The sequence below is a fragment of the Camarhynchus parvulus genome, chromosome 1 (assembly GCF_901933205.1).
Source record: "Camarhynchus parvulus chromosome 1, STF_HiC, whole genome shotgun sequence".
Classification (NCBI taxonomy): Eukaryota; Metazoa; Chordata; class Aves; order Passeriformes; family Thraupidae; genus Camarhynchus; species Camarhynchus parvulus.
Window position 1 is genome coordinate 5,898,360 of NC_044571.1, and position 127,407 is coordinate 6,025,766.

Below are 127,407 nucleotides of genomic sequence, written 5' to 3' on the forward strand. Positions count from 1 at the left end.
ATGGCCAGTTGGGTCTGAATGGGCCTTTAGTACCTTTTAGAAGCCAGAAATTATGGCCAGCAATTATTTGCCTCAGAATTTTGCTCATTTCATCCTTCATGACTGTTAGCAAAACTTGCTGTGCTTTGTCTGTACTTCCCTATTTTGGGATTCTTAGAGATATCTGTAATCTTGTTGCCCTCCTCCTGTGGGATCTGCTGTTGAGGAACCATCCCAGCTGTGCCTTTATCTGGGCACAGGCCTTCTGCTCTTGGCATAAACACCTTCATTAATGTATCACAGCTATCTGGCTGACCTTGGCAGAGGCTGCTCTTTTAACCCTTGTTTTGCTGGTTTTTTTCTGGCGATTTCAGAAACGCATTTCCATTAATTCTTCATTCCAACCAGACTTATTCCTGTTACAAATCTCCACGTAGGTATAACTTCTCCTTGGTGGCAGACATGCTGGGTACACTTGGTTTCCCTACCACTTCCCAGCAGATATTTTAAGACATCCCTGGGCTTCTTGTATTTTGTGTGGGGTTTTTGGTTTTGGGTTTTATGTTGGTTCACTGGTTGACTTTTTTCCCCTGGTCAAGGATTATCACCTCAGTTTCAAGCAGTGATTGCAGTGGCGCCTACCCTAAATTCAGGGCCTGTCAGACAAATTACTTCCTAGAAGTGGTGCTGGTTTAAGCATTACTGCCATGAGCTCTAGTGCTCCCATGCCTACCCCCATTTTGCCTTTTTTTTTTTCCCTGCAGTCAGATCAGCTTCCAGTTTCTGTCTCTCACAAGGCTGTGAGGGCACTTGAGTCAGCCCTGCCTGAGGGGCTGCTGCAAAAGGACAGACATCACATCGAGGGCAGCTTGTGCAGCCATGGCCTCAGAGGTCTGGCAGGTTTTTGGTGTGGTCATTGGAGCTTTATAGCAAAGAGGAAAACAAGAGAGGCAAAAGAAAGCCATAGAGATTTGTGACCGTGTTCACAGGGGTCCGAGGATGAGGGAAGAGACAAGGATCTGACTCCATGTTTCAGAAGGCTGATTTATTATTTGATGATATATATTATATTAAAACTATTCTAAAAGAATAGAAGAAAGGATTTCATCAGAAGGCTCGCTAAGAATAGAATAGGAAAGAATGATAACAAAAGCTTGTGGTTCGGACTCTCTGTCCAAGCCATCTAACTGTGATTGGCCATTAATAAGAAACAACCAACATGGGCCAATCAAAGATGCACCTGTTGCATTCCACAGCAGCAGATAATCATTGGTTACATTTTGTTCCTGAGGCCTCTCAGCTTCTCAAGAGAAAAAATCCTAAGGAAAGGATTTTTCATAAAAGATGTCTGTGACAGAGATTGGCTACATGATTTCCCACAGCCCTGGGCCTTGGTGCTGCCCAGCTGTACCACCATAACAGCAAAAACTCTGCTGCTTTCTCCACAGGTCTCCCAAAGACCATGAGATCACACTTGTCTGCCAATTCCCCCTCAAAACTGACGAGTTTTGTGCAAATTTGAGAGGTGAGTTGAAGACATAGATATAGTGAAGTTCCCGTGTGTGTCCTCCTGTGGGAAAGACTGCAGCCTGTGCTGGCAGCCCCTGGGTCTGTTTGACCTTGGGAGGGTCAGTCTGTGGTCAGATGTCCCAACAATCAGCACAGCTGTGGCCACAACAGAAACTGCCCCTGCCTTGGTACATGGGAAGAAGTTGGAGGCAGGATGAGCACATCCCTGGGATGAAGTGAGGAGGAGATTGTGGGGGATGCTGGAGATATCAGAGAAAAAGTATTCACCTTTTCAGGAGGTAAAGGAAGATAGAAGGGGATACTGTGTGAAGAGTAGAGAGAAAAGATGTAGGATTCAAGGCCATAGAAAACTGAGCTTCCTCAGCTCAGCTTCTCTCAGAGCAGGGTTTATTTTCCTTAATGCCAGCTCAGGGAGCTGCAACCACACAGCCCGTGCCTCACTGAGGAAGGTAACTCAAAAACACATTAAAATGGAGGTGTTTGGTCTCTAACAGCACCAAGGTTTGCCCACATGTGTGGAGCACCATGTCCTCAGTAGCCACACCAGGTGCCAATATTCAAATCTGAGCACTGATTGGTTTGACCACAAACTCCCAAAAAACTCACTTCCTTTTCAAACTAGGACACTCCACCCTTCGCCTCTGAGAACACACAATTCTAAAATTATTATCAAAATTATATTAAACATACTTCTACTCAAAACAATAACTCACTAAACTTCTATCTCTAGATTTTCATTACCAATCTACTTTAACTTAATACATGCTTTGCTCTTATTGTTCTTTGATCTATCTCACAGTTTTATTTTATCACTTGCCTAAAATTTACTTCCTGGTCAGGGAACCAAAAATGTCATGGTTTGATGCTGGTGCAATGCCAATGCTCTCATGAAAATATATTCTCCTTAATGGCTGCTGTGAGATGTGACCAGAAACAGAGCAAAGCAGGTTCTAACTGAGGAATACAGGGAAAAAAACTTTATTAGCTTACAATATGTAAAAGAAGCACACACACAGAACTCAAAATTAAAACCTTTTAAAAACATTCTTCCTCCCCCCACCAAAATTCCAACACAGTACTCATGTTTGGATTCTCAATTAAGTTACTACTCTTCAGATAACCAACTCTCAGTTCATCCCCATTTTTCAGATAATCAATTCTCAGTTCATTAAGAAGCTTGTCCTGCTTGCAGTAGGATGGCAGGTTTGGAGCTAGATACAAGTTCCTGCATTTTCATCCTTCTGAGGACACTTTGCTACCTGAGGAAACAGAGATTGACTTATCAGGACAGGGTGGGTATAGAACTACCACTAACACACCTTCGCAAGAAGGGAGTGATGAGATGGTGGTGTTTGTTGAAAAGCACAAATTATCTTAAGGAGAGCAGCCTTGGAGCCTTCCAAGAAACCTGGAGAGGGATTTTTCACAAGAGCACGGAGTGATAAGACAAAGTGGGGATGACCTTAAAATGAAAGAGGGAAGTTTAGCTCAGGTATTAGGAAGAAATTCTTTGCTGTGAGGGTGGAGAGGCCCTGGCACAGGTTGCCCAGAGAGGTTCTGGACAGGGTCATTTTTGCAAAAATTGTGTCACTGTGTGTTGTCCCCCAGCTTCCACTCAAACATTTCCATTGTTGGTAGTTGTTTTCTTCAATGATTCACTAATAGCAGCACAAATTAATGCTGCAGTTTTGGAGATGAGTGACCTGCTGAGAGTTAGAGTCGTTTTCTGCAGTTTAAAGTCTCTTGCTGCCAACAGGGTGCACAGAGAGAAATATTACAAATATATAGAGCATGATACATTTCCTGCACAGACTAACTGGTCTCCAGGTATCAAAAATATTTACATTTCTTATTGGCTCTGTTGTGTTTTTATGACATCCTGCTCAATCTTTATAGCCTCACAGCAATTACTGTCACTGCTTTAGAGTTGAAGCCAATGAAATTCTTGTGGTGGCCTCCACCACATATAACTCACTACAAAATTAAGCTGGACATTTATGGAGTTATACCATCAGGGCTGTAAATAAGCAGAAATTGGAATGTGCATGTGTATTTTGCCAAACTAGGTGAATTAACTCATTAGAAAAAGAATAAAAGCAGTTAACCAGTCAGAGAAATTAATGCAAAATTATTTCAATGCAAAACAGGCAAAGTGTAGAAATACAATCTTACTAATTACACCTGCAGTCCTTGCAGTTCAGGATGGGTTTCTAGTTTGTTACTCAAATTTGGGAGTATCTGCCAACAGAAAGTCACCATCGCAGGTGAGCAAGAGGCCAGAATATATCATCCTGACAGCCATCAGTTTTGCAGTTTGATAATTTTGGTGCCCTGTGGAGTCCTCTGATTCCAACAGTCCTTCAGTATCTCCTGGCATGAGGACGAACTATACCCTGTTGGAGAATTTTATTTCTGGTCCCAGTGCAAGATCTTTTTTTTTGGATTAACAAAGTCCTCTATGTTTTCACTCTCAATGCATTACAAAACCTCCTTGTCAACACAGCAGTGTGACAGGAGAGGGGAGGCTCATTTCCTGGGCATCAGAGATAAGACACCAGATGCACTTGTGGGAAGAGTCCAATGTTTTTGGAAGCAGGTCCATGTGCAGCCTAAACAAAACTGAGACTTGTGACCTTCAGGCATAAAACCAAAAGTCAAGCCAAGGTTTGTTTGGGTTTGGGTTGAGTAGTATCTCTGGAAAAGAGGAGACACCAACAATAACCCACCATTGGATTGCTTTCCATTCACTCAGTCCCACAGAGACAGTGGAAAGTTATTATTGACTTCTGTAAGGCTATGGTTCTACCTGGAAAATTTATCCAAATTATAAGGTCTCTGCAGTAAATAGCAGTACTAAATAAAAATAAATGGTCCATGCCCTTTTTAGCTTTTGTATTTCAAAACTACTTTGCAAAGGAAGGAAATAATATGCAGCTATAGCAAAACTAAAGGAAAAAAATTCCTCAACAGTGAAATTGTTCGGATATATTTTTCCTTTCCTCTTGTGACAGCATTTGAAAAGCAAAGCAAGGAAATTCTCTGAAGAGTCTTGAATGAAAGCCAGTTTTAAAGCAGAATCCTCCATACGGATCTACTGAGTTGTAGGCAGTGAAACCCATATTACCCCCAGAAGAAATGTCAGAGTAACCCCTTCATAGCTATTTAGCCCTCCCAATTCCACCCTCTGCCAAGACTATGAGTGAGCAAGCTCATGCCAGGCATTTTAAACTCTTATGTGTGACTCTGCAACCCAACAACAGGCTTACATGAATATTATGAAATTATTATTTACATTGCAGTAATTCCCAGGTACTCCAGTCGAGAGCAGAGCCCCCATAGCGCTGCTCAATTGTAGACTGAAGTTCAATTTAAGCCCTGGAGAGCAGCTTTCTAAAGCTAAAAAGAGAGTCCCTGCTGCTGTACAGAAGGAAGTTTAATTGCCTTCTGCTTGGGTGTGCTGCATTGTCCCTGCTGAGGGCACAGCCCAGAGCAGCAGGGACAGAGCAGGGATGAATCCAAGGGCTTGGGCTGCTCCTGGGCACCAGCCATGTGCATTTCCCCATCCTTTTTAATGTGCCACAGCAATCTCATCCCACATCGGCCCCCATTCCTCTGTGTCCTCCCTCCTGGGGGTTCAGGTTGACCTTTAGAGGTCCCTTCCCACCCAAACTGCTTTGTGATCCTGCAGCTGCCCCTCGTGTGTTCATGGGCTGCCTTCTCTTTATCCATCAGCTCCCAAATGCAGGATCTCCTACCAAGGCCTCCTCCAAACAGGTCTCTGTGCTTTGCCCACAGTGGGAACCCTCTCCAGCCAATCCCTTTCCCACCAGAGCTCCTTCCAGCTGGGATTTTCTGGCAGCTGGGGCAGAGGTTCCCAAATCCCTGGGAAAGAATGGCTCATACCTGTGGAAACCCAGAGCACCAGGAATATTTCTGTGTCTGCTCTGGGGTGCCCTGACCCCCAGGGTAGCACTGACTCTGACCATCATTCATGGAGAAAGTTTCCCAGACTTCAAGATAGACTGGAATCCACAAAAGTGTGAAACAGATTATAGAGAGCAGTGTAGATGCATCACTTGGTGAGAAATTTAGGTTTTGGGATTTTTAGTATGTTGTGGATGGAAGCAAGATGGAGGACACAGGGTGTTGTCCTGGGTTTCTTCTTCATGCTTCTTCTTCCTTCTTCTCCATGGGTTTGGGTGGCATTTTGTAATTTCGCAGGAAAGTCCCCATTGCAGCTCTGTGGGATCAGTTATTGGGTTAAAAGGGAAAATAATCCAGGTGTCAGTTCTTCATTGGATAGTTTAATCTTAAAAGACCTTGGAACAAGAGATTGTTGGCCATTTTGTGCCTTCTAATGAAAAGCTGCTGAACTCACAGCAGTGAGACTGTTTTACTGATAAGAAATAATAAACACCTGAGTCTGAACACGAATTACTGTCTCAAGTGCCTTCAATCCAGACCCAGAAAAACCAACAACTGGCACCCCCACACATACCCTAACAGCAGCATGCTCTAGGGACATCCAAGAGACAGGGATGGTGCCTGGGGCAAGATCTGGGACAATAAGCAGGGAGGAACTTGCCCTCATCAGCAGGGATTGCTGCAAATCACCTTTGAACTGTGCTGATTGAAAAGCAAATACCATGAAGGTGTTGCCCAACAGGCTCTCGCCCTGGGAATCACAGCGTTTTTAACTGAGACAGAAAAAGGGGAGTTTGACTTCACTTTCCCCCAACCCCTCAAATTCCAGAGAGCTGAGACATGACTGCTTCCACAAGCAGTGACCCCACTGTTTAAATGACAAGTTAAAGCTCCAGGGTTCAGCAATCAAGGGCTGCTTAGAAGCACCACAGTGCTTGATTTTCATTCATGTGAGCTTTGCAAATGGAGCTGGTAGAAATGTCTCATTCCTTCTTCTCTCCTAGGCTGTTGATGTATAATGCTGTAAGCTGACTGGTTTGATGCAATTCTGGGAGATGAGGAAAAAAGATATGTTAGAAAATATCCCAAAGCACAGCAGAGTGTACTAGGGTAGAAAATGAGCTGCAGTCTGATACAATGTTCCTTCTCAAAATCTGACTGTTATCATATTTTTGTCTGAATTCGTGAAAAGTGCATAATTTTTGTCTTCCTAGGTGACACAACAGCAGTTTCACTACTGTCTCAGCAACACTGCAAAATCCTAGCAATGCTTTTGGCACTGCTGCTGCTTGCTGTGGCTCACACAACAGCTCTTCCACCAGTGTTCTTCACAATCAAAGTAAAAAATAATTCTCTCTAAAGAAAAAAAGATGTTGTCACATAGGAAGAGATTTAATTAAGCAATGGGGATTTATTTTGTTTTGTTTCCTCTATTTTTTTTTTTTTTACTGTAGAGATTTGCTTGGAGAAACATCTTTTGTACACAATTTTCCTGGGGGCAAATTACTGCATCTAATTTGATTTTAAACCTTGCTCCACAATCAATAATGCCTCAAGTCTGGAAGCAAATCTCATGAAGACTGACTTTAACCTGAGATTTCAGATCAGTTTCCCTAAAATTCAGATGTGAAATCCTTCTCCCCCCCCCAGAAAATCCCAAATAAAAGCAGTTTGCTTTTGATCTAAACCATGTTAAGAAGAAGGTTATTTATGTTTGTTAGAAGTGACCAAACTCTGCTGCTGTTCTGAAAAGCTGCAAAAATAAAGTGTGGAAATAACCCAAGGAATTCTCTGTGTGTCTTGGTAGTCTACTTTTATCTGTGGACATTAAATTCATATCCCAGTGATGGTCACCCGTGTTTGCCCAAACCCTTGGCCTCCAGACTCTTTAGCAAAGTTCTTCTATCCTGCCTTGAGTGGAGAGGGAGAATAGGAGCAGAAATGGTCTTTTATTCGATCTCTGTCCTGATTTTTTAATAATTAAGGCAGATCCCAGAGAGGTTCCCACTGTGAGCGGACAGCGCCATTGCTCCATCTCAGTGTGACTGCATCGTCCACAGGAGTCCAAAGTTGTGGACTGGATTGAGCTTCCTTCCTCTGAAACTTTTCTTTTTCTAAACCACCAGATGTGGAGCTTTTAGAATTCTCGTCACTCTTTGTCCAATTTCATCAGAATTCTCTTAGCACCCACACTATGGTCTGTTTAGCCCAGACTGTCAATTCGTGACTGGTGGAAATCTGGAAGCAATTCTTGCTTAGTGTAAAGTGCCAGGCTTAAATCCAAGATTTGATGGATGTGACAGTTAATTTCAACTGCAGATATTTCCCTTTGTCATGTGAATAATTTCAGTTCCTTTCTGTTTATATATACTTGAGAAAAATCTCTCCAGAACATTGTCATTTTACTGGTGCTGCTCTGCATAGCCCTGGGTCTTTTTCTCACACACATTTGTGATTTCAAAGTGAGGATTCCATGAGGATGTCATGGTAAGGGGTTACCAATGTTTCAACAAGTAGTTCCCACCAAAATTTACTCCTTTAACTTTGTGATACACCCTGCTAAGCACCTTAAGAAGATGAGTTTGCACAAAAGAGGGATTTGCAGATTATAAATAACATGGAGTTTTGATTGTGTAGGGTAATCATCTCTACAACACAATCCACCTTCCCAAAAATCTTGTTAAAACCACAGATTTTGGGGGAAAACCACTTTAAAAACCCCAACAAAACAACAAAGAAACATAACCTTTGGTGTTTTTTTTAGTTTTAAGATTATCAGAAGTAGGAAATCCACTATTCCATTGCTACAGCTCCTTAATGGATTCAAGAAATGGGAACTTGGCATTAGTACAGCTTGGTAATAGTTACCTATCCTCACATTTCAGACTTTGCATCTCATTTTTAGTTTGAGTTTCTAGCTTCATCTAGACAATTGAACTTTTTTATTTGGTAGGTGGAGGAGCTTTCTCTAATCAGATTTCTGCTCCCCTGTAGGTAGATATTTACAGCCTATCATATAATTATCACTCTCTCCTTATTAAGCTAAACAGGCTGAGCTACTTAAGAAATTCCAAATCTCATTTATTACCCCAGTCATCAAGAGCTGATTTATAGAAAATTAGATATTCTACCTGTCATGTCCTTGGTGCCTTGATTAAATTTCTCCTCAGATATGAATTTATGCTAACCCAATGCCTGTTTGGTGGTTCTCCTTCGCCACTAGCTGGTACCACGTTGCCCTCCTGAACAATTCAGCCAGGTTTGCTTCCTCTGGGGACAGGTTCTCCTTCAGCTGCAATGAAACCACTCTGCACAGGTTTCTGTCTTCATGCAAGTTGGAGCACCAAAACTGAATCCTTGCTAGGTGTGCATGGCTTCCAGAGCTTGTGGCTGTCTGCACTCCTGTTCCTGATTCAGAAATTATTTTTGTTATTTTTATTAAATTATTTTTATTATTTTTCTTAATTTTTAAAAATGTTTATTAATTTATTTTTATTCAGCACCTCCAAATTGGTCAAAAGTAATTTTTGTAAATGCCATGTGAGACTGCTGTTGGTGTGCACCAGTGCAAATTGGGAGGCTTTATGGAAGACTTACCCCATGAGGATCAGCCCCAGGAGAGGAAGAGCAGGACTTCTGTGGTCCCTGTGTTCATCTTGGGAAGGAAATTGTTTTTTTTTATATCACAGAGTGAGCTTTGCAACACCAATCACCTCTCTTGGGTGGTCAGATTGCTGTTTTGAAAGGAGTTGTGACTGCCTCAAGGTTTCCCTTGAGCAATCAAACAGTTTTATCACATTCCACCCTCCCCTCTTTTTGATCAAATGTATCATCAGTTTTTATTTGCTTCCTAATAATGACTTCTGTGCAGAATTCCCCAGCATGTGGGCCTCTGGTCACCCCCACCACACAAAACATCACCTTGTCCCCTTGGCTGCCAAGGCCACCTCCCTGCCCTCCTCTCTTTGTGATTCATTCCTCTGCACCTTGAATTTGGGAGGACATTGGTGCTTAGAAAGCATCCCCTGCCCTTCCATTTAATGGAGATTTTATCTTGATTTTAACTAGTGGGTGAATTTAGGGAAATGACAACAAAACTGCAGTATACTGTGTAGATTTACTGTAAAAATTGTAAATATATAAATATTTATTGCAAAAATGTAACTATTTTTGCATATTTTCTGGCATATTATAGGATATGACACTACTATGCAAAGTGCTAAATGTAGGCAAAATGGAGGAGAAAGAAAAGGGAGAAGGGGGAAAATTTTCTGTGGAGAGAATTGTCCTGGAGAGCTCCTTGGAGCTGCCTCCTGCACAGCCTGTGCTGTGTCATGGCAAGGCAGAGATTAGAGCTGCCACTGCTTGACACAGCTGCACAAACACAGCCAAATCAGAGCCCTGATTGCATCAGTTTCACTTAATTCCATTTCTTGATTTAGGGGAAGAGGAAGCAACATGAACATGACATTCCCTTCCTCTCTCTGACAAGGCAATTACACTGAACTAAGCTTTCCTAAGACCTGTTTTAATCGTTTTCTGGCTGTATTGCTGGGTTTTAGTTGTTTTGTTTTGGTTTCTTTTCCTGGACAGTAGCTGCCCTTAAACCCTTGACTTAATAAATTCAGACTACTTTGAACAGCAGATTTTTCAAGCAGCAGCTGTAAAATTTAATGCTGCAAAGACAATAGCTTAGTGTGTCTATCTGTTATGATCATAAATGCTTATGATCTTCAGACAGTAAGGATAAGAAACCTTTCATTCAAGATTGCAGGAATTTTCCCTTATCTTGGTGACATTTAAAAGCATAACTTAAGGAAAACTCCTCTCTTCTGGGTCATGTGATGGTGATGGCCAGAAACTCCTGACACAGGTACAGCACTTGATAGTCCAACATTGCTGCTGAACCTTTGAAAACCTGTTAAAAACCCAAACCCAAGGCACCATGCTGCACCTCCTAATCACAGTCAATGCCAAGGAGCAAGTTGGAGTAAAAACAGCTAAAGGAAGGTAAAGGAAGGTAAAAAAAACCCTTCCATGCAGACATCCATGGTTAGAGTGTCTGTATCCCCCCTTCCCAATAAACAAGGGCTGTCTGTATGGACTGGAGACAGGGCCAAGGCTGTGGGGCACTGCTGGGTGACCAATCCAGCTGGCAGCAGCTGGAGATTAAGGGCAGGGTGGGTTCAGCACACTGAACATCCTTGAGTTGATGCCTTGGGAAGGCTGACCCAGAGCAGAGACTGGACAGAGATAAAGAATGAAGTAGGGATTTATTAAAAGGCCTCCATGGATCACCTTGGGCAGCACAACCCAAAATGCCACAAAAAGGACAACAGGTCACAGGGGTCTCTCACTTTTATAAGTTCTGCTCCATTTGCATGTTGGAGTTAATTGTCCAGTTCCAGCTTTAGCCCAGGCAGTCCCACCCTGCTTGTTTTTCTCTCTCCAGCCCACGGTGTTTGTGCTCTTGGGGCTGAGATTTGGATCATTTGTCCTTGGTGCCCAGCTAGAGAAGGAATTGTTTTGTCTCCCTACTTTGTGAAGAGAGCTCATCATCCCCTAATATGAAGTCCAGACCTACACACTAAAGCAGAACAGAATCTGAAAAATATAAAAGCTAAACCTAAGGCATCAGAGTGAATTTAGGATTGCCTTTCCATTTAACCAGTGAGGCTGCCCCACCAGGGAGACGTGGGAGGATTTACTTAGAAGTCACTCAAAAGGCACAGGAGGCATTTTTTCAGGCACAGACGCCTCACTGTGCTTTACAATCAAATAATTAACACCCACTAAAACCTAGAAAAAATTGTTTACCTTCCTCCAACCAAGTTCAGAGGTAGGTAAATAAACATTGAGATGCCGGTTTGTGCATCAGTCACTGATTTAAAGACTGCTACCACAGCAGAACCCTGGAGTCCTGAGTAATTAAAGCCAAGGAAAAATTACAGAAAGCAGAGTAGATTTATTTTTAAAGTCTCCAAGGAGTAACAGAAAACATTCCTTTTGTTAAATATGTCTTAAATTTAAAGCAAGGCGAATAATCTATAGTTACAACAGCCTACCTTGGGATTTTTTGTCTTCTTCTTTCTCCCTCTTGGCATAATTTGAGCTGATTTCATGCCTTCTAATGAGTTGTCTCCCAGTTGGAAATGGCAACTTTTATAGTTTTTCCCAAAATCCCATGTTCAGACTGTCTTATGAAACACTCTAATCATCAGTACTTGTTCTGTAAGCTGCGTGGTGGATGGGGTATATTGTAAGGAGGTAATATCTTGTTGATTGGGAAAAAAAAGAAAAATCAAGATATTAATTTCTGCTCGCTTCCTTTCTCATACTCTGTTAGTCCTATGACTGGAAAGCTGGTCTGTACACTCAGGCAATAAATGCATGCTGATCTAGGACATAAGGATTTTTTTTGTTGTTGTTGTTTCAGGTTCCAAACCAGAAGGATTTGCTTCTCCTTTGTGTTTTGCTGGCACTTAAATACATATTTTTTCTCTCTTGAACAGTAACTGGGCAGCTGAGAGTCAGGCAAAATGCACCTGCATATTTTCAGGGCTCTGTGTGTGTCTGTGTCCTATCTTTACATTTCAACAGCTAGAGTTTTAAAAGCTCTGCTGTGGGGAATATTCCCTTTTCAAGTTCTGTGTGAAGAAAAAAAAAGCCCTTTCTTATAGGCAAAAGGTTTTCATGGACTGGAAATTGTAGTACCCAAGAATTCTAATTTTGAATCCATAGTCACTTCAATCATCAGTTAAGTGGTTGGATAGTCACTGATTTATATACTCAATCTTAAGCTTTTTTTTTTTTTGGCCCTTCATCCTTTTGCTATTTTCATTTGGAGAAGTTGGTTATTATTGCATTAAAGCCATTAAAACAGGTTGCTTTGCAATCATATATAATTTTACACTGTCAGACATTTTTCTTGTAAACAAGATCTGTGTATGTACTTACTAAATTAATTACCTGCTCTAACATACATTTATCCAAATGCTTAATTTTTGCATTCCTAATATGTTGAGTGATATAGTGACAGTAAAAAGCAGAAAATTATTTTGATATGAATTCATACCAAGCACTTTTGAAAAAGAATGAAACTGAAAAATATGTGGGAAGTCAATATTTCACATCTGTGATTTATTTGCCTAGAACCTTCTCTGGTACCTGCCTGCATTTAAATTATTAGACAAACAAATGATTACTCACTCTCTTCCTCTAACTTAAAAGCTTCAGAAAGTATTTTTCATATATTCTGATTGCTCAAGTAATTGGACATCTTCATATTTTTAAAATTTTCCAAGACTTTATTCAGCTACTGGGTAAGAAAAATTTCAACTGCACTTACTCTAGAACTGAACGGCTGCTGATTGTAATATGTTCCAGGTATTCACTTTTTTTACCTGTTTTATGTTGTGATGGCACGGAATTCTGTTGGGATGACAATACAGCTGCAGCAAAGCCAGAGCACAGTGCTTCTTTCACTCTTTAAAGGTCACACAGCCAAGTGAGACAAGTTTGGAAATACCATCTTGGTATCACTGAAGGCAGCAAATTCTAGAGATGCTTTTTGGAGACATCTATATTTTTAGGCTTGTTTTAGATATAACCACCTTCTCTTTGTAGCAGTCTATCAGTTAGTAATTAATGTATTTATGGCAACCTCCTCCCATCACTGACAAATGTATTAGGTGCAAAAATACTTGAGCTTCACACAGTTACAGTCAGAAGATAAAGCTGCAATACAAGTACCAATATTCATTGCTTAAATGCACCACAAACAAATGGAGTATTACTCTTTCTTGATGAACGCCCATAATGTACACTGCAAGACACCAGTATGATACAGGATGCATAATTCCAGCAATATTGTTGATTTTCTTCTCCTTCCAAACTTTATTTGGAAATAACCAGTGCACACACTATGCAGTTATCTCCAGAGTCTCACTTCCAAGCACCCATTCCAGGCACGCTGGTGACTGCTATGGGGCAGAAGGTGTCTGGAGTCAATCCCTGTCTCCTGGCTCTCCCTGCACCCACATTTGGCACAGGCAAGAGTCCTGCAGTGCCCAGAGTCACTGCTCTTTGCACTGAGATGTGGGAATGCCACAGTTCCTAGTGGGAACTGCCCTGATATCCAAACCTGCAAGAAGTCTGTCAGTAGCAGGGCTCCCAAGGCTCTGCTGACTGCAGAAACACCTACAAGCTGTGTCTCATCCCAAAAGCCACTCATTGGGGTACTTGTATTACTGTTGTTATTATTGTTGTTGTCAGGGAGTCTTGCCCAAGATTGAGTTTCAGAAAAACAAGAAGAAAGCAGCAGCAGTTTCCCAGCATTCCAGTGCAGCACTGCATTGATGAACCCAAGGCTTCTGTGCCTTTAGTGAGGCTTGATTTGGTCCCTCATCTTGGAGGATGTGTGAAGCAGCACATCTGTGTGTGTCCTGTGCTGATTTCAGAAGCTCAGTTTCCTCTCAGTGGTTTCTGGTGATGTTCCATGTCTGGGGCAGTGATCTTTGCCATGCAGCTTCTCACTATGTCACAGACATGTTTTCTGAAAAATCCTCTCCTTAGGATTTTTTCTCCTGAGAAGCTGAGAGGCCTCAGGAACAAAATGTAAACAATGATTATCTGCTGCTGTGGAATGCAACAGGTGCATCTGTGATTGGTCTCATGTGGTTGTTTCTAATTAATGGCCAATCACAGTCCCATTGTCCAGATTGTCTGTCAGTTACAAGCCTTTGTTATCATTCCTTTTCTATTCTTAGCTAGCCTTCTGATGAAATCCTTTCTTCTATTCTTTTAGTATAGTTTTAATGTAATATATATCATAAAATAATAAATCAGCCTTCTGAAATATGGAGTCAACATCCTCATCTCTTCCCTCATCCTAAGACCCCTATGAACACCACCACATCACTAGAATCATCTCACTTCTCAAGTGATAATTTGATGGATCCTGGATTGTAAATAGGGCTATACAACAAAGGTCTCTGTTCTCAGACCGTGTGTCTTGCAGGAGAGGAATTTCCTTTCCTTCTTGCAGTGCCTCCATTGGTATCTCCTGGCAGATATCAAAAGCCATGTGAAATCTACCACTTCCCTTCTGGAGTGCTCATACGCTTCTGGAAGGTCTGCACAAATCCACTCATGCTTTTGATTTGATTCAGTTTGTACTGCACAGAGATTTCCTGGGATGGTTTCAGCTGGCCTCCTGTTCTCTTCTGCCTGTCCTTTCCCTCACAGTGATTCACAGGGTGTTAATAGAGAAGTCAGCTCTTTGCCATGATGCTGCTCTGCTCAAAATCTACTGCCTCTGTGTTGCTTTGTGTTTGCTTGGTTTGAGCTCTGAAATGTCAGCTATGTTTTTACCAACAGATTTATCCATAGCAAACATTTTCCAAACAAGTTTACTGAAAGTAATTTTTTTTCTATCTTAACAAGGATGTTTGGTAGTCCCTCACATTCATTCTCTTATTTACAATGGGAAGTGTTTCTTCCATAAATCCTAAAAATACTGACTTATATATATATGACTTCACAGAGGCATAAGTCTCATTGTGAAGTCAGTCACAGCTCATGCTCTTGAATTAATGGATATCTTATTTCTGACCAGCAAATGTTTGCATTAAGGGGCTTATTCTAATCCAGACTCCAGACTAACAATCCCACTCTTGGTTTGCTGTCATGACCTCTTCATTCTCAGTGTATACATGGGAGAAAGTACAATCACAGCAGGCTTTTACAGCCCCAGTCTCTCATAGGAAACTTGGGAAGCATCAGTTGTTTTTTTCCCTTCCAGCAGATTCCTTTACTTGGGCATTTGGTCACTGTGCATTACATTTGCCAGCACTTGAATAATCCCTGGCTCTTTCAAATACGGTTGCTGTGGGGTTTTTGGTTTGGTTATTTTTTTTCTTTTCCATTTGAGGGACACTGTCTGCTCCATGTGATGATGCACTTGGATGTGCCTCAGACTCTCTATCAGTAATTGCTGCTTTTCTTTTGTGACACAAATACATCCAAACATTTCTTCCCTTCCCAGCTGTAGCTGTGCTGAAGCACTGCTGATGACACCAAATCTGCCATTCCCAGCTCTGGCAAGTCCAGGCTGTAACATGATGGTGGAACTGGCATTTCTCCAAACTTGCATTTTGTGAATGTAGATATTGAAGCAGCAACACATCAGCCATGGGATTTCTAAGGTTGTGTGAATTACAAATACCTTTCATGCTCTTGCAGGGAGGGATGTCCACTGGCTCCTTTCTCTTCTCTTAGCCTCAGAAATGTGACAATGACACTGAAATCTACAATAAAATATGTAGAAAAATAGACCATTCTACAAAACAGAGCACGAGTAACAGATGTACAGACCAAACAGACAGCGTGACATTCAATTTTCATGTCATTGTGTGGGGAAAATTACTCATGCATAGAGATTAACACATAGAGAAAACCGTACAAATAAGCCTGACTAAGAGAAATGTTGCCACAACCTGGTTTTGTGGACACTTGTGATAACTATTTCCCACCTGAGCTTGGGGCTCATCCATACCTGCACCTACAGCATGAATTGGTGGCAGAAATAGGGGCTGGTTTTCCTCTTGGGTGTTTTGTCACAATGCCAGTCTGACTCCAGAGGCATCATCAAACCACACCTGAGAAAACAAGGAGTCATACCCATAAATCAGGGATTGTAAACAATGATGGCAGATAATATTGGACAATCATCTCTGGCCTCATTCATTCATTCATTAATAAATCAGCAGAGATTTATGGTGCAGACTGCAGCACCACTAAATCTTTGCCCTTTTAAAACCATGTTTATTGAGTTTTAGGCTGGCAAAGCAATCGATTACTCCAGAAAAGCATTTTGAAGTAGATCAAAACCGTGATGGGAAAGCACATCTCCTTCCATGTAACAGCAGCTTACTGAACTGCAAATGCTTCCAAAAAACTGGGAAAAAAAGCAACTTCTTCCTCACAGAGGTAAGCAATCAAGTTTTCATCTATATTAGGGATCTGGCAAGATGCAGTCTTTTATCTTTTTGTGGTTTACGTGTTTGTACATAACAGGGCAGCCTGCCAGCAGCTCTGGCCAAAAGAGAAGAGAGCTTAGCTCTGAGTGAGGAGGCTTTTGTTGGAGCAGTGCATGGAATAGGTGTGCTGGTTTGGCAACACTCAGCTGTAAATCTGGAGGCTCTGCCTGCAGCACACCATAAACACAGCAAAACCCAGCAGGGTGGGAGTGCCTGTAGAGAGCAAGGTGCTGTGGCTGGCAGAGAGCCTCTCCTGATGCACTCCCAAAGCTGAGGGACCTAATTTGCACTCACATTCTGGCCCAGGTCCACCATTCTGGCAATGAGAAGGGAAATCAATTGACTAAGCTTCCAGAATGACTTTAGAGACTCAAACAGTGTCAAATCAATTTCCTGTGTCTGGGGTAAACACCAGGAAATTCAGAATTAAGAATCCCCAGTGAACTTTCCTCTGTTTCCACGTGTTTAGTGGGGTTTTCATTACCTCATCCTACTTCTGTGTATAGATGTTTTCTATAGATGAACTCTTTTTTTACTGTGTGATCTGAGGACTGTGCACAGCTCAGAAGGTGGGTGATGGAACAGGGCACTAAAACTCGGGATCAAACCTACATGCATGCAAGCAAGAAAACCAGTTCATTAAAGGAAACCAAGTAAAGGGTCACTCAAGGCTGAACCCAAGGCTTTCTGTTGGTAAATTAAAACCTTCATGGGTGCATTTCAAGACTCCTTCATTTTATCTGAAGTGGTTTTGTAGCTCCTGGACCAGATAAATGAGCACTGGGCTAAGTGATCTCCAGGGTCCCTTCCAGACCCAGGGTTCTGCAGCCACACAACCCAGCATGTGCTGGATTCATTTCCCACTCAGCATCTGAAGTGCAGCTGTTTACACTCCCTGGGCTGCTGTGTTATCAGTGGGAAACAGGCCTGGCTGGGACAGTGAGCCCTGCTCAGGCTCCTGAGGCTGGAAATAAACTGCTGAGAGAGGGGGTGAATAAATACAGCTAAGAGGCGTTCAACCAAAATAGTGTTTTCCCAGTATTTCCTCAGATTCAATTATGTATAGGATTGTGATTCTGCTTCCCTTGTACAGAAAAGCTCCTACTAACATTAATGAGTAATTTTTTTCCTTTAAAAGATGTACAAAACACAGCCCCTAGACTACAGGCAAAAATATGCAATTTCAGTATAAATCAAGAGTGCTTGGTTCAGCTCCAAGTGCTGTGTGAGAAGAACAGAACAAAAATTCACCTCAGGGCATCCAAAGACAACAAATGAAATTTTGAGAGAAAGTGTAGGGATTGTAGTTACAGCAAAATGTGCATTGTGTGTTTGTATTGGGCAAGGTTCTGTTCTTCCCTGAGCAGCATGACCTATTTCCCAGCATCATGTGATTTTTGTATTGGAAGACTCTTCTGTAAAGAAGTGGAATTAATTTTCCAGTGGAAAAGAGACAATACTGATCTTTACTTCTGCCCAATGAAGCAGTTAAACATGATATTACTTTTTATTTACCTTTCTAAACTTCATCATCCTTTTGAAAGATACAGACAAGTAAAGCATATGCACATACTTATCTGTTGCTGGCAATATATATTTTCATTCAGATGTCATTCAAAGAAATGTACAAGGCATCAGAAAAATCCAAATTAAGCTACCTTAGGATCTAATATGATTTAAAGTCCATTTCCAGCCACAACAGCAGCTAAGCACTTAGGCCTTTAAAGTGCACAAAAGGAATTTAAGCTGCCTTCCACACCTCCCACCTCACAGAGGGGCCTCGGTTTCCTGCTTAAACTCTGCTTAGTTGCCTGAAGTTTTCTAAACTCTGCACATGGAGATGAAAATCTAGGGATGTCACCTCTGGCTAAAACCATCTGGCATTCCTAAAACAGGAATTCCTGTGTTCCAGTCTCATAAGCAACTCTATCAGACTTTCTGTGTTCATTCCTAATTGAGCTAACACTAAATCTGAGAGGACAGAGAGAGAGAGAAAAAAACCAAGCATATATATAACAGAGACATCTGGAAGGGAACTGTTTATACAAACTCAACAGCTTTTGAAAAGCTGGGCCCTTGAAGTGTACACAGGCACTCCAAATCAGCAGTCCCTTCTGAAATGCCCTCTATAAATGTATTTTTAGCTTGCTTTATTTCTAGTCATTTCTTCTACCATGCTGGAAGTCTTTGTAAATAGTGTTAGGACTTTTTTTAATGCTTGTGTAACTCAAAAGTGGCCAAATGAGAGCTGACTACACTTTCCCAAAGGGAAAAGAAAAAAGTTTTCTGCATTAAGAAATTTCATCTCCAACAGCAATGATTTTTCAGGTAACTGGTAGAAAGCTGTGCTCATCTACAGGTTTCTGTTCATTTGTGATTAACAACAGCACAAGCCTGCCAGGAACACAGCAAAACAGGGAATTTTGCAGCAATGAGTGGAAGGCAACGCTGAACATTTGGCAAGTTATTCAGTTAGGTTGGATTTAAAGCATTAACCATTTCAGGAGATGAATTCTGGCTTTCTCCATCTTTTGTATCACGTGCACATTAATGCATTGTGTCAGCATGTGCTTTTTCTTGAGACCTCCAATTAATTAGAGCTTAAACTTAGGACAGGATGTGTCAACACTGGAAAATGAGGGTTGTTGCTGTTGTGCTTCACACACGTGACCAAAGCTGTGCATCTGTGCTTGTGGGGCACCCCTGAATTTTTAAGAATAGATGAGCCCCAGTCCAGTGTCAGCTTTAAGTCTCCTTGATCCTCCAGCAGCTTGTGCAGGACCTGCTGTACCAATATTCAAGTGGTTGCCTGGATTCTGCTCACTCCAGGTGGGAACTGGGGCTTCTCTGCACTTGAAACAATGAGGAGCTGCCTTTGCACCAGGGTGTTGAACATGCCTTAGACACAGCTCAGGACTGAAAACTAGTATGAAAACCTTCTCCAGTGATTTCTAACCAATGGTTTGAGAAGCCAGAATGAGATCTGGGGAGGGAGGGGCCTCTAGCAGGTGAAATGGGTACAAAGAGATTCTCTTCAAGTGGAAAGAAAATCTGCTTCTGATTGTATTCACACTTTCAGAAAAATGGACGGGTGAAGATCAGTGCGGGAGACTTTCTTTCCAGAATACCCTGCAGACTTGTTGGGGTTCTCTGAAATAGCTGCTTCACTCACGCTCTTAACACATCAAAGCGCTTAAAATCTACTTAAGGGGATTTTGCTCAATTGAAAAGGTTGGTAGTGCTTTATTTGAAATCTTGCTTCATGCACACAGCAAACTCCTCTGTGGAAGAGTTTATTTTAATCCTGGAGATGATAATGGATGAATATCAGGACAGCTGCTCTCAGTTTCACCCCAGAGGTAATGGCCAGAACTTCAGAGAGCTCTCTTAAGTGCTGAGAAAGAGAAGATGTCATTTGCCAGGAGATGTCAGAACACAGCAGTGCAGGAATATGGCAACTCATTTCTTGGCAAACTTTGTAAGTACTACCTTTGGGGATTTTTAAAAAGCTATTAAAGCTGTTTCTGTGTTCACCATTTTTATTTCTAAACTTTAAAAGTACTTCCTTTTTTATTTTTTTTTCTTTATCTGCCTTATGCTAAAATACCCTGTGAATGCATCATCCTTTCAGGTTTTAGTTTTCATAATTTGATTTTTATATGCACAACGCTCTCACTGGACACAATAAGCACTGCAGAGTAGGATTGCCAGTATGTAATAATATTGGGAATTTATACTTTGCTGTAGTTAAAATTTGGGTAGACCAGAAACAGGTCAGGCAAGCTTAATTGTCATCCTGTTGGTGATACAATCTGAGTATTTTTCTGACTGAAGAATTACATCATGCTCCCTTTCTGCACTCAAACTGCCATGAGCTACTTCTATGAGATCATTTCTCTGAACGAGCTACTTCTTATCTGGAAAAGGATTTGTGAGGTACACTAAAACTCACACAATTGAAGCTTTACTCTATGAGCATGCTTCTCCAAACACAAAAGTTGCAGAAAAAAAAATGAGCTGGAGATACCAGCTCATTTCCAGATGTATGGAAAATGAAGACAAAGAGGAGGCTCAGCACTTCAGAGATGAATTGCCTTTGTCCTGTCTCCATTCCATGGGAGGACTGAAATACACTTGTGATGTTCCTCAGGAAGGCTGCTGGAATTCATGGCAGCCTCCTGCAAAGCCACATCAGCACAGGAGGTCAGCCAAAGGGGTTGTGGCTGGCCAAGGCAGCGTGGGCTGAGCAGCATTACATGGGGCTGAGCAGAACTGCCAGGAAGAGCCCGGGCTGCAGGACAGAGAGGGAAGGAAAAGCAACACACCCACCCGACCTAAGGGCAGAAATCTCTGCCTCCTACTACAGCTGGAAACCAGTTGAGAGTTCTGGGATGGCAGTAAGGGCACAGCAACAGAGGGATTTAATGGCACTTCAGGTAAACACGGAACATAAATATTTTGATATTCCTTGTGTGTGCTTTTCTAAAGTAGGTCGAGTTATGATGTTCTGAATGGCATATATCACAGGCAAAAGAGGGAGAACATTTGGAACCTAAACCACAGTTTAATCCACTCTTTTTAAAATATAGGTCTGCCATAGTTGCTGAGGGTAACATTTGCTTTATTGTGAAGATTCAGAGAACACTATGACACTCTTTCCATGTTACTGCCCAATGTTAATCTCCTCAAAATTTGTATTCTGGAAGTATCTTTCAGAGGTAATGAACATGTGTGATGTTGAAGAAAAAGCTTTAAGAGCTGCAAGCACTCACCATCTTGGAGATTGTACCTAATTATTTAGTGGAATCAGTAAGGTGTTTGAAGGATAATGCTAGGAACTGGTATTTTAAAATGTTGTTCAGATTAAACTTTCTTTTTTCTTTTCTTCCCTCTTGTTCTTTTCTTATTTCCTCCCCCCCCTTTTTTTTTAAGGAAGGGTTTTGGCTTCCAAGCTTTGACACTTGCCATGCTGCATCCAAGAAGAAGACCTCCCTATCTCAACTCATTATTGCCCATAAAAACCTCTCCATGCTGAATTTCTCTGGCCAGGACAGACCCTACACGTAATCCCGTCACACCCTGAGGAGAGCGAGTATGAGTCCAAACAAAACGGTCATCTTTTAACACTTACTCTGCAAAACGGAACGAACCTGTACAGCCTTTGATGTGTTCCGACCTGCTCCTTTATGTTTATGTGCAGGAACAAAAAGACACCGTCGGTCTGTTGGTGTCACATTTGCACCAATCAAACAGCCCACGTGAGATCCCGCTCCTTCCATGGAGCGCTCCCACCACGCCCGGTTCTCGGCAGAGCACGGACTTACACCGCGTGGAGCATCTGCAACCGAGCCCCCATCCCTCCATCCATCCGCCCGGGGACTGTGCCATTTATTAACACCGCTGCGTGCCCGTTCCCTGCCTCACTGACACTTTCCATCATCGATCCCCCACGGCTCCATCCCCGCCTTTCCCCACACGCATCCCCCGCGCCCGGAGCTTCGCCCACCGCAGCCGGGCGCCGCCCGCTCCCTCCCAGCCCCGCGGGGCGGCTGCGGCGGGGCCGGGCCCTCGGGCACCTCCCTCCCTGTCCGCATCCCTCCCTCCCTCCCTCCGTCCGTGCGTGCCGCGGGATGCGCTGCCGGGCGGGCGGGCGCACACGGGGGCAGCGGCGGGAGCCACAGCCATGTCTGCGGTGAGCGGCACGGGGCGGGCGGTGGGGCTGCGGGGGAGCCGCTCTCCCGTCCCCGGGGCTGGGTGATGTCCCCACGGCGCAGCGGAGCGCGGGGTGATGGGCGCGGGGCGGGCGGCTCGGCCGCATCGCGTCCCGCAGCGGCGCGGGCAGCGCGGAGCCCCGGCCGGGCGCTGCGGGGCGGAGCCGCGCCGGGCGGGAGGAGCAGCGGCGGCGGCGGCCGCTGCCACCCCCGCTATCTGACCCGACCTTCCCCCTCTCCTCCTCCTCCTCCTCCTCCTCCGCCCCCCGGCTCTCCTGCCCCCAGCGGCCCGGGAGGAACTGAACCATCGCCGCACAGGAAGTAGCGGCTGCGGGGAGCGGCGGCGGCAGCAGCGACAGCCGGGGCTGCCGCACTCAATGAGCGACGCTCCCGCAGCCGCCCGCCCCGCTCGCCCCTTCCCCGCCTCCCGAGGGCAGCGGCGCCGAGCCAGCCCGCCGCCGCCGGGGGTTGGAGGCTGAAGCGGGCAGAGGCAGCTCCGGCTCTTCCCGAGGAAGAGGAGGAGGAGGAGGAGGCGGCGGCGGGGACTGCAGGTTGGTGCCGCTCCGCCGGCGAGGCGCGGGTACCGGGATGCGGGGGGAGGGAGGCGGGCGGCGGAGCCTGGGCGGCCGGGGCAGCATCCCCGCCCGGCGCTGCCGCACGCCGGGGGCTCGGCCGGGAGCCCCTTCCGAAAGGCCCCGGCGCGCCGCCCCGCTGCGGCGGCTCGGGGGAGCGGCGGCGGGCCCAGCCCGGCTCGGTCCGGCGGTGCCGGTGCCGCCGGCGGGGGCAGCGCTTTGTGCGCCGGCGGGCGGTACCCGGGGCGGTGCGGGGAAGGGCACAATGGTCCCGGCTGGAACGCATCCTGCCCATCCCGGGTGAGATGGACGCCGTCCCGGGAGGCGCAGGCTGGCCGCTCTATGCCGGGAGCAGGGCGGCTGGGATCCCCGCCGAGTGCGATGGATGGATGGATGGATGGATGGATGGATGGATGGATGGATGGATGGATGGATGGATGGATGGATGGATGGAATGGATGGATGGATGGATGGATGGAGCAAAAAGTGGGGGAGCGGTTTAAAACAAAAAGAAAGAAAGAAGGAAAGCCCGTTTCGGAAGAGTCGGGCTGTGCCTGGGTGCACGGCTTGCGAGTGCAAAATGGAGAAGAGCAAACCCTATTGATCTGAGAGAGGCAACCAAATGGGATGCTGTTGTGCCTGGATTCTGTTCAGAGGATGCTGATGGATAAATTAAGGTGTTAGCCTAACGTGTTGGCATCTAAAAAAATAAGCACGCTGCTTATCCCCTTAGAGCTTTTATACACTGTATACTTAGAGCTTTCAACATTGTATTGTGTTGAGATGATTACCTGTTTGATGCCACACTTGTATGTTCTTGCCCTCCAATATTCTTTCCTCTTTTAGTCTTCATATTTCCCCATTGCTTAGGTGGAGAGCCTGTGTACTATGAGAAAGGAAAGTGTCAGAGTTTCCAAGAATCTTGCTGCTTAATCAAAGCAGCATAATATAATCTCATTAGCTCATCGTGTTATCTTACTCATTAATTTCCAGGCCAAAATAAACTTCATGGCCTTTCTCCCCTCTCCTTCTCAGAGGGAAACAGGCTGGAGTCCAAGATGGCATGTTTGCTGTCAGTGAACTGCTGATGTGCCAAGCGTGGTTGGGAGCAGAGTGGTAAAGCTCTCCTCTTGACTTGGCACTGTTTCTCTTGCGATGACGCTCTTCACTTGAGACTGTGCTTGAACCACAGGTCATTTAGGTGAAGTTCAGCATAATCTCAAATGTATGTGGGGTTTTTTTTTCAAGTTTGATTCTACAAGCAGTAGAACTTTCACAGTTTCCATTAATTTTCTTGCAAGACTGCAGCTGTATAGGAGATGGAGAAGTTAAATGGAGTTGTAGCTGAGCACTGGGCTGTTACAGGACTCCTTGTGCTGTGAACAGTTCTGACCCTTGGATTTTAAACGTAAATGTTCTACTATTTCCTGTAACTTCCATGGAAGCCCTTGGCTTTTGGTTCCCTTCTGTGTACTCCAGTCTTCTTTCCCTTTCACATCTATTGTTACTGAGCCTTCATGACTAAGATTATGCTCATTACTTTCAGTATGGTTTTCAGCCTTTTCTTAGAGCAGCTTTATGTACTCTTAAGAAAGTCTCATTATCTCTTTCTTGCCTGATTCCCACCTTCACCTCTCCACCCTTATACACACAGTTAATTGGAGAAAGCAGGACAGAGAACAGTTGGTCTCCAAATATAGCTGGAATTCAACAAGCACAGGAAAAGCACCTGACCAGATTGTCCCCGCTGAGCATGATAAAAATGGCAGGACCACTTATCAAAACTTTGTAGTGCAGTTTAACAGTGCATTGCAGATAGCTCTGCTGAGAGTGCTCAAGTTGTGCCTGACAAGGGCTGAAATCAGAATGGGCTTTGGTTGAGGTAATGCTAGACAGAAAAAAAGAATGATATTTCCTCTTCCCCTTGTGGTTTCTTTTATCTCTGAAAAGATGCATTAACAAACTGGACAAAATTCCACTTACAATTACAGGGACCTCTGTTAGCACAAAGTATATGTTCTTTTCCCAGCCAGAGCTAGAGCTTTCTGCTTTGTGTTAATCTTCTTACAAAATGAAATGATTGCATAGTCTTGTACTGGCTTCTTTTTTTTTCCCCTTTCTGCCTCTGTTAGCAGAAAGATGCATTGTTTTCAAATCCTAAATGGTGTTTTGTTTACTTACAAAACTGTTGCAGAACAATTGGATTTGAGGCTTACATTTTGTGGGGAACCAGTGTGAATAAAGTATTGCTGTTAACTGTATTGAGTTCACCTGTTCTAAATTTATGATAGCCGTAAATTTTGGGATGCTGCTTCTACACTGCAAATTAAGAAAAAAAAAGGTTGCATTCAGTCTTGCTGCTTTGGCTTATGAGAACATAATTCTTAATAAGAATGGCCAGGGTACTGATGAAGAAACTTAATTATCAGCTGCAGTGGGTAAAAATGTCCTGTCCTTTCACTGGGTTTTTTAGTGTTCATCCTTGGTTAGTGCATGCATAGCGTGGTTACAGTTGGTGCCTGAACAAAGACCAGGTGTCTTGGCAATTGGTACCCGGAGTGCTGGGAGGTAAAGAACAAAAGAAATGACAAAACCCAAAGAGAACCTAGGACTTGATTGTTTCTCAGACTGTTCTACTACCTTCTGGTGCAGAGACATCAGCAATAAGTACTCCTCTCTGTCTACACTTGCATTCCACATTAGGGCCAGGGAGCTTTTGCTTGTGGGTAGCTCGTAACAAGTAATTGATAACATTTTTTTATTACCAAAATGAAAAGGAAGGGAATAGAGAGATATTTCAAGGTGTTATCCAAATTTCTTCTCTACCCATGATATTAACCAAGATAAAATAAGAAAGAGGAACACTAATCCCCAGGCCTGTGCTGCATGCTTGATGAAGATACTCTTAAATGTGTTGCATGAAAATCAGTTTGCCATCTGATGCAGGATCCTGGTAGGAGTCCAGGCATGAGTCAGCACCTAAGTTAGGGACTGATTATCACTAGGACACAGGCACCTGTGGGAAAAATCAAGATAATCTAGGAAGTGTTTAATTTGCTGGTGTACCAAACTTGGTTTATTAATTGCAGCGGTCCAAATTTCAAATGGTTAAAAAGGAAGTGAACCATTGCTTATGTATTTTTTTTGATGCCTCCGAAGTCAATATATATTAATGATTTATCTGTAACATTTCCTTGTGCCTGTGAGTCTGGACATATTTAGGAGTATGCAAGACATGATACTAATGAGAAGATGAACATTTAGACGTGTGACACACGAATCATAGCAAAGATGAAAGAAATATTTGTCTTTTTTGTAAAGACCAATCTACAAGTGCTGCCTTTGGATCCAGTCCTTTGCAGCAGCTCTGCCTTCTGCTGTGCATTATATTTGTAGCTGTCTGACCAGCATCACTGTGCTGGATGGGACATTTGTCTTGGGAAGCAGGAGACTTGGGTTTTGTCCAAATGAGTATTCAGTGTTACAAGAAAGAACTGAGAGCCTATGGGACTCTTTTGCAGGTAAACCCAAGTAAAATCCAAATAGTCTTAGGAGTTCAGTGCATTGACCAAAGAAGTGCTGGGTGGCAATCATGATGAATCTTTCCTGGCCTTTTCCCTGGAGGGTATTGAAATAATTCACAGCTCGGGGTACCTGAGGATACTTTGCACTGGACTGATGGGCAGAGGAGACAATCAGAGTGACCTTTCTGTTTTGTGCCTGTTTTGTGATGGGGTCAGTGTTGTCTTGCACGTTGAACTTTCCAAAGTTGTTGATCTTTATGGGACAAACCTGGGGAAAGCAGGAATTGGTAGTACATCTCCTTGCTGTTGGTAAAACAGCCCAGTTGCTCCTGTTGCTTTTTTTTCTCTCTCTTTTTTTTTTCCTTTAATTTTTTTCTTTCCCCCCAGCCCTTGTGGCTATTTTGTGGCATGCAAATTTAGGGAGAGCAATCATGCATAATTTTGGGCTTGTTCCTCCCCTGGGAATTGGAGAACTTGGGACCTAGGCTGTGTGAGGCTTGCTACTGCAATGCTGCATTTTTTGTGCACCCATAGGTGTCAGTTCCTCTGTAGAGCCAGCATGAAACAAAGAGAACAAGCTTTCTGTTCCCTCTTGGATGGGGAATGAAAGCTGGTGTGCTGACTAGTCTCAATACTGTCATTTCTCTTGCAGCAGTATCAATAATGTGGTGTTTGCTTTCCAAACAAAAGATGTGGTTTGCGTCCCGAAGAGTTGAAAGATCATTTGAAGCTTGGTGTAGTGGAAATCCGTAGTTTTCTCTGCCAAAATGGGCTGTGCCCTGGGTTGCAACCTTGTTGCCTAATTGTGTGATAACTGCTGGAGTTTCAGACTGCTCAGGGAAAAAAAAAAAAATTATCCTTGAAGTAGATGTTGTATGAAGTTCCCTGTATTTCATGAGAAAGAAAAGGCCTATAGATTCCTTATGCCTTTGGACTGAAATGGTAAAAGTTTTCCATACCAATGAGGTGGATCCAAATGTATTGCAGAATGTTTAGAATCCAACAGCTCCGGTGTATTCAGGGGGGGAAAAAACTATTTAAACTGCTACAATGTTCTGTATCAATGCTAAGAGCTACTTAATGGTCAGGGGTAAGCAGTATGACATTGGACTCTCTGTGTGTAGCAGCTCTTGTCCATGCAGACTTTCTCATTTGCCGTAAATGAAGTGAGATTTCAGTGACATTTTTAGTTCCTTTTCTTCTCCTCTTGTTGTTCTTGCGTGTTAGCATTGCTTAGGTAATTATAGTGTGCTCACTAGAAGCCCTGACAGCCTAAACTGAGTTCTTTGTAAAAAACACGGTGTTTCCCTTAATTAACAGAGACTAGAAACAGCACCTGTATCTATTAATTAAATAGTCAAAGTTGATCTCTATTTAGGATATATTAACAAGCAAAACAAAATACATTTCTGACTAAAATGTTGCCCAGAGTAAATGAGCTGCTGTGAGGCGCTTTTTTTTTTGGTGAAGAAAAATAATCTGTTGGTGCTGCAACTGTCACACATGCACAGTCATGCAAAATTCATGTGAGATAGTTCCCAGTTCTATGGTACTGAGAACAATAGCCACTATTTCTTCTTCAAAGCTCTTCAGAGATGTTAAATAATCCGTGTGACAACCCTATGAAGTGAGTATTGTAGTAATTCTGTATGGATGGCAAAACAATTAATCGGCATTGTCTCCAGCTGTACTGAGAGAGTGGAATTTGCAGCGTGCCCTGCTGGAACTCCTGCTTGTGGGAGCAAAGGGTGGGTGAGCCTGTCCTGCTGCCTCCTCTTCTGTCTGATCTGTGCTGATGGAAACACTCTGCAGATGCTGTGGTCATCAGCATGAAGGTGTGTAGGTCAGGGTAGAGCGTGCATGTCCTGATAAAGGATGGATTGAGCTCGTTCTGAATTATTCTGACCACGTCACTGGCATCACTTCTTGGAGGAGAGGTGTGTGCAGCTGCTGGCTGTGCTGTGATCTGGGATGTCCATCTGGATGTGAAGGCTGGGTTGCTCAGGTTGGCTCCAGAGCACAAGTTCCCTCATTTGTGGGATGAGATTCTGGCCAGACACTGGGGCCTTGCCAGCCTGGGCTTTCTTAGCGTGACTCCAGGGTGGTCTCCTGATTTCCTTTGGTCTGAAAAAGGTGCAGATCCCACTGTTCCCCCTGCTGCATGAACACCAGCTGTGTCTGCCAGCTGAAGGCGGTCTGGATAACCAGTGTGAAAAATGCATATTTTGATTGGCTTTTTGCAAATATTAAAATGAATGTTATGTGTGTTGTGTTAGAAAGTTATGCTGTATTAATTTTCTTTAGTAGTGTGTTAAATATAGTTTGAGGTTATAACATAATGTTAAAATAGAAACTATGCTATGTAAGATACTTTTTTTAAAGAAAGGACTTGCGCCAAGACAGCAGCCACAGGACACCTGAATCTTTCAGAGAAAGAGAATTTTTTGCCCCATTATCAGAAGAAATGAACTTCTTCCCGCCTTGCTCAGTCATGATGACACCGGCAGGATTAAGGGGAAGAAATTGACGATTACCAGACAGAATCCTGTTTGAATGGAATTTATGCATCAATGGAATTTATGCATCATGTATGAGGTGTATGAATATGCAACAGGCTGTTGTTTTTAAGGGTTAATCCTCTGTTAACATGGGTCCTTTTTCAGGCTTATTTTGCCCAGAAAGGGGTACCCGGACGTCCATGACTCTTTGTTTTTATTGTCTCGTATTGTCCTAATCCTAATTGTCCAAATTATTATTACTCTCATTAGATTTCTATTTTTATAACCATTTTATTATCATTAAGCTTTTAAAATTTTAAAAACAGGTGATTGGTGTTTTTCACACCAGGACAGCAGCTCTTGGTGGGTCAGCCCAGTGTCACAGCTTTGCTGGCTGAGATCCTTGTGTCTCCTCTTCTCCTCCACCAGCTCTGCCTGCTGCCCTTCCAGGAGTTATAAATGCCACAGCAGATGGCTTGGGGAGGCAGTGTCTGTAATTACTGCTGCAAGATTCCCAGAAGCTTGACTCTGCACAAAGAACGCTTTCTTCCCCCCTGGAGATTCAAAGTTGTCGGTGCTTCAAATGCAGATTTTGTCTTTTCAGGGGAACACGATGGAGTAAATGTGTGATTTACAGTGCTGGTTCAAAAGAAGCCTGTCTTTCCTCTTGACATAATTCATATCATGCTTTAGTGTTAGCAGTTTTCTGTCTTCTCTTGCTAGGTCAGCTCTCTTGGTCCTGGTAGTGACGTGGGCTACACTGCTTATGGACCCAATTTTTGCTAACAGCTGATTTACTGCTAAATAACACAACCATAATCACTTTATTTGGTAGGTAGGTAATGTTCCAGCAGGTTTCAGTGTGGATGTTTTTCTCCCATCTGAGCAGGGATGTGCAGCTCCAGGTTTGACACCTTTTTAATGCAAGGGCTCATCTCCCAGCTGTGACTGATTGACCCAAGGTTATGCTGCACAGTGTCTTCTTTTCTGTGGGCTCCTTGCTCCAGATACCTTTCTGAAGTCTTGATCTCCTTACCAGTGTGTCTGAGCTGAATTTTCTCCTCTTGCATCCCTCTGATGCTGATGGCCCTTGGGTTATTAACTATGTAGCTAGTCAGGTTTGAATTATAAGAGGCCTGAAGCAAAAGGGAAAGAAAGGTTTTCATTTTCTGAGGTCAGTGAAGAGGCTGTGACCCAAATCACCCCCTGAGGAATGGTTTTTCCTTCTGGTGGTCACAGCAGAGGTGGTGCCTCTGGTTCCTCAGACAGCTTCCTGTGGTTACTCATAGTACAGAGGGTTGGAGCCTCTCTCTTTCCAGGGAGCACAGGAGTCTCCTCTCTATTTGAGTTTGTTTTTATTTTTTTTTAACTTGCTTTGTTTGTAAAGTACACTTGCCTAAATGTATAAGTAGCAATAGGACTTTGGGCCAGATTGCAAATTGTTACTGATCTCAGTTTTCAGTGAAATATCATCACTGGGATCATGGGGTTGAGGTGGCTTTTGTATTTTGAGGTTTTTATCTTGGCCACCCCATGGCAAGGGGACAGGGCCATGCCTTTTTGCAGTCTCTGCTCACAATTAACTCTTCTGAAACTTGTAAATGGTTTTCATGTTGAATTTGCCTGTGGTATTGCTCTTACTTGTGGAGAGGACAACTACTTGCAAACAGATGTGTATCGTATTTAGCTAGCACTGTAGCAAGGATGTTGTTTCTATAATCTTTTAGGAATTGAGATGGCTTAATCTGAAATAGGATGTACTTTAAAACTCAGTTTGGTTTTTATTGTCTCAAGTTGAGTTGTTTCTGTCAGTGGAAGCTGAACTGGCTGACCTAACACTCCAGCTGCATTTTCCCCCAGTGTCTTCAGTGTTGGTACAAGACCTATTGCTGCCAAACCCTGCTGATTCCTTTCAAGCTTTCTTGCCCAAATATTCATTAGAAAACACTCTGTGAGCCCTCTCCCTCTGCCTGCTCTGCAAAGACCGAGTTTGCATTCATTGCCCAACAGCAGTGGTGCTTTAAACTGAGCTTAGAGGGCAGCAGCAGGGAAGTGCCTTGGCTGCAGATCCCTGGATGCTGGGCAGCAGCAGCAGGGTCACAGTGTGCTTGTCCCGGTGCTCTGCTCTTCCCTGGCCATCAGGGGCTGTCTGCTGCCAGGGATGTGTCCTGAGGTGGGCTGGACCTTGGCTCTGACCTGCCGCAGACGTGCTTGTTTGCTGCCTGGGTCCTGCTCATCTCCCAGAAAAGGCATACGGCCTCACCTTTAAAAACTGGTTAAAAATGGCATTGCTTCAGCTTGTCTGCTGCAGCTGGAGCTCTGAATTGAGGACCATAACTTATGGTAAAGGTTTTTGGAGTATAGAGTCAAAGAATGAAGACATGTCCATTTAAAATGTATGTTTATGGTGTTAGATGTGTACTGCTGCTGACAAGCTCTCCTGGGTGCAGCTCTGCCTGTACCAAAGCCCTCTTGATGGTGCTTCTGTTTTTTTTAAATTTGAAGCTTTTGCCAACAACTTTCCAATAAGGAGAAGTTTCATTTTTGTCTGTGCACTATAGGTTTTTCTGGTGTATTCCAGTGCACTGCTGGAGTGGTGTGTTGGCTTTTCAGAAGCAACATCATGCTGGAGAGCAAGAGCTGACCCAAGTGGTGGTGATGAGTCCAGGGGCACTCACAACATCACCTCAGTTACACTTCACAGTAACAACCAGGTAGACACTGTTCACCTTTGAGATAACAGGACTGCTGTATGCAACCCACTATGAGCCTTACTTCATTCAGGTAATGAGCATTTACCTTTCTCTACAGCAAAAACAAGTGGTATAATCCTTTCTTACCTTTCTTTTGTCTTGCACTGTTTGTATTTCATCATTTTTTTAAATCTCCTAAACCTTAAACATTTTCTATTTTTGCAGTGATCTCAATGTTTTTTGGTAGATCTGGTCTGGAGGTTGAGCCTTTGCTTTTCCTTCAAGGCACTGAAAGGTGCAAAGGCTGTACTTTACATCCATCTACACTAACTCTTCCAGTTCTAAACCTGTCCTGATGGCTCCCAAAGGGAGCTATAAACTGCTGGGAAGGGTTATCTGTGGGTAACTTGGCTTGCTGGGCCTGAGAGAGGAGGAGGATGTGGTTTTGTATGAGGGAAGCCAGCAGAAGCTTTACTGCGCTTGGCATTGCGTGTGAAACTAGCACTGGTTGCTCTTCACACCATTGCTGCTGTGAAGGAAGGCACATCCTTTGAGAACATGATTGGGTTCATAATGGCAGTGAAGAGTTCCTTCTCAGTGAAAGAACATCCAAAAGAATGTGGTTTCCCATTGGTTTAACAGGCATTTCCTCTGTTGATTTATTTTAATAAAATTTTGCCTAGATGGCTTTTTTAATTGAATGTTGAAGCAAGCTGAAAGCAGGCATTTTACTGTCTCTCTTTAATTTGTGCTGATATATGGTTTAGCATAATTATTTTTTAATGCCCTTTTTTAAAGTGTAGTGCCCTCATCCTCCTGACCCTCTTCATTCAAGAAGAAGTGGATTTAATTTGGAGAGAAATGTCTGTGGTATTGCTGCCCTATGGCAGGGAGGTATGTGGGAGGGGTGGGCTTGGTAAAAAAAAAAAAAAGCTGGCTTTTAATGAGATGAGTTCAAGCCAAAAAGCATTAAGAATGGTCTGAGGCGTGGTGTTTGTAAGCTGCCTTCTGAACCTCATGAATTTAGTTCTAAATGTGAACCTTGCAGCATTGCACAGATGCCTTGGTTTTACTGGGTGACCTAAAATAACCAACCTACAGTTTTTCTCCTTTTTTTTCCCCTCCCATTCCTCTCACAGGCCTGTCCTTTCTTGTTGGCCAGCATGAACTGTCCTGGATCCTTAAAGAGGAAGCAGAGCCATGTTCCTCTCTTTTGAGGTTTCTGCCTGATCCAGTGTGTGGAGTGGTGGAGCTCTCCTGGGCAGGAGGATTTTGTCACTGAGCAGATAAAACTGGCTCCCTCCTGCCTCTGGTTGGCTCCTTGCTCTTCCCCAGTGCAGTAGGAATACCAACACTGGATGGAAAAGGTTGGCACCATCATTTATAGTGGCATTGCCATTTAGTCTGGAATGTAGGAGCCTGCTGGTAGTCTTCAACCCTCCCTTTGAATAAAATTAATCACAACAGCCTCAATTTTTGGTGATACCATTGCCTGCATTCATTTGTGGCTCTCTATTTACTCTGGAGGCTTTTCTTTAATGCTGTTTATTAACACAGCAAGGTTGGCAAAACTTCTAAAGGGGGGAAAAAAAGCTCTAAGCTGTCTTGTATTCCTACCAAATACCTGTTTTGATAATAACCAAAAATGTAGAGCTTCCACTTAGCAGTTTGAAACTTGAATGTGGGTCAAAATGCCCAAGAACCCCAAACCCTTCCTTCCTCTCTGACTCCAAAAGAAAAAAAACCAAGCACCCCATATGAGGGTGCACACGCACACACACACTTGCAAAATGTTTCTCCTTGGCATGAGCTGGACTGTGGCATGCAGCTGAAGGTGCCTTTTCCTGTGGACCAAGTTATAAGAAAAACTGAGTGGGAAAAAAATTCACAGAGATGTCTAGAAAACATTAATAAAGGGAAGGTTTAAAGAGTCAATATGGTTATTCATAGAGAACACCTGAAGAAAGCCTGCTGCAGGAGCAGAAGGAAGTGGACTGCTGTCTGTGCCTGCTGTAGAGAGGACAAGGTGGGGATTTAAGATGCAGAATGGAGAGCGGCAAAACTTTGGAAGAAGCTTTCTGTTGCCAAGCAGGAGTTGTAAAATTGATGTTGCCGGAAGCGACTCAAAAAGAAAATCCTGGCAGATGCTGGAGAAGAGTTGGGGTTTGGTGTTTCTGGGTACTGGAGTGCCTGGTCTCTGGTGGGAAATGAGCCCTTATGAGATGTGGCAAGGGGCAGGGGAGATCCAAAGAATGTGAGTTCTGGCCTTTCCTGCTCATCCCTTATGTTGCTCTGCAAAAAAAAAAAAAGAATAAAGCTAGGAGAGAGTGAGGGGCAAGAAATTAGTAGTCATGATGAAGAGAAGTGAAAGGTGATGGAGAAGCTTTGCTGTCAAAGGCTGGGGACAGCTGGGTTAGGTGACTTATGGAAATCTCCTTTAGCTGCACGCTCTGAAATTTTATATTGGGAGAGACTTGTGTTCCAACGCCACTCCACTCTTGGAGCCTCACGTGCTGTGAATTCCAGCACAGGGCAACGCTGACCTGACTGTCAGACTCAATGACCCTGGGAAGGATATTGGTATTTTTACTTTGCTGTCAAGTGCTCCTTTTAGATAGGGGCTGCTTCTTCTCTTCCTCTCTGAGAAGGTGAAGCAATTCCCTTGGAATCCGTGGAGAAGGTGGAGCAAAGCCTTGAAGGTGGTGACCTTAGAGATCAGCCTCAAAACAGGTGCACCAGGAAGACCATGGTGCCTCCAGCTTGCTGGTTTTTTCAGCTCTTTTTTTCAGCTCTCTTTGGGCTCTCAGTGAGTTTCTGTGGCACAGTTAATTCCTGATGACCAGCCAAAGGAGAGTTGTAACTACCAGGAATGCATGGAGGGCACTGAACAAAAGCTGAAAGGCTGGGGAAGTGCCTGCAGAATTTAAATGCAGGTGCTGGTACTCTCTACAGCACAGTCCTGCTTGCCTTTTTGGTATTGCAGCCATTGCACAAAGCTGGTGGGTGCTGGAGGAGTTTTGCAGAGCCATAAGCGCTGAATTAAAATCTGAGTCAAGTTCCTGGCTCCGTGCACCAGCGAACGCTTCGCTAGCAAGCGTCTGAGATGAAGTACCAGAAAATTTATGGACTGTGATGGTCTGTCACTCTGTGTGAGCAGAAAAGAAATACCATCCTGCTTCCTGAATTGATTTCTTTGGTGTGTGGTGAGCCTAAAATTATTTGGCAGGACATATGGTCTCTGTGTGTTGGTAAAACACAGGCGATCTGGGAGGCTCCGTGCAAGGAAGTGCAAGTGGAGCATCTTGTCCTTGGAGCTCTCTTCCCAGCAATGACCTGTCGCAGACATCTTTTGTGAAAAATCCTTTCCTTAGGATTTTTCCTCCTGAGAAGCTGAGAGGCCTCAGGAACAAAATGTAAACAATGGTTATCTGCTGCTGTGGAATGCAACAGGTGGATGTGTGATTGGTCTCACGTGGTTGTTTGTAATTAATGGCCAATCACAGCCCAGCTGGCTCAGAGAGTCTGAGCCACAAACCTTTGTTATCATTCCTTCTGATTCTATTCTTAGATGATGAAATTCTTTCTTCTATTCTTTTAGTATAATTTTAATGTAATATATGTCATAAAATAATAAATCAAGCCTTCTGAAACACGGAGTCAAATCCTCATCTCTTCCCTCAACCTGAGACCCCTGAGAACACAGTCACAATGACCAGCATGTCACCTTGGCAGTGCTGAGCTCCCATCAGCTGTGTCTTAATCAAGCATGAAAAATGTGTGTATTTCTAATGTAAATGAGGCACAACTTGGCTCCTGACCACAAGGAAATTCAGTTTTCCTGTTGCTGGCTATGGGGCCTACAGAGAGCAGTCAGAACTAAGATAAACTGAACCTGCATTTAATAACTCAGTAGCTGTTGGGGGAATCTGTAATTTGCTGGTTTTCAAAACACCAGATGCTCTTCTGAGAGGGGAGCCCTGCTCTGTTTCTACCTTAATTCCAGGACAGCATTTAGATGGGGTTCTGTCCACTTGAAGCATTTTGGATGTTCTTGTGAGGTAAATGGACCCTCCACCTTGGAATACTCTTTTGCAGATAATGTAGTGTTTGGAGTTCACAAATCTGGTGGAATTACACGTATGAGAGAAGGTATGAGCAGCAGAAAGCCAGTTACCTGCACTCCACATGTTTGCTCTGGATAGCCAGTGAGTCCTCATTAGCTGTGTGCTTCTAAACCTGCAAATAGTTGTTACAGAAATTAAAATCCCCACTACACTGGTACAGGTCCTCTCTGCTGGGGTGCCTGGCTGATAACAATAATATTTAACAAGTTCCAACAGCATCAAGAAGATACAACCTGATTACAAAGTGTTTTTTTCCCCCCCACTTCACTGAGCTTTTTTGCTTGAAATTTTAACTTGCATGTCTTCTAGAGAGGGGTGGATCTTCTCAGACAGGTAAAATTGTGCATCTCCAACTTATCTTGGTATAATTTTCTCTTGTTCACCTCCTCCTCCTTCCTTGCTTTATCCCACTTATTGTGGGTTTTGTCAGGGCCCTTTTTTAGGCATTTAGAGTCAGTTGCCAAATTACAGTAACAAGCAGGTAAGTTTAATGCTGCACAGCATGGCAGATGCAGTAATTGTCCTTGCAATGCTTCAACTTCGTGGGCTTCATTTTTGTCCTTCCAGTATATTCAGATCAGGTTTTCTTTCCTGTACCTCTGACCATTTTTTGGTACAAGCTGTGTGTGGGGGGAAAGGTCAGGAGCATGAAGGGGGTGAAAATGGCCTTTATTCCTGGTTTTTCTTGGGTTTAACATTTATGTTGCCATGGAGTGGGGGCTGCTGTTCTCTGCCAAGTCCATCTGTAGGCAACCTGAATGTAGCAGGTCCACATTTGGGCAGCCACTGCTGTTTTTTCAGCTGTGAACTAAGCCAGCAGGTCTAGGGGGTGGTCTGGGTTGGAGGAGAGGAATGTGCCAGGGAGATGCTGTGGGGCCTGTGCAGCATCATCTGTTCAACCTGTTGCTTCCTGGGACTCCTGTTGCCTGTCTTGTCCTAAATTCCTGTGGCACATCTCTCCTGGCCTTGCTTCCTTGGGATCTGTCACATCTTGAATGTGCTGTTTGTCAAATTCTTTATTTTCTACGCTAGGAACTCATGGAGTTCTTTCTGCTGCTTCTTCCCCCCTGTATCCCACCAGAGCACTTGGTTCTGCTTTGTCAGAGGCCAAGAGGCTCTTACAGCCATTTAAGAGCTGCTGCCCATTTTTTAGGATGCATTATCTCTTCCTTTTTTTGGGAGTCCTAGTTTTCTGCCTCGGGTCTGGATGCAGTCCTAATTTATGTAGAAATCCTATCTTGAAACTTGTTCAGTTGTTAACTTATCACAGGCAGCTTTGCAGTTCCTGTGATGGAAGTGAGAGTTTCTGCATGTGGAGGGGGCTGTGCTAACCACTAAAGATTTTGGTTATGTTGGCCAGTTCTTGACTGCTGCTTTTTTAGTTCTTTAATGAGAGGTTATTTTGGGAGGAAGAATGTAATCGGGTCAAAAATCAAATTTCAGTCAGCGCTGATTCATTTTGTATGGGCATGTTTTGGTTGCTGGGCACTGCTCACAATAGAAGTCAGAAGAATTGGAGTGTGCAAACTAATTTCTTTCCCATTGGTAGTGATTGGCTTTCCTGACATGGTTTCATTTCAGACTTCAGAACACTAATTTCTGGTTTGTATTAAATGTACTTTTGACTAACAGAAATGTGTTGGGGAAAGTAATAAAGCCCAAAGGGGAACAAAACCATTTCCTCTTGGCATAGTGTTTTTTCTGTAGATCAGACATGGACATATTTTGTTTTGACCTGTTTCATTGCTAGCATGAACTTGAAATTTAAAGTTATTGCCACTGAGCAGAGTAAACATATAAAGCATTCAAGTAAATTAAGGCAGAGTATTTGGAGTCTACAAGATGTCACCTTTGTTCACCATGTCATGGTGGTTCCCATCAACAATCATTGTGGCCTTGGAGAGCAGGACGGCTCTGTGAGGTTAGAAAACACTTTCCAAAAGCACGAAGTGTGCATATCAGGTAGTTAATATCTGTAACGTCTGATATCTGAAACCTGGAGGGGATTTGAGTTCATAATGTATGCTTTTTCATATTGGAGCTTGATTGATTTTTTTTTTAAGAGAAACTGCCATGATGTCTCACAAAGTATTAGAGGGAAATAGTGTTATAAGTCCTTGATGTGTTGTGAAAGCCTAGACCTTTCCTGTTGCTACCTTCTATTTTCTTCCTGTGCAGCTCAGGTTTTTTATTATGTGCTCTTTCTCTCATGGTCACTGTTCTTAAAAGTTTATTCAGACAGACTGATATCAGGCAAAATATTAAAAATATTTACACAGAGACAGCAGCTTTTTTCCTGCACACTGAAATCATGTGTCCATCCACCAAATGAACTGTCTGGAAAGGAACAGGATGGAGGGACCAGGCTGGTTCAAATTGTTATCTCTGCTTTAATTCAATGCTGTAGAGACTTGTGGCACAGCTTCTCTAGCTGAGCATCTCCCTTTAGGTATTTTAGGGTATTTCTCCTGGCCTGGAGCCACCACTCTCAAAGGGCACTGGTTTCCCAATGTTCTAGTGTGGCATCTGCCAGTCCTGTGTGGATGTTGTGGATGTGTGTTGGAAACACCTAAAAACGTCTCTTGGTGCTATGTTTAGAAACCCAGATCTCTTCCATAAATGTTGGTTAGAGGTTCAAGGAGAAACTTTTCTCTTCCCTTTAACCTAGAAGCATTATCCTCAAACTTCAACCATCTTTTCATCTCCCTGCCTCCCTGTGTGTATTCAAAGCCAAATGCTTTAAGTTCCAATATGCAAAATACACCCATAGGTCAGTGCATGAATTCAGTTTGAGATTATTTGGCTGTCTTGAAGATGTGATTCCATGGCTGTAAGACTCTAAAACCACTCTGAAATGAAGGTCTCTGAGTAATCTATAATAAAGGAACATTGCAAAAATGCAGGTGCATAGCAGTAGGAGTGCTCTGCCTTAAAGGATACATACTTATGGAACTGCAAGTGCTGTGAGCCTTAGTATTTTCATTATTGTGATCAAGTTTTTTATTATGCATTAAACAGTTTATAGGCAGCTGAGCAATGCCTATGAAGTGCTTGCTTGCTGTCTCCCCTGTTTCTGGCCCCCAGTGTTATCCCCATTTCAGTGAAATAGGATTCCTTTGCTATGAGCAAGGCAGAAGGAATAGGGTAGTGATTGGTATGGTGAGATTTCCCCCCCCTCTACTTTCCCATTGTCTTTTAACACAGTACTTCCAAACTAAACACTGTGTGATAGCTTTGTGGTGGTAGCTCTGATGGTCTGAAGAAACAAAATAAAACAACTCCAGTGATTAGCAGCTTCAGAAAAATATTTGTCCTGTGAAGAGAGAAGTCATTCCCTAGCAAAAATTACTTGCACCTCTGTGCTTTCCAATCCTCTGTTATCCAGAGGACAACACTCTGATAATTAAGTCCTTTTGATTTCAGGATTCCTATGTGTCCTGAATGAAATTGCTTTTTTATTTTTAATTTTATCACCATTCCTAAAGAGTGATTTGGACTTACAAAAGGGGCAAACTGTTGCAAACTGCCTTAGAACAAAAAATATGACAACCATCCGGAGCTGTGGAAAGAAAGATGAGTGTAGATAGTAGGAGAAACTGGGGTAAAGTTCAAGGAGTCTCTGAGTAATGTTGTTCTTGTTGTCTGAATACCTCTCAGATGTTAAGGTGCTGCAGGTTACTTGGTCACTAAGACTCTGGTTTTGTTATGACTCCTCTTATATAGGTCTATATAGATTCAGTTGTTCTGTATTTTGAGTAAGTATTTTCTATTTTTGAATACACTTCTGGGAGGCAAGGCATAGAATGGAAGGGGAGAAGTTGCAGGGTGGGACAGTTTACATATATATTCCTTTTCTCTTAGTTTTTTTCTATGTCCAAGAGAAAGACAGGAGCAGAGTTGGCTGTTTTTAAGAATCAATTGCTAAACAGAACTTTAAACCTAGAAATTAGTAACTAGAAATGTTCCTTGCAGATCAGTAACTCATGTCCATCTCTCTAGTGACCAGCATTTAAAGTGATGGTCACTAGAGAGATAGGCACGAGTTAAAATCCAGGTTATTGCACTGCTGAAAGTAAACATTTCTTCCTTTGAAGTGCATCAAATGCTCATTGCAGTAGTGGTTAATGTGCCTGATTTCAGAAGGCATTCTGCTTATTTTTACCTAATTTTCTTTGTCTAAAATTCAGCCACTACTTTGAATATGGCTCGAAATATATCCTGTTTGCCAGTAGCTACATTGAAAAAGAGCCTCACAGCAGTGTGTTCTAGAATTGTAATGGGTAAGTAATACTGTAGTTCGTGCTTTCTGAATATTTCAAATGATGTTTGAGGGTTGTAATGAAATGCTGCTCTGTGGTGTGACAAGTCACTGGCAGCAGGGTTGGTAAAGCTTGCAGGGGGTGGATTTAGCTTGGGAAGGAGGTGACAGCTGAGCCTGCAGTGCTGTGGTCAGGGCTGGGCAGTGGGGCAGGATGCGGGGTTGAAAAGCCAATTCTGGCCCTTGGCAAAATGCACTCGTGAGGAATCATTACCCCTCCTTGTGACCATAAAAAAAAACCTGTCAGAGGTCCAGAGGGCAGCTGTGTGCTTGCTTTACCTGTGCCCTTTGGCCTGGCTGTGTGCCTTTTCCAAGGGGTATTTATATTTTAAGCAACATGAGATTGCAGCTGGGCCCGTGAAGGACGTGAGGGGTGGTTTGCATGTGCTCAGAACTCACTGGCTGTTCCTCCCTGAGCCATCCCAGCAGTGCCTCCCTCATCCTCTGCCCTGCAGCTGGACACATCTGGAGGCAGCAGGGTGTTCAGGGTGCTGGGGATACTCTGGGGCACTCCCTTGGTGAGAGATCCCTGGATTTAGGAGAGGGCATGAAGGTGGAGCTGGCCATCCCTCTGGGGCACTGAGGTGTTGGTGAGGCCAACAAGCTGCTCCTCTGGCTGTGCCTGAATTCCTCCTGCGGTTCCTCTCTCCTGGAGCAGCTTTCCCTGCAGTGGGTAAGCCAGGGCTGGTTCCTGTGTGTCTCTGCCACAGCAGCTCTTTGCTGGGGAGAATGGGGCAACCTCGTTTCTCAGCTTGCTGGAAGTGGTTTGGGATTTGATATTTCAAGGGTGATGATTGGGCTGGAGGGCAAAGTGAAGCTGGGAACTCGTTAAAGAAAAGCTGCAATCGCAGAATCATAGAATGTCCAGGGGTTGGAAGGGATCTTAAAAATTGTCTTGTTCCAAACCCTCCCGCCATGGGCAGGAGCCTGGAGCCAGGTTGCTCCAAGCCCCATCCAACCTGGCTTTGAACACTTCCAGGGCATCCACAGCCCCCCTGTTTCAGTGTCTGACCACCCTCATAGTAATGAATTTCTGCCTCCTATCTAACCTAAATTTCTCCTCTTTCAGTTTGTACTGGTTATTCCTTGTCCTGTCACTACAATTCCCCTACATGTCACCTCTGGAGTGTGTATGAGGTCTTAATGTATATATCACTGAATGTGCTATACTTGGGATGCTCTGTCAGCATGGAATTCTATTTTCCATGTGCCAGTAAATATTTTAACCTTTAGTTACTAATACTGCTTTATGGATTCCATATTCCTGAAACAGCAATTACTTTTTAAATTTCTCATCCACTAAGGAAAAGTTGTCTTTACTCATGTATTTCTGTTCCCTCTGAGGATAATAAGGAGACATCTTTTGCTTCCTGTATGGAAATAAATGAATGTGATGGATGCAGAGAGGCACCTCACTTCTTTTTAATTTCTTTGTGTAGGAAGTGGCTCTACTGTTCCATTTCAGAGTCTTGTGGCACCAGAAAAATGAGAATCAGGGAAAGCTTAACCCTGTACTCAGGCTGACAAGGAGGTGTGAAAAGAGGCTACTGATATGTGGATGCAGTTGAGTGTTTTTGGTGGAGCTTGAAGGCAGTCAGTCTTACTGCAGGACCCAGATCTGTCAAATTTGAATGACAAGGCGAAATCTGATTTTTGGGGATTTGACTGTTCATTTATCTTTTTTTTTTTTTCATTGCCTTTCTTTGTGTTTAGAAAGTTTATACAGAGAAAGGGGAAAAAAAGCCAACTTGGTTATTTGGGTAGTGTTAGTTTCCTATGGTCAAATGTTGTGATTTCTTTTTTTTTTCCCTTTGATTTTAAAACTTTAAAGTCCGTGCTGTGAAATGAATCTGGAAAGCAGTAGGTAGATTAAAAAGGAATACACTTTAACAGAGATAATGGAGCTCCTAGGAGCAAAGAGAGTGGAGCACAGGGGGAGAGGCACAGGCAAGAAGGAATAAATCTCTTTGGCTGTGCTGCTGAATGCTCAGAAGTCTTTCTGCATGTGGTGTGAGTAAATTGCCAGCTGTCTCTAGTGCTCAGGAATAATTATTCCCTTCTCCTTGAGTCATTCTGGAGTAATTCAAGTCTATCTGTACATAAGCAGAGCTTTTTCTGCTTCTTCTGACACCTCCAGAGTGAACACTGCTTGGCACCACCCTGTGCAGTGTGAGGCTCTCTGAGCTGATCCAGGGCAGTATTGCACCAGCTGCAAAGAGACTCTGTAGGACTGATGGGAGGCAAAACATGATTTTGTTTTATATCTCTGCTTATTACAGGGGGTTTTGTCTCTTGGTTTGTTTTTGTGTGTGTGTGGTGGTTTTTTTTTTTTTTTGTTTGGTTTTTTGGGGGTTTTGTTTGTTTGGTTTGTTTTGTTTTTGTGGGGTTTTTTTGTTTGTTTGGTTTGTTTTTTTTTTTCTCAGTGGATGAAACATGTAGGTGGAAGCAAAAGAAAATGTAGTAAAGCTGCCTGGTTTGACTTCCCTAAGACTTTCAGCAGACTTATTTTCCCTAAGTTGGTTTTTGCCCATGGCTTTCTGTGCGCATATGATGCTGTGTGCATTTTCTGCCTAAGACAGGGCTCAGCTGCTGTAAGCTTTTATGCAGCGTTTATCCACTTGCAAGTTTCTCTTGTGTGTTTTGCTGGATGTGATTTTTAGAGCAAAGATAGAAGTAGACTTGGATCTTGGTGGGGGAATTGATCCCTCTGTCCAGCACCCCTTGGAAGTTGCCACCCGTGCCTGGCAGAGGCGAGAGGAGCCTGCTGTGCTGCCCTAAATAAACTTTCTTGCTGTGTTCAGGGAGGCTGATTGGTTTCATTGATAGAGCTGTAAACGAGACAAACCAGCCTGCTTTGAAGCCTCTGTGCCTAATGAATCAGTCAGGATGTTTTGATCTGTCCTGCACAGTTTTCCACCTGAGCTACTGTTGACTATAAAGACCTGCACTTACACCATTATGTGGCAAACCCTTTTAATTTGGTTGTTGTTACTGGATCCTGTAGCTGTTGCTTAAAGAAGGCAGTAGAAAGAGCGTGGCTGGGCAGTCCCTTGCTTTTGTGTCCCTGTTCCTGGTGTCCCCTTTCCCTCTGCATAGATCACAATGCCTGCACACACCTGATCCCCCCAGAGCTGGTGTCCAGGTAAAGTTTCGCTGCTTTCCCTTGTCATGGAGCTTAAAAAAAGTAAATGAACAACAGCTGTATTGATCAGGGCAACATGGAGAGGAATAAAATGAGTTTAAAAGAGCATCTGCTCCCACATTTTGCTTGGAACAGGGGATTTGTCACCCAGAAGAGTCAGGGTGAATATGTAGCATTTTTCTGGCTTTTTGCCATGTGGCATTGTGTACTGACAGCTCAGCTCAATGCTGGTCACTGAGTTGCATGGCCAGCTGGACCCAGGCTCCCTGTCTCTGGTACAGGAAATTCTGTGCTTGGAAAAGTCATTCTTGAAATACTCAGTGATCTGAGAGAAAAAGCAAATAAAGTTGTCATTTTTTCCCTTCATGGTCCCTGCTTGCCCTGCTCCAGCCCCAGAACTGTTTCCTGCACAGAATTGTTTTCTCTTTTTCCATTTATTTTCTCCCACACATCTTCTACTAAAAGAAATCCACTTTCTACATACATACTTATCTTTTTAGGCTACTTTAACTCATTCTTCCTAATGATCAGTATGGTTTCTTTGTTTCCTTCTGTATCTTTTTCTGTACTTTCCCTTTCTTTTCCTTCCCCTTTTTCATCCCCTCATCCCTTTGCAGAGCCACCCCTTGGCTTCTCAAGTCCCAAGCCAAAATTAGAGGGTGTAGGAATTATCCCAGGTATGAACCCATGTCTCATAAATCTGTGTGCAAACTGCAATTTCTCTCCAAGGAAAGCTTCCAAACTTGATTAAAAAAAATTTTGGTTACAAAGACTGTCCTGGCCCTTGGGAATTTGTTCCAGGGGATGCTGGTCTTTGCTGAGGTATGTGGCTTGTGACCTCTTTGTGTTTTAGTTTCATCCAGCATCTTTGTTCACTCCCATTGCTTCTCCTGCCTCTCTGATGGAGTTTTCTTTATCTGCTCTTCTTCCCTTGCTTAAGAACTGCCCCAAAATCTCATGTGCATGTTTTCCTCTTCACCATTTCTTCAGGACCTAATTTTTATGCCTTTTGGGTAGAGTTACTGACTGGTTTGAGAACTATTGAGTGAATACTAGAAGCCTGCCAGTATGGTTCTACTCTTCAGGCTGACTTTGGAGGAAGCAATCTCAAGTCCTGAGTCTCACCAGGCTCAGGAATTTGCTGTGTATGCAGAGCCCTCCCTGAGTTTTCAGTGGCTCAGCATTTAGAATTTAAAAAAAAATCTGCTGCTTTGCTTTTCCGGGTTCTTGTCAAGGCTTTTGTGGGGGAAAGTAGACCTTTTGGTCACATGGAAAAAAACTCATGAAAAAACCAGCGTGACTCCTTCACTGGGCTCTGTATTTTTGCAGTCCTGATAGGCAGTGTCACAGTTGTATTTGTACTACAACAGTAAGGCCCTGTTTGCCTTAAGCCCTGTGTTTTGCAGGACTGGAAATAAGTCCTTGAGGCTGTTGGTTTCTCTTTTTTCACCAAGGTAGTGCTGGAAGATATTCGAGGAGAACAAGTGGTTTCTTTACCACCCTTCAGTTTGACAGTCAGACCAAGGCTTTTCTGTGGAAAACTGGAGCTTGCCTTGGAAAGGTCAAATACGTGTTCAAATAACAGTGTGCAGGAACAGAAAACCCTTTCAGAGCAGGTGTCCAGAGATGCAACAGAAGTTATCTGCTTGTCTCTTATTATACCTGTCACCAGAGAAATCTGGTGAATGAGTCTCCAGTTTCCAGCAGGAGAAATAAGTCACAGTGAACAATAAGAGGCCCATGGGGAGTGCCCAAGGCATCGTCTTTCACAGAGACTGAAAGCTCTTTTCTTCTGTGCAGGAAAAGAACAAATAAGGAAAACGTTAGTCTGCTTCTGATGGGACACATGTGAAGCATTAGGAAAAATTAAAAGGTCGAGTTACTTGCAGTTGTCTGAAGCTAGATCCTTATCTCTGTGCTGACAGAATCGAGAGAAGGGTTTTTTTTTTGCTTCCAAGAAAAAGGAGAGGACCAGTCAGTCTGGCACAGGAATATAAACCCACTTCTGTTCCTCAAAGTATAAAAATTGCTTCGTGGAACAGATTGAGTTGTGTGAAGATCCCTTGGAGCACATGTACATTTGCAGTTGTAATTTTCTGTTATGTGCTTCATAGAATCATCAATAACATCTTGGAATGGGAGGGACTGGAAGGGAACCTTGAAGATCACCTCATTCCTACACCCCTACCATGAGCAAGGACACCTTCCACTAGACCAAGCTCCTCAGGGCCCCATCCAACCTGGCCTTGAACACTTCCAGGGATGGTTTTTGCCTTCACATGGAGAGGAGGAAATTGAACTGATTCTGCATCCCTGAGCTGTAGAAGCCTCTCCTGGAGAGGTTTTTGCCTATGGAAGTGAGCATGTATAGGGTATAGAGGACCTACCTGGTGCTTTGTACTCTTGTTTTATTCTGAGGATTTTTAAGGATTTTATAAAATAATTTTATAGAAAAGACCTGAAGCTCATTTTGCATTTAACCTTATGAAAGATTAATGAGTGAAGTTACAGTACAGACTTAAGGCCAGTGGACCTCAAGGTGCTGTAAAAACTATCCTCAAACTTGTACAGGTTTCATGAAATACAGGTGTGGGCATGTGACAAGCTCATCACGTTTGGGTGCACACAACTGCAGTCCTTTCAAGGCTAGAATCATGGATATGTGTTTCCCTTGATATTTGCCATGTGTTACAGAATATTTTCTGTCTTGTTATTACTTGCATGTGCCATACCAAGAGCCCTGGGTTTTGCTGTGCCAGCACTTTGGAGTTGGAACGCCTGTGAATTTCCTAAGGGAATGTGCTTGTTCCTTTCATGCTGGAGGATGTGCTCGGCTGGGGATGAGGATTTTGGCCAAGAACACTGCACCAAAATGTTCCCCACATGATGGGCTGCTTCTGCATCCAATTCAGCAGCTGTTTCCTTGTATTGCTGTCTTCTGCAGTGCTGTCCTCTGCCAATTCTGCCTTTTCTCCCTAAGGAGAATGCACACTGGAGAGCTGATTCATCAGCCCAGTGAAGAGCTGTGCTCAAATTAGTCCTTTCCCCAGGCTTCAGAGTATTGTCCAGACATGAACAGGAATGGATGGCACTAGGTATGAGTGTACAGCTCTGGTGAGGATTTATCCTGTGTGTTTCTGAGGTTCCTGTTATCCCATTTGGAAATAGAACTGTTTCTGTCCCCCTTGCAGGCAGCGGCAGATCTGCTTAGTCTGTTCCCTACACTGACCTTTTTTATTCTTTTCATCCCTCTCCCCCCAGTTTGGCTGTTCTCTGTTGTCCAACCCCTGTAAGAGAAATGAACTGCATGATAAAGAGATCTATTCCTTTTGTTCTGCAGCTGGTTCTTCTCTAACTGGGGAGCCAACACTGAGGATTTACATCTAGGTGCTGATAATGTGCGTGCATGAGAGATCTGCTTTCTCTCAGATTTCAGTGGCTCAGTGCTTCTGGCTGGAGAATAGGCCAGCATCTATTAAATATAGAGCAGGAGCACAGAAAGCAAAGAAACAGAACAAGAAATTATTGAAAAATTCTTTCAGTCTCTAATATATTCATAAAGATTTGGGATTTCCCACACACACCTGAGATAAAATATTGCTCCTCACATTGCTCAGGTCAGGATGAGCCTGGATGTAAGGAAACCTTCCCTCTCTCCTTTGATATCTCCTTTCTGTAGGTTCTGGGTACTCCTCCAGAATAGTGGAGACAGGGAGGGTCAGGGTAGGAGACATCTTCAGAGCATGTCTGAAGCAGTGGGAGGTGGGGATGCTTCACGGCAAGCTGTGGAAGGGAAATGTTTGTTAAGCAGTGGTTCAATGAAGCCCTTGGTGGTGTTACTTGCTGCAGTGCTCTGGGACACAAGAAGACAATTCTGTAAAAAAAAAAATATTGTAAGGACTTGGCCCTTTGTCATCCACCCTGCTTAGACTTTATTAGGTTACCCCCTTGTCGCAAACATCTTTTCATTAAAAATATTTCCTTAAGATTTTTTCCTCCTGAGAAGCTGAGAGACTTCAGGAACAAAATGGAAACAATGGTTATCTGCTGCTGTGGAATGCAGCAGGTGCATCTGTGATTGGTCTCATGTGCTTGTTTGTAATTAATGGCCAATCACAGCCCAACTGACTCGGACAGAGAGTCTGAGGCAGCTGCCTTTGTTATCATTCTTTTTTTTTTCTATTCTTAGCTTAGCTAGCCTTCTGAGATGAAACCTTTTCTTCCATTCTTTTTATTATAGTTTTAATGTAATATATATAATGAAAAAATAAATCAAGCCTTCTGTAACATGAAGTCAGATCCTTGTCTCTTCCCTCATCCTATGACCCCTGTGACCACCGTCACATCCCCTGACTTGTTTTTAACCAAATTTGGCCTTCTGGCTTTTCTTGTAGCAGCACTGGTCAAGTTTAAGAGCAGAACTTTGAGTAGCAGTGGCTGCACTGCCTGGCAAGGTGCGTGCCAAAGTGAGGTCCTGCCCTTGCCTTCAGCTCCTCATGTGCCCTGTGAATCAGCTCAGAGTCCACTGAAGAAGAAACTGGCTCCTGCAGCAATGTGCCCTGAGCCCCTGGCATTCATATCCTGAGAGGCTGGTTAATATCTGGCTGTGATAACCTCTGGGTGTTTGAATGTCGTGCTTGGAGGAGGAAGGGGGGAAAACACACCCCTGTGAAATGTGCAGACTCAGGATATTGCCCAAACTGGAAATCAAAGGACTGTGTGGTGTGCTTTTCTGTCTTTATCAGTAGTTCAAACAGACATGCTAATCCCTGTTTTTTCTAGTAGCTGTGGGGATTATAACCACAGTGAGGAAGGTACATATTGTAAGGAAGATTGAAAAAAAAAAATGAAAAATTTACCTGTCCATCTGAAGCAAATGTTTATAAAGACAAGCAAACCCCCTGTCAGAACTCAGCACATCCCTTTGGATGTCCAGAGCTGCCGAGAACCCCGTCAGGGGCTTGGAGACCCTGGCATGCTGCCCAGAACACCTGGGGATTTGATTTTGACCCTTGGAACAAGTTACCAGCTTTGTATGAGGACGTGAAAGTCACACAGGTTTGAATGGTGTAATAATAAAATATGCACAGGGCGAAAATGTAGATTTTAGGATTTTTGGTATGGGGGTTATGGGGACAAGATGGAGGAATCAGGGCGTGTCTAGTCTTTCTTCTTTCTTCACCTTGTTCTCCATTTTCTGTTGTGATGTTGGCACTTTGGGATTGGTTTAGAGTAGAAGTGCACTGTCTAACATGGGTGATAGGTATTGGGAATTAAAAGTAAATATGTTATACACAGTTTGTAGTATAAAAGGACAACATCACCCCAAGGGTGGTCAGAGTGCCTGTGGCTGCCCTGCTGAGCAGACCTCGGCTGGGCAGGAATTAGATAGATAAGAATTAATAAACAACCTCAAGACCGAAAAGTGAAGAGTCCAGACTCGTTCTTCAGTTGTGCGGGCTGAAGCAGAGACATCCTGCGCATCTCGGGGCAGCAAATATCAACAGCCAAACCGAGAACCCCCAAGCAACAGAACTGTACTGCAGTATGGCATGTAATTCTCATAATGCTTTTTAGCAAAGTCCTCTCCTCCCCTCAGTGCCAATGCTGGGCTTTGGCTGGGATTTTGGAGCTGTTCTCTGTGGTTTTTTGCTCCACACAGGAGAGGATCCCTTTGCTAGGGGAGCTGAGTGGCTGTGTCTGCTTTGATCCCATGGGCAGTGTGCAGTATGAGCAGGCCAGGAGAGCAGATTCCAGTTTTACTTGCTTTATCTTCTTCCTGTTCTTTACATGTGAGTTATCCTACTCCCTCGACATGACCATCCTTCCTGTGCATGTGCTGCAGAGCTCTCTGGAGGAAACCTGTCCCCTGGATCTCTGTTCCTTGGCCTGTGGCTCCAGGAAGTGTCAAATTATTCTCTTCCCTGTTTCACAGGCATGAAGCTAGAGTGTGATTTCCCTGACAGTGCTGTGTAAGCCTCTTGTGGGAACAAACTTTATTTCTCTTCCTGCTCCCTTGAGTGACCTATGGAACCTGCTGCCCTAATTCTCACTTGATTATTGAGATTAGGGTGGTGTCAGGGGCTGGGTGAGTGTTTTTCACCATCAGCTCTCCAGAAGCTCACCCAAAAGACCAGGGTGTCACCTTTTTGCACATCCTGTTGTTTGGGGAAGACAGAAAAGGAGCTTTCTCTCAAGTTTTGCAGCTGCTTTTTTTCTTGCCCAGTGACAAAGCTTGATCCAGCTGGATGCCATTCTTCTCAATGTGTGAAATAAGGAGCAGGCACAGAGTTTTGCTGTGAGAAGAGGCACAGTCAAAGCCTTCTTCCACCCCGTGGTGTCCTTGAATGGAATTTTAGCTGCTCAGGCCTTGCTCAAGAGAGCGACTGCTGCCTGTAAAGACTCATGAACCTCAGTCCAGAAGCTGTAAGCTGATGTGGGGTAGGTGTAGTTATGGTCAGGGTTTCCATAGACGTCTTCCAGACCTTTTATCACCATGTAGTGGGAGTTTTCAACAAGGTAACCTGGGCCTCTGCCTTCTATGGATCCCCAGGCAGGGTGAGCAGTACTAATTCCAGCCTGGGGCCTTGACCAGGACCACTGTCACATGAACAGTGGGGACAGTTCATTGCTAGTCCTGCTGACTGCAGCCCATGGAAAGGTATTTCCAGCCCATGGAAAGGTATTTCCAGCCCATGGAAAGGTATTTCCAGGCCAGGACCTCATGTCTTGCCCAATGCAGATGGCACCTTCTGCCTGGTTCTGCCTGCACAAAAGGCTGGATGCAAATATCTGCAGGGCCCTGGGAGCCACAGGTGGCTGCTGTGGACACTGAGGAGGTAATTTCAGTCTCACACATCTGCTCCAAAAAGTTGGAATCCCCAGCGTGGGTCTCCATCTAAGACAGTCGTCACAAAGGAAAACCATTGTGATCAGTGTCTTGGAATGGACATAGTGGAACAGGGGAACAAAACTTTGTGCCATGACTTGGTGTGTGAGCAGTGATGCATAAAAAGCAAGAGATGGATCCTGAATCTACTTAACCTGCCCTCCTCACATTTTCATGCCTGTGCGTGCACATGTGTGTGCACACCCACCTTTTGTCCATTTTGATTATCCTATACAGCATTTTTGCTGGGCTTCCAGCCCTTTGGACCTTCCCAATTTCCAGGTTTGTGCCTCCTGTCCCCATTCTTGAGGAACTTCAGGGGATTGAGGCACTGCACTTGGAGTGGTGTCTCTGCTTTGCTGGGCTGGGGAAAGGAAGGCAAATTTAGCAAAACCTCCTTCAGTGTTGCCATCTCAAGGGAAGGAGTTGCTGAGGGAAGGCAGTGGTGCCTAGAGTTTTTAGGACTAGGATAACCATAATATATGTGTTATATATATATATATATAATATATATATGATATATATATGATATATATGATATATGGAATATATTAATATAATATACTATACTATAATATAATATAATATATATCATATTATATATATAACAGGATAACCATTATTTTTATATATATATATAATGGTTATCCTGTTATATATATATTATATAACAAACCACCCAGGTGTCCCATATCCCAAGTGTGCCTATGGGGGATTTAGGCCAGGCTTATTTGGAAGGCAGTTTAAACCAACAGACCATGCTTCTGTGCTCAGCTTTGTCTTGGGAAAGGACATTTTGAAGCAGAATGGTACAAAATAAAGCTGAAAATAGTGATGGTGTTCAGCAGTGATGAGGAAGATGACAGAAGGCAGGGCAAATATTGAGGAAAGAACAGTGGCACAAGAGGCTGGAGGGGCCTCAGCAGAAGGCAAAGCAGATCACAAAGGATTGAGAGCTGCAGAAATGGTGGTTAATATCAAATATAAAAGTGCAAAGGCAGCTACTTAGCCCTCTGTTTAACTACTGCCTTTGATGCTGGCTGTGTCTGGGAGTTGGATGTGTTCTTGCTGGACTTCCCCTGTTGCTTTTTCCACCTTCTCATAGCAGGGGCAGGTGCCAGAGGTCATGTTGCAGTTTTAATTCCTCTGAAAGAAATTATTTTTATCCCTTGTGTGCTCATGGCTGGCCCAGGGAGTGATCCCCTCTGTTTTTTGTGTTCTGGGGGGTTTGTGTTTGTGGCCTGTGTTGAGGAACCAGCTCAGATGTGGAGGGTGTCTGCTCAGAGGAGCACATCAGGGAGATGAGAAGGATGTGTGAACTGTAATTACAAATGGCTTCTACCTGGCTGCGTGTTGGCTTTTCAGTGCACAGGCTGTATGTGGTCAGTTTGACACCCAAATACTATAAAAATCTATAGAACAGCCAAGTTTGGGCATTAAGTAATAGAGGAAAAGTGAAGATTGCCAAGAGGCAAACTCCATTTCATTCACAGTGCAGCTTTCTGAACAAACTTCTCTTGACATGCTTATTCTGGAATTTAATCCATTTTGAAAAAGGGATTATCTAATTCACAAAAGATAGACAAACTGCCTCTGAATTTTCATGTGAACTAAATAGCTTTTAATCTAGTAACTAAGAATAAATCAGATGTGCTCCTTCTGCCACAGATGAACTTTCTTTAAGCAAAACTAACTTCATTTTGTTTAGTGCATGTGTTTTGTTGGGTTTTTCTTTTAATAATCAGAGAGGATAAAAAACATCTGATTTCTCACTAAGGTTTTGCATGCTTCTGTTGTCTTGTTTTGGGGTACTTTATAGTGATAAACTTTTTTTTTTGTTAGTAGAGAAGGAGCAACAGTGAGAGAATTGCCTTTTTTGGTGAATTTTATGTTGCTATGACAAGAGGATCCTTGAATTCAAACTAGATATTTTCTTGGCTTCAGTTTTCTGCAGAAGACTAAAATGAAATCACAGCTGCATGGGAAACATTTTAATCAGTAGGGAAAATATTTCACAACAAGACAGAGTTAGGTGGGTTTGTTCAGTTAGAAGCTTTCAGAACAGCTTGTTTTTAAATTAACCTGGAGTCATTCTGGCTTCCATAGTGCAACAGTTACTTAGTGCAAGGTCTTTGTAGACAAATATACAAAGGTCAGTCTGAGATTGAGGTAATTAGGGCATGTATGTTTTTAACTTCCAAAGTGTATTATTTTTTGAAGATCCCCACTTTTACCTTGTGGAAAATCTGTAACTTGGGTGATTTGCCCTGCATGAAGGTAGCAATAACTTGCCAGTGACCAAACCTATTTATCTGATATCAGTGAGTGTGCTGAGCATGTTTTCATACTATGGAGCCCCTCAACCATCTGTGGTTACCCTGGGGTCAGAGAGCTGTCCATGTGCAGGTAATGCCAGTTGGTAAAATACTTAAAGGGCACAGCTGAGTGATGGGACATGTCTGTCTTATAGGTAGGAGGGTACCTGGAAGGAAAACAGAGTTCTTCAAGGGCAGAGAAGAGAGAGATTTCAAGTTAACACACAGAGGTATGTATTGTCTTTACCCCATCCCAAGTCCTGCTGTTTCAATGGGTGTGTTGAGAGATCTAGCATGATGCAAAAATCTAAAATAGCTGTGGCTAGATAACAGCTGTCTTTTTAGAGCAGCAAATTAAAATACTGTTAGCTTCAAAATGCAAGTTTTCTTCCTGGTTTTGCTAATGTAAGACCCTGTCTTAAACTATTTTCTTCTTACTGCAACTAGCAGAGGTTTCCTTGACAGAGTTCTGCTTTTCCTGTTCATTTGACATATCACTTCCCACACAAATAAGCCACACCACACCTTTGATTAACTGTATCTTGCCCTTGAAAATAAATCTTCAGCTAATTTGCATAAGATCAGAGGCACAAGGTTCTTGGGGTAAATATATTGGAGGTAGAGGGCCAGGAGTCTTCAGGACAAGAAGGTAAAAGCTATAAAGGAAGAGGATAAGGAAGAAATTAGTGTTTTATAGTGTGAGTATTTGTATGAGCTGAGCTGCTGCTGTTCCTGCTAACTTAAGGGTTTGTTGAAGTGTGGTGTGTCCTGGAGTTTGGGGTTGTGGTTTGTGATGTTTTTAACAGGTAACTCACAAGGTTTCTTGAGGGGTTTTTTTGGGGGGGTTAGACAATTAGAAATACTTAAAAGTGGCAGTTTTAAGCTTGAGTCTGAAGAGTGGCATCTAATGAGAATGACAGATTATACTGAGGAGTTTGCTCTCTGTGTGGATGGGTTGGCTTGGTTTTTGGGTTTGGGTTGTTTGAAGCACTTCTTTGGACGTGAGGAAGCATTGTTCTGTGTTCTGCGTGCACCCTTAATCTTGCGTGGCTGAATGGGTGCTGTGAGGTACTTGTTGCAGCGCTCAGTAGCCAGGAGTCATAAAGCAGACTTCCCAGGAGGGTGTATTTTATGGCAATGCTTCATCAGAGGTTGTGCTTCTTTTAGAAAGACATAAAGGAATAAATATAGAACAACTCAGGTGCTAAAAATAACCACTTGCATTGACGTGTACTTTTTTTTTTTCCCTTTACGAGAGACCTTTTGGATATTTAGCAAGATGCATCATATCTGCTCAGAATCCTTTTGGCTCCGGTGATGTCTTGAGGGACAGACAAGTCAGCTGATCTTAGAAAATAGCTTATCTTGGTTTGATTGAAGAGTGCAGTGTGGGAATAGAGCAGATGCTGAGGAAGAGACTTGATGTGGGTAATGGAATGAGAAGTTGGTTTAATTACTGCAGCTGTAGAAGCTGGGCATTTATGATCTCAAAGATTAGAAGACTGCTCAGCTCTTGTGTTTATGGGGGAAAAAAAGGATACTAAATACTCCAGTCAAACCCTGAGCTATGTAATGGATCTCACTGAAAAGATGGTCCCTTGATAGGAAAGCTGCTTTCCCTGAATGGCTTCAGCTACAGTCTGGGATATAGTAATTCTGGCATCCTTTTAGCTGTGAGATGAGGGAATGAATAATCTTCCACAAGGTTTCTAATCCTAGAAGCTGAGATTTTGTAGCAGGAGGATGACTTGAAGTGGATTTTCAAGTCATTCTCAATTTGCAGATGAACTGCTGTGGATATGATTCCTTGCACATACCTGGCCACTCGATTCTGTTCCAAATAGGGAACTTTGTGATCTGTACTGTGAGAGTGAGCTGGTGAATCCGTTAACACTTGTAAATCAGTGTAAGATTAGATTATTACTTCAATGTATGAATTCAGTGCCAGGCTCCTTTATTTACAAACTGTGCGGACATTTCAGTATCCACAATCCCTGAGATCAGCCCAGGCTCACCCCCACACCCTGGTGCTGCCAGGGGTGGGTGGTGTGGTGCAGGGGGGACGAGGGCTCAGGCCTTTTTGGGCATCTCACAGCTTGTGCAGCATCAGACAGATGCTGCTTTGTGGTGGTGGTTGGAGCAGCCCATTCCTGCAGCCCATTCCAGGGCCACAACCTGCTCATCCAAACCCTTCCTCCATGGCTGAGCTGGGAGCACAGTGGGGTTGCTGTGGCTGCTTCTCCCTTTGAACTTGAGAGCAGGGCAGATGTAAAGTGCAGTTTAGACATAAAAATAGCCAGCACCTGCTTCTGTCAGCTGTGGCCCGTGCCAGCCCTGGCTGGCCAGGCAGAGGGGTCTGGTGAGGATTTCTGTGCCTGTCACAGGTGGAGTGGTGTGGCCATGGGGAGGAGCATGGCCAGACCCTTGGCAGGGCTGCTCCCTGGGCTCTGCAAGATTAATAAAACACCCTTGCCGTGTCACCCTTTGATCACAAGTATTTTTGTCTCCTCAGCTGTGTGCTCTTCTGTTTGACTTGGTTTCTTCCCCTCCCTCTCCCTGCTTTTAACCAAATTTACTCTCTCAGTGTGTTTGACCAAGGAAGGGCAGTGTAAAGAGAATGCTTCCTCCTAGGAATTAATTACATTGTTATTTTAGATTGCAAGCCTCATCAGGCTTCTGGAAATCTATTATTTATGTGTATTTCTGGTTAATTAAAAATGCTATTTAGATGGTATTAAAAAACTTTCCTTGTGTGAACAAGGGGAAAAAAGATGGCTCAAAACTCCAGTGTACAGAAGATGAGCTAGGCCTTCTCCACCTCCACTGTTAGCTCTAGTAAAGATTGTATTTTGAATTTTTTATTGTTATTTTATTGTTAGACACTATTCCCTGGTATGAGTATAAATATCTATAGGATGAGTATGCAGATGTACAATTTTTCTGAGAGCCTGAAGAGGTGATGCATTCAAAATTATCATCTCATTGACTATGAAATTACTTCACCCATAACAAAGAATAATATTATTTTTCTCAGGATAGAGGTGTATCAAACTGTTTTTTCCTTGTTTTGTCCTGGAATGAGATATGCAATCAAATGCAGCCTGTTTCACTGTTGGCTCTTCAGATCTTACCTGCAGCAGTTCAGAATTTTAAAGGTTTCTTTAAAAGACTTTTGCCTTAGTGCAGAATGCTAAGGACAGGGTGGCTGAGAGTTTTAATCCTACAGATTTTCATTTTGGGACCTTGCAGACTCAAAGCTGGTAAAGGAAAGGTATTTCTGCCAAAGGTTCCCTGCAGTTCTCAAATCCCATGAGACAGCTCCTTCCTGTTACCTTTGCCTGGGAGTTCCTAAGGAAATGATTAATTTGGTGTAACTGGGAAGTCTGCTTGTGGAAGATCAGAGTGTGAAAGTTAATGATCAATTGCTTCTTGTTACTGGGTAATTATGAAGAATTGTGTTTAGGATTTTTTTTTTTCATGACTAAAGTCCACTTAAAGACCTACAGCTCTAAAAGCTGCCTATTAATCTATTGCACACCAAAGAAAACATCACAGCATTAGGAGAACAGCTGATGCAGCACCTGGGGGCAGTTCAGGGACCCTCAGCCCCAGGGTTTGAGGGAGGGCACAAAATGAAGGTGGCAGAGACCACTGTAGTGAAAAGGATGTGCTGCTCAGCCAGAGGAAATGATGAGGAAGGATGGAAGCCAGAGGAAGGATGTTCGCAACAGATTTTTGTTTGTTTGTTTGTTATTTAAGAAAAAGTGAAAGAGGAGGAGAAATTAGCAAGTTAAGCTTATCCCTTACTCTGCAGATCGCTCCTGTGTCTGTGTCCCACACTCAGGTCTCTCTCAGTAGTGTTTCAATGCTGATTACAGCAGCTCTCCTTGTTTCTATGCAAGGCTGTGCTTTACATAGCTCTGTGTTCTGCTATTGCTATAAACATTTTCTATAATGGGCTTATTCTAGGTAAAAGAGTATTCCAGTGTTTAAAAGAAAAAAACAATTCTTGGAATTACTCTGAAAGTGACAGACTTACATTCTATATTGTAACAAGAAAAAAAATTACAATTAGTGGTCATTTAAGAAAATAATTTAGGTACTTTCTGAGAGCCTGCTTCTTCCCAGAAGTCAATTTAGGCAACACTTATGGATGAGCTTGCATCAACATTCAAGATTTATTCACTATTTAAATTTCATTAATAAACCCATCTAAAACCCCAAGCATTCCCAAACACTTGGCTAAGCCTGCTCAAATTCCCCTCTTACACTTACTCTCTTATGCTGTTTGTCATGTAGGCCTTTAATCAGGGATATGTCATGGGAAACCCTCAGAGCTAACCAGGCTGCAAGAAATTGCAAGGCTGTAAGAATTTGCTCTTGGGACTAAACCTGTCTGGACTGAAACTGGGATTAGATTTCCCAGGACAGGGCACACTTCACTTGGTTCTGCCCTGGTTGCTTAGGGCAGCTGTGTGTTTTCCAGCTTCATTTTCACATGGCCATGGTTTCCTGTCCTGTATTTGAAATTCTGTCCCATTTGAAGCTTAGAGTGAGATGAAAGTTTTCCAGCACTGTAGTGCTCTACTGAGTTAACCTGCCCAGGTCTTACCCTGATTCTGGGCTCTAGCAACAGCAGAATTACAGCCTCTTTCACCAAGGATAATTCAGGCTCTCCAAGTTGGACCAGAGTTACATCAAACCTGCTGCAATGACCTCAGGCATCACCTCCTCCAGGTGTTGCAACCACTGCAGAAATGACCATGTGCAGCTGCCTCACCCCTGCAGTTCACAGCTGGAAAATTACAGAGCAGTTTGCCTGTAAAAAATGAATGATGATAAGAACCACCTTCATCAGGGGGTTAAAGTGGCACTCAGTGCTGTGGAGCAGTGATCCCTGGCAGAAGGCTGGGATGGACAAGAGAGGGCAGTAATGTTTTAGGCTGCCACAGCTGAGCCTGCTCCAGGATGTTTATCCATCAGAGCCCTGGTTCCACATGGTTAGGGACAGAGTTAGATGGAACTGATGGGCTGCTGGAGCTCAGGTTCTCCTGATGACTGAACACAGAATTTTGTGGAATTATGAGGTCACAGATACATTCACCCATTTCATTCTTGCTTGTCTTGTCTTTGAGAGAAGCTCAAAGCGGAAGGGTTTTGTTGCAGGTTGCAATGGAAAGTGAATAGCTTTGTTTGCTGAAGAAGTCTAATTTCCATCTTGGAAAGGAGAAAATTTGTCTGTTATTGGTCCATCCAGGTCAGTAGTGGCTTATAATGGATTTCCTTACCAAAGAATTTACAGTCAACACAGTGGCTGGCATTTGCTCTGTCAATTCTGTGTCATTCAGGATTCCAGTTCTCTTTTCTCTCTACTCACACCACCTCTGACAGCTGTGGCAAGAAGGTTCACCGGTCAGTTTTGGATTATGAGGGGGGAAACCACTTCTGATTATTTGTTGTACACCCATCATAACTTACTGACATCCTCTCTGGGTTTCCTGCTGTGAGTGAAAGACTTCTTTTTCTGAAAGCACCTTCAAGTCAATCATTTCCAGTTAACTTTAAGGCAGTGTTTTGTTTTTAGAGGCTCTCTTGCTGAGAGGTGATGGTCATAGTTGTGGGATGGTAGCAGGAAGGAATTTCTTGAAGTCATTCTGTCAGTGATGGATGATTCCATAAGACATTGAAGAGGGGCATGCCATGAAATCAGCTTTTCTATCTAGGGAGAAATTCAGCTTGTGATTAAAAATACATTATCATTTCTCCCCCTTTTCCCCCTGACATCAGTCCATCAATATCAGGTTATTATATAGAAGATGACCTTTAGACAGGGAACCAAGCTGGGGTACCAGGGATTTAAAGATATTAATGCTTCCTATAGTGAGGAAGAAAGCTGACCAGAAAATACTTTCAGTAGTTTGAATAAATTATTTAAGAATAAGGGAAGAAGGGGTGGAGGAAATAAAAGGGAATGAAATGTTCTCCTTGTGAGATGATGCTGAAGATCAAGTTGTGAATGGCCACTTTAGAGTCTTGTATGCCTTGGAGCACTGAGAATATTTTCAAAGCTGTGGTATCACAAAGTAGCTAATGGAAACTTGGGTTTGAAGGTTATATTGAATTCAGTACAAGGTACTGTGCAAGAAAGAAACTGTGTGTTTAAGTGCATGCACATTTATATTTAATTGCAGGACTTTTGAAATGGAAAAATACTTGTGCGTGTATGCTTAAATGTGACTCTCATCCTCAATGTACTGCCTAAATCTGTTTGTTCCACTTTAGAAGACATCAGAAAAGCAGTTTGATTCAGCTTGCAGTGTCCAGTACATGGTGTTTTTTGTATCTCTCAATACATTTTTTTTTCCAAGTCAGAAAGGTGAGGATCTCAAGCGGGAAGAGCTTCTCTCTCATTCTTTGGGGCTCAGGTACCTCTTAGCCAGCAGCAGTACAATAAACAGTGCCAGATCAAAGCTTGCTTTCAGATCCTGTTCTCTTGCATAACACTGCTGTGCTTCAGTCTTGAACCAGAAATTATTCTCTTACCAGTTGCACTCTTTAATTCTGGGAACTTTGACCTCGGTTTTATCAGTTTAACCAAAATGTCTGCATGAGAGTTGCTGTACACAGGCAGTGAAAAAGGCAAGGATCCTTTTGATAGCCCATGGAGGAAGTTTTCAAGAATTGCTTCAGGACCAGAGAATGTGTTTGTTCCAAGGAGCAGCTCAACTTGTGTTGCACTGGTTTTAGGGATCCTTTTGTTGTGGGATAATGGGGAGCAGGATGAGATACTGCTCCTGACTTGTTGAGCTTTTTTAATGAACACTTTTTATTGCCATAGCTGCATGTGTGGATTTTAATGAAAACAAAATGGCTAATGTTGTTATTTTAAATGTAACAGTATTTGTTGTATAGCTATGCAGGAATGTTATGGTAAGTTTTTATACTTTACTTCCCCCCAGCTCTGTAATTCACAGTATCACCTTCCCCACCAGCACTGGCAGCTGAACCACCTGCTTTTGGTGATACTTTCATAGACCCTTTGATGAATATTTAGGTGGAACAAATACAAAACCAGTCAGAGCTAAAGAAAGCTGGTAATTTGTCATAATAGGGCTTCCTTAAGCATGTAGGTTTATTGTTCTCAAAAACTTCTCCCAGAGATTTGCTCTTCTCAAGGGTTCAAGCCTGAACTTACTCTTGACCAGCTGATACCTGTTTGTTCTGGTTTCAGCAGCCTTTTTTTGCCTGAAGTGGTTTATTTCCCTTCCTAGTGTTTGTGTTTACTGTCTTATGAGGAACAATTGCATCCCAGTCCTGTGGCTCCATTCTTCATGGCCATGGTGCCTGTGGTGTTAACACCTCAATGCACTTCATGTTCAGATTGCTTCCCAGCTGCCATAATTATTCTTTTTTTGTATGCAAGCCATTAATCAGTTAAAAATGAACCAGAAGATTGATTGTCAGGGTTTGTCTTTTCAGCAGTTACTTCCAAGAAGCCTTTTCACAGAAGATTTTTCTTTCTGTGCTGTCAGGCACTATCTCTTTTGGGCAGAATCTGCTGCTGTCACAATTCCTCTGTCTCCAAGTTTACACTTTTAATGTGATAGCACATGGAAAAGTGTGTTTGTTGAATATCCAGATAGCTGAGACTTACTTGTATTTATTTTAAACACATTCCCAATAACCACCATGTCTTCTTATGATCTCTTTGTAGCTTCATGTTCTGATTCTTCTTTGTCAGTCTTTGCGGAAATCTCACATGCTGTTGATGAGTTCTGTAGCCTTTCTTCTATGTGGCAAGTTTGTGAAAGTACTGGCACTAAAATCTTGAAATAAACCTGCATCTTCTGCATTTTTAGAGATTTAAGTATAGTTGACTTTTAATTGAATGAGCAGTTGCATGTGTTGGTTCTGTTGGAGGATTTAGAAAGCAGAAAGTTGCAAAAAGCACTGTGTGTTTTTCAAATATTTGCCTGGTCATGTTTTCCTTCTCTTTAGTGGCAGTGGTGGGAGGTGATGCCCTTCCAAAAGCCAGGAAAGGTGTTTTGACATAAAACTGGCCTTGGACAATGTCCCAGCCTGGATGGATGGCATTGGCTGTCTGCAGAACAAAAGCTGAGCTGGGTGGGTAGGAGTGTCCAGGGTAACTGGTGTTTCCTGGCACAGTTTGATTTCTAGAGCACAGTTTTATCTGAAGTAGGTTGGAATGGAGCAGTTTTCCACTGGCATCATGTCCAGGGTCAGTATGTACATTATGAACCTACCTACCTGGTCCCTATTGCTGTTCCTCTGCTAACACTGTCACGGAATTCTTTAAGGGTCTGAGTGTTCCATCACTGGTTACGTCCTCTGGCAGGGACCTGCTGGGTGTCCTAATCAACCATTTATATTTGCAGACTCTGCATCCTGGTTAAAATAAGTTATAAATGAAGTGATCCATGTGAGAGGAGCACTCTTTGTCCTAACAACTTGCTAGAGGAGTGGTGGGTTATAGAAATGCTTTGTGTTGGCTTTTGTGATACATTAACTTGCCGGGCACATGTTTAGAGAATGTTTTTTTCCTTTTTTTAAAAGGAAAAATGGGTTTGCAGTCTGGTAAATCTGAGTGTCTTCAGGGCTTTTCTCATTTTTGAAGTTTGGGTTGTAGATTTCTGCATGAAACTTTCATGGTGTGAGGCTTGTGAAATTAGATAACATGCTTTAAACAAGCCACCTCTGGGTAAAGTACATCTCTAATTACAGAGACTAAATTATGTGGAAAGTGAGCTTGTGTCTGAAGTAAATCTCCAGTTCAGTAATCTAAAATTAAATAATGATTAGCTTAATTGCTTGAGGATCATAAAAAACACTCTTAATAAAATATAGGGATTAATTGTGTGTTCTCAGAGCAGATAATTGCTTCTGCTTCATTTTCAGTAACTTCTCTCAAGACAGGGTTTGGAGGTAAGAGAAATAAAATAACCTTTTGTTATGCTGATTAGTAAAGCCAGGAAAAGTAGGCTACTTCTTATGCATGCAAGCCCTTGCTCCTGTCTGAATAGAAGCTGCAATTTCACTATTAGTGGAAAATTCAGAACACTTGCTTTTCATTTCATAGATATGTGCCAGTTTAGTCCCTCTGAAAGCAATAGTAGTTGGTACCTGTGGAGCTGAGTGTAGTAATATGTATGTGAAGAAGGATCAAGTAGGTTTTTTTCCTTCAGAGAAAGGAAAAAGACTCATAATTTTACTAAGAAGTGTTTGGGTTATTCATTACCTGGGTTGTCAGCTGCTTGTTTGCATTGCATTTTGCTTCTAAACAAAATATTTTTTACCTTCATTCACTGGAGAATGTCTTTTTTGCTTATAGGCAAATGAGAAAGCAAATCTCTTGAGACATAAGCAGTGGTACTTCCCTGGAGGGAGGAGATGGGGATTCTCCTGTTGCTCTGAGCGTTGCCAGGTGCCAGAAGTGGTCCCCAGTGGTGGTGGTAAGAAAGAAATCTTCCCCCACGTTTCTGTATTTGTGTTTTGTCTGTAGCAATGTGCTTTTTGGGGGGGAATAAACTGGGTGTGCAAATCCTGTTCTTTTCATGGAGCTGCATGAACTGCTGGGAGAGGAGTCAGATGTCTCCCACTTGGAGAATTTTAGTTCAGGAATGAAATCAGCGCTTGAGCTTGTTGCTGCTGCTGTCTCCTGTGTGCTGTATCTGCTGGTGATCATTGCAGCAGAGATTTAACCACAAATAAACCTCCCTGGGACTCTAGAAATACTTATCTGTCTCCTTCCTTCCTCAAATGTAGAAGAAGGGGAACTATGTCCTTACAGTGCTTGAAGGACCTCCTTGCTGGGGTTCATAGAAATCTCATCAATGCTGGCTGGGGTCATCCAAGGCTGCCTTTAATCTGAACATCTTGAAATTTTATCCAATAACTGGCTATGAAAATGTTAAGTATCTCAGCAAGCTTCCTACTTTTTGTCTTTTTCTGTAGTCTGTCCTACAAACAGTGACAGGGAAAGTGGGAAGCTGCTGAGACCCTGCTGACACAGCAGCAGAGCAGTTTTTTTTCAGGACAAAATCTTAAAACCTGTGGTTACTGTCAGATGTTGACATTTTAATGATGATCCCTGATACCCTGCCCCCTTCAGATTTTTTTTGGTAAGAAAATAATTTAATCTTGGTGGTTTTGCAAAGACTTGAGTTATTGCTTTGATGTTCTATCACCTCTCAAGGTCTGTTGTAGGACGAGTAGCCTCCCTAAAAATGGTAATTTCTGTGAGATATTTCTCAAAGCTGTGTTTCATAAAGCAGCACATTCTGGAACAGCCACAATCTGTGTTCAGGGCATGCACTGACCCTGTGCAAAGCTACATCCCTTTAAGATGTACATTTTCCTGCTGTAAAGGAAGTGAAAGCATTGATCCCAGATCATTAGGTGGGCAAATAGACACTTCCTGCAAGCCCAAAATATCCTTAGGTCAAAAATTTTACCCCCAAAAATTAGCAATTGCAGCTGAACCTGGCTGACTGCCTGCAGCTTTGGTGTGTGGAGGGACACCCAGTATTTGGTTTATTAATGTACCCTTGTCCCAGTGTCATGGTGACCAGCTGCTTTCAAAACTGGTTGTGTAAAATGTTTTTGCCTGTGCTTGTTGACACTGGTGTGGGGGCAATGCCCCAGAAACACGAGAAAGCCCTTTTTTATCTGGTTGCTGTTTTGTAGGATACTTTTCAACTTACATGGCTGCAATCTTTGCTTTTTCTTCTTTGTGTGTAAGGCCATTGATGAGTTACTGAGAAGATAAAATATGCTGGGGGGAAGCAAGATTTTGGATTGTGACAACTCTAGAATTCTCAAGCTGTGCTTCTGTTCAGAGAGGAGAAAATCTGAGTTTCTCATACACCTGCAGGGTGCCAGGCCTGTTACCTGCGTGGTCCTGTTTGGGTGTCTTGTCTTGGGTCACTAGAACCTGAAACAAGGAATAATCTGGAAATTAAATGTTCTGAATGAAGTGACTGGCCATGCTAGAAGAGCTGTAGCCCTCTGAATAATTCCTTCAGCCTTCACTTTCTTGATTGTCACCCAGATGGTGAGAGGGCTGGAACACTGTGAGGAAAGGTTGAGAGAATTGGGATTGTTCAGTCTGGAAAAGAGAAGGTGACTTTGTTGTGGCTCTGCAGTGCCTAAAGAGAGCTGGACAGAGAAAGAAAGATGGAGAGAGACTCTTTACACAGGCCTGGAGTGACAGGACAAAAGGGAATGGCTTCAAACTGAGAGGGAGCAGGGTTAGGTCAGATATTGGGAAGAAATTCTTCCCTGTGAGGCTGGTGAGGCCCTGGCACAGGTTGCCCAGAGAAGTTGTGAATGCCCCATCCCTGGAAGTGTTCAAGGCCAGGTTGGATGGGGCTCTGAGCAAGCTGGGATAGAGATATGAGTCCCTGCCCACGGCAGGGGGGTTGGAACTGGATGATCTTCAAGGTCACATCCAGCCCAAACCTTTCTGTGATTCTGTGATTCTATGATCTGCTGCTGTTGTCCTTATTGTGTGTCTTACTGGGGGGGATTTGTCTCTCTGACTTGTCAAGTTTATAATTTGTAGAAATTTCTGGAAAAGTCAACTTTTTATAAAAACTTAGTTGGGACCACAAAGAGGGAAAACAAAGTAATCTTTGGATTCATCAGGCTAGACCTGAGAGTAGCTCACAAAAGCAGTCATGGCAGTCACAGTTTCAAGAGTTTCTACAGTTCAAGCAAGGTGAAATGTAAAGTATATTGGAAGACCAGTTCCAGTCCCTGATTTCATATTTAATTTACCAGTGTGGAGGCTGTGGTGAGGTTCCAAAGCCTGTAAGACAGGCCTCTCCACTGGCAGAGTGATGCTCTGAAAAGCTGCTCCCAGAGGTGTGATCCCTGCTGTTAGTCTGGTGTGGTCTGGTTTTTAGGCAGAGTAATGTAATGTTCTCTCCTATCTGTTTTTAATAAATAGGCACTGAGTTGTTGCACCTTTTATCTGGAGGAAGGCAGCATGACAGTGGGGTTTTTTTTTCTGTGGCACTCACTTTTACTCTTCAAAAACTGCCCACCATTAAGTTTTGAGCGTCTTTTCTAAGGAAAGACCAGCCTTGCTGAACAATTCGTGTTTAAGGCCAGTTCATGGATATGTTTATGGCCGGAACCCAGCCCTGTTCAGCCCTGCCAGGGTGGTCACTGCTCTGGGCCAGCACAGGATCCACTTCCAGCTGGGGGTATCTGCTGGTGGAGCTCAAGGACCGAACTTGATCTCCTGGGGATGTTCATTTTGAGAAGAAAAAAGTGATCCAAAGTGAAAGTGCTTTCTTAAAAGCCATAATGGCATTTACTCTTTCATAATTGTTTTGAAAACGTCAAAGTTGCTGTGGGAGCAATTGTTTTCACATGTGGAAGTTGTGAAGGCCACACATTCAGGACCTTTGGCAGTACTTTCCAAAGCAGCAGAAAGCACAGATTTAAATACAAATACTGTCACAAGATGTGCTTCAGGACAATATTTCTGTGCCTTTGCAGCAAGGCCACTTCTGATTCAAGGCTTCATTTGCCCAATCTCTGCACTTGTGTCTCCCTTTGGAAAGAGCCTCCCTTTCCTCCTTGGTTGTGGTGTTCAAGTTTTGTTGTAGTTGAGATGGAGACACTACAAAGCAACACACTCCATTTTCAGAAGTCTTCAAACTGTTTTTATTATGGCATGCATGCTTTTTATACATTCTTACAAAACTCATAAGTTTACACTTTACTCATTGGTCACAAGAGACAAAATGCTTGTTGGAATAGGCAGTTGCAGGTTTTTCTTATTTATCCTTCTTGGTTTCTGTGTCAGTGACCTTGGTAGAAAGTTCTTTCAGGGGTAAACATGGATCCTCTTATCAAACTTCTCTGTGGCTCACAGAAGTCGCTGTAAAACCTCTTCCACAAAGTTTAATGGGATAAGTGATGCACAAGAATGAGTCAGCCTGAGACTGAGGAGTTAAAGATTGTGCAGCCAAATTGTGATTGCAAAGGGCTGATAAGGGACACCCTCCAAAAGCTGAACAAGCCCCCTCCTGTGGGATGTGTGAAAAGGACAGAGGGAAGAGGCTCAGGGCAGTGTGAGCTGGTGATGGGGCTGCTGGGCCCTTGAGGCACTGCAGGACCTGGGGGATTTTGCAGATCACTTCTGGATGCTCTTTGCCATGGCTTTGTGAGCTTTCAACTTGTTCAGTTCAAAATCATCTGGATACTTTGGATCCATGCTGCAAGATGGGAACAAAACGCCTCAGCATCACCTTGTGCAGTTCCTTTTCCCGTGCTGAAGGTATAATAATGCCTCTTGTTACTGTCCTGTGTGCCCTGGGTTAACTGGTCCCTAATGTCTACTGAAATTATCTGCTTTATAAAATACAAAACACCTCAAAACCCAGCCCAAATCTAAACAAAAAACCTGAAACCCAACAGTTTAGCTTAAGATATATCTTGTTGGTAGAGATGTGGGATGAGTAATTACTGTAGAGGCAGTTATACAAGCAAACCTTGAGGACATGCTGACCTTAAGCTTGAGTTTAGAGTGAGCCTGTAGTAGTGCCTGGCAGGAGAAGCTTATGAGCACTCAGTCAAACCAGGCATAGAAAAAAATCTCCCAGTTGCCTGGAAGTAATGAACTTACTGACAGTAAAATACTTCTGATTAAGGCAGTGAAGTTTCAATTATTCCAGTTATTTAGAAATCTAGTTTATTACAGTTAAGGTAAAAAGAATTTAAATAGAACTAATAAAAAGTAGTTCATGTTTAATGGGCTTAAAAGTGAACAAAATCTGCAGATTCAAGAAGTAATTATACATTGCTGAGCAAATAGCATGAAGTTTTTTGTTTTATGTCTTGATTGGGGAAATAGTGATTCTTTTAGATTAGTTCTGGTAACTAGACCAGGCTGCTTGTTTGTTTATTTTAAATGAAGCTAGTCTGGTTTGCTAGACTCATTCTCTATAAATGTGTCCTACATTAACACATTGCATTGAACTGCAGGCAGTTTGTAATATACCCTTGAATATCTGATTTTTTGGGCACATAATTGCAGATGAGCTGAGGGTTATTCTGGCAGATAAATATGAATCATAAGAGCATAAATGCTGCTTCTCAAACTGCTACTCAGCCTGACTGAGGAGCTTTTGAAGAGCAGTGCCAAGCTAGCAGTGGTGACATCCATAATTCCAGTATGGCACATAGGGTCTTTTGAATATGAAGCTTTGGTACAGTGAACACCTCTCTTTACTAATTAGCTTCTAATTTTTCAAGTGATGGGGAGCAGTTTTTGACTTGGCAGTCAAACTGTTCAGAAATGCTGCAAGCTCCAAGAGAAGTGGATGCTCACTTTTACACCAGTAATTTCACATTCTGCATTTCTTCCAGGACTTTATAATTGTTCCAGCAGGAAACAATCTCTGCTTTGGTATTTTTTTGTGTCTCTGACAGAAGTGGAAGGAATACAGAGGGATGTATGGAGAGGCAGAAATTTCCACTCAGGCAGCTGCCCACCTGGCTGGGGTTGTGATCATTGAGAGATCTCCTGTGGTCAGATTTGTGTCAGTATTTGTGGCACCTGTAGAACTGAAAAAGTACTCATAGTGACAAAATATTTGAATATCCTTTTGTCTGGGTCTGTCAGAGCCAGTTTAGCATGAGACCATGATAAAGAGAGCATCTGTGAAAACTCCCAAAGTTGCACTATAAGCTGTGTCACTGTCTGAGCATTGCTGGTGGAAGGCAAGTGTGGATTTCTAGTGGGCCAATCATTCCTGGGATTCCTGCACCCTCAGTGAAAGGGTATTTAGGTCATGTCTCTCTCAAACATTGCATTAAAAGGCCACTGTTCAGAAGAAGCTGAACAAGGGACACTGAATTGTGACAGGGCTGACCAGTCCTGGATTTGTGATCTTTGTTGGCAGCATATTTCAAAGACTCTGTGTGTTACCACAGAAGGGTCCCCTGCTCTGCAGAATCCAGATGGCCTAAATTAACTATATTTGCTGCTAGAGGCCTATTTAGCAATAGAATGCCAAAGCCACCCAGGAGATGGGAGATCTTAAGAAAAGGTGAGAGCTGTAGATGTTTCTTTTCAGGTTTTTCTTTGACGTGGATTTTAAAGACAGATGGGATGTTTACAAAGTAGCTGCTGTTTAGTTTCCCAGCTGAATGGCCAACAAAAGCCTGAATTTACACAATGTGCAGCCTTCCCACTTAGAAGTTTATTTTTTTTTTTAATTTACTGCATTTGTAAAGAATTCTGGTTGTAATTTATAAAGATTTCACCACGAGCAAAAATGCACATTTATGCACATGCAGTTCAGCTTTGTGTTCAAAATGTCATCTTCAAATTCACACAAGAGAAGGGGTTTTTTCTTTTTATGGTGGCTTGTTTGGGGGTTTGAGGGTTTTTTATTGTTGGGTGAAGAGGTCAGTGTAAAGGTTCTGTGGTGAGTGGCTGCTGCCAGTATTGGTACAGAGACCAGAACAGGCTGGTGTGATCTTGACAGAAAACACAGAACAATAAAACTTTGTTCAGCATATATTTGTTTTTGCTATCAGTCTGCTTGATAAGTCTGGTCTATCTTTTTAGGAAGATACCTGCTTTTGTGTAAATGCAAAAACAGATCTGACCACAGGGGTAATTATGGATTCAGGCTGATAACAGCCTTGTGCAATATTTGTCAGTGAAATAATCCAAAAGAAGAACAGATGTCTTATTCAGGAATAAGTGAATAACTGCTGTTGGCAGTCAGGGTGACATCCAAGAGAGGAGAAGTTGGATCCCATAGAAGGAGGAAGGGGATGATGTGGGTCCCTGCCCTTCCTTTCTTGCTTTTTCCCCCTTTGGGCTGTGGTAGCAGATGCACAGCTCTGTGTGAGCAGTGTGAATGCACTGAGCAGGATCCAGCTCCCCACCCCCTGTAATTCAGGCTGCCAGTTCAGCTCACTGAACTTTCTGAGAAACTGTTTGCTTGTGTACCTGCTGCATTTTCAGGTCATATTTTTCACCTATGATTTGTTCTTGACTGCAGAACAGTGGGTTTTATCTGAAGCTGCCTTGGTGACAGTAGCTCAGCAGAATCCTACTTTTGGTGTTGTTTTTTTTGCTTCTCTGTCTCCCCTGTGATGAAGATCTGAAACATCTGGATTTGGAAGAATGATGACTTTTGTGTTCCCTCACTCTTCACATGGCCTCTGTCTCCTTCCAGGCTCAAACCATGGAAAATTTCATGGTGAAAATTTCATGGTGTAGGTATTTTATGTATATAAAAATGTACAGACAAGGTGTCTTTGTCCATGTGACAAATGTCAGCCTGGTGACAGGAGGCTGGTTGGTCTTTATCACTTGTCACAGATCTATCAGGAAGATACAGTCAAAATTGCATGGCATATATTCTGCTTCTCAGTTCTAGAGCTGCCTTTCTTCATTGCTGGCAAACTGTGAGCAGTTCCTGGTTTGGAGGTACATTTGTAGGTGAGATCACGCAAATGCTCCTCTGGGGATTTTTTAGGTTTGGTTTAGCAGGGCACTGGCAGGGGGAAACTTCCCTTCTGTCTCTCTTTGGTCTTGCAGCTGTGATGCCCTCAGCATGTGGATAGCTCAGGTGTCACCTGAGGCCTTTGCTTCATCCTGTCCCTCTTACTTACTTACTAATCATAAAAATAATAAATAATCCTATTTAATCTTTTCCATCCGCAGCTTGTGGTACAAACTCTGGAGCAGAGGCATAAATGAACAAAGGGGATGTGCTGAGCCCTGCTCTGTCTCCAAACTGGCTGTCAGGAGGTGGTGGCTTTGTCTCTGGACACGTGGGTTAAGGAGGTGGTGGCTTTTCCTCTGGATTGACTAATTCAGGAGGTGGTGGCTTTGCCTCTGGACACATGGATTCAGGAGGTGGTGGCTTTGCTTTTGAGCACACTGGGTCAGGAGGTGGTGGCTTTGCCTCTGGCAGGACATGGTGGCTTTGCCTCTGGACACACTGGGTCAGGACGTGGTGGTTTTGCCTCTGGACACATGGGTTCAGGACATGGTGACTTTTCCTCTGGACACACTGGTTCAGGAGGTGGTGGCGTTGTCTCTGGACACACTGGTTCAAGAGGTGGTGGCTTTGCCTCTGGACACCTGGATTCAGAAGTGGTGGCTTTGCCTCTGGACTCACTGATTCAGGAGGTGGTGGCTTTTCCTCTGGACACCCTGGGTCAGGAGGTGGTGGCTTTGTCTCTGGACACACTGGGTCAGGAGGTGGTGGCTTTGCCTCTGGACACCTGGATTCAGAAGTGGTGGCTTTTCCTCTGGACTCACTGGTTCAGGAGATGGTGGCTTTGCCTCTGGCAGGACATGGTGGCTTTGTCTCTGGACACACTGGGTCAGGACGTGGTGGCTTTGTCTCTGGACACGCTGGGTCAGGACGTGGTGGCTTTGCCTCTGGACACACTGGTTCAGGACGTGGTGGCTTTGTCTCTGGACACACTGGGTCAGGAGGTGGTGGCTTTGCCTCTGGACACACTGGTTCAGGACATGGTGGCTTTGCCACCAGACAGCCCCAGGAGCTTTCCTGTCCCAGCTCATTCACTTGCATCAGGGATCCTGCATTACTGTGGATCAGAGAGCAAACCACACTGCATCAGGCAGTGTTTAATACCTGAAATTTAAAGCAGCTCAGCATTTCTTGGAAGACAGAGTTTCCATTTCTTCCCAATTAGTGCTCAGTACTTCAAAGGGGAGCTTTGAACCTGGGCAGAGGCTTGCAGGCATGAATATTGTGCTTGCTGAGACTCTGTGTAGCAGCAGTCTGAGGCTTCTCCTTGCTCAGCCCCAGCACATTTGCATGCAGACAGATGTCTCCTGGCTGGCTCTCTCTCTGTCATGTGTTTGAGGTTGAATTTTTTTTTTCCTGCATAGTTTTTCATCCAGAAAGCAAATTATTTCATTTTCCCTATAAATCTCACAGGTGAGACTCTTTTGTTTATCCTTTATTTTGCATCCCTGTTTTAACAAGCGATGGGCCTGTACCTCAAAGCATTTTCCAGATTCACCCAATCTGTCTAGCAGGTGGCTCCCCAGGTTTCACAGCTTTGTGTGTAAATGCATTTAACACTCCTGAAGTTTCTTTTGTAGTTTATTTTTATCTGAATACAAAGGATGAATTCCCAATTGTCTAGAAAACTCAATCACTTGGAGTGAAGAGGAGCATTTTATGTAGTCTTAGAGATGAGCAGACATTACTGAGGTTTCTTCTTAATAATCAGAGACCAAGATTGGCAGCATTTTGTAATTACATAACATTGATCTATTTTATACATTGCAAGAGGCCCTATTACTCAAATAATTTTGTACTAATAGGGCTTCTGTTAGATAACTCCTTTTCTGTTTGTTATGTAAGGGCTGGTATTATAGAATTGCTGTTTGAATACCAGCACTATAATTTTAGAATAGCTTTTATCATAGAAATACCAAGTAAGCCTTGTTCCAAATATAGGCAATTATTCCAATATCGTAATTATTTTTTTTTTCCAAATGAGGCCTCTTGATAATTGCTACTTTGGGTTCTGTTTTCATTATAAAATCACGATGCTGTCCTGTGCCCAGTCATAATCCATTATGTGCATTTTCTCTAATGAATGTTGTGCATTGGAAAAGTATTGATCAGCAGTCCTGGAAACTGGTGATTGAGCTTCACCTATGAAAACATTGCAAGTGCCAGTTTAGTGACTCTGCATGTCTGAAACCCTCCTGTCATCTTTGAACTGTGTGTGTGTTTGTCTCTTGGGGTTTATTTTGATGTTTTTTGATATAACCTGATTTTTGCAATTGAGAACAGAAGCAGTGTGACCAGTCTCAAAATGAGATTGGGAACACAATCAGTGAAAATTCCTTTGGAGCCTACAGAAACTGATTATTCCTAAGCAAGGAATTTAGTTGCAAGCTATCTCCTTCATTGACAAAGATGTAGATAGTAGTAAGACTTTTACCTTGGAATTGCTTGAGAAATGGGGTTGAGCTGTAGTTGAGGTTGCAAAAGGTCTTACAACAGACCTGGACATTGTGCAGGATATAAGAAGACAGGAGGACATATTGACTTGGTGCATGGGAGAGCACCTGAAATTTTCCTTTATTTTATGAATGCTGTGGTGCTTCTATCCTGATTTTCCACTGGACCCTTATTCACCACACTTTCTGGAGTATGTTGTATTTAATTTGTGTGTGCTTTAAACTCAGAGGCAGCTTTTACGTTCTTATTCTACCCAGCTCTGCTAAATCAGATAAAAATTCCTGTTTGTCTGTAACTTTAACATTCCCAGCCTCCTTTCTTTTTTTTTTTTTTTCTTTTTGGCCAAATAATTCCAAACATTGTCTGTTCTTTGAATGTAAAAATGTTCTTATTTGTTTCTTCTTAAGTGGTTTTATGCTGCCTCTTTCAACTTTATTGAAATCTTCTGATGTGACTCTATCTCCAGGGCAGCCAGGGTTTTAAGAGGGTCTTACACCATGACTTTACTCTCTTTAGTGCTGTTGCTAAAGTTTAGTCAAAAAATGGGAGTGTCTGTGCCTGTGATTACCACTTAAATTTTATTTTTTGTATCTAAGCTAGATTTTGTTTGGATGTTGTTTCTTTAGAGGCCTAACTTTGACCAGGTGAGTTATGCTGCATCTTCATAGAGGGCTGTGTTGATAAATGGGAATCACTCTTCAGTCCAGCTGTTGTGTCCCTATATGGATGTGCCCTCAAATCTCTCTTTACCTGGACTGTCCAGATTATGGTGCAGAGCATCTGGATGGGGCTGATGCCTTTTGCAGGCTGACCTAGAACAGAGACTAGATGGAGCTAAAGAATGAAGTAGGGATTTATTAAGAGGCCTCAATAGATCCACCTTGGGCAGCACAACCCAAAATGGCCACAAAAATGGACACCGGGTCATGGGGTCTCACACTTTTATAAGTTCTGCTCCATTTGCATATTGGAGCTAATTGTCTAATTATAGCTTTAGGTTGTGAAGTCCCATCCTTGTTTTCTTTCTTTGGTCCATGTTGTTTATGCTCTTGGGCCTGAGATTTGGATCATTTGTCCTTGGTGCCCAGCTAGAGCAGGAATTGTTTTGTCTCCCTGCTCTGTGAAGAGAGCTCAGCATCCCCTCATATGAAGCCCAGACTTACACACTAAAGCAGCACAGAATCTGAAACATATTAAAGCTAAAACCTGAGGCATGAGGGCCCTGAGCTTTACCACCCCATCAGCACCGTGTTCCTGCACAGGGTGTAGCTGCTGCCACCTCATTTCTCCCCTTTCCAGGCTCTGATATCTCCTTTTTGTTAACCAAACTCCCGGACTGTGCCTGCTCAGGTCTTCCAAAATCCCTGATTGTGGAGCAGGGAGAAGAGAGAGGAAACACCATTGTCATCTGTTGGGTCCTGTGATGGGAGGTTCCTTTGTGCTGAAATCTAGATTTTGTTAAAATCTCCTGTCAGGTCCTGCAGACACAAAAAGTGTCAAGTGGCCATGCTGAGCACACGCCGGACCACGCGAGCGAATCCGGTCGATTGTAGCCTGGTAATTTCCTGTAAGGAGCTTACTGGATTAGAGCAAAGGCTTGCTTTGCCAGCAACACCACCTGACTGTCATATTTCTTGAGCAGTATTACCTGTTTTAAATATTAGTCCACTTCTGCCCCATTCATGCCTTCATTCTTGAGGTAAGAGGGGCTTTTTTAGTTCAGTGGCTTACAAAGCCATGTAGTAGAGAGGACACCCAGCTGATTTTTTGGGCTGCTGAGCAGGCAGTTTTAGTAGCTGAAGCACTTCCAGATTTACCTCGATGTGCTTTTGTCACCATAATCCCTCCTCCATGTCAAGACTGATTCGCTTTCCTAGCCAAGACTCACATCGTGCGTTTTTGCCGTTCCATTTCTTCTCCTCTTTGTTTTTTTTTTTTTGTGTTTGTTTGTCTGTTTATTAATCAATAACAAATTGGAAAGATGTTGGTAAACCAGTCAAGTATATGCTTGTTAGCTGGAGTCTGCGCTACCCTGATTGTCCTGGCTTTAGCCTATTACTTGTATTGGTAAGTTGGATTTTTGTACTGCAGCTGTGCTGGTGGTGGCTTGTCCTTTAAAATGCTTCCTTGGGGTGAGCTGGAGAGTGGTGGTAATTTTTGAAGTGCTCTGGAAGGCTGGTGTGTAGTTACCAATGTGTGGCTGGGCTAGATACCTTCCCTGATTTGCCCTGGTGTTATTTATTATGGGACTTGGTTTTGTTGCCTTCTGAGTTTTTGTGGTTTTATTCAGCTGAGAGCATAGTGGATAAGGATGCCACTTGGGCAAGGTGGTGACTGTGTATTTCCATTTTTTTCTGCAGGCTCTTTCACTCTTATTTTGTGGTCTTAGTGTTGTCACAGCTGTCTCTCAGCACATAACACGGAAATTAGGCTGACAGGCTCATCACATATTAGGGTGTTTGTATTAGGGACACATATGTCTTCAGCATGGAAAAGGGATGTTTCAGGCAGGTGAAAATGAAGATTCTACCCCTTGGGGGTGAGCTGGCCTTGTAGGGTGGTGGCTGGGAGCAGCAGAGCCAGGAGCCCACACGTGCCTGGGTGTTTTGACTGGGTTTGGGAATGGTAGGAGCAAGGCAGGGCTGCCCTACATTTCTGGGCTGGCCTTGTTTCTCTGTGTCTCCACATATGTCCAAGATGTTCAGCCAAAAGAAGTCTTGAAACTTTTTAGAACCTTGTCTGGAGCAAACAGCGACTTTTAGAAATGCAATGTGTTGACTGGCTTTAGTGGAAAAATACACATCAGCTGTAAAAGGAAAAGCTTGCTGGAGTTGGAATTAATAAGGCTGTGCCTGGAGAACTTTCCAAGGAGTGTGACATTGCTGGGAACAAGTTTCCAGCATGACACATGAGTTTGTTTGTTTAATAAAGTGTTTAAAAAACAAAAGAAATGAAAATCTATGTAGGATCATCTTGGTTTTATTTTGCCAAGTGTTTCCTCCAGGCAGTTTTGCCTGTACTGCTTACAAGCCTACAATCCTCTGTGTGTGCGTGTGTGTATGCACACAATTGTAATATTAATGAGTTTATTTACATTTAATCTTTACAGTGATTCTCTGCAGATATGTAAACTCTCAGCTATACAGTGTGGCTGCTCAAATTAAAATGTGTGTGATTACTAGTCTCTGTAGTTCTCAAAATGTGCAGGAAAGCACACATGTGTAAGTGACTTTGCAGTTTTAATGTTAAAATCAGGAAATCTAGAACTTAAGGACATCTATAGCTGCCCTGCTGAATGTTATTTTAACAAAATACAGTTAATGTGGTAAGTAGATACCACATGAACCCAGTGTAGTTTTTAATTAATTCTTCATGTCTTAACTCGATATTGGGGTGTGATGTGTGCATCTGACAGCAGTTAGATTTTGTACTGATGCAAATATAAATTTGTGTGCATTATGCATACAGAATAACATGCGTGCATCTCTTAGAAATCGTTCTTTCCCCTTATTTTGTTCCCTCTTAAAATTCTTGACTTGAATCCAGGTCAAATCTGGTTTGCAGGAGAGATTACAATTCTGCACACAGCAGGAATTAGCTGGTATTAGGTCAGATCCTCTTCTTAAACAACCTCAAGGTTCAGGAGAAAATTAATTACATCACCTGCTTGTTTGTGAGAAGAGAGCTCATTCAAACCTCTTGATTAGATGTAGATGAGACTTAATGCAAGCATTTTTTTGCCTGTGTTGGTTTGGGTATTTTTAACTCTTTAGTTTGTTGTTGCTTGAAGAAAGCTGACTTTGATAAATATTTTAGTTCATTAATTTTTAATGTAAGTCTGCCCTGTAGGAAGTAGCTAGAAAGACTAATTATTTCCTTTTTCTTCTTAAATATGTTAGTTTGGCTGCTGCAATTCCCTTAGAATATCCTCAGATGGAGCTGGGGTGATTAAGATCAGAGATCACCAGTTCAGCAGGGAATCAACCTTGAATATTGAGAGATTAACTCGGGGTTGGTTTTTTTTCTGTAATTCCATCTGATCTTTTGCCTCTCCTGGGTTGGAGCACCCTTATTAACTTGCTGGACCAGATGCATTTTGGTCACTTTCTGGGCTAAATTCAATTTGTCCTCTCTAAGGAATTCATCTAAGAAGTGAATATTCTTTGTTCCACTGGAACTTGTGGCACCCTCAAGGCTGGGATTCCCTTGTTACATTTCTCATGCAATATCACCCCAAGCCATGGAAATCAGCATGTCTCTTCTACTTCCCCCAGGAAAAAAAACCCAGAAAGAGGAAGATAAATATGCATTTCTTGGTTATGTGAAGGCTGGTGCTCAGGCAGTGGTGAAAGGGAGAGGGACCACCAGAGTCTCAAAGTTACAGGTGGCTGTATAGGGAATAATCCAGAGGGTTCCCCATTACCCAGCCACATGCAGGCTCCTTCTGATACCAGGTGTGAATCCTCACAGGATACACTCAGCAATCCAGTAGTGTAGAACCAAAGTAGACAGAAATTATAACAGCATTAGACATCACATCTCCTTCTTTGCTCAGTCATTGCTGCTTCAGAGAGTTTGTTTGGTCAAATTCTCTCCACAACATGAGCCCCTAAAAGAATTGTCCTTTTTCACCAATCAAGAAATCTCTTATCCCATAAATAAAGATTTATCATTCTGTGTAGGTTTGTCATCACTTAATATATAGGATAAACTGATAAGAATAATTTGTACTTTTTTTTGTGTGTGTGTTTTAATTGACCATTTCCAAGCTACAAAATATTTGAAGCAAATGCTTTTCCTTTCTTTTTCCCCTGCTGCCAAATCTGCCTTCTGTTTCAGCTTCTGGCCACCAAAGGAACCTGGAATATTAACATGTATTTAGTGTGATTAATTGGTGTATTAGAAGCGAAGGTAATTTGGCACAGTGATTTCACCTCATTCCTAGAGCTGCCTTGTTACTTGAGTGAGGTGCCCAAATGCCTGAACTTGCCATGAATGCTTTGGTTTTATTAATGCACCTTAAGAGCAAAATAATTCAGATCACAACATTTTAGCTACTGTTGTATTTTGTGCTGCAATAGATTAATGTTTTTTGAGAAGGGACACCTGTGCTAGACTGCTAGTTTTAATGAACTACATAATTTCACTGCCCCATGGTTTTTTGGTTTGTTTTTGGTTTTTGTGGGGGTTTTTTTGTTTGTTTGTTGGTTTTTTTTGTTTGGTGGGGTGTTTGTTTTTGTTTGTTTGTTTGTTTGTTTTTTTGTTGGTAGTGGTGGTGGTGGGGTGATTTTTTTTTGTTGTTGGTTTTTTTGTTTTGTTTTGTTTTTTTGCTTATTGACTGAAGTGGTGCTTTGCTCTCTGTTTCTAGTGTTTGAAAGCAGTAGTTTAGCACATGATGTCTATCTTCACTTGGATTTTATTAGCAATTCCCAAAATGGTAGTTTTGGACTGAATGCATTATCTGTTATTTCAGCCACAATAACCTGGAGGTTCCTAATTTCTATGAGCAGATGCACAGACACTGGGGCGGGGTTGTTTCCATGGGAAGCCCCTGGGCATGGGAATGGTTTGGTGCTCTGGGAAGTGCAGTGTAAACACTAAACTGGTGAAATGTGAGCCCTAAGCCCCGTTCCTATCACGTTAGGGCTGGGTTTGTGGTATCTGTCATCTGTGGATAATGTGCCCGTAATCTAGCAGCCCGTGCTTGAAATATAACTGTGTTTGTGTAAAAGCCACTGTGTGCTCTGCTGTCTTATTTAGGCAGCTTAAAGTGAAGCACTGAGCTGATAGGTGTCCTACATTGACTGAGTAGTTGTCTGTGAGATAAATGCCTGGAGATTAAAGCAGCCTGTGCCTTCCTAGCAGCCCGTAGCACCAAACCACGCACTTTGAGGAGTGTAGAGTATTCCTCTAAATCAGGAGTTTGCAGAGAAGTTGGAGCTCTGAGCAGCGTTCTCAATGTGCATTTCAGGGGTTTGCTTCTGTGCTGTGGCTGCTGCTTGTGGAAAATATGGAAACCTCGACTGTCTAAAAGCTCAATACCCAAAGAATTCTGTGGCCATGCCCACGTGCCTAAAACATGAATTTATCTGGGCTAACCTAACATAGCATTGCTGTGTCTTTAAATGTGATGAGCTGAAGGGGTTGAGCTTGGCAGACTTTTCAGGCTGCTTTGCTATGGAAATAAAACTTAGTGTTGTCCTGTTCAAATACATTTATCTCTCACTTCAGTGATATGTTTTGAACTCATGGAGGAATTTCCAGACACACTTGGCTGGCTGGCAAGTGTCTATGAGGGTGTCTCCAAAATAACTGGAATACTACAAGTTTCATGGAAGAAGCCTGGGAGAGGAGAAAGGGGCTGCTAAGAGCCTGTTGTGACAAAGCTGGATGTTCTTTGCTACCCATGTCTCTACATGGATGTGAGCACTGTCAACACTAAAATCCAAGCTCATAAGGAGCCAGGCTTTTGGAACGACATGCTAAATTCAATTCTCTGGCAGGCAGCTCTCTAAGCTACTTAAGCTCTTCTCTGCAACCAGAGCAATTGTTATCCAGGAACTAAACAAAGATTCCTATATATGGGTCTGAGTTGGAGGTTAGATAAAACATGAGATATTAAAGGCTGGAGGAGAGGCTGGAAGAGCAGCTGTTGACACTGCACAGGCTGCTTTTTCCTTTGGAACACAAACCAAGTTGACCTCAGGGAACTGGCTGATCCTGCTCCATGCAGCGGCTGCTCTGGTCCAGAGAGGCAGCAGTTCCCTTTCCACTGAGGATGTGCAGCAGCACAGTTCCCCAGGCATTTGGTCCCCCATGGCTGATTTGCTTGCCCTTTGAAAACAAATGATGTCAGACTGTGATGTGAGAGAGGTGTGATTTAGTGCTGTTAAATCTGGAAGACGCCCTGAGAGAAACCCATCATTTCAATGCTGGCAAAGGGATTAAGAGGAGCAAAATAAATGTAAGTAATGCTTAAACTTAGGTCTGTCTTAAGGATGAATGTGTTTCAAATCCCATCTTCTATTTAGCTGGTAGAGTTAAAAATGAATCTGTGGCTGAGTTACCTGGTGGGGTGTGTCTGTACTGCAGCTGGGATGTGATTAGTTTGAAAGGAGGGGTGAAATGATGGTAATAGTAGCCATGACAACATAGAGCTCATTGCAGGCTGCAAAAACCACCTGGGAAGTGGAGTGAAAACTCAGGCTGTTTGGACTTAATTATTATTGCTCCATGTGCAATGCCTGCCTTCCTGCACAGCCCACTGATGACATTTCAAGGAGAGAGGTCTCAGGATGGCTTCACATGGTCAAATGAGAGATCTCAGCGTCTTTGTTTTAATGGAGATTGTCACTGTGGGCTTGTCATTAAAAAAAAAAGGCAAACATAGAAGCTAGTTGGGTGGCTGTGATTTGAGTATGAGGCAGATTTCAGCCAAGCTTATTTCAGAAATAGGTTGGTTTGCTCAGGGCTTTGTCCAGTTGGGTTTTGAAAATGCCCAAGGATGGCATTTCCTCAGCCTCCTTGCACTCAGCTGGCTGCAGTGCTGAACAGCACAGAACACTGTTCTGTGTTGTTAACACAGCTGGCAGTAATGTAAATTGGTGTCATCTTTTAAACAGAATCTTATTAGTCTATGTCCAGAAGGGAATGATAAGTCACTTTTTCCAGAGGTGGCTGCCTGGGACAGGCCATTTGAAAATGCAAACATCTGAAGTTTGGTAGACTTTGAAACTGAAGTAAACCTGAGAGAAGCCTGTGGGTTTTCTTTTTTTGGTGGCCCTTCTTTGCCTGGAGAGATTCAAACCAATGCAGGTGTCCATGGTTTGGCCTTGTCTGTGGGAAGTGCTGATTTCTCATCCTGCAGTAGGAATGTGCCAGGAAAACAGATGCTATCAGCAGCTGGAGTCACTCCCCTTCTCCTTTTTGTCCTGTAGTTTGAAATATATATTCACCTGTAATTGTTGGAAGATGCTTTCCCTCAGATCCCTGTCATACATGTATTCTTTTTGCTTTTGCACAGTCCAATACATTTCTAAAACCAGAAGGTGAAAGCAAAACTTTGATGTTTGTAGCAAAGATCATAAAGTGCTCATAGGAACTGTCATCCAGGGAAGGATTGAGACCAACTGTGTACATGGGAGCTGATAGGATGACAGAAATGAATACATGAACACAGAGGAGAAGAGGAAAGTTTGCAGAGAAAACTAACTAGAAATGATGGTATGAAATGTCAGGGAAAAATATAAATATAAATTAAAACATAAATTAAATGATAAATTAAAATGTAATAGCCTTGTTCAAAACTTCTTTTGAAAAGAAAACAGAGAACATGACCAGGGAAGTGGCCTGTAATATCAGAAAAATTAATGGGTACTTGAGTTCTTGTGAAATTACGATAGAAATTAAACTTGCAAACCATGAAGATACTGTTTTGTATCTTGAGTTCAGAAATAGCATCAAATGCACTTTACTAAATAAACCATCTTTCTACTTGGTGCACATATTGCCATGGTGAGGGGAGAATTAAAACCAAATTGTTTGTTCTCGAGAGATCAATAATAGAAGCTACAATTCTGAAAATAGATGTTTACGTGGAGAAGGAGATGAAGCAAGGATATTTTAGGTATACTACCCTCTTGATATGTCTGGGAAGTTTTTGGGTTAGCTGGTGATTGCTCTGCTTGTCCAGTGGTTGCAGGTTTGGTGGAAGGAAGGTGATGAGCAGGGCAGAGCTGCACCAGGGTGATGTGTGTGGGGATGGATGCAGCTTCATTCTGTGCTCAGTGGGTTGGGAGACAAATAGCCCAGTTCAGAGGGGGTTTTCTGGCAAAAAAATCCCCTTTTTTTAAGTCAGCTCATCTTGTCTGACTAAATCCAAGCGTTATAGCGGTTATGGTTATTAATATAATACCCTGTCTCTGTGCCATGGTAGTAGTTAGCATCAGATTGATGGTGTCAGGGACCAGGCTGTCATTTTACTCTGTGGATTCAGCAAGTAGGGGAAAGAATAAAATCAGGAGGGTTTCTTCTGAGGTATAAATAACTCCTGTAGTTGCATGTAGTGAGGGGAGGGAAATAGCATGCTGAATATTCTGGCATGGAGGTGGAGAGTGAGGGGTGGAAGACTTGTTCATGTTGTGGATTCAGGGGGAGCATGGTCTGCACTCCTCAGTTTCTCTTAAGCCATGTTAATTTTTCTTCCCATTTCTCTTCACCTGAGCAATTGTGAATCAGGTTTGGGCCCCTTGCTCCACAGGGGTGTGGGGAAGCTGCTGTTTTGTAGAAGGTTTGGCTGTCTCTGTGCACTCCTTGGATTTAATTTACTGTTGATATTGGTGGTGGCAGCCCCACGAGTCAGGTTTTCTGTTCAGCAGTTGTGAGGCTCCCTTTGGAAATTGTTCTTCCATCCAGGGGGTGACACCTGGAGCTGTGCACTCTGCTCTTTGGGGAAACCATACACCCATCTGGAAACAGGCAGCATTTTCTAAAACATGCCTTTTTATATAATATTTAACTTCTTTAAAGCCATCATATTGGCTTTGTGGTGTGACAAAGTTTATTGGGGCAAGCTGGAAAAAAAATCCAGTATAATTTACTGTGTCTGATTTATTATGTTCCAGTTCATCTGGTTGCTCTGCTCTGGCCACTTGCTGTCAGTGAAACTCTGTCTTCAACAAGGGTGGAGAAACTGAAATTTTTTGCAACCTGGGAGTTGTGCAAAGCAGAGCAGGTGACTCAGGAAAGGGCACTTCACCAAATCTACTGTCAAACTGAAAATCCCTGCATAGAAATACAGAAATGCTGATGTTAGAAATGCTAAATTTTCTCTCTGAAATAGTTGTATTTCAGCCTGGTTTGTTTGGTTTGGTTTGAGTTTATCTTTTTTAACAAAGAAAACTTCTTTTAGCTGATTAAACTTCAGAATTTTGGACCTAATGGGAGGTTTAATTACCAGATACAAGGCAGATGTTAATCTCAAATTAGAAATTAGGAGTCAAGGGGATGCCATATTACCTAAGCATGTTACTCTTGAACTATTTCTTAGTATTTTCCCCACAGTGTTCAATTAATGCTTTAAAAGTGTCATTATCAGAGTCTAGACATAAATCTGACTAAATCCTGTTTTATGGTGCCAGTTGTAATTGTGGTAGCTTCAGGTTTTTGTATTCATAAAAATGCATTTTCACCCATGCAGTCAAACTATCAGTCTTAATAACTTCAGAAAGAATGAAGGGCTTTGGAAAGATATTGAATTACTGTGAAAATCCACTCTAGGTAGTATTCTTCTCCCTAAAGAGCAGCCACAGCCCAGCCAGAATGTCAGGGAGGAAACAACACCTAAGTGCCAAGGAAAGACTGGCTGCTTTAAAATTCAGAGACCTCATTTTCTCCCACCTGCTTTTTATTCAGAGATTGCAAGAGGCTTTTTTTTTTTTTCAACTCCCAGTTGGGTTTTCAACTTTGAATGAACAAGTTGAAATGAAGAAAACACTCACTACACCTGCTAGCTCTATCAAAACCAGAAGTAATTGAGGCAAAAAGTCTTTCTTTGCAAGAGAAATGGAAAATGCTTACATTTGAGGGGGAAAATGTCAGTATCAGCATTTGCTCCATGGGAAAGGCTGAAAATAATAGAGCTGCTGGATGCAGAATGTGATTTCCTGCTGGTTAAATCTTGACATGATTTCCAGTCAGGGGGTGCAAAAGCCCTGAGTTCTTCAAAATAAAAAAGTACCCATTTTTCATCTATTTGAGAAGAACTTGCAGAAATAACTTACAGCTCCAACTACTTCTGTGAAATAACATGTTTGTAAGTTTTGGTCTCAGCCCTCTTTTATCGTTTTAAGCAGATAGAGTTTGTTTTGCTTTTTTTAGTGTCTGGCATGTTGTGTTGTTTTTTTTTTTTTTAATCAAACTAAAATCCTGGGTTGTATTTTTGACTCACAACATGTGCTTTATTGCTGGTTTTGCCTGTCTTCATGTCGAGTGGAGGGGAAGTTGTGGCTCCTCCTGGCCTGTCACAGCCATGGGAATTGTCTCAGCACCCAGCCTGGTCAGGGTTTCCCAATATTCAAGGTGTTTGTGCAGAAATAACAGTGACCTGCATGGTGAACAAAAGTGCAGAAACCAAATATGTGTCACATTTTTAGCATTTGAGAAGTTAAGCTCAGCGCAGGCGCTTCTCAACTTGTTTCAGTTGAGAACTGGGAAGAATTGCTTCCTTTTGTCTGTCCTTTTTGCAACAGTGTGTCTAAAATGTTCATCTTAGCTTTCTTACTGTACTGCTTGATCTATGCCTTGACTTTACAGGAAAAATTCAAGTGGCAGAAATCGCTTTTGTGGAGAGGGAAGGGATTTGATGCTCTTGCCACATTGCCTGTAAAAAAGAAACATTAGTGCTTCTGTCCAAATGCAAATTTTATCACAGATTTGTGGGACTGCTGATGCAGTGTAGCACTTACAAAGGTGTTCAGACTGCAGCAGGGTGGAATAAATGATGAGCTGATTTGAGGAGAGCATTGATTATTGCCAGCCATAATTGTGGCATTATTTTCAATCATGAGATCCATGCTTTCCTGGTTTCCATTTCCCACCCTTTCTCTGATTACAATGCTGATTTTCTAAAGGAAATTTCTTACCAAATACCAGCATAACTCCTGGGTTAAAATGAAGTTCCTTCAGGCCTACAATTCCTACCCTGGAAATTGCTGGACCTCAGCATGTTTTTGTATCTGTGTGTATATTGATATATGAGCAAAGTGATTTTCAAATCCAGGGATTTCTGCTCTAATAGTGAGACCTGCCTTTGGCTGAGGGGTGTTCTTTGGTGTGTCAGTACAGTGCTGCCTACTGAATCTATGAGATCTCCAGAGTGCCCACACTGTGAGCACTAAACATGTCTGAAATTGGTCATCCCCTCCATCCTGCTCCTTCCAGGGATAAACATTGCTTCCAGGGATAAACATTGCTTCCTGCTCCCTCACCCACAGCTCCATAAACCTCCAAGCCACCTCAGTGTGGGGCTGAACACAAACTGGCCAGTCTTGGCTTGGCTGTAGAGAGCAACACAAGCACAAGTGGACAACCAACAGGTCCCTCTGGGGATGTTTTACATCCGCAACATCCTAAAGCTGTGTGTTGTCACTAAGGAAGGGATTTCCCATGCCTTGGCTACAACTTTGGGAGTGGGAAGCATGCAAAACTCTGTGGTTATTGGAGGTTTGTTGGCTTATTTTTCACTATGAGCATTCAAAACTGCTTACATCTCTTGTGGAGCTGCTGGTGATTTTGTTCACTGCGAGTGCAGCATGAAATGATGTGTGGGTTGTGCAGGGAGCTCCAGCTGGCTCCTGGCTCTCCCAGGTATCCCTCCCTTGGTGTACAGGGTTAAAGGGGTGCACTGTGTTTGCCAAAGGGGCTCTACTTGCCTCTCCAGCCAGGATTTTCAGCTGGAATGCTGTGTGCAGTTCTTGTGCCCCCAGCACAGGGAGGATGTGGAACTGTTGGGGAGAGTCCAGCGGAGACCACAAAGTTCATAGGAGGACTGGAGCACCTTCCCTGTGGAGACAGGATGAGAGATTTGGGGCTGTTCAGCCTAGAGAAGAGAAGGAGAAGAGAAGGAGAAGAGAGAAGGTTGTGTGGAGACTTCAGAACAGCTTTCAGGATCTGAAGAGGCCTGCATGAAGCCAGAGAGGAACTGGAGTGACAGAACATGGGGAATGACTTCAAACTGGAAGAGAGTAGGGTTAGATTAGATGTTAGGAAGAAATTCTTCCCTGTGAGGGTGGTGAGGCCCTGGCACAGGTTTCCTAGAGAAGCCCCATCCTAGGAGATGTCCAAGGGCAGGTTGGACGGGGCTTGAAGCAACCTGGGGTAGTGGAAGGTGTCCCTGCCCATGGCAGGGAGTGGAATGAGATGAGCTTCAAAGTGCCTTCCAACCCAAACCATCCTGTGATTCTGTGATGTCCTTTCTTATTTATCTCTGGTGAGTGAACCTGTCTGGGGAAAGAAAGGGAATGTTCAGCAGCAGGAGCATCCCAGTGCTGCCATAATCTGCCCAGTTTTACCTCAGGGAGGACACCCTGCCATTGCACTTGGGGTGAGATCCCAAAGAGCAGTTACCAGGACTCAAAATATTTCCTTGTCCTTTAAAGAAGTGCACTGGGCCTGCTGGAGTGTGCTGAGTTCTCCAAGAGCTTCTCCCAGCCTGCTTTTGCCCTCAAAGCAAGCTGGAAACTGGACAGCTTTTCAGAACTTGGGGCTGACACACAACCTGAGCACCAGGTGGGCAGGCAGTGCCTGCAGCTCTGTCAGTGATGGGATGGGCTCAAGGCCACTGTGGCACAAAGCAGGGCTCTTGCCCAGGCTGGGAAGCTGATGGTGTGTGTGAAAGAGGAAAATATGACACAAGGCAAGGAATAAGGAATTAAGGATCTAGCAAGGATCTGCTAGATCTAGCAAGGATCATCCTGCTTCTCCCTTGAGGGAGTTCTATCCAGAGTGGCACAGTGGGGAGAGTTGCTGCCACCAAGCAGGCAAGGCCAGGGAGAAGTTTAAAAGTTCCCAAGAGGAGGAACAAGGCTGGCAGAAGGTGTTTGACAGCCATTCCTGAGTGAGTCACGCTAAGCTGTCTGTCTGGAGCCAGGAGGAATTTGCAAAGCTGAATAATTGTTCCTATTTATTTCTTAAAATATACAGAATGTGACAGCGTTCTAGCTCGTGCATTTCAGAGTAAATGTCTTGCAGTGAGCTGGTATTTCCCCTTGGTTTTAATCCTTTTTTCTTGGAAATTGCAGTCTTGCTTATCTTCTGCTGCTCCATCCTGCTGTGTCTTGCTGTGCTGGTGGGAGCATGGATCCCCCTGCCTTGGTTCATGTCTCTGTGCTTTCCTCTAAAAATGAAACCAGGAGTATTTTGGTTTTCAAAATCAGCTAATTATGTGGTTGTATGGTTTGTAGAACAATGTAAGGTGTGTTACAGGGTGTTTATTTTTCCTCCCAATAGCAAGCAGGTAAAAGAAAACTTGAGCTCAAATGCCTGCGGTTGGGTAAACCTTGGTGATCAGTAATATTCAAATTTGGGACAAGGTTTGTTAAGGCTGAGTTCTATAAGAGCTCTCACAAGTATCTGTAAATATGCATATACTCACAAACCCCATCTGAACCTGTGAGAAATGAGCCAAACTTGCCAAATTCACAATTATTATCTAATCTAAATTGAACAGCAATTAAGGTTTTGTCATTATAGTTCTAAGAAAAAAATTAATTTTGCGTTGCTCATACTGAAACAAAAGTGTGAGACTGCAGACTGAGGGATGACAAATGTGTGTATCCAGGGGAGAGGCAGCACACAAACACCTACCAGCAGTTGTAAGTGACATGCTCTAATAGAAACTATTGTAAGTTTATTAAAACACAAGGCAGTGATTGTCTTCCTGGAGTAAAAACAAGTTGTGGGGTGCCTTCCCTGGAAAGCTCCACGCGGAGCCCAGTGATGCCTTGTGAGTATGGGAGGCTGTTTTGTGGGAAAAGTGATGTCAGCCTGCTCTGGTGAGACTCAGCCATGGCATCAGAGTTGTCTGAGCTGGTTTTACCCAGGGAACTCGTGACAGAATCTCTCTGGTTTCCCTGTTGTGAACAGAAAATCCCTATGAAAATACCATTACTTTCTTTGTCAATAAAGAGGTGCTCGCAGTGAGAGAAATCCTGCAAGGAGTTTTGCTTCCTTGTGGGGGTTGTCATGCAGCCAGCAGATTTCTAAGCAAGTCAGGGTTCATTTTGGTTATCCAGTCCATTTGTTCAAACAGAGGCAATGTTAACTGAAGGGTGTATGCTGAGAAGAAATTGAATTTGTGCACGCTTGCTCTCTCTTTCTTGTGCCAAGTGTGATACAAGGAAATGGTTGAAATTAAATTTTGTAAACAGCCATTTTAATATTGCTGGTGTTTTCAGCTGTAATATTGTAGCAGAAGTTAGAGAAAATATAATTTCATCCCTAGTGGTGGCATAAGCACAGTGCTTTGTGCAGCTGTTGAGGAGGCTCAGTCATGTCAGTAACATTGCATTTAGGGCAGGGAAGAGGGAAATCTGCCCTCAGCTGCAGTGATCTGTAGTATTGAGAGCTGGCATTTTTCCCTTCTGGTTGCACTGAGTTGTTTGAATACTTTGCTTTGTTTTGTTATTATATTCTGTGGTCTTCTCACTACAAAATGCAAGTTAAACAACTGGTTATCTTGGTATTTTTTCTTAGAGCAACCTGTATCTTGAAGATAAGAAGAAAATGTAAAAACTTCTCATTAAGTCTAATTCTGTATGCCTGTGGACTGATCATGAATATCAGAGCCATAAGTACAGCTAGCTTTCTCTTTCTTCCTTTCTTCCTTTCTTCCTTTCTTCCTTTCTTCCTTTCTTCCTTCCTTCCTTCCTTCCTTCCTTCCTTCCTTCCTTCCTTCCTTCCTTCCTTCCTTCCTTCCTTCCTTCCTTCCTTCCTTCCTTCCTTCCTTCCTTCCTTCCTTCCTTCCTTCCTTCCTTCCTTCCTTCCTTCCTTCCTTCCTTCCTTCCTTCCTTCCTTCCTTCCTTCCTTCCTTCCTTCCTCCTTCCTTCCTTCCTTCCTCCTTCCTCCCCCTTCCTTTTCCTTCTCCTTCCTTCCTTCCTCCTTTTCCTTCCCTTCCCTCCTTCTCTTCCTCCCCTTCCTTCCCTCTTCCTCCTTCTTTTTCCTCCTTCCCTCTTCCCTCTTTCTTCCCTTCTCCTCTCTTCCCTTCTCCTTTTCTTTCCTTTTTTTCTTTTTCTCCTTCTTTCTTCTCTTCTTCCTTCCTTCCTTCTCTTCTCCTTCCTTTTCTCCTTCCTTCCTTCCTTCCTTCTTCCTCTTCCTCCCTTCTCCTTCCTTCCTTCCTTCCTTCCTTCCTTCCTTCCTTCCTTCCTTCCTTCCTTCCTTCCTTCCTTCCTTCCTTCCTTCCTTCCTTCCTTCCTTCCTTCCTTCCTTCCTTCCTTCCTTCCTTCCTTCCTTCCTTCCTTCCTTCCTTCTCTTCTCTTCTCTTCTCTTCTCTTCTCTTCTCTTCTCTTCTCTTCTCTTCTCTTCTCTTCTCTTCTCTTCTCTTCTCTTCTCTTCTCTTCTCTTCTCTTCTCTTCTCTTCTCTTCTCTTCTCTTCTCTTCTCTTCTCTTCTTTTCTCTTCTTTTCTTTTCTCTTCTTTTCTTCTTTTCTTCTGTCTCTCCCTTCCTTCCTTCCCTCTCTCCCTCCTTCCCTCCCCAAAGTATTAGCATCTCATCAGAATGATGAGTCAAACCCAGGGCAAACTTTTTATTTGATAGAAATAGGTTTGGCTCAGTATCTGTGGAGATTTTTGATAAGACTATTGACATGAGTGGAAGTTTCTGTGGCTTGAATGCCTTCAGATCAAGCCCAAAGTAAGGAATATATTTCAGGCAGATAGTGGTGATAATCTTCCATTCTTGACCTTTTCTGGAAATTGGCTGTGGTGCTGTTTCAAGGCCAAGATGGACAACATTTCAAGGAATGAGTTTTCATCTGATTTCATGATGGTACCATTTTTTCTTTCTGAGATCTTATTACTAGTTCTTACAACTCAAAACCAAACTTACATCTCTGTGACCTCAGTTTAGCTTAAGCTTCTTTTCCATCCCTTTCAATTTTAAAAATTCACGACAAGCAGGATTTTTAGTGAATTCTGAATCAGCCTTGCACCTCACTGAGGCACGTTCAGGGAAATTAGACCTATAATGTGTTAGAAACTAAGATAATCATTCTGTCATGCTTAGGTTTAAAAGGATGGGTCTGTAGTAGACAGTTTGTAATGCTGTGTGGGATGCAATTGAGTAGCTGTCTATTTTTACAGCTTATCTGGAGAATCCCTGGTACAGACTGTTCAAATGGGTACCAAAACTGTTGTTATACCTTATTTGCTTATTTGCTTATTCTCTCTGACTCACTGCTGTTGATCTAAGCTCTGTTTTCCAGCCTACGTAGACACCTGTGGTTGCCAGTGCTGGTTCTAAAATAAATGAGGCCTGAGTGGAGATTGCTTTTAGGGGTGCCATGGCAGAGTCTGAGGGACTCTGAGCAGATCAGGAGTCCTGGGATGCTTTTTTAAAGTCTGAGGCAAAGCCCTGGGTAAATACTCTCTCCATGGGTTTTGTGTGGCTTCTGCATCAAGGGGGTCAGGCTCCCAGATTCCTCATCCCAGAAGGAGATGTGGTCCAGTGCAGGAAGTGGGAGCCCATCAGTGACCTCTTGTCTTCCTGAATATTTTCCTATTTGCTATGAATATTTCATTTAGCTTTTAAAAGCTGGATGGCCACTGCACTTCTGTCTTTCAGCTAGAAGAGTATTGCATATTCTGCAAGGAAAAATTATTTCTTAGTGGTAACCGATTACTTCTAAGCATTAATCATAAGATGATCAACATATTTTTTGTGTGGAATGTCCCAGAAATGTCCAGGAAAATAACCTGCTCTCCCAATGTGGTAATGTGGTATTTCTGAAGGATTCTAGAATAACCAGGTTGGGATCTGTACTTTTATTTATCTGACAGAGAAGTATAGGCAGGGCCATTGGAAGCTGTCCCTCATATCTCTGCCCTGACTCTTGGGTTTTCTGATCTCAGGAGAGGTGAGGGAACAGACACTTAGGCTGGTGATTTTCATGCTTTTGAAAGAGAAGTAGCCTCAGTTGGGTCATCAGAAAGGTTGGAAGGGTAGAAGGTATACTCACAAAAAGCCATTTTCTTGAGCTCTACTTCTTTTATCTGTCCCCATATTCAGGAAGCAGCTCATGCAACAGGTAAATCTCACTTTGAATAAAAAAGAGGTTTTATTTTCCTTGTGCGTTTTTGATGAGCAGTGTTTGTAGAATTCTGAAAAATGGTCAGGAAACTCTTGATGGGCAAAAACCGCCTTTTTTTGTACTGTTTCTGACTTGCAACATCATTAACCCTTTCTCACAGGCAGGGTTTGCCAAGTTTATACAGACATCAAGGAGGCTTAGAAAGCTTCATGTGAAAAATACAGCATTTTAAAATGTGGTGGCAAAAGGTGAAATTCAGTGATCTAAAAGTTTCACTCATTTCTCAAATAGCAAAAGTAGGTAAAATACCAGATTTCAGGGTGGGGACAAGATATTCAGGGGAAAAGATATCTGTAATTGGTTTCATGGGTGGAAGTAAATATGGCACAGCAGAGATGGCAAAAGCATGCTCAGAAAAACTGCAGGCAAAGGTCTGGAGATGTAAATACTGCCTGCCACAGTTTTTGTTGTTGACAAGGACATTAATTCTCACTGGGTTGGAATATTAGGATCAGTGGACCAGTTTCTAATTTCATGCAAACATCATGAACTTCAGAGGGATTGCACATGCATGACAGCAAGAAATTAATTACAATCTGGAGTTCAAACTGAATATATTGTCTTACAGAATGATTAGTGGCTTAATTTTTAATTTTGAGTTCATAAATAGCTGTGTGTCATGAAATGCTGTAATGTGCACATTGTGCATTTGACTGATTCCTTAATGAACGCGGTCACACTTCTCTGTCATTCTCCCTTCTAATGGCTTAGAACTCGGTGGCAAATTCCAGTCACATTTGGCAGAGGTAGAAGTCTCTGGGAAGTTTAATCATTAGGACTTCCAGTAGACAGCTGGGTAAAGGAGAACAGCAATATTCTGACTTCTGCTGAGGGGCATGTTGTATCTTTTGGAAACCAGAGAATCCAGGTGAACATGGGGCTTCAAGCAGAACTCTGTCCTCGAGTCCAGGACAGAGTGAGTGGCCAAGGCTGAGCCCATCAGAGATGGTGGTGCCACCTCTCTGGGGTAGTGCACTGAGGAAGGAAGGTGGGAAAGAACTCCACAGCAGAAACTGTGGCCAGAGAGAGGAGTGTGAAGATTTGGGAGAAGCCCAGGAGGTTCCAAGGTCAGAAGGAGGGGCAGGAGGAGCTCCTGGCACTGGAGTGGAGATTCCCCTACAGACCCTGTTGAGGCAGCTGTGCCCCTGCAGCCCATGGACATCCATGGGGATGCAGAGATCTGTCGCAGACATCTTTTTCATTAAAAATCCTTTCTTTAGGATTCTTCCTTCTGAGAAACTGAGGCCTCAGAAACAGATGTAAACAATGGTTATCTGCTGCTGTGGAATGCAACAGGTCCTTCTGGATTGGCCCGTCTTGGATGTTTATAATTAATGGCCAATCAAGGACTGAGCTATCTTGGGCAGAGTCCGAGACAGCTGCTTTTGTTATCATTCTTTCTTTTCTATTCTTAGCTAGCTTCTGAGGAAACCTTTCCTTCTTTTTCTTTTTAGTATAGTTATAATGTAATATATACATCATAAAATAATAAATCAAGCCTTCTGAAATATGGAGTCAGATCTACGTCTCTCCCTTCATCCTGACAACCCCAGTGACCACTGTCACAGAGATCCACCTGCAGCCCCTGGAGGAGCCCACATGAGAGCCTGAAGAAGGCTGTGACCCTGTGGGAAGCCCAGGCTGGAGCAGGTTTGCTGGCAGGACTTGTGGCCTTGCAAGGGACCCACTCTGGAGCAGCCTGCTCCTGAAGGATTTCACCCCATGGAAAGGAACCAGGCTGGAGCAGCTGGTGAAGAACTCCTATTAGAAAAGAGCATGGAGGACTGTCTCCTGTGGGAGGGGCTCCCCTCTGGAACAGGGGAAGTGTGTGAGAAGTCCTCTCTCTGAGGAAGAAGGAGCAGAGATCAGTAATGGACTGGCCACAGCCCCATTCCCTGGCCCCATGCTCTGCTGGGTCAGAGGAAATACAGAAAATCAGGAAGTTGAGCCCAACAAAAAAGGGAGGGGTTGGGAGAAAGTGTTTTAAGATCTGGTTTTATTTCTCATTACCACACTGTGCTTTGATTGGTAATAAATTGAGCTGATTTCCCCACAGTGAGTCTGTTCTGCCCATGACAGTAATTGGTGAGTGATCTCTCCCTGTCCTTACCTTCACCCACAAGCCTTTGGTTGTGTTTTCCTTGTCCAGGTGAGGAGTGAGATGGAGTGGCCTTGGTGGGCACCAGTCCTCCAGCCAGGGTCAGCCCACCACACCAAGACATTTTTCTCCTTGCCCTTTTCTTGGGAGGCACAGAAACAAGGGAAATACTGCATCCTTCAATAATCGTGACAGATGCAAAGCATTTAAGAACTTTTTCATCAGAGCAGATAGATCAAGACCAGGCTGGATTGGGCTCTGGGCAACCTGGTCTGGTGGGAGGTGTCCCTGCCCGTGGTGTGGGGGTTGGAATTTGGTGATATTTAATGCTTCTTCCACCCAATCCATTTTCTGATCCTATGAAAGCAGGGAGAGTACCAAAGTTCCCCACATTTCTCAGTGTGGCTGTACAGGAGGAAATGGAGGTTTTGTGGTGAAAGGTCAATGCTGGGAAGTGACAGTGTTTAACGAAAACAAGGACAAAAATAAGATTTTACCAGCAGGTCTTTAAAAAAGCAGATGATACGGATATGTTCAAAAAACAAAAAAGAAAATAGTGCTGAGACTTTGCTGTCTTAGGCTGAGGCAGCTGTTTACTTCCTAGATCCTTCACTAAGCTGATCTTAATACATATGTCAAATGCAGAAGTGGTGTTTTTCCTTGTTTCAGCAAATTCTGATTTCCCCATCCTCCCCTGACCATGGGATACAACAAAACAGCTGCTGACCACCTTTTGCCTGTTGTCCTGTCCCTAAATTGCCTGGCTGTCCTACATGGCAGGGATGCAGAAAACAAAATAATTCCTAGATTAAGGTTAACTTCTAATGATCTTAAAAGTCAAATATAGTTAAGTGAGGGATTGTCAAAACAGAGACTGGCAGGTTCTGTATCCAGCTGCGAAACTGGAAGGATCAGACAACAACAACAGGACCAGGGAAGTGGTATCAAGCTGTGCCAGGAAGGCTCAGATTGGACATCAGGAGGAACTTCTTAATGGAAGGTGTTGTTAAGCATTGAAACTGCCTGGGGGAATGGTGGAGTTGCCATTCCTGGAGGTGTTCAAGGATCGACTGGATGTGAGTTTTGGGGCAGTGGTTTAGTTGATGAGGTAAGGGGTGGTCAAAGATGGGACTCAATGATCTTGGAGGGCTTTTCCAACCTTAATGATTCTATGGTGGCCAGCATGTGGGGCAGGATGCTGGTGCAAGAGTGATAAATCCTGTTTTCCATGTCCAACAAAGCTGGAGAAGTCATCCTGGTGCAATGTAAGGAGGGATGTGTCCTTTGGGGTCTGTAAAACAGCAATGTCCTTAATGTTAGAGACAACCACCAGCCACAGACTCTGCTCAAAGCCAAGACGCTGTGGAAGTGGAGCCAAACAGTTTGATTTGAGGACAGATAATACCTGACATTCCTGTTTCTCCTTGTGCCATCTGTGTGTGCTTTGTGCCACACAAATGTGTCTGAGAGGGGCCAGGCTCTGTGGAAAAAGGCTGTAAGTGCTGCTCTAATCACTGTCACAGATAAAATCATGTTGAAAGAGCTTCCAGGATCCTCAGGTCCTGCCTTTGAATGGTTTGACACTGGGCAGTCATCAGCAAAGCTGCTTGCACGTGGCTCTGCAGAGGGCAAGCAAGAACTCAAGAAATAGCTTGCGGGGGTGAAGGGAATTGTGCTTTTCTTGTTTGTTTGAACTGGCTTTTGAGATAGACCAGATGAAGAGAATGACTCTTGGAAGTGAAGAACTTGGTGTTTAATGTTTGGCAGTGTTTATTAGAGCGTGCCAGTGGAAAAGACAAACAAGCCCAGTGCTAGGGAGTCACTGGATGCCACAGCTGCCTCCCACATGGCAGTGTGTGAGCACTGCTGTGGTGTTTTGGCTGTGTGAGACAACTGCAGCCTTTTGGGGAGGGAAGAGGAAGGAGGACTCCACTTGTTCCTTTTCAAACAGAAGTCTCTGCTTCCCAACAGCTGTTCTTAAAGTGATTTATTAGTAGATGAAATGTTTCTTTCATCCTTACAGGAAAACACTGGGAGAATTTAGATTATTTATTATGAGCTCCAATACTGTTCCTCTTGCTTTGCTTTGCTTTCTGTGGTAGGCACAATACTGGCTGTGTTCAACCAGGCTTTTTTTTGCCTCTCTTATGTGCTTCTGAAGTGGGTAGGTTACTAATGATGCAAATGGATGTTAATTGTGCAAAAACTAGACACTGTGCCTTGAAAGGCTGTACCTGATTGGCAGGAGAGAGGATAGAAAACAAACTTTGACAATTAAATTGCTGTAGAGTTTTATAAATAGCAGCACACTGTAAGCAGGTGGTGAGTGAAAATTATTTGATTCCTCACAGCTGGCAGGGACTTTATTTTCAGACAGTGGGTCCACATCACCTTGGGAATGCCTGGTTTGTCAAAAGTATTTGTTACCATCTACTGCATGATCTGGGCATTTGCCACACTTGTAAAAGCCGAGCATGAAAACCATCAGCAAGCTGTGGCAGAAAATCAGGGTCAAGCTTTTATTTTTTGGGTGAGACCTCAAGGCTGTGGTTTCCAGTACCCAACAGGTCAAACAGGCCAGTGCTGGATAATGTGGGGTTTGCAATAAACTCAGTTTGGTGGCTTGGTAAATAGAATTTGCTGGGTTAACTTTGTGCTGGCAGGATTTTAGTGGATCAGGCTTGTCTAAGCTCCTGTGGCATTCTGCTGGTTCAGGCCTTGCCAGTCTTTCTGCACCTGGTATAAATATGGCACAGGCTCATAGTTAAGGGCTTATTTGGTGGAATCAAGATTCTACACCAATGCCCATTCCAGATCAAGTTTGTACTGCTACACAGCCTAAGGCTTTTTTATCATTTTACACTTTCCCTCCACACTAACTGGTATATTTGATCACAGAACTGTGGCTTGACAAGGTGAGAAATTATTAAAGCTGCTCCATCATGGGTTTTGAATGTGGGAATACCTGATTTCCATCCATGCCTTGGTGCTGGCCAGACTGATGGTGTGTGTGACCAGCCCTGCTCTCTGCAGGGTGAGGCTCCTGTTGTGGTTCAGGACAGCATCCCTAAAGATAGAGCCCCTGTTTGCCCACTGCTCACTGAGAATGCAGGGCTCTGTGTTCCTCCCAGCATTAACTCCCAATTATGTGGTATTTGTTTGAAGAGAGGTGTGAGATTAGTCTCTTCAGCAAACAGTAATCTTCCTGGTGGGCTGCAAATTGTAAATAATAATTCCTTCCTATTTTGGGCAGGGATTTGCACCATCACCAGTTTGTTGTGTGAAGGCCTGCATGAGGCAGGCTTGGAGAGCACAGTGTTTATTTGGTTGGGTGATGAATGAGCCTGGACTGTTTCAGGGGTTTTGCTTTGTCCTTCCTCAGAGCTTGCAAATCCACTCCATTTGACTCTTTTGTTGTTTGGGTTTTTTTCCTGTTTCAGGACAGTTATTCTGAGTGACGGCCCTTGCACACGCTTCTGAGTGGTTATCATGGGCTTCATTGCCTTCCTGAAGACCCAGTTCATAGTTCATCTCCTCATTGGGTTCGTCTTTGTTGTCAGTGGACTGATCATTAACTTCATCCAACTATGCACGCTGCTCCTCTGGCCCCTCAACAAGCAGCTCTATCGCCGAGTAAACTGTCGCCTTGCCTATTCCCTGTGGAGCCGTGAGTATGATGGGGTGGGATGGGATGGGATGGGATGGGATGGGGAGGGGCTTTTCTTGGTTTTGCTTTTGTTAACTCTCCTGGTTTGGGGCAAATTTGGGAGAAAACCTCCAAAAGGGGGCCCCTCCAGAAAGCAAACCCACACGGCTCCTCCCCCCAACTGGGTTGGGAAGGATTCCTCAGAGAGAAGTTGAAAGAACCTGTTTATTTAACAGGCACAGCACCCCCCAGCACACAGAATGAACAATACTGGATGACACCACTCTTTCACTGCTCTGAAAAAGATAACAAATTCAGAAAGTCTCTCTGGGGGTGGTCGCTCTGTTATCAGTCCCTCGGGCTCTGGGGCAGCTGCTGCCCGGAGTAGGCCCCGCTAGGCCGCAAGGTGCAAACTCTCGGTGTTCCCAGGTTCCAGTCCAGAGCAGGTTCATGTAGGTCCAAAAAAGGGAAAGGAGAAACAGTCCAGGGAAAATTGGGGCTGCTTAGCTAAACTAGCTAATGAGCAGAAGCAAAAAGCAGGAGCAAAGCAGAAGCAAGAGCGAGAGCAAAGCGAAAAGCCAAGCAAAAAGCAAAAGCAGCACCATGTACTGCCCATCTCTGTGTCCCACCAGCCGTGGGGGAACAGGCTGATGACAAAACCACAACAAAACTTTCACTCTTCAGAGCCAGTCTTGAAGGCACAGGACATAATATCCAGTGTAAACAGAACACACAAATGGGATACAAGCATCATAATGTCACCCTAAGACATTACCAAAGGAAATACATATACGCATTATCAATGCAGGACGACCCCCAGCCAGGGAATGACGTGTGCTGTCACCATGATAGTTCCTGAAAAATCCCTTCGCCAGGATTTCTTCTCCCGGGAAGCTTCAGCTTCTCCATGTTTTGCTGCTCTAGAATGTGGTCTGGAGATTGTTTATCCAAATATGTGAATTGTTTTTACTTAATGACCAATCACCATCAGCTGTGTCGGACTCTGAGGAGTCAGTCACAAGCTTTCATTATCATTCTTATTAAGCCTTCTGATGTATCCTTTCTTTAGTATAGTTTTAGTAATATAATATAATATAATATAATATAATATAATATAATATAATATAATATAATATAATATAATATAATATAATATAATATAATATAATATAATATAATATAATATAATATAATATAATATAATATAATATAATATAATATAATCAGCCTTCTGAGAACAAGAAGTCAAGTTCTCATCTCTCACCTTGTCCTGGGGACCCTCACAAACATCACAAACATGCAATGACTCCATGATACAGAAGGCTGAACAAATGCTTTATTAAGCTATATTATATTAAAAACTATACTACTACTATACTATACTAAACTAAACTAAAACTATACTAAAGAAAAACCCATGACCCTTTACAGACAGTCACGACACAGCTTTGACCTAATGGGTCAATCAATCCAAAACAGCCATCACCAGTGTCCAATTAACAAATCCCTTTGGGTAAACAATCTCCATAACACATTCCGCATGTGCCAAACAACAGATGCAGCAAGTAGAGATAAGAATGGTTTTTCTTCTTCTCTGAGCTTTCTCACTGCCTTCCCCAGGAAAAATCCTGGGGAAGTTGTGCTGGCTGCTCTCTGTTTTCACAGAGATGAGAGAAATGGTAAGTTAGACATAGATTCTTTCAGAGCAGGTCAAACAGGTTGGTTTGTGTTTTTCGTGGAGTACTGGGAAATCACACAGAAGTCAAGGGTCTAAAGTGTGTTGTTACTCTGTCATTCAAAAAAGTGGGAAGTAAAGCTCCTCTGCACCTCCAACCTTATCTGGGCTGATAGGAGCTGTTACTTGTGTCTCAATATCATCTTCATCCAGTATCAGCACCTGTGCTAAGGGACCATTGTGAGCCTGGCTCAGGTACTGAGCATGTGAGCAGTATTGATGATGGTTTGTTGTGGGGGCTGCAGAGGGAGAGGTCTATTCTAAAATATTTCATGTAGATGTGTCTGCAGCTGAACTGTGTGGCAAACTTCAGAATCCACTTACACCCTTCAGTGTCCATCTCTGAGGCCAGGGTCTCCTCTTGTGGTCATTTTTTCGGTGTTTCTTCTTCTGCCTATGGGTCAGCTCTGTACTGAGTGCAGCTTCTTTGTTCTCCTCTGTCAGACCTTTGCAAAACTTCCTCCCTGTGGATGCCTTCTCCTCACAGAGCTGGATTTCTGAAAATGTGTAGAGTGTTTAGAAGGCTCCTTAGCCCAAATGTCACCTCCTGTTTCAGCAGTGAATCATCTAATTGGTTTCCATTCTCCATCCCTTCCCAGTGTGCATGGCCACTTACCTTAGTGCTCAGCTCAGCATCCAACTCCCACTTTGGGTAAATGAGTCACCAGCATGAACACTGAAATTACAGTTCAGCAGTCCACTGACAGGCACCCCACATTTTATAAATCATCCATGTGAAGTATCACCAACAAAAACTCTCTGAGGTGTCTGGTTCAGTCTCTTTTTAAGCTTGTTGTCCTTGTCTTTACTGTGCTTTTTGTCCTGCCTACTAAGAAGCACAGGAGAGAGGAAATTAAATAGACTACCAAGCAAATTGTCAGGAAAAAAAGGTATTGTAGTAGAAGAGCTTAGTAGAAACTTCAAAATGAGTTTGGTTGGATGAGAGTGGGGACATATAGGAATTTTTGGTTTTAATTTGCTTGTAAGAATTTCTTTCTTTTAATAATCTAAAACCTGATCTCATGCTGAAAACTATTGCTGCATTAATAGTTGAGCTTTTCTGAGCTGCTTGCTCCTGTAAGGCTTTAGGCTCAGCCCTTAGTTAGCATTATGCATGAAAAAAATCACACTTTAAATGCTGCTGTCTTACATCCCCTAAACACTGGAAATAACCCACACCATTGTTCAAAGAGGTTTGGAGAAGCTGAGTAGATAATTGGTTGCATATAGGATAACCCCTAGTGTGTAGCCTGTAATAAATTAACATCTTGGGAAATTAAACTATGAAAATCAATGTAAATGTTATGTGGGACTGCAGAGAGCTGATGGCCTGTAATGGAAGAGCTGCCAGAATATGCTCTTCAGTTGTGATTTAGAGCAATTTAGGTAAGCTGTGTAAATGCAGTAGCTCCAGTGTTGCCATCCATAATGAAATATATTTCAGTACGGAGAAGCCTTTTGGGAAGGAACCTGCAGGTTGGTGTTCTGCTCTGGATGCTACATTTTACTCACTTTCTCCAAGCTGTTTGTGGTTTTAGGCTGAGGGTCTGTAGCAGAAGCTGCTCTGCCCAGCTGGCAGAGGATCAGTGCAGGGAGGGGATACCCAGGTGATACACAGGCTCTGTACTGAAAACCAGGCTCTGTTCTTACTGTCTCTCCTCTCAAATACATAAAGCCCAGCTTCCAAAGGGGAGGGAGAGAGACTCTATCCAATGTTCCTGACAGACATTTGGGGAAGGAAGCCTCTCAGGCTCTGGCCCCAACATAAACCCATAAATTCATGACAGGTAGTCTGTGCTTGCAGCTCTCCCACGTCAGCTCCTTGCAGATGAATCACAGCCTTGGAGAGTGCAGCGTGTTTGGGTTAGTCCTGCTGCAAACATAACCTCTCAAATGTTGGTACTTCCAGCTGAGGGATGTGATATGCCCCTTGTTTGCTTTATTTCTGGGGGGCTTGTGATGCTGTAAATGCTTTGGTGTGTGGGACCCCCAGCTGCAGGCGTGGTTGATACCAGGCGTTGCTTATTCCCTACAGGAACTGTCCTGGGCAGTGCAGGTGTTGCCATTCCTTCATTCAGAGGGATTTCTTGTGTAGCATTGGTAGGATCAGTGCCACGCAAAGGAGCTGTAACCCACACACTGAAAAAAGGAAATGAGCCCACTCCTGGTTATAATTACATCACTTGTCAGCACACTTGTAAAGGACAGTCTGTTTCCTTGTGTTAATCCTTTGGCTCATCAGCCCTCCTCTCTCAGTATGAACTCTGGCAAATCCTTCACTGTTTTAGGGAGAAAGGTTCTGCAGCAAGTCACATCCACACTGGCTTCTGCATTTTTTTCCCTTGATTTTGAAGAAGAAACACACCCAGGTGATTATAATTTTTATAAGAAAATGTAGCAGGTACTGGAGATGTTCCTCCTTGGTACACAGTCAGCAATGGAAAGGGAAAATTGCTCAGAGTACCACAATGTGTTTGGTACCACTGCTCCATTCTCCTGGCCACCTGCTTGGAAGGTGATCTGAGGACACTCTTGCTGTCCTCTTTCCCCTTTTGCTGAGGCAGGATAACCAGAGAAAGGAAGGTGAGTGAACACCAAAGCATGCAAAGCTGGGAAGCAGTGATAGAAACCTGTACCTGGTGTGAAGGAACAAGACAATTCTGTCTTTCCTCTGCCATATTTCCAGTTGACTGGGGTTAAGCTCTCTTGGCCAGCAAGGTGCATAATTTTGTCATTCCTCCAAATGAGCAAGTGCTGAAAATTATACAGGGGAATAACCTGGTGGGTACGTGGTCATGAGTGAAAAAACCAGTGCTAGGTGAGCTCTGTACCCTCAGCAGACCAGGACTGGTTTTCCCCATTATTCACCCAAATCCTGTGTTTGCCTTCTCTCTGGAGTGGTGCAAGACTGGATCCCAAACTCCTGTTCAGCAGTATGGATTGATGACCTTGTCTGATCCCACTGATCAAAAACCCTTGTGCAGGGAGGTGCTGCCCTGTTTGGCAAAACCAGAAACTCCCAATGGGAAGCTGAAAAACCTCCTGGCAGAGCCTGATAGAGGGAACAGAGGGGGAACCTGCAGGTGTAGTCATGTGGGAGGGGTTGGACTCTTTATAACTGCTATATTTGTGCAGCCACGATTTTATTTCAACCATTTCTCATTGAAATGAAAAAAATACCAGTGACTACGGTTTGCAGGGAAGCAAATCTTCCTACTGGGAGGATGAACTATTCTTATACTTTTTATAGTTGTCCCATGATGCAAGCAATGCCTTCCATCTGCCTCCGTGTACTGAAATGAGGGAAATAAGCTAACCATAGCAACTACAGTCAGTGCTTGCTGAATTTAAGTGGAAGGGGGTTTTATGATGAAAAAAGGGGAGGTGGAAAATAAAAAAAGGTAACAAATGTTCAGGATGGAATAAGAGTTGCTGTGATACTTAGAAGTTGGAGTAAATGGAGGGAAAAGGACTCATTCTTTTGCAGTAAAAGAAAGACAGAATTTGCCATTCCTGTCTTTGCCCAGGTATTTTGATAAATTAGCTCAATTTTCTGCTGTTTTTAACTCTGTGTTGATGATCATAATGCAGAACAATTAGAGCCCTGTGTTTTAATATTAAAATCTATCACAGAAGATCTATGTCACTGCATCCCTTTAAAAGACCTTTATTGGGCTGTTTACCTCCATAAGGCTTGTTTCATGTGGAGTAAAAACATTAGGCTGCATCTATGCATAATTTCTATTCCACCTGGGAGGAACTGTGCTCATTTAATGGAGCAATCAACAGCTCCACTGTCTGTTTTCAGGCATTAAAGTCTTTGGACTTTTTTTTTCCTAGTGGTCATCAAATTTCGCATTTGTAATGCAATGCCCAGACTTGTCACTGTTAAAAACTTGCTGAATTATCCATAATGCATATGTCTGGTGCCTTAAATACTGCTTAGGGATGGTAATATGGTGTGGTCTGTACCCTTCCAAGCTTTTGTTTCTTCTCTGCTGGGTGGGTTTGGTAAGGTGATGGTGTTGGGAGTTGGGAGAGGCTGAGCAGTGAATGGGGCTGAGGATGAAACACTCAATGCTTTCTGTAAGGGGTGCCCCTAACTCCTCTCTCCACCTCCATCATGTTTGCTAGAGTTGGTAATGCTGCTGGAATGGTGGTCAGGCACAGAGTGCACCCTGTTCTCAGACGAGGCCACGGTGAAAACCTTTGGGAAGGAACATGTCATCATCATCCTGAACCACAACTTTGAGATCGACTTCCTGTGTGGCTGGACGATGACGGAGCGCTTTGGAGTGCTGGGGGTATGTGGGCCATGAGCCTTCTCTTCCTCTGCAGGGTGGCAGGTCTGCTTAAAACCCATCTATAAACAGTTCCTATGCATTTAAGTTCCCAGACCCAACTCCATCATCTTAGCTTTAATGTGTTTGACCTCGATGCACAAATCAGCAAATGACATTTTCGGATTGTCACTTTTGTTTTCTCTCCAAGAGTTCCAAAGTTCTTGCTAAGAGAGAGCTGCTCTATGTGCCCCTAATCGGCTGGACGTGGTACTTCCTTGAGATTGTTTTCTGCAAAAGGAAATGGGAAGAGGACAGAGATACAGTCATTGAGGGATTGAAACGTTTGTCTGATTATCCTGAATATATGTGGGTAAGTGTTGAGTCCCTTCTCTGGTATTGGCTGCTGGAAGTGAAATGGTGACAGACTGGTGGCTGTGGCTTTGTGTGTCAGGAGAAGGTGTGCTCATTTCCAAGAGTTGTCATGGAAAAGCCCTGCCCTGTTTCAGGAGGTCTTTTGGGATGTGCTGGTAGGAAAGTGCTGTGTGCCTGCTGGTAAGGGAAACCATTTGGGAAACAGTTCAGACGTTTGAGAATAATTTATAAATCAGGCTTGTGTGATGATAATGACTCTGTCCAAGCTTATTCTTGCCTATTTAAAAAAAACCTTACGTTTTATTGCTACATCTGTATAACATTTTCTCAGGTAGGCTGAAAAGAAACATCAACAAAAAAATCTTTTTTGGAGAAGTGAGTGAATTTGACTGCACAGGCCATGGATTTTGATAGAAAGTTCCTGCTAGTTCATTGATCTGTGAAATTGCAGGTTTCCCAAAAAGTCTCTGTGAGAACATAAGGCAAGCTTATATCTGCTTCTGCAGTTACATTTTTTCCTTTTTATTTTGACATTATTTAAAATCAAGGGTAAAACATCTCTGTTTCATTGTGTGCAATGCTGTTAAACTTCACTGCAGCAGCACAGTGGTGTAATCAACCCATTAACCTTCTTAGGGCTTTGAATGCAAAGGTTTTGATAAATTCTCAGTTTTGCTTTTATAGCAGCACATGTAATGTACAATTATTTGACTTATAAAACATTAAGAGGCTTTTTATGCATTTTAAGTGAGTTTTCAGTATTATCCAGTATAGCTTGTTAAAATGAATAGTGAAACATTAAGCCTTAACTAGAACATTGTGAATGCATTGTAATTTTCTACCATTACAAAGACAGAAAAAAGTAAGAATCTGGAGAATGTATTTTAAGCTACTTAATTGCTTGAATATATAGATATGAATTATATTGAATATATCTTTCTGATGAATGTGGAGAAGAAAAGAAAAAACAGAATAAACCCTACCAATTAGAAAACCTCAAGACTGAACTTGAGCTTCAAATCTATACATTTTAATGATTCTACAGCTGAGAACCAAGGATGAGTCTCTAGAGAAAACAACTAGAAAATATAAGTGCAAAATGTAGTTAGCATTGATTATTTAAATCAAGACTTCCTGCTTGGTAATTGAAATCATGATTAAAATTGACTTGAGTGGATCAATTTCCTAATTTCTGTGCATTCTAAATGCTGCAATTAGGGCTGTCTTTTTGTCACCTTAAATTTGGTACAAGTGTTGTTTAATGTAAAGGTAATGATAAATGAGCTGGGAGTTGGTGCTTATGCCTCACATTACTTGGTAAAGAGATGACACAACTGAAGTGTGTGCACATATATGTTTATCTTGGACAGATTTTCAGTATACTGCTGGATTTCTTTTGATCTCTCAAGATATCCTTGGGGTTTTTTTTTGCTTTTGTCTTGCACAGTTTCTGCTGTACTGTGAAGGAACTCGTTTCACAGAGACCAAGCACCGCATCAGTATGGAAGTAGCTGAATCCAAGGGGTTGCCTAAACTGAAATACCACCTGTTGCCCAGAACCAAAGGTTTTACCACTGCTGTCCAGTGTCTCAGGGGAACAGGTACTGCCAAACTTTGCAGCACTTGTAATTTTTTCTTTAGCAGCAGCATAGTCTGCTCTGTTGTTCGTTACAATTAGTGAGCTGGCAGTAATGAGGATCCAGCATGTCAGATGGTAATTTGTAAATTGCCACAGAACTGTCAGATAACCAGTCTTAAGAAATACTGAAACCCTTTTTATGTTGCTTAGTTCATCAACTCCCAGATAACCAGTCTTAAGAAATACTGAAACCCTTTTTATGTTGCTTAGTTCATCAAGTCATCTGGTGTTTTACAGAGCTGGGAGTGTCAGGGGGCTGGTGCTGATAAATGTGGTGTGTAAACACAGAATAGTGGAGGACTCTGACACATCATTAATGCAAGGCTTGCACAAGGCTCTGTTGCTGTCTCAAGCAAGGATGCCAGAAGGTGCTTGCTAGAATTGCTGCTGTAACAGCCCTGTTTTATTTTTTTTTCCCCACAGTTTCAGCAGTGTATGATGTAACACTAAATTTCAGAGGAAACAAGAACCCGTCTTTATTAGGAATTCTTTATGGAAAGAAATATGAAGCAGATATGTGTGTAAGGTGAGCATTTACTGATGGAGGTGAGCCCTAAGATGCATAGTTTAGCATGCTGAAGTGTATTCAGATTTTACAGGGTAATTTCCTTTCCTGTAGTCCACTTCTCCTTGTCCTTCAGCTTCAGTGGTCTCTTGTAGTAAATATTCTAAAGCTCCTTTACATGGTAGTTTCTCTCCCTCCCTCACATGGTTTGATCAGCAGTTTAAAAATTTAAAAATGCTGAAATTCAGACATCCTGTGAATGAGGTAGGACATTGCTCACATTCCTCACTGTTCCTTTGCTTCAAAGAGTAGCTGCTAACACCTGACCCCATGCAGCATGTACACATTTGCATGCACACACACCTCTTCTCTTTCTTGCTTTCTCCTTGCTGCCTTCTGCTTCAAAGGCTTCCTTGTGATCATAAAAACTACCAATCCTGTTGAATTTCTTCTCTTCCCTTTTATGTTTGTACCTGAGACATGACCTGGTTATTCTTTTCACAGTTCTTTAGACAGTTTGCTTCTGCTTCTCTGGGGGATTCACCCACCCTTTGGAAAATATTGCTGTATTCTGGTGATGGGGCTGATGCTTGGTTTTTTAAAGTTAAAAAAAAAAAGCCTTTCTCCTTCCCCCTTTCTCCTTTCCCCTCTGGCTTTGGGTCTGTGTGTTGCTGCAACATCCACAACATTTTAGTCTCTCAGCTGAAAAGATGACTGTGGAGCTGTCCATGGAGAGGCGGAGTTGCTCATTTGCAAGGGGTTTCATTTTCACTATTTACACTTGCCAAACATATTCCTGATGAGGAAAGTGAGCAGCAAAACAGCTGGTCAGGCAGTTCCACCTGTAATTCCACACTGATGGCAAGTACATGTAGGATATCTAGCTGGATCTGAGGTGCACGTGCATGGATGCACATCTGTATAATTATTAATTATACACTGAACTGTGGCAGCTTTCAGTTAAATATCATTTTTTTCTAATGGAGGTGCAATTTTCTTTCATTTCTTGGAGGGGTAATGGGAAGAAAAAAGAGAAATGTAGTTTTCAATAGAGTTAGAAGAGGTTTGGGTTTGTAAAAGTCTGTTGACAGGTAAAATTACTAATTGTACCCTACAAATGGGTGTGCTTAGATAATTAGGTTAAAAATATGTTTGTGGATGGAATGAATATTCTCAAAGTGCTCTTCTACACTTTTTCTCTGTTTTGGGGAAGAAGCTATGAGAGTAAGGAGACTGTTTTTACAGATGTTTTGCTGAAAATGGAACATGTCCTTGTTGTGCCAGCAGACTTAGTGTAGCTCAGAGAAGGGAGGCACATAAGCTCTTGTTCTTGGTATGTGCAGACGTAGTTACCTGAGCCCAGGTAAGCAGCTTAGCTCTGCACTGGATCCAGTCTTTATCCCGACTGCCTCCAGAGGAAATAATCAGGAAATCACCAAATGTGGTTGCTGTGAGTCCCCTCTAGTGGTGACAGCAACACCATGGCAACTTCACCAGAAAGCTTTCAGCAAATGACTTTTCACTGAGCTTTTATTGAGTATTATTTATATGAATTGAGCAGTTTCTCTTGTCAGGGCTCATGTAAGTAAGTAAATCTGCCAGATCCGGTGTTCAGTTGGCTTATGGGATGCAGAAATCATTAGAAACGTGTTAGAACAAATTCACAGAATCATAGAGGGGCTTGGCTTGGAAGGGTCTAGAAAACAGAAGAAACAGGGGAATGGTTGGCTCTTCACCACTACAGAGAGACTCTGACAAGGCACCTGTTCTCAGTGAGGTCAGGTCAGGGCTGGCACTGGGCAAAATCGTCAGACACCCCCAGAGCTGTGTGCCTCAGTCTGTGGGGCTGCAGAGGCAAAGAGGGACAAGTGCAGTCACTGCAGATGTTTGCCTTAGAGATGGTATAAAGTGAATGTTCAGTTGCCTTTCCCATTGCTTCCAAAATAGGGTTTTCACTACCAAAATGCAACCAACAATTACCCTTGGGTTTTCCACTTGCTTGTCTTTTCCCAGCTCCGAGTGCCTCAGTCTCAGCTCACAGGAATCAGCCAGGCATGGATCTGGTGAAGGAGGAACAGTGTTTGAATGGGAAATGATGATTTTACGGATGTGCTCTGACACTGACAGGAGCTTGTACAGTTTCTTTTGTCTAAAATAGCACCCAATTCCCAACCTAACACCTCAGATTTTAAGTCCCAATTCTCTGTGTTTAAGACCTCTGCCATCAGTGACACTATTGCCAAAGATTTCTGCCCTTTAGTGAATGGGAGATCTTCCCTAGGAGAGGCATAAAACCAAATACCTGGATTTTCCCTTAATTCTTTTTTTTTTTCTCTTTCCATTTTTTAATCTCTCTACTAAACTAGGAGATTTCCTCTGGAAGATATCCCTCAAGATGAAAAGGAAGCTGCAAACTGGCTTCATAAGCTTTACCAGGAAAAGGTAAATAGCTTTACTTTCTTTTCTGCCTTTTGGGACTTGCACAGGGGAGTGTATTAAGGCAGTGAGTAATACACACTCCTGCACTGGATGGAGAGGATATTATGTATAACTAGGCAGCCATCCCTCAAATTGCTGGAAGGAGCAGGACCAAGGAGCCCCTTGGCAGCAGAGGGCTGGGTAGTGAGGTCTCAAATTGCTAGGGAGCACAACAGAATTCAGAGATATGCCTGAGCTGTGGAAGACTAATAGCAATCCACTGTCTTTTTACCTTTTTCAGCACTTGGATCTCTGTCATGCATTTCTAAAAGCTCCATTTTCCCTGTGGGTGTTTTTAGGCGCTTGAGAAGAGTGATAACTGTCTGTCAGGGACAGCAGGTCCCAGCTTTCAGCTGCAATTGTTCTTTGCTTTCATTTTTCCTCCACTGTCACTTTCCTTCTGCCTCCTGCTAATACTTCTGCAGTGGTGTGTGACATGGGACAGACAGTCCCTGGGATCTGCTGCCAGGGACTGATAAAACATGCCCAGCATGCCTTCAGATGGCTCAGAGCTCTTCCTTGTGTCATTTCCTTTTCTAACCTTAGATGGTTAGAAAAATCCATTTTTCTCGACCACTTTAACACTTCTCAACCAGATTTAACACTTCTGTGGGGAGTAGGAGAGAGCTGTAATTGTTGTCCAGCCCTAAGTGGTGGATTATTGAACTTGAAAAGTGTATCTTGATTTCTGTGTTGCTGATCTTTGTGGGAAGACAGCAGAGCACAGAAACTTCAAGTATCCTGGGCTTTCCCAAGCTATGATGACCTGTGCTGCAGCATTGCCATTGCTCAGTCTCTAGATGGGCAGCAAATTGTTCTGAGTTTCGTTATATTTATTTCAACCTGATTTGTTTGAATAGCTGAACTCTGATTCAGTTAAGGAGAGAGGTGTTCTTACAAAGAGCAGTAGCTCATCATCTTTTCCCCCCATCTCCCCCTAGCAGGTCTATAGAACTAAAGAGTCTTTGAGGTTGAGAAAGGCTTCTAAGAACAGAGAGTCCAACTGTCAACCCAGCACCAGCACCATGTTCACCACTAAACCATGTCCTCAAGTGCCAAATCCATAAAATCCATAGGGGTTTTTTGAACTTCCAGGGATGATGACTCCACCAATTCCCTGGACAGTCTTACTGCTTTTACAACCCTTTCCATGAAAGTTTTTTTTTTTCCTAATGTCCAATCTAACTCTCCCCTGGTGCAATGTGGCACCATTTCCTCTCATTCCTCCTGATGTTGGCTGTGCCTCTGTTCAGCTTTGTTGTGAGGTGTTGACAGGGAGGTATTGCTTATGGACATGGGTATTATACATATTGATCTTAGTGTTAGCAATACTTTGTAACTGGAATCCTCTCATCCCATTTATTGCAATGACTTTGTAACTGGAATCCTCTTCCTGCACAGAGGATGTGTCCTCCAAAGGCTGGTTTTGGCAAGGAATGCCTTGCACTTCTCAGCCCTCTGTAAGGGAAATTTAAAAAATAAGAAATAAAAACAAGAAATATCTGGACTTGAGCCATCCTTGGTAATGGCTTGGAAACCTTAAAGAGCAATCTTACAGGGTGAGGGAAGGTGGTGGGCACTGTGTTCCTGAGTGATGTGTTCCAGGATTGCCCCTCTGCAGCTCAGCTTGGGCTGCAGTGGCTCTGTTACAGGGCTGGGACTGGGGCTGGTGTGGTGCTGTCTCTGCTCTCAGCTCATTCCTTGCCCTCCCCTCCTGGCTCTCCATACAGAATTTTTCTGCTGTGCTTTGCTGAATCATGCTGACCTTTCTGGAACTAAAAACAGGAAGGAAAAGCACCCAGCTAAGAGGGTTGGTAGTGTCTGAACTGGTCTCTGGCCTGAAGCTGCCCTAAACTCTTAAGCAATTAAAAGGCAAGATGAAGATATTTGGTAGTGGAGAGGATGATAAGGTTTTGGTTTTTGATGGTGCCAAAATTGCCTTCAAAAGGCTTAAAGGTCACTTGGATGGTCAACAGAAATGCCCAAATAAGTGACAGCAGATGGAATTGGGTGCTGTGCACTCTTGATGAGTTTGTAGCACAGATGCTGTCCTGGATGTTGTCCTGGAGCTGACTAATCTTGGGCTGCTTGGTGCAAACATTATGAACCCATTTTCTTTTCTCTTTCCCCAGGATGCTTTGCAAGAGATGTATAATCAGGAAGGTGTATTTCCTGGCAAGCAGTTTAAACCTCCTAGGAGACCATGGACTCTCCTAAACTTTCTTTTTTGGGCCACAGTTCTCCTCTCTCCTCTCTTCACATTTGGCTTTGGAGTTTTTGCAAGTGGATCACCTCTCCTTATCCTTGCATTCCTGGGACTTGTAGGAGCAGGTAATAAAAGCAGCGAAGATGCTAAGCCCAGTGTGACACATAACAGGATCCTTTACCTCCAATAAGTTCTGTGTATTAATTAATGAGAATGGGGCTTGGAGGAAATATTTGGAGCTCACTCATTAGTCTTTCTGTTGTACAGCATTTTTATTGTTTCAAAAGCTTTAATCTGGCCAAATTTGCCTTCATATCTTAAGCAAAAACTGTAGTGGTAGTAGGTGAGTTGTGTAGCCCATTATTATGGTGCCTGAAGGAAAAAATACTTTCACTGGACAACTTGTCTGTGAATTAAAAAAAAAAACCAAAAACAAAACCAAAGCCACCAGCACAAACAAAACTACATAAATACCACCAAATTTCCTCCCCCAGCCCCACAACAAAAAGCCCTAACAATAAAAGAAAGGGAAGTAGAGGGAGGGGATATGCTTCAGTGTTCATGCTACATGTCCTATTAACCAAGATAAGCAATAATTATATTTTAAAATCTGGATTGTCCCTCTCTTTGAGTGTCATTTGACCTGTGATCCTGTGCAGCCTCGTACAGCACACTGTTGGTCACTGCTGACTTGGGGATTGGGTTTTGCTCGTGTGCTTACATGTAACTTCCTGGATGCTTGGTCTGGTTTTAATGTGCCTCTCATTTCTCTGTTATATTTTAAAGCTTCCTTTGGAGTTCGTAGACTGATAGGAGTAACTGAAATAGAAAAAGGCTCCAGCTATGGCAACCAGGAATTCAAGAAAAAGGAATAACTGACGGCTGCAGTTCAGCACATATAACCAGACTATGGTATCCGATTAACTTCAGTTAAAAAACAACAACAAACACTTAGAAACTATCTTTTTCTTAATAACTGATGACTAATATTAATGAATAAAACTTGAGCCAAGAATGAAGAAGTTGGAGGCATCGACTGAAGAGAATGCACCAACCTTCTGCCTGTTCAAGGATTACTGTAGTCAAGCTGTGGGAGAAAATCTGGGGTGGGGTGGAAGAAGAAACTAATTTTTCTTGCTTTGTTGGGGGACTTGGGGTGGGGGAGAAAAGAGGGCATTGGCCATGGCCACGTGTATCTTCAGATGACTGAAAACTGGTTTCTGTCAAGAGCACTACACTCACTTTTACAACAGGAGCCATTGAATGTTTCCTCTTGCTAAAGCCAACGTAACATTTATTGATTTCCAACTTCTCTTACTAATGAGCCAGGAAAAAACACCCTCCTTAAATGAATTGACAGGTGTTCATTGGGTTAGTGTTTTTTTGGCTGTGTTGTCATGGCTACAGATGAAATCCTGTTTGTACGTTACACTGACAGTTTTTATTTTCAGGCAACATCTTAAGACTTCTGTAATGCAGGGGAACGGATAGTGGAGTTTGGAAGCAGCGTGTTATCCATCAGCACATCCCATAGAACAGATCCAATAGGATAACACTCTCATCCTATCTCCTGCTAACTGCTCAAGGCTGTTTAATTTCTAAATATTACTTCAGTCTTGAGTGCTGTTTGCCCTGTTCCACATCAAACATGTTCCAAAATGTTGAATCTGTTTGGGCTCGTTTGGTTGGTTTTTTTTTTAATTAGTGGTTGGCGGTGGGATTTAGAGTTGTGTAAAGAAGGAATTTTTTCAATTCTCCTTTTATTTCTGTTTGCATCTCTCATTACCAAAGTCCAGTTCAGCCAACCTCTCTCAGTAAACTGGGAGGCAGCACTAGAAATCAGCACAATAGTTTTCAAAATGTCTTCTTTTGTAAAAAATATGAAAAGGAAAGGTCTGTAGCAGTCAAATTTTGAATGCTAGTATCTCTTGAACTTCTAATGAGAGTTTCAGCATGGATTGAGATGGGGTCAGGACTTTACCCTGTGTGTGTCAGGATAGGGTGTGCTGCTCTTTTGACTTGATCATGCTTTAGATGTTCATGTGAAGTTTTTTGCAAGGTGAGCTGTGCTGTTAAAGCATTAGAAAGAGTATAAGGTCTCTTCAGGGATTTTAATTATCTTTAGTTTTGCTTGTTGACATTTTGGTCTTTTTCACTGAAAATTAGAGCTCAGAATCATGTCTGTACCTGTCTCCCTTTTTTTCCTTCCTTCCTTTCCTTTCTTTACAAACGCACATTTGGAGGTTTCTGTAGGTTGGTGCTGTATGCATAGCTGGGGAATTATTTGCAAACAGATGGTAACTATACCTGTATGTTCAAGTCTGAAGGTCACAATCTGCATTTGGCTGCTCGCAAAAGTGGGTGAAATGAGTTGCAGATCTACAGCTGAGGGCAGAAGCTAACCCTCAGGGTCTGTATCTTTAACCCAGCTGGCACTAGAATATTTATCTCACTTTTGTAAAGAGCAGATTTTATCAAAGCACTGGTTGTTGTTTTCATCTTTGCTCCAGTAACCAAGATAAGAGAGTAATAATTTACCTTTCCGAATTTGCTCTTAACTGTTGGAATGTAACCTCTTCTCCCACAGGTTTTTCTGTTTTCAAACACTGGAAGAGCAATTTTGTAACTTAGACAAATATTTTACTTGGGGTCATTAATCACTTGTTCTGTCATGCACTTGATTTTTATTTGTGGTCTTTTCAACAAGAGCATTTGAAGGCTGACCTGAGTTCTGTCTGTCTCCTGTTAGACTCCACCTCGCTGAATCCTTGTACCAGACCCCCAGCGTTAGTGTCTCATTGTCCCCTCAATAAATATTCCCTAAGAGAGGGGCTGCACATCTGTTGCAAATGTTAGTGGGATTTGAAATATGCTTTGGGAACTGAGGAGAGCAGAGCCTAGCCATAACTCTGTTCTCCTTGCTGGATGTTTTTGTAGTTTGTCTTCAAATGCAGTCAGACATCCAAATGCTGATAAAGTTAACTCTGGCTTTTCCCTGTTTTTAACCAGAGGATTGAGAACAGTGGGGGGGTTCTTTTTTTTTTCTTTTTTTTTTTTTCCTTAAGTAATTCAGTAATGGGTATAGTTCTTGCTTCATAGAAAGATGTTACAAATGCTGTATACTTGCTTCCTGAAGATGATATTGAATATATATAAATTGTACTGGCTTAGCAGAAGAGGCTTGCTAAGCAGGCTGACCACTGACTATGTTTTATACTTACATTTTGAGCAGTATATTAATGGGCATGACGAGAATTTCACAAAATAAATCCCTTCTTAATGCTGAGAAGAGGGGAGCTGCTTAGAGGAGAAAGGAATTAATAGCCTTTCTCTTTACAGGATCCTTTTCTCCTCTTAGTGCATGTAACTCCCTATTCAGGATCATGGGATTAGTGCATGTACATCGAGGGGAGAATAATCAACATTTCATATTTTCTTATAACTTATTGAACATGCTTTATTTTTGAAAATATAATAAATACATCATCAGATACTTAAATTTTGCTCTTCTAAACAGACATATCAGTAACACTTGAAAAACTGAAACTGAAACAGCAGTGCACAAAACAGTACAAAACCAACACGAATCTCTTCATTTTGAATTTTATCTCTCAAATAGCGGTTTTTATACTCGCGCGCGCACACGTACACAGAGTATGTATCAGTTAAAATGACTGGAAATAGCTGAAGTTAATGTCACTAATGAAGATTGGCAGGTGGATTGGATTGGATTGGAAAACTGAGCATAGATTTTATATCTTATTTTCTTCTGGTTTAATAGAGCATAGCTTGTATATTTGACTACCAAGCCCTTTAAGAGCAATAATAAACAAAAATATATCATGTTTTCCGTCTTTTGCTTTTCAACCATGTTAGGTTTAATAAACTTACAGCTATGGGAGTGTTTTTTCTCTCCACCTTTCAGAATTTTCATTTATTGCTTATTTGTTTGGAGTAAATAGAGTTTTCTAGTATGGACTTGCAAGCTGACTGCCATGGAGTTCAGCATTGACTCCGAAGAGGAATGGTTCTCAGAATAACATGGACAGATGATAGATGTGTGCTCTTAGCCTTGGCAGCACTTGTCATTGTCACCAACAGCAATGATGCTGCTCTCCAAGTGGGATTTGCGGTTCCAAAGGAGCATCACATTGACCTACATCTGAGAACCTAGTGAGAGAGCTTGGGGACTGCTGGCCACGTGGCATCTCTGAATTAGGAAGGCACAAAGAGCTGATGCTGAAGAAGGATATGCTATCCAGAGGCCTTGGCTCGGTAGGATTACAGTTCTCTCTTGCTCATTGTGGGCTGAATGTGCTCTTGCAATTGACTTTGCATCACTGAGCAAAATACCTGTCTCTGGCACAAAGAGCATGGGCAATGTTCCTTTGTTCTGCTTTAACTTATCTTGAAGGGCTCTACACTTAATTGCTGACCAATGAATCTGACTGCTGCCTGTGTCCTAATTGCCTGGTATTCACAGGAAAAGTGGGCGTGACTGCTCACTTCCACGTGGTACCTCTTGTCTCCATCACTGATGTCTGTATATTTGCTCACCTGTATCTTCTGCAGATGGTTTGGTTACAACCTCTGAGCAGGAACTCTGAGCTCTCCAGTTCAGCCAGTCCTACAGCAGCTGTCTCACATGGCTGGGGTTTTCTCTTCCTGAATTTTGGCACTGGTTGACAGCTCTAGGTCTGAAGTGACAGGGTGTTGTTTGTGTTACATGATAATGCAACTTTGCTGCTTCAAAACAAAACTTTAGGCAGGGAAGAGAAGAGGCCTCCCTCACACAGGCCCTCCCTACCTGGCAACAGGTCCCTCTGGTGAAAGGGAGTTGGGACAAGGTTTTTGCTAAGAGTTGGAATCATGAGAAAGCAAGGGAGTCACCATCCATGGGATATTTGCTGAAAATACTGTTTCTGTCTTCGGACTACCCCAGAACCTGGTTTTGCATCATGTACCTTTTGAAGAAATGTGGGGTTGGAGGCTTTTAATAATGCTGGCTTGACACTACACGGAGTGTTTCAGATTGAAGACACAATCTGATGTATTTTGGCATCTTGGAGAAGTATTTGCTAAGAATCTAAAGCCAGACTTGGGCAGACTTCACCCAAGTGTTCCATGCAAATGCTGGAGGCCAACACAGATCAAAGTGAAGAATCCATTCCTTGATCTCCTTTGAAGATGGGATACAGCAGGATAGCTCACAGCATCTCCTGGATGCCATGTGCTTCTGTCCCCTGGTGTGAACGTTCTGATTCCCAGCAGACAATTGCTGCAAGTTTTGCTGTGTGCCTGCACAAAGAAGCTTGTCCCTGTGATGGGAATGCTGAATTTATACTCCCACCCAGTGTGTCACAGCTGCTCATTCCTGTATTCCTGAACTTTCTGATCATAACAGGCAGCTCCAGGGCTGCTGGTGCTGAGGGAAGCTGGGATTTGAAGCAGGTGACAGCCCTGTTGGGAGCTGTGAGGGAGAAGGAACACGACTGGAAGGAGCAGGAACACTGACAGGTCCGGCCAAATTCTTGTTCTGAGAAAACTGAGTGATCACCAGGAGCTTTGCAAAGCAGAGACAACTGTGTGAGAGGCAAGCTCTGACTAATGTGGATGTGAGACCTCTGTGTAACAACTTACAAAATAACCCTTGCCATGTTCACGTGATTTGGGTCAGAATTCCTCCTGAGGGCTTGTTTCAGATGGGGACTCTCATTCTGCCCTGTTTATCTTTAAGGCTGGTTTATCTGATTGTCTCTGCAGCAAGATGCTTGCAGGCTGTTGGGTGTGAGTTATTTACCTGCTGTGGTTTGGAGTGAGAACATTCTGGAAGCCAGCATTACAGGGCCTGTGCCACGTGTGTTAGCCACCAGAAAAACTTGTGAAAATATTTCATACTTCAGAATTGGGAAGACATGGGATTGGCATCTAGGACAAACATGTTTCTCTGATCCTTGGCCTCTCTAGGCTTTTAGAAAGCTGCCTGTGTTTCTTAAAATGTTATACCTGCAGTTACCAGCACTTATTTGTGCACTTTCACTGTTGAGAGCACTTCAGTGCAGATAGTCTATTTCTATAAACCACTAGCAGAAGCAGCATTTTGTCTTTTTAGGAGAAAAGCGAATTTTAAAATTAGACACTTCAGCAGCAATCAGAATATAATAGTACTTTTAAAATTTAAATTTTAGAAGTATTCCCTAATGTGGGGGCTACCACTACCCATCTTCAGTCTTACACAACTTTTTTCATTTTGGCCAGCGTGCATTCTTAAGGAAAACACGCTGAGTTACAAATTACTAAAATACAATTTGTGCAGGAAGGAAGAGTAGGTAGCAGAGCCTAATCAGGAATTAAATTTTACACCCCAAGGCATGAGCGGGTTCTGTGTACCTCCTTTATTCCGTGCATGTGCATCTGTGCAGAGAGCCGAGCTGTGTCCCTTCGTGTCCCTTTGCTTCAGCTGTGTCCGAGCTGTCCCTTGTGACATCTGAATGCTGAACTCGCCTGAACGCCCGGCGGCCGCTGCCGGCCGGCGCCTCGCTCACTCCTCAGATCACCAGCAAGTACTGTAGCTTTAATCCAAACCTTCTCTCCCAGGAAAATCACCCTCCTGGAGCTGATTGATGTGTTGCAAACCTGTCATTCCTGGAGGGAAGCATAAGTCACCAGATGATCATTATTAGCCAAATCTAATGAGTAATAAAACTGTATACAGGGTATGCATTTACTGTGCATGTGTATATATTTTTGTACATTTTTACAGTCGTTTCCTACACTTGATTTTATGATGCTCAGAAGAAGTGTGTCTGAATCTGGTGAAAAACAAGCTATTAAGAAAACCCAACCCTGTCACCTACTGTAGTTTTTACAGAGAACTGTGCCCAAACAAACACGCAGATTTACAGTGCTATGCAAATTTTACTTTGTAAGTTGTCTCTTAAATTTTGCTTAAGTAGTTTACGCTGTTTTTACTGGGCTTTCGGAAAAAAGATGAACGCAAAAGCCTCGTCTTGTAAAATAAAATAGCTTTGGCTGTGTGAAAGTACTGTATATTAGAATCTCATTCATGCTTTCAGTTGTTTATTTAACTGTATGTGATTTTGTACATACTATGATGGAATAGAGGGGGTTTAATGGTGCTTGAATGAAATGGTGACTGCCCAGCATCTGGCTTTTTTTCAAGTGTTTATTGATCAGTCCATAATGTCACTGGGAGATCTGCATCCTTTTCCTACTTACCACTCTGGTTTTTGTATCTAAACATGTACTAAGGGCTATTTTCTTTTTGCTTTGGTTGGTTTCATTTCCATTTATACTTTTTGGTCTCAGTCCTGCAAACTGACTCATATGAGTGCCACATGTCTGCAGCAATTACCTGGATGGATAATTTTGTGGGGATGGGAGGCAAGAACAAGATTAACCCTATGGGCATTCCCTGCACAAAGCCAGTCCTTGAGAACTGCAGAGGGATGGTTTACTACTGAAGCAGCAATGTATAAAGTTTTGCATGGCTCCTCCAAAAGATCAGAATAGGGAGGGAGGGGTCTTCCTTTCCTGAAGAATCCTCCAAAGTAAACCCCAAAGCTGTATAATCCAAGTTGAGACTGCAGCAAGATAGGGTGGCTGTACGCAGAGATGCTGTAGATTAAACAAATTTTTCAAATCTGACATCTTTAAAGTTTTTATTTTTCACTAGAAGATAAAGCACTTCCTCCTGTGTACACCAGCATCATACACTGTACCATGCTCTGTCCCCTGGAGCATCAGCTCTTCTTTAGCCTTATGTGATCCTTTAGCAAATGACATTTGTGTCACAATATCACATTCCTGGGCCATCTTTTTGCTACCCTGCAAGGACTGGGTTCTTGGTTTCTCCTGTTGGTTTTCTCTTCCCTGATCTGTTCGCCTTTGAACAGTCTAGGTTGGGCTGAGCTGCCTTAAAATGACAGATGAATGGTGTCATGTGTCACTGTGTGGGAGGACCTATTTTTTGTGGAGAGGATGGGCTTCCATTCTAAGAGTATGCAAGCAGAACTTTTTTGTCTTCCTTTTGGATTCTCATGAATACAGCTTTTCTTACCTCAGTGCCTCTATTGGATCTCCTTGCATTCATAATTCATTTTTAGAGGACGATGATTTTGGTCTGGAACCAACCAGTGTCAGACACCACAACCACACCTGTAAGAAGCACTCAGCAGTGGGGTTTATGGGTAAGGGCAGGTCTGTGGGGCAGTGTGGCACTGCAATGTTTGACAGCCAGCAGTGCATAAGGGAGCTGTGGAAATGGAAGAACACATTTGCTCCATGGATGAAGGCACAGGGAATGTTGTTAGGTGTTTTTTTTCTGTGCTAAGCAGTCCACATCACAGTGACCTTCAGGCTGTGGGAGCTTCTTACACACCCTCTCTTTAAGCTGCAAACTTGTTGGAGGCTACTTGTGGTGGTGGCATTTTCTGTATGTACTTTCATCTCACTAATTCCACTCTTTTTCTTCCAACACTGCATTAATATATTTGGGAAAACAGCCTGGAATTCCATAAAAGCAATGCTGTGTTCTCAACACCAGATACAATCAGCTGCTGCACTGGGAGCAAGTTCATAGTTCAGATGTGCCACCCTCCTGAGTGCTATGTTGGGCTGAGGGCTTTTGGGGTGAGGAACAGGCCCATGCACTTTTGCACTTTCTACATGCTTCTAAAACTGGAATCCATTCCTGAGGGGCTTGACAGAGTGCCTCTGTGAAACAAAACTTTGTGTAACAGGATTTTGTAGGTAGATAAATGTTAATAGCTGTGGTGTGGGTTAATGAAATACTCTCCTGGATTTCATCACATCCTATATTATATGTTAGAGTACAGTGCTCTCTGCCCAGGTTCTTTTAAGCATCCCACATGTGGAGGGGATAATGTTTAATTCCCCCTCTCCTTGTGTGACTGGGGGAAGTATTTAGACCACCAGATAATCCACTCAGCTGTTGATGTGAACCGAAGGCCACTCCTGATCCCTGTTGTGCAGAGCTGAAGTCAGCTTGAAGTGCCACAGCTGTAGTGTGTCACACCCCACAGCAAGGGACCTTGGCAGGCCTGAGAGGTGGGGCTGGTGGGAACTTCATGAAGTCCAACAAAGTGAAGTACAAAGTCCTGCGCCTGCACTGGGGCAATCCCAGACACACCTATGGGTTGGGTGGGGAAGGGATTGAGAACAGCCCTGCAGAGGAAGACCTGGAGGTGATAGCTGAGGAAAAACTCAACATGAACTGGCAGTGAGCACCCACAGCCCAGAAACCAACCCTGTCCTGGCTTCCATCGAAAGGAACATGGGCAGCAGGTCCAAGGAGGACATTCTCCACCTCCACTCTGCTCTGGTGAGACCCCACCTGCAGTGCTGTGTCCAGGTCTGGTGTCCCCAACAAAAGAAGGATATGGAATTGTTGGAGCAAGTCCAGAGGAGGCACAACATTGATAAGAGGACTGGAGCACCTCGCCTTTGAAGACAGGCTGGGAAAGCTGTGGCTGTTCAGCCTGGAGAGGAGAAGGTTGTGTGGAGACCTCAGAGCACCTTCCAGAGTCTGAAGGGGCTGCAGGGAAGCTGGAGAAGGACTCTTGGTCTGGAACTGCAGTGACAGGACAAGGAGAGATGGGTAAAAACTGAAAGAGGAGAAATTTAAGTTAGCAGTAGAAAGAAATTCTTTACTGTGAAGGTGGGGAGGCCCTGGCACAGGTTGTTCAGGAAGGTTGTGGATGCCCCATCCCTGGTAGTGCTCCAAGCAAGATTGGATAAGGCTTGAACAACCTGGTCTAGTGGAGTGGGAGGTTCATCCTCAGAACTAGATGGTCTTTAATGTCCATTCCAACCTCCTAAAATTCTATGATTGCATCATTCATCCCCAACACGCTCACCTCCACTGATCTCCACTGAGCCTTCTCTCCTGCTAGGAGTTACAAAAATAACATATATGATAGCAACACGTTATATGAGATCTGTGCACATAGAAGTCCCCTATACTGCCAACATCACCATGTCCTGCTGTGATTAAGGTTTGTGCCAAAGGGAGAGTGCTGCCATGATGAGGCTGCTGGGGCTGGGGCTGGAGTTGTGACCACTGAACTGACAGGGATGGAGTAGGCATTTCTGCTCTCCCCTGAAAAGACAAAGCACGTTGCTTCCCAAGGCATTTAGGAAAGCAGAGTGCCAAAAGCAGGTGTCCTGTGCCACCTGTGGTCACTGCCTCTGTGCAGACATGGCACATGACTGATGGGATACTGAGAGCTCACCCTGAGGACAGGTTCTTTTATTCTGCTGTGGCTTGTGGTGTGAAAATGAACTGCCTTTGTTGTTCATCTTGCTGATGTCAGGCAACATTTACAAAAGCCAAATTCAGCGTTGGCCTAGTTGTGACATCTCTTTTTTTTCACTTTTCCAATGAAGTTACAAGTAGTTAAGTGCTAGGGGTTGCCCCATTTATCAGGAAGAAACTAATCAGCTTAGGAGCACATACAAATCTCTTCCCACCTTTGCTGCAATGAAATATGAATTCCATAAGTATTTTCAGGAAAATGCTAATTCTTGTTTGCTTCCTGTCAGGTCAGAGGTCCTTGTCAAAGGTAGGAGACTGCTGCCCTTTGTGCATCAAAGCTGCTTTGTAGGTGATAAAAGTAGGGTCCACTCTGCCACAGAGCTGAGCTGATCCCCTGAAGCTCCCTGGGAGAAAATCCTTCTCACTGAGGTTACTCCTCTCTTCACACAACTGCTCCAAGTGTCATGTTTGACCAAACAAGGCTGACTTCTTTTAGGCACTTCTTTCTCCCAGCTGTGAAAGCTTTACTTCTCCCAGCTTTACTTTAAGCAATTGCACAAAACTGAAGTATAGGGAAAATACAATTGATGCTGAATGGGCAGGCTAAACTCTTTCCTGTTTTGCTGCTTTCTTCTCATGTTCCACCTAGCACATAATCATGTAATTCCCATCATTTACAAAGTTTTATGGCAAAATTCTGATTTTTTAAAAAAATTAATTATTTTCTGTTATTTAAAAATTTGAATGTTTTTACTACAGAGCATTTATTGGGATTATAATGGCATAATCTGCCAGAAGCATGTACTGCTTCCTGTCTGTCAGCAGGTAGGTTCAGAGCAAGACTCTCTAACTGAACACAATAAAAGAGCACCTGGCAAACCCCATATTTCTTTTCTGATTAATTTAAGGATGGAGAAGACCTCAAAATGTTAAGAAATGCTTTTATGAAAAAGCTTTTGAATATTCTTCAGCTGTGAAGACACAAGACACAGCCCTGTGCTGCAGACTGGAACTCTGTAGTTTTGGGGAGGGAAACTTGCTCACACCAGGGTTATTTCCCTGCTAGATGGGAACAAAGAAACCACATCCCCCCAGCACCCTGGCCCAGAACTCCAATAAGATTAGAAAGGCAGGCAAGGGAAACCTGCAAATTTGTTATTTCCTGAGAGTGTGCACTCTTTTGCTGGCAGCCATGCAGGAAGGCAGCTGGCCTATCTAAATTAAGTAGTGCACATAATGGAACATAAATTATTGCTGTTAACTCCAAAGCCATAACGTGGTTAGGGAGAACAAATTGCACAGAAGCAATCCGGGGGGGTTTTGCTTACTCTCAAAGGGATCTCAGTGGAGCAACCTCTGGAGCTAATGTTAGGTCTGGGAATTTTACAGGCACTAATAGGATTAGGCACATGACTTCCTTTTCAGTCTGATGGGAGTCAGTGTTTAATTCCCTTGGGCTTCTCGCAGATTTCAGCACAGGTTCAGAAGTGTCACCCAAACAATCAGTACACCCAGATTTTCCCTTCTGTCTCCCCCAGACAAGGAGACTTGCTATTCCACCCATCAGAAGGATAAAGGGCCTTGTATTTGATGTGCAGCCTGTGATAAAACAGTACTCACTCCCACTCAAGATACAAAACAAAACATCATAACTATATAGCTCCTTTACAAAAATGAAATATCAGAATTTTGTTGTTCCACTTGCAAGAGGAAACCTCATTTCTCAACAGCTCACTGAGGAGGATTCAAGCTTCAGTTTGGTGCTCAGGGTGAGGTTCTCTACCTTTGTGTCTTCAGGCACAGCTGAAAAGGACTAACAGGATGTTAAAAGTAGTGAAGGTTTGTTTGCAGTGCTGCTACAGGACCTGGATCTCAGCAGCATCATCTGTTTGAAACATTTGCTGCTGTATTATTTGGGGGACCAGAGCAAGAATTGATGACAGATTTCATTGTCCTTTCTCTCCCATCAATGATATATTTTGTTTTACAGCTGTCTCAGTAGCTTTATTCCTAAGAGCACCAGGGTCTAATAGGATCAAAACCTGGAATAGAAGCCTGTAGTGGAAATATCCTTTGTGGCCTGGATGTCTTTATGATCTCAAAACTTATGCTACTGCTGAGTCTCTGGTTGTTTAACTCCATTCCTTCTCCATGAAATCACACATACCCTGTCAATTTAACCCTCTGAGAGGGTCCTGCTGTCATGGCAGGATACAAAAATAAAAATAAGCATTTTGAAGGGGAGGATTCTCATCAGAATATTTACTTCTGTGCTAATTATGAATGGCTTTCTGGGCCTCTTCTTCAGACTTCATTATTCTTGTAGTACTTCAATTTTGCCACCCAGGGAGGACCTGCCTAAGATAAGCTTGCAAGGGAATCTAATTTCTAATTAATAATGCATTTTAATTTAACAACTAATAATTTTACATTCTAATTTGGAATTGAGCTTTCCCTTGATGAATGTAGAGAAGAGTATTTAAATAATGGTGTTATTCACTCTAAGATTCCCTCCTTCCTTATTCCCATCAGTTTTACATTATCCTTTGGACATGTGTGAGCTCTTTCTCAGGGGTGTGATGGGCAGAGATTAAACAATCATCCTTAGACGATCCTTAAAATAGATCCTTATTGTCTAGAAAATTGAATTAGAAATGTTATGGTCTCATTCTTACCAACTTCAGTACTCTTCAGAAGCTACTCCTAAGAAGGATGATAAATGAAGTAACAACCCAGAACTATGATATGTTTGTACAAAAGCATAATTACTAAAGGTGTATTTTAATAATGTTTCCTGTAATGTGCTTTTTAAAGTGACCACACATCTACATTTCTAATCGTGTAGTAAGTAAAAATGAATAGAAATGAATATATTCTGGAGGAAAGGGTTGTCAGTCCCCAGCTGAGAGTCCAGGTGCAGACTGCAGAGTACAGCTGATAAAAGAACAGTGAATTACCTTGTGAGCTGGGAGCTCTCTGGCTGTGCACAGATTAAATACACTGTGCTCTCTCCAGGCCCTCATGGCAGGTCATGACCAATTTCCTGTGCCTGGTGATGAAATCACCTTGCTGGTGGTGGTACCAAAGCCCCTGCACTTGAGTTGTGCATGGAAACACCCCATTGGGGTGTCCCTTTACCTCCCCCTTTTCCAAGGAACAACAGTGTTCAAATGTTTGTCTTCCCATGCTTCTAACTCCCCCCAGGATAGGTTAACTTTTCAGATAAACAACCCTTTTCTTCTAAGGTCTCCAGACTCAAGAGGAAGTTCAGAATTATGTTGATGTGTGACTGTCCTGGGACTCTACCTTGGGCTCTCTGCCACTCATACTCATGGCATAAATGAGAATGAAACTCCTGACACAAACCTCTCTCATGAGTGAGGAGAATTATTTCCATTTTCACACAGTTTGAGCTGATGCTCTCATGACAGCTACCACAGCTCCAGGCTCAGCAGGGCTGGATAGCAGGAAAAGGTGGGTGCTCAGGGAACAGAGGCAGGTGATACAGAGAAATAGCATCCATTTCTTTAAAAACCAGGGAGAGTGCTGGATGCTCTCAGTTTGAATCTTGCTGTTCAAGACCTGCTAATTAGCCCTGTGCCTCCCTGCTGGCAGATGAAATGTTTCTGTTTTGCAGCTTGGGTCTATCCTGAAAATAGCTGCAGGAACTCCTGGGGCTTGAGGGCCTTTTCTGCCTGCTGGCACCTGACCTTGTTTCTGCCCATACTGGTTGAAAACTTATTTGGATTTCAGGGAGCTGTGAAAGGCTCCAAGATCACTGCACTATTTCTAGCTTGTTACTAAACATGTTTGAGTGGCTTGGGAAATGGATCTAAATGACATGTTGGGGGAGAAGAAAAGGAGGCAAGGGCAGTGGTAGCTCAGCTGCAGATTGAATTGCTCTGGTCTTCAGAATTAGCTTGGAGTAAGGGCTGTCACATCTGCTTTTTCCTCTTCTTTCTTTTATGTGATTCATGTGGTACAGGAGGAGCAAGAGCAGTTGCTGACACCATTAGAGACGTAACATTAACATCCTGGTAATGATGTTTATACTTTCCTACTCAAAATTTCACTCTTTGAACTTGTTCCTCTTTACTGAGGTGGGTTGGTGTGCTTGTAACACACTCAGCACTTGATCTGAGTCCAAATGCCTTTCTCAAGTCTGCAAGGTAGAGCTGCTCTGATAACTCAAATGTGCTGCCTTTTTGTGGCATCCTCCCTGGATGAGTAGGATTTTAGAGAACTATTCAAAGCAAACTGTTTGGAGGAGGAGGAAAGTCTGTCTCAAGGGATGCCAGAAGAGAGGCACTACCAGGAAAGGAGGTTTCTTGGAGTCCCAGAAGGCACAGACTGGTGTTGAAAAGGTGAAGATTATGCTGGACAAATAGCAAGGTACTGATTCTCCCTTCCAGGCCAGCATCTCTTCCTCCTCCTTCCTCCAGCTGCTCTGCCCTGGCTTGCTGGCCAGCATTTCTGTAGACTCCTTTCTTAAATATTTTCAGCATTTCTAGGATTTCTCTCTTTTTCTCTCCCCTTCTAAAGGCTGTTTACTTTTCCCGACCCTTCTTGAAGGTCTTTGATTGTACATTTCAATTTTGAAATAGTTTTTCTCTCTGGTTTGCCTGTGGTCATTTACAAGTTTCAGAACAGGGACACACAGCAGCTCTTCCACAGTTACTGTCACCTTCTCTGCATTCCCATATTTTCCTAACTCTGGTGATTGGCAACAGTTCACAATACAGAGCAGATTCTGCTGCAGAAATCTATGGATGGAATGAAAATAGAGCTTCTATGGAAATAGGTTCCCTGTGCTGGTTTTGTTGCTATTAAATACATTTCTGTCAATGATTCATTCCCAATATGATACAAAAAGCCAGAATTCTGATTATTATATACCACTAATGATTTGTGGCTGACATACTAATTCAAAAAGGTGGCTTTTGAAATACTAATTTAAAAAAAGGAATTTACAACCTTATAAAATTATTTTCCCAAATATAAAAATCTTGTCTTTTTTTTTTTCTGTTTCTGCAGGTGGCTGTGATTTCATGAAATTAGTTAATTAAAACCAGAATTCCCTCAGTTAAACTTTCTGTGCTTTTTGGTGACAGTTTTCTGACTGCTGCCACAAGTCAAAGTGAAAACATAAAACTATGCATTTGCTTCTCTCCTGACTCCTTGAATAATTCTTCCTTTGGGGTAAAGTTTCCTTCACTAATTCTGTAAAACTTAGTCACAGTTATTATGTTGATTTCTTTTTAATCCCAAACACTGTATAGAGTGATGGTCATCTCAGTGGAAACCCATGGACTTCCATACCTATTTCTCCCTAAATATTAATTACCAAAACTATCAAAGGAAAATTTAAGAAATCCCGACAAGCAAAGATTTATCCTTTAGCCTCACTGGAAAATTTTGTTTGAAGTTTCCCCAGAGGTGAAAGTTGATGCTCAACCTGAAAAGAGAGGCTTTCCGTAGAAATTCCTTCAGTTTTTCATTCCAAACCTTGCTATTGTTGAACATTCAAATATTCATCTTCCCCATAAAGTTTCTCATCTGTAATAATTTTCAGGTCAGACAGAACTTAAAACTTTGGTAAAAAAGCACATGTATAAGCTCTCTCCTACCATTCCACCCAGGACTGTCCATCTATGGGCCCAGTTTTAAGTAGTGGTGGCAATATGTCAAAGTCTGGATAGTATTTCATTAATATCTCTGGAATAATCCTACACCACATCATTGCAGGGAAACCAACGTGATCTGTTAAATAAGATTATTGTAAAAAACAAGAAGACCTGGACACTCTTCTCCTCCAGCAAGTAGGTAGGGATAGGCAAGAGATTGTGAGGGGATTTTGCTGGGCCAGCTGACCCCAACTGGCCAAAGGGCTTTTCCTTACATACAATATAGTGCCATAAGGTCACGGTCACCAGTAAAAGCTGGGACAGAGAAAGGGAAACTTCTGCCTCCCAAGGTGGCTCCTGCTTGGAGAATGGCTGCTCTGTGTGTAGGAGGTAGTGAGTGATTTCCTTTGCTTCATTTCTGTCTCTTTCCTTCACCTAATAAACTGTTTTTATCTTAAACCATGTGCTTTCCCATTCCTGTTTTTCTTCTTTTCTTCCCTAGTCCTGCTGGGGATGGGAGAGTGAGTGTTTGTGTGGCTGCTGGCCAGGCTCAACCCACTACCTCCAGCAGAAATGTTAGAGTGTGGTCAGATATGGCGAATATAAAGATAAAATTTTCCATGGCAAATCTTTACTTGGATTTTATATGAATGAGAGGATACAAAAAATTCATGACTGCTATTACTAGCAAATCCTGGGATCTACCATGATACCCTTGGGCCCTGGTTATCTTACAGACAGTCAGGTAACACTGGAGAAGGGGAATCAAATTGTCCTGTAGACACTGCTGGCTTTGTCTTCATCCTGACTGAAACCTGGCATAAGAATTTTCCTTTCCTCCTATCAAACCCTCACCTGCTGGTGATCATTACCTTTCATCAACACCATTCTTTCTGTTTATCTTTTCTCTCTCTGCCTCTCCAAAATAAGATGGTTGTCATAATTCTCAAACTCAGCAGGAACATTTTCAAATGTGGATTTTCCCCTGTAATGGACATTGCATCAAAACATAAGGCAATTAGGGATACACTTAAAGTGCTTTCCTTTCATTTTCCTGCTGCTTAAATATTTGAAAGAAATTCACCAAGAGTTGTCCCAGTAGAGACCTGAAGACTGACATCATATTTTAGGATTTAATGTTATAACAAAGAGCCAGGATTTAATTAACCTTCTTGCTCTTTGGGAGACCTGAGACACGGGATCCAGTTCCTCTCAAAACCACTGCAGCTTCTCTTGCAGTTACTGAGCTCATTAATCTCTGTGATATGGTTCTTAAGGGTACAGCTATGTTCCATTTTGATCAAGTGCCAAATATTTCACAGTGCAATTCCTTGTCCTGCCTTGCAGAGCACATCATTTAAACAAACCAGTAACAGAAGAGGAGCAAGAGAAAAAAGAAAGAAATGGAAATTCAGGAGAGAAAAAGGTGTGGGATATGCTGACTTCCTCTATTTGTCTGACACCTGTGCCCCTGGGTTTGTGCATATGAAATATGATAGAACAGGACAATGAGAAATTTAACTCTTGGTTTACATTAACCACCACACAATATACACAAACAGCACCTCTGAAACCAGTTTCTTCCTCTGAAACAATTCCCACCTTTCAAGTCAGACTTCATTCCTCCTCTAGGAGGGAGAGTTCCCAAAAGCCACAGAAACTGCCCATGAAGCTAGCCTAACCCAAACCCAGCCAGGTACTGATGGGACTGCCTGTGGCAGTGGTTATTGGGTGTATAAATCTCTAAGCCATCAATAAGAAGAAACATCCCAGAAGAACAACTGTGCAAAATTTTGATGTGAGAAAATTTTGAATTCTGTAATAATGCTGTTGCAGAGCGAAGCTGTGAACTGAGGGAGAAGTGACGAGGCTGCACGATCAGAGTGCACAGACAAAGTGAAAGCTGGAAGAAGAGACACCAGCTCCTGCTAATGAAACAGTTAATGAAGTGCAGTTAAACCAATGAGTGTGATGTACAGTCTGGCTGTGGAAATATAATGAGTTTATGTGCTTTGTTTTGGGAGAGAGTCTATTTTTCTGAGGCTGTTTTTCCTGCTAGAGCCCTGTTCCTGTAAACACCCACCCCAGAATGTTGATGGTGAGTGCTATGGCCCTGCTCCATCAGCACACCTCTGCTCTGTGCAGAGGCCAGGCTGTGGAGTAGGGATGAAAAGAAAGGCTGTTGTGCCCTTCTGTTCCACACCGACCTGAAATCCACAGGAAAATGAGATGCACAGACTTGGAAACCAGGAAACTCTTCTTGGTTTAGTAAAATACATGCAGTCTTTCCATCCAGTCATACAAATGCCTCTTAGATTAATCTGTTCCTTTATACTGTGCCTCAAAGTCGAGATCCATCCCAGAGGTGACCTACTTGGGCACTAAGCCTGTGGCTGGAATAGAAATGATAATGCTGATATGTAAAAGCACTTGTACAGGCTCTGCCTGGCCATCAACTACCTCAAATTCAGCTCCTCCTCTCTTACTGACTCCTCATTCAAAGTACAGGCATAATTTTGCCCTGTTGATGTGACAACAGAAAAGTTTTAGGCAGTTTTAGGGGTTTTTTTGTTGATACCCAGCAATCTGAAATGGTGAAGAGGATTTGCTTGGCTAAAGAGACTGATTGGTAGGCAAGAATTAAATTTTATCTTGCCATACATGTGAGGTTGAAAAATGGGATGAACTGTAGCACCACAGTGGCCTGGTGTCTGTAATGATTACATTTTGTGGATACAAGACTAATATTCACTTAAGACATGTAATGATTTCTAGTAGGGACAGAGAGTATTTTAGCTGGTGTAAAGGTAAAAGGAAAAGCAAAATTCTAGTTACCCTTCAAGTGGTTCCTTTTTCCCTTTTCCACATTTTCCCCAGAAGGAAAATTCCATCCATTCATTCCAAAATGCAAGGTTGAACCAGAATATTGTTGAAGTCCCAATTTCCAAATGCTTGATTTCTTTTTTCTCTGTGTAGTTTGCTGTAAAAGATCTACTTTTCCCATCAGAGATCAGTCAATTTCACTTCCCTGTCAAACTCACTTGCAAGTATTTTTGACAATTATACACCTGAGACACAATGAAAAGTTGTTTTCCTGAGTCTTCTTACCTATATTAATGAGCCTGTCTTGTTTTTTGGGGAGAAGATGGTTTAGGAATAAACCACAAATGGAGATGTATTTGCTTCTCTTGCTGCCAAGAACAGCAAGCAGGGCTAGGACAGGGGTTTTCTTTTGGTTGGCTTGTTTGTTTTTAACAGAAGCAGCTATACAGCAACATAACAACTATAGAGGAAATTGAATTATTTATCAAATTCTATAGAGAATAAAATGTTAATCCAAATGAACTATTTGCCTTAGCTCTGATCTCTGAGAAAAGGGGATAAATACATTTG

At 42.9% G+C, this 127,407-nt stretch overlaps 1 protein-coding gene across 5 annotated transcripts; it reads left to right on the forward strand.

Moving 5' to 3' along the window:
* The first annotated feature begins 22,068 nt into the window (after positions 1 to 22,068).
* AGPAT3 (1-acylglycerol-3-phosphate O-acyltransferase 3) lies at positions 22,069 to 111,939 on the forward strand. 5 transcript variants are annotated; one of them, XM_030947430.1, is made up of 11 exons: positions 22,385 to 22,734; positions 52,414 to 52,488; positions 61,608 to 61,728; positions 94,670 to 94,896; positions 100,745 to 100,914; positions 101,102 to 101,263; positions 102,713 to 102,866; positions 103,328 to 103,430; positions 105,776 to 105,851; positions 108,020 to 108,218; positions 108,880 to 111,939. In XM_030947430.1, exons 4-11 carry the CDS (start codon positions 94,719 to 94,721, stop codon positions 108,966 to 108,968), a joined length of 1,131 nt encoding a protein of 376 aa, XP_030803290.1. In that variant the 5' UTR covers positions 22,385 to 22,734; positions 52,414 to 52,488; positions 61,608 to 61,728; positions 94,670 to 94,718; the 3' UTR covers positions 108,969 to 111,939. The 5 variants fall into 5 exon arrangements, with proteins under 5 accessions (XP_030803374.1, XP_030803550.1, XP_030803458.1 ...); XM_030947514.1 differs by lacking the exons at positions 22,385 to 22,734; positions 52,414 to 52,488 and adding an exon at positions 22,069 to 22,164; XM_030947347.1 differs by lacking the exon at positions 52,414 to 52,488.
* The last annotated feature ends 15,468 nt before the right edge of the window (positions 111,940 to 127,407 follow it).

Bases quoted from the DNA above. Each gene is read 5' to 3' on its own strand.
- AGPAT3 (XM_030947514.1), top strand. From the start codon at position 94,719: ATGGGCTTCATTGCCTTCCTGAAGACCCAGTTCATAGTTCATCTCCTC. The intron at 105,852-108,019 runs GTAAATAGCTTT...CTCTTTCCCCAG, and splicing joins ATAAGCTTTACCAGGAAAAG to GATGCTTTGCAAGAGATGTA. The intron at 108,219-108,879 runs GTAATAAAAGCA...TATATTTTAAAG, and splicing joins CCTGGGACTTGTAGGAGCAG to CTTCCTTTGGAGTTCGTAGA.